The 127647-nt window shown below is 34.0% G+C and overlaps 8 protein-coding genes and 1 pseudogene across 9 annotated transcripts; 3 read left to right on the forward strand and 6 right to left on the reverse strand.

Moving 5' to 3' along the window:
- Positions 1 to 1087: 1087 nt before the first annotated feature.
- LOC114402752 (RING-H2 finger protein ATL16-like) lies at positions 1088 to 2472 on the reverse strand. The gene has a single exon (XM_028365421.1). It carries the CDS (start codon positions 2312 to 2314, stop codon positions 1202 to 1204), a length of 1113 nt encoding a protein of 370 aa, XP_028221222.1. The 5' UTR covers positions 2315 to 2472; the 3' UTR covers positions 1088 to 1201.
- A 32360-nt stretch (positions 2473 to 34832) lies between these two features.
- On the reverse strand, positions 34833 to 36414 carry LOC114402569 (putative expansin-A17). The gene is made up of 3 exons (XM_028365193.1): positions 36173 to 36414; positions 35693 to 36014; positions 34833 to 35486 (listed from the first exon to the last, which is right to left on the reverse strand). Exons 1-3 carry the CDS (start codon positions 36303 to 36305, stop codon positions 35177 to 35179), a joined length of 765 nt encoding a protein of 254 aa, XP_028220994.1. The 5' UTR covers positions 36306 to 36414; the 3' UTR covers positions 34833 to 35176.
- Positions 36415 to 41074: 4660 nt separating this feature from the next.
- LOC114402051 lies at positions 41075 to 41768 on the forward strand. The gene is made up of 4 exons (XM_028364593.1): positions 41075 to 41134; positions 41238 to 41375; positions 41474 to 41547; positions 41636 to 41768. Exons 1-4 carry the CDS (start codon positions 41075 to 41077, stop codon positions 41766 to 41768), a joined length of 405 nt encoding a protein of 134 aa, XP_028220394.1.
- An 8902-nt stretch (positions 41769 to 50670) lies between these two features.
- Positions 50671 to 68045, reverse strand: LOC114402377 (paladin-like). Of its 2 annotated transcripts, XM_028364915.1 has the most exons (19): positions 67778 to 68044; positions 67552 to 67683; positions 67250 to 67321; positions 66945 to 67015; positions 66710 to 66809; positions 66521 to 66619; positions 66077 to 66203; positions 60246 to 60379; positions 60111 to 60170; positions 59673 to 59908; positions 58079 to 58508; positions 57024 to 57347; positions 56285 to 56887; positions 56022 to 56195; positions 54648 to 54878; positions 54282 to 54565; positions 53638 to 53922; positions 53258 to 53380; positions 50671 to 51358 (listed from the first exon to the last, which is right to left on the reverse strand). In XM_028364915.1, exons 1-19 carry the CDS (start codon positions 67928 to 67930, stop codon positions 51226 to 51228), a joined length of 3771 nt encoding a protein of 1256 aa, XP_028220716.1. In that variant the 5' UTR covers positions 67931 to 68044; the 3' UTR covers positions 50671 to 51225. The 2 variants fall into 2 exon arrangements, with proteins under 2 accessions (XP_028220716.1, XP_028220717.1); XM_028364916.1 differs by lacking the exon at positions 60111 to 60170 and having other exon boundaries at positions 67778 to 68045.
- Positions 68046 to 80598: 12553 nt separating this feature from the next.
- Positions 80599 to 84925, forward strand: LOC114403590 (eukaryotic translation initiation factor 3 subunit M-like). Its single transcript, XM_028366623.1, has 10 exons — positions 80599 to 80791; positions 81364 to 81493; positions 81841 to 81979; positions 82076 to 82288; positions 82480 to 82618; positions 83030 to 83180; positions 83289 to 83398; positions 83476 to 83573; positions 83751 to 83820; positions 84538 to 84925. Exons 1-10 carry the CDS (start codon positions 80699 to 80701, stop codon positions 84625 to 84627), a joined length of 1233 nt encoding a protein of 410 aa, XP_028222424.1. The 5' UTR covers positions 80599 to 80698; the 3' UTR covers positions 84628 to 84925.
- Positions 84926 to 95505: 10580 nt separating this feature from the next.
- On the reverse strand, positions 95506 to 97438 carry LOC114402052 (protein MAINTENANCE OF MERISTEMS-like). The gene is made up of 6 exons (XM_028364594.1): positions 97130 to 97438; positions 96350 to 97009; positions 96083 to 96247; positions 95851 to 96001; positions 95630 to 95766; positions 95506 to 95547 (listed from the first exon to the last, which is right to left on the reverse strand). The coding sequence occupies exons 1-6, from the start codon at positions 97436 to 97438 to the stop codon at positions 95506 to 95508; spliced, it is 1464 nt and encodes a 487-aa protein (XP_028220395.1).
- Positions 97439 to 101296: 3858 nt separating this feature from the next.
- On the reverse strand, positions 101297 to 102983 carry LOC114402053 (annotated as a pseudogene).
- A 463-nt stretch (positions 102984 to 103446) lies between these two features.
- On the forward strand, positions 103447 to 104643 carry LOC114403356 (pentatricopeptide repeat-containing protein At4g38150-like). Its single transcript, XM_028366274.1, has one exon. The coding sequence runs from the start codon at positions 103558 to 103560 to the stop codon at positions 104425 to 104427; it is 870 nt and encodes a 289-aa protein (XP_028222075.1). The 5' UTR covers positions 103447 to 103557; the 3' UTR covers positions 104428 to 104643.
- Positions 104644 to 105369: 726 nt separating this feature from the next.
- On the reverse strand, positions 105370 to 111287 carry LOC114403355 (DEAD-box ATP-dependent RNA helicase 3, chloroplastic-like). The gene is made up of 10 exons (XM_028366273.1): positions 110825 to 111287; positions 110611 to 110744; positions 109983 to 110397; positions 108917 to 109015; positions 108144 to 108368; positions 107268 to 107645; positions 106612 to 106755; positions 106387 to 106482; positions 105959 to 106224; positions 105370 to 105825 (listed from the first exon to the last, which is right to left on the reverse strand). The coding sequence occupies exons 1-10, from the start codon at positions 111185 to 111187 to the stop codon at positions 105735 to 105737; spliced, it is 2211 nt and encodes a 736-aa protein (XP_028222074.1). The 5' UTR covers positions 111188 to 111287; the 3' UTR covers positions 105370 to 105734.
- Between the last annotated feature and the right edge of the window lie 16360 nt (positions 111288 to 127647).

The following is a 127647-nucleotide window of genomic DNA, read 5'->3' on the forward strand; positions in this document are numbered from 1 at the left end:
AGAGTTGCTCTAACCTAACCGATAGTTTTGAGCATGAATGTTAAAGTTTTTTTTTATAATTATGTTATTGATATAAAATATTCATTAATTTTATTAAAGATTAATTTTAGTCGAAAAACTTGACAATCATTTTTAATTAATAAGATTTTTCCTTTAAATCATATTTTTTTATCTCTAACCTAAATCTTGATTAAAAAGAGTAAGTGTAACATGGTTCGAATCAAGGACTTGTTGATGAATCATAAGTATGTAATTATATTAAATTGTTAGAATTTTTTTTTATCCAATTTGAAAAAATTATATTATAAAAAAAATATCTACCAATTAACTCTTTAAAAAGAGGGACATTACCAATCCAAAATTATCAAATTTCTTCCGTGTACCAGCATCTCAACACAATAGACATAAAGTATGTACAGAAATATAAATAAGGTGGTTGTATATTATTTTATTTATTAATTGAAAAGAGCCCCACTTCTCTTTTAAACGAGATACCTTTACCTCGGACTCACCTTTTCGGTATATGGTTGATTTTGCCATTTCTGTTGTTTAATTCTCTATATCTCTTTAGATATTGCTAGAATATAGTAGTCATGGGATAACTGAATGTATCCTTAGTCGGAGAAGGTTTTTTGAGAAAGCTTTTATGTGCCAATTTTAGCAATGATGCTCATAAGCATAGCTTCAAGACATTTGAAACAAAATTGGAACTGACTTCAGTACCATGCAATTATATAAGCTCAGAAATGTCAAAAGAGAAACTAATTATAGGTGTAAAATAATATTAAATCCAATTTATCATCCGTGTATCATACATTCCTATGCCCTTATCATTTCATACATCTAGCTAATTTCTCTGCCTCACATCACTGTTATTCAAATGATCTTGTAAATATATATAGGCCAACTAAAATGAAAAGCGGGTAGGAAGAAACAAAGAAAGTGTAAAATGTGTTTTAAGTTCTTTTATTCTTTGTTAAAATTGATCTTAGTTTCTATTTTTTTTTTAAATGATTTTGGTCTTCCTATTTTTTATAATTTTTTATAATTAATGTATTTCATATCTAAACTTAAAAAGATAGTAAGGTAAAGACCAAATTCACCGATTATTAAAAAAAATTGAAGACCAAAATTATTATTTTTAAAGTATAGTAACTAAGATGAATTTTTAGCGAAAATATGAGAACTAAAATACATTTTATTAAATAAAAAAATCAGGGGTCTCAGGTAGTACAGCACTTCTTGATCTGCTTCCATGTCCAAAAGAAAAGAATGATCTCTTAACTCTACCACTACCATCACAAGCTTCAATTGTGCTGACCTCAAGAACATTCCCATTTTGTTGTTGTGGTTGTTGTAAAGCCTCTTGAACTGCCTCATAAAACTTTCTATCCACCGATGAGTCCATGGAAAAGGACCTTCTCATGGCTTGAACTGATAACCTTTCATCTTTGGATCTAACACCTATACACTCATCTCCCAAACTTGTCACTTTTTGAAGCTTCCTTGCTTTCTTCTCCTCCAATAGCTTCATTTGTGAAGAAAGACTAATAATACGACATGTTGGTAACTCTTGTCTTTCTTGCAAGTTTTGGTCTCTATCATGTTCACCATCCAAATCAATCACAACAAAACCTCCTTCATCCTCAGCAGCACCAATGAGGTTTTCATTGTTTTGGCTTTGACCTTGAGGGGAAAGCCTTGGAGTGAGAAGAAGGTTGACTTGGTCTACATGATGGTGGACTTGGCTTGTCAAGGAAACAGTTCTTCTACAAAGAGGGCAATAAGCATTGTTCTGAAGCCAAACATCTATGCAATCAATGTGAAAGACATGGCTACAGTTTGGTATAACCCTCAGCTTCTCGTCTTGCTGAAACTCACTCAAGCAAACTGAACACTCACTAAAGCTTCTTTCACCTTCTTCTGGCTTAAATTGAATCACTGGAATTAATTTGATCACTGCTTCCTCTAGCCCTCTAGGCTCAGATGCTGTTGAGTATGGTGCAGATGGGTCTTCATGAGACCTAGATAGAGAAAAAATTCTTACATGATCAACATGGGGCCAATTGAGGCAGCACTTGACAACTAATATGTAGTAGCCTATAAGGAAGAAAGCTGTAAACATCATTCCAATCACAAGGATTACTAAGAAGGAATAATTATATGGAGAAGGATTAGTCACATCACTAAGGGGAGTTGTGCACGGGGAATGAGCTTGTTGCATAGAATGCAGTAGGTGCCTTTGGCTCACAAAATCCATAGTAGATTCTACAGACAAAAAAAGGGTTCTCTTAGATATTGGAATATATTGCATGAAGTTGAGTCTTATGACACTTTCCCTGGAAAATCTATTATATATATGCTTAACGCACTAAGTGAAGGAAGAGGGGATGGTTTTTCCCAAAATCCAGAGAATGGGAGTGGTTAATTAGAGAGTGAAGAGCAATGAAATATGGGGTTGGGAGAAGAGAGAAAGACTAAGATGGCTTATAAATAAGGGGGTGGTAGTGAGTAGACATGATGAGAGGGATTGAAATTCAATGAAAAAGTGTTGTCAAACGCGTTTGCTATTGCCTCAAACTACGTAGCAGGTGAATTTCTCTATGTTTACACGAGGAGTTGGGTGGAAAATTAAATTTGATTTTATTCCTCTGATTTTATAAGTTTTAAAATGTTTGAAAATGATTTTTATAATCACTTAGGTGTGTTTGGATTTCAGATTGGAACATCCGTATGTTAGAGAACATGAATTTAAGATCATATTTGGTTACTTTTAAATGTTAGAGATTAAATTTTTGCATGAACTTAGTTTTCTAGAAGTAACATTTGGAATATAGTTGCAAACTTAAATTTTACCCAAATTTAGATTTGTAAACTTTTATTCAAATATGTACTTAATGATGATTTGATATGCTTTTAATTATATCAAATCAATTTAGTATTTCTGACAAAAATAAATTTAGCCATATTTACTAAAGATAAAAGTATATATTTTTCCAAAATTATTTATTGCTTTAAATATATTGGTCACTGTTCAATATTTCGGGCAACGTACGTATGTTTCAATTTTTAATGAAGACTCTGTAGAGTCAGTGGAGTGGTCCAGTTAGAATAATGATAGTGGTTATTCGATGACCAAGTCCTTACCAATGAAACCATCTGTTGACCACGATTGAGTGAACAATGTGTCGAGTCTAAAGTTTGAGGCCTTATGTTTTATGAATTTCGTTATTTAACAAGGGATGTACATATAATTTGTACATCTACACGAGACTTGTCTTTTATTCCCCTTTCTATAGGGCATCAATAATAAGGGTACTCTTTTTTTGTTATAAATATTTTATTTGCTCTGTCCACTGTCTTTCTTTCCTTGTATACATAAGCTTGTGAATTATGGTGGTTCTACAATCATTAACAAGTTCTTAAACCATAAAGATTAGTATAGTTAGTGGTTGGCAGTCATATCTAATCTAATGATAGAACCGAAATTACGTGACCCATGTTTATGAAAGAATGAGTAATTAATTAGAAGGCTAATGATGCCACATTTCAATATGAAGATTGAACATGAAGAGGCATTGTGCTTCTAATTGGAAATCCTCTATATCATGAGGAAAAAAAAAAGTCCAACACACTCCTCACACATCACATGCAGCTCCACCAAGAATCCTTAATCACTGTCCTGACCACACTTTTGCTCCTTTGTCACTACGACATTGTCATCACATTTGAGAAGATCTCTAGTAAATTTCTTAGATGATCAATTTTGGATAAAATATACGGCACTATATAGGAGTTATCACTTTAATTTGAATCGCGTTTTTATGTGTTTTTTTCGCTGAATTTTTTTTCTGAATATGTTTTAAATATTATAATACACTAAAAAAAAAGGAAAATCTTATCATACAACATTTCAACATTGAACATATTTATTTATATAAGAAATACCATGTCTATGTGGGCCATGTGACTGTCAATGATCGAAAGAACAAAGAAGCCAAGTAACTTACACGTCACGGGATGAAAATTTGAGTGGGTCTAATGTTGCAATATTTTTCGTCCATAACGGTTTGGAATTTTTAATAGCAAAGTCAAGTAAACAGACTAGGAACAGAACTTACACGCTCCATACTTTCCTTGTTGACAAGGTGTAGAAAGAGATCAACTTAATTAGGAAATAATAAAGAGTCATGATAATCCGTAGACTTAATTTAAGGCATATATATGTAAGAAAAAAGAGAGTGACGCACGATATTAGCAAAAACCTAGGTTCTTTCCGTTCTTGGGTGTTGCCCAGTGGCTTGGTCACTGACGGAGTGGGTCTTTGTTCTCTACAAACGCTGGGGTTCCTTCTTCGATCCTTGGGAGTTCTGACCGTCTCGGTATCTAAAGTTTTTCTTTGTTTTTTCCAATCGCATGCCCTATCGCTTTTTCTCATCTTGGGCTATGAAATAGTTCGTTACTACCTGCAATAGTCAGCTTGAACTGCTCTTGATGGGGAACAACAAGGGTCGTCAATCGCACTCAACTGCAAAGCAAATTATGATGAAGGGTGCTACCTCAGGTTCAGGTAAATCCCAAACATCTGTTATTTCTGGTCTGGCTGGTTGCTTGGATGTTGTCCAAGCAAATTAGAATGTTTATACTGCTTCACAGGATAATCTTGTAGGCAAGGTGCTCATAAAAAAGGCAGGGACAAGTTCTGCAAAAACTGATGATGTCGCACACCAAGTGTTTGATAATTTGTCGGAATGCAGTGCTGAAGCTGAATCTTCCCCAAAGGTTTCTTGTACCTTAGGGGACAATGATTCAACCACTCATGATGATTCATCTCACTCCAGTGGCTCTAAATCATCACCGCAGCTAGACGACAATAAGGTTCCCACTCCTTGGATCAATCTGTTCAAAGATAACAGAAATCCTTCCAAAGGTTTTGGAATGAAGTTCTCCCCTCCACCCTCTGATGATGAAGTGTTGTTGGAAGAAATTGATTTGCAACCCTTGGAAGAGGCTTGGGGACATAGCCTTATTTGCTATGTGGCTGGCCGCTTTTCAGGAAAGAAAGCTCCGCTGGATTGTTGCCAAAAATGGGGATCAAGTTTTCATACTCAGCTCATGAAAGTTGTTGGCTGGTGTTTAAATTTGAGTCTGAGGACGATCTGAACCAAGTCCTCTCTGCAAGCCCTTACTTCATATTTCAAAGACCCCTACTGCTGAAGGTTATGTCAGCATTCTTTGACTTTGGCAATGAGGAGCTCAACAAGATCCCTGTCTGGGTTAAACTCAGAAATCTTCCTCTGAAGCTTTGGAATCCTCAAGCCTTAGGGAAAATCCTGTCCAAGATTGGTTCGCCCATTCGATCTGACCATTTTACTGCTTCTAAGGGGTCTATTTCTTTTGCTAGAGCTTTAGTTGAGGTTGATGCTTCTTTGGAGCTCATCGATGAAGTGCAATTTAGACTTCCTATAGGGAAGACTTTTGTGCAAAAGATTGAATATGAAAATAGACCTTCTTTTTGCACTCACTGCAAAATGATTGGGCACCGTCTCACTAATTGTAAAACTGTCCCTGCGACTAAGCTTGTTCTCATCACAGCCTCCCCCACCTTGGATCAGCCACAAGTGGGTGATTCAGCAATGCCCCCACATACCAATACAGCAGGTCCCTCTGATAATCCAAAGAATGTCCAGACTAATTTATCTGTCCCTCCTCACAAAAAACATGTTCTTGTTGCAAATCATGTTCCTATCCTTCAGAATTCTTCTGACCTCAAAGAAACAGGGAACATTGAGTTTGGTGATCCTATAGAAGAAGGGTTTGTTCAGGTGAAAACAAAACACCAGAAAAAAGGTAAAAAAGTGCAACTCAAAAGACAACCCATATTGAGGATATGCAAGCTGATGTCCAAAGAGGAAGAAATCATAAAGCTGTAACTAGGGTCGGGGAGGCTTCCTCCCGTCTGAATCCATGATCATTGCCTCTTGGAACATCAGAGGCTTTAATTTGCCTCTGAAGCATCATGCGATGCAGAGCTTCCTTCGTTGCAAGGAAGTTAACGTCATGATTGTGTTGGAAACTAAGTTGAATAAGGTTTCAGTTGAGGAAATCATGAGAAGAAAGTTTGGTGACTGACACTTCACCCATAACTTCGCTTCTCATAATGCTGGCATAATTCTTATCCTCTGGAAGCAGGATAAGATCCATCTTTCTGTTTTGGAGTCAAATGCCCAATTGATTCACTGTGCTATTGATTGTAAAACCACTGCCAAGCGCTTTCAGGTTTCATTCATCCATGGTCTTCACTCCATTGTGGCAAAAAGATTTCTTTGGATAAATCTGAATAGTATCAATGCTAATATGAACTGCCCTTGGCTCCTCATTGGTGACTTCAACTTCATTCTGTCTCCCACCTACCGTTTCAATGGAGCTGAGCCCAATGCTTATGAGTTGCAAGATTTTGTTGATTGCTGTTATGACCTGGGGCTGGGGAGCATCAACACTCATGGCCCCTTGTACACGTGGACTAATGGCAGGGTGTGGAGCAAACTAGACAGAGCTTTATGTAATCAGGCCTAGTTCAATTCCTTTGGAAATTCTGCTTGTGAAGTTATGGAGTTTATTTCTATTTCAGACCATACTTCTCTAGTTGTCACCACTGAGTTGGTAGTGCCTAGAGGTAATTCTCCATTTAAATTCAACAATGCTATTGTGGATCATCCAAATTTCTCAAGAATTGTTGTTGATGGCTGGAAGCAAAATATTCATGGCTGTAGCATGTTCAAGGTCTGTAAGAAATTGAAAGCTCTTAAAGCTCCCTTGAAGAATCATTTTAAGCAGGAGTTCAACAAAATCTCCAACCAAGTGGAGCTAGCTGAGGCTGAATATAACAGTGTGCTTAATTCTCTAAAGCAAAATCCTCAGGACCATTCCCTTCTTGCTCTAGCAAACCGCACTAGAGGGCAGACCATTATGCTTAGAAAAGTGGAGTCTATGAAGTTCGCTCAGCTCATCAAAAATAGATATCTCCTGTAGGCTGATAAATGCTCCAAATTTTTTCATGCTTTAATCAAGCGCAACAGACACAGTCGTTTATTGCTGCCATAAGGCTAGAGGATGGGCATAACATTTCCTCCCAAGATGAAATTGCCCTTGCTTTTGTGAATAACTTTAGGAATATGTTTAGTGCTCATGAGCTGACCCAAACTCCTTCCATTTTGATCTGCAACAGGGGTCCTAAGGTTCCCACCGATTGCTTTGCGGCCTTACTCTGTCCTACTTCTAAGCAAGAGGTTTGGAACGTTATTTCTGTGATGGATAACAATGAAGCTCCTGGGCCAGATGGTTTCAATGCTTTATTCTTCAAGAAGGCTTGGAATATCATTAGTGATGATATCTTTGAGGCGGTTAATGAATTCTTTACAACTGGAAAAAATTTAAAGCAGATCAACCATGCTATTATTGCACTTATTCCTAAGCATGATTAGGCCTCCCAGGTTAACCATTTTAGGCCCCTATCTTGTTGTAATTTGTTATACAAGATTGTGTCTAAAATTCTGGCCAACCGCATAGCCCCAGTGCTTGAGACTATTATTGGGGAAACTCAAACTGCCTTCATTAAGAACAGAAAGATGATGGACAACATCTTCCTAGTTCAAGAGATTTTGCACAAATATGCTTGGAAAAGATCCTCTCTGAGATGACTCCTGAAAATTGACTTGCATAAAGCTTATGATTCCATTTCCTGGGAATTCTTGGATTAGATGCTTAAGTCCATTGGTTTCCCAGCCCAGTTCTGTACTTGGATCATGGAATGTGTTTCTTCCACTTCCTTTAGTGTGGCAGTCAATGGATCCATTTATGGCCACTTCAAAGGGCAGCAGGGTCTTAGACAAGGGGATCCTCTCTCCCCTTATCTGTTTGTGCTTTGTTTGGAGTACTTTTCCAGAGATATGAGCAGCCTCAAGGATGATGCCAATTTTAAATTTCATCCCAACTGTGCAGGTATTCAGCTATCTCATTTGGCTTTTGCAGATGATATTATGCTTCTATCTAGAGGAGATATCTCTTCTGTGTCAACTATGTTTGCCAAGCTTCAGCACTTCTATAGGGTTTCAGGGCTTTCCATCAGTTCTGATAAATCTACCATATACTCAGGCGGTATTAGGCCTCATGAGCTTTCTCATATTTAGCAGCTTATTGGATTTAGCTTGGGTGGCTTCCCTTTTAGATACTTGGGTGTTCCCCTTTTATCATCTAGATTAAATGTATGCCACTATGCTCCCTTGCTTTCCAAGATTACTGGCCTGATTCATGGATGGAGCAGGAAGTCTTTATCTTATGCAAGTAAGCTAAAGTTGATCAGAGCAGTTATTCAAGGAATTGTGAATTTCAGAGCAGTTATCAAAAACAAAAAAATTGCCAAGTTCCCGAGATCCTAACAAGGCAGTGGGTACAATACATAAATGCCTGACACACAAGAAAATATAACAACCACTGCATGATTTCTACCAGCTACTCACAAGGACCCATATACACCTTCAAAATGAAAGACAGAATAAAGGTTAAGAGTTGGTTTGTCACGTATTAAAGAGATGTGTTGTTTCACGATATAATTTTCCATTTCAGGAATTACATTTTTAGAAATGTCTTATTTTTTTAATTGATATGAAATTATTCTCATTTGATAATAATGATTAATATTTGTAGAAAATCGTAAATACACATAAGATAAATATTTTTCTTTCAATATAATTTTTTCATACCTTCTAGCCAAACATGATTTGAATTTTGAAGGAGCTGATTAAGAAATATTGTAAATTTTGATTAAATTAAATATTTTAAAAGAAAAAACCTTATAAGAATTATATAAAATTATTTCCATTTTAATGAAATTAATGTCATATATATTGTATTATTATATATAAAAAATTCTTACTTCTACAATCTTTATTTTCCTTCACTGAGGGAATAATTATGAATTAACTATCAAGTTTGATAATTAATTAAACCTAAAAAGAAAATAAATTAAAAAAAGCTAATGATAATATTGAACTCCTTAATTATGAATAATATCTTTTCATATTGAAACTTTAAACTGATATTGAAACAATTAAGATTAAATTATAATTTTAGTCTTCTTATAATTTTAAATCTATAATTTTGATCTTTTTATTTCTAAATCAAGACATTGAGTCTCTATATATGTAAGCTATCAACATGACACTTATGAAACAAAGAGTTAAAAAAATAATAAATAATAAATCTTGACTAATGATACATAAAAAATTGTATTTATTATGTTAATTAAACAAAGCAACTGTCTGACTAGTTTACTATCTAATCTTTGAATATAAGATTATGAGTTTAATTTCTATCAAGTCACTTTTATTTTTCATTTTATTTAATCTCTTGTCACATAAGCATCCATGTCAATCATCTATATAAGTTAGCACCAATACGACACATCAGAGTAAAAAAATGTTTGACTTTGGAAGATCAACTAATGGAAGAACCATAATTGTTTATTTTAAAAAATAAAAGGACTAAATATTTTGATTTAGAAATAAAGGGACTAAAATAACGGATTTAAAATGATAGGGGATCAAAATTGGAATTTAGCCAACAATTAATTATTGCACTCCTTAGCAAATGTGCAACTCTTGCTTTTATATTTTTTTGTATTGATAGTGAATGATTATAATCTTAAACTCTTTATAATCCTCCGTAAATGTACAACTTGATAAGTGCGAAGTATGACCTAATTTGATAGTCAATTTTGGCTAATAAATAGGTGTAATTTCTTTACTTTATTATTGTTTTCAAGGAAATAATGAAGAAATTAACATCTTTGCAATTTTTTATTAGCGAAATTCAAAAGAAGAAGATTTCAAGTACTTTAGAGGAAAAATTGATGCAAAAACTGAAAGAAAAAGCCTTGAAGAAAAGTTGGAAGTATTGGACAGCTCTCTTAGCGTGCACTTCAGGCTTAGCGCGCAAAAAGCTCACTGAGTCTCAGAGCTCTCCGGTGAAGAAATCAGCGTGAAAATTAAGCTACTTGGAGCCTATATAAGGAGGAGAAAGCAAAAGGGAAAGACACACTGAGTCTCAGAGTTCTCCAGTGAAGAAATCAAAAGGCTGAGTCTCTCCCTTAGGGGAAACCCTCTTTCTTTAGTCATTCCCCATTTTCTTACTACTAGGCATCTAACCCCTTCTTCTATTAGCCTCTAAAGTGTAAAGCCTCTCATGGCTATGAGAGGCTAAACCCCCTCTGTTGGAACCTAACAGCCAATGTCCTTGTAATGTAATTGCTATTCTATTAATACAATTTCAATTTCTATTGTCTCTTTTCTGCTCTTCATCTCTATTGTGTGGTTTAGTCATCCATACATTTGTTTTTAGGGGTTATACAATGGGAAATGGTAATGTCTAAAGAACTAGGAAAGGGCATCTCAACATTGCATTACTAGGGATAGAGTGACTTTATTGTGCCTCTGCATACATCTTTATACTTAATGTTGTTTATGATTCAATCTTTGCAAAGGGATTTGGGAGAGATAATACATAAACTAGGCTCTTCATCATGAGGGATCAGGGTTGAACATATTAGTAGATGTGGGTGGAAATTGGAAAAATAGTTAATTGAGAAAAACATTAATATTGCATCAAGGGTAGTTAAACTATTATTTATTTTCTTGTTATCTTTTTTTTCCTTTTACCCTTAATTTTCACACTTACAATTTCATTTTTCTTCCACTTCTTCTCTTGCTTATAAATTGGGTATTTACCAACGTAAGTACAAACAAAGTTCCTATAGACTCAACACTCGGTCTTCCGTTTTAATCTTTACTATTTGTGATAAAATTGATGCACTTGCCAATCTGTTAACATCACTATGTTAACATTGGTTTTTGATAAAAACGGATGTTAACAAAAATGCAATGGAATATTCGTAAATAAAATGAGTTTGTTAACATCGATTTTTCAACATCAACAAATTGATGTTTTGAAATAAAAAGTTAACATTGGTTTTTAGTGAAAACTAATGTTGAACCTACATTTAAAAATATATATTGCCTCCACGAGCCCTAATTGACTTACTCTCTCGCGCTCTCTTCCTCTCCGTCTCAGCTCTGCTCTCACTCCTCTCCGTCTTCACTTTGTTCCTCTTCGTCACTGCCTCTCGGTCTCTACTCCGTCGCTGCCTCTCGTGCCTCCACTCTCTTTCTCTTCGCCTATCGCATCTCCGTTAGGTACCTTTCTTTCTCTTTTTGTTTCATCTAGCACGGTGAAAGATGCGTGTGTGTGTTTGTGCTTTTGCATACTTTGTTTCATCAATTCTGTTTGATGAAAATCTACATCATTTTTAATTTCGGTGATATGGAGTTATGGACCATGTAATGTTGTGTGCAGATGAAAATCTGCATCATTATTTGATTGCTTGCTTTGGCCCTCTTTTGTATATGTTCAAATTTGTGGAATGTTTATTCAAAGGAAACAAAGTGTTTGAGAGGCTTGACTTGTGGTCTTAGGCATTGTACTTTCAGTTTGGCATCAAGTTGAACAACGTAGTGGATACCCAGGTGAGCTTTCTTGTTACTAGGCCGCAGCTTTCCCCATTTTTCTTTACTATTCTTATATGTCCTATTAAGTTGGCAGAACGAATTATTTCCACTTCCAAAATAGCACATATTTCTTATTATATGAACCCAATGCAATTTTCATTGAGCAATGATTGTTGATATTGGAATGCAACATTGTATATCAGCTTATGGACGTAGTAAAAATAATACTAATTAATACTCTGTTTTTATGATTTTGCTGCCTAGATATGTTTTTCTTACCTTTTTTATTAACTTGATTCTGCTCATATATCTAAATTCAAGTACTTTGCCCCTACTTGGATTTGATGCTTTTAACAACGATATGATTATTATCTTGCCAAAGTGTAAGAGATTTGTGTTTTTCCCGTAGTTTTTAGTCTATCTTCAATATACCGGACGTGCCTATCAACTTTACATGAGTTTACTTAATAATTTTGTTTCAGATTACTCATTTATTTAGTACATGATTAAATATGTCCTTTTGTGTAGCATCAAGCAAGCATTTTCTTATATTAGAATATCGGCATTTATGGTTAGAATACTCGTATTTATTCAACCGTATTTTATTTGATTGCTGCAAATTAGGCAATTAGCTAGTAAATTACTCCTTGATTTGTAGTACTTATCTCCTTAATTGATCATATCCATACTAAATACATGAGATTGGTGTGCTATGTGCTAGCATATATATGTACTGTTTCTCACAAACACAAATTTTCAACTTGGTATCAAGAGTGTAGTTACTGTAGTACCATCTTTGCAATTTAATTTGAAATTTGAAGCTAGAGTAACGTGTGTTCACTTTGATATGGCATTAAAACTCTCACAAAATGCATATTTAATTAAATGGTTCATAATGTTGAAGAACAAGGATAACAACATTTTTTTCATGAATAATTCATACATATTTTCTGCAAAAATAATTATACTCAAGTTAGCTAGACAAGATTATTATAAATAAAACATTATTTATTTAATATATATATATATATATATATATATTATAAATCAAACAATCTCTTATTAAACTAAAATAAATTTATTCTAATTGATTAATGTATTCAGTGGTGTATTTCATGTTGTTTACATATTGTATTTTATATAGTTCTACAAATCCAGAGTATATAATTCATTTAGGGGTAAATAACCACTTTTGTCCTTGAATGTATAATTCGTTGATAAATACGTCTTTGAAAGTTAAAATACAAAATTTAGTCCTTGAAAGTGTGACAAATATATCTGACCGTTAACTTTTTTCCATCACCGTTAATAACATAGCCTACATGACATAGAGGGACAAATTTGTCACTAAAATGATTGTCAATGTAGTCATCTCTAATTGCCAATATAAGGGCATATTTATCATATAATATTTTTTTTGACTTTTCGTCTTCCTGACAAACGTGTCCCTCAAAAATGAAAATACAAAATTTTATCTCGAAAAGTGTAAAAAGTGCAACAAATATATATATGAACGTTAACTTCCGTCTGTCACTGTTAATAAAATAGTTAATATTTGAAGAAGTGAAATATAAGATATATTTATCTTTTATTTATAGTAGATTGCGACTAATTATTATAATTTGGAAAAATTTGTAATGATTGGTACACTGTTACAATATTTATTTTGGTAAACTGATACAATGTTTATTTTGGATAATTTCTATTATGACGAACAAATTATGGTTGATAATCAATATTATCGTTATTATTATGTTTGTTTTAAATTATGTTTGCCAATATATTTTTTAAGTGATTATTGTAATGTATGTTTGTAATGATAAAAAATGGTAAAAATTTACCCTAAAATTATATTTTACCCTTAAATGAAACGAAATTTTGGGTCTAACAAATTAGTCCAATAGAAACATATTAATATTTAGGTCCAATGAAAAATTTATGATATTTTCGTCCAATAATGATAGCTTATTGACATTTTGGTCCAATGGAACGTATTAACATTTAGGTCCAAAACAAATTACTGACATTTTCCTCCAATAAAAAATATTGACATTTTTCGTCCAACAAAAGATTACTGAAGTTTACGTCCAAAAATAGTATCTTACTGACATTTTCATCCAATCTATTCAGCATGACCACGTTGGCAATCCTTTCCGTGACATATTTGTCTCTCTGTGTCACGTAGGCTATTTTATTAAGGTGACGGACGGAAGTTAACGGTTGGATATATTAGTCGCACTTTTTACACCTTCAAAGACTAAATTTTGTATTGTCATCTTTCAAGGATACATTTGTCAGCAAATTAGACATTTAGGGATAAAAGTGACTATTTACCCTTCATTTAACTATGAATACAATTGCATGTATAAATTAATAATAAAATTTCACAATGCTCTCACATAAAGATATTTTTAATTCATTGGATATTTATTACATTTGTCAATTTACCGTTGTGATTTTATATCATATATGAACACCCAATCAAATTATTTAAATGAAATTGATACAATTAAATGACATTATTTGTCTTTTTAATTAGCGTGACTTAATTTTTTTCTTATATTCAATAGCATAATAAATTTTTTAGTGTATAAAACAATAATTAATTTAAATTTAAGAATTCATACAAATTATTTGAATTCTCTCTCATTATCAAAATAATTATATAAAATTCACTTGACCTTATGAAAGTATTTTTTAATTTTTAATTTATTTTAGGCTTAAATAACATTTTGGTCCTTATAAAATATGAGTTTTTTTAGTCCTTTTAAATATTTTTGTTTTTATTTTAGTCTCTTTAAATAACATTTTGTTGTTGTAATTTTAATTTGTAGGCACTTTGCCTTTTGTTGTTTGCATCGTTATCACGGCATTGATTGTTATTGTTAGTGACCATCTTAACAGGTACAAATGTCTTTTATAAAGTCTTCATGGGCTTTTTTGTTATGAATGTTTTATAACTTGTGTTATGTGATTAATGACTATTGCTTTATATACAAATTATGTTCATTATGAGTGAACCTTAGTTTCTTGTTTAAGATTCAATACAATGATTCTTTCGGACAATTTGGATTATTCATTGTATTAAATCTTGAATTGTCTGTTTGGACAGTTTGGAAAGAGTCATTTTTTATAGTAGATCCATATGTATAGCTTAAGTCTCATTTCTTAAATTTGATGAAATTTTGGTACAATGCATTTCACTTTGCTCTCTGAGTGCATACTTGATTGTGGTGGAATTCATGTCATCGCTTTCATGTTGTGTACTTGGAGATCAAGGCGAAATACAACTGAAATTTCGTAAAATTTAAGAAAAAAAGCTTAACCTTTGCGTATGAATCTACTATAAAAAAAATGTTTTTCTGAATGAGATAGGGTCACACCTTTAATGAAAAAAAGTGAGGTTTTTATGCATGGAATAACTTTGTGAGAATCACAAAGTTATTAATTAGATGGATCAAAGTTGGATGAATGCAAGTCGCATGAGCCCTGCATATAAGGAAGGTATTGAACAAATCTTGAAATTTGCCTCCGAATGAAGTCGACCAGATGAGGATGAAAAATATTTTTTTCCTTGTATAAAGTGTTTGAATGGGAGACGACAAATACTAGACGACATAAGGAACATCTTTTGTGTGATGGGATTAAGAAGAATTATACGATATGGATATGACATGGTGAATTGACAGACATGCAGAGAGGGTCCCAAACTAAACCGATTGATGTAGAAATAAGAGATTGATTAGAGGATATGATTTGTAATCTTGGACAAGAGTCTTTTTAGCAAGCATATGCCCATATGTATGATACATTACAAAGTGATTGGAATAAGCCTTTGTATCTGGGGTGCAAAAAGTCTTTGACGCTATTGTTAGCGGTGTTAAGTCTGGTTAATTTCAAGGATAAATATGGGTGGAGTGACAAAAGTTTCACTTCATTGCTTCAGGTAATGCAGGATATGCTTCCATAGGAAAACATGCTACCAAAAAGTTACTATCAAGCGAATAAGATATTGTGTCCAATAGGTATGGAGTATCAGAAAATTCATGCATGTCCTAATGATTGACATTATACGACATGAATATGGCATGGTAAGGCCTTCATCTTATGTTTATACAACTTGGATGACTCATAGGCATTGAGCCCCATCTCTTCCAGCTCTCAGAGCTGCCATTTTCGCTTGTCACCAGATAAAACTTCATCAAAATTCAGGAATCTCAGTGCCTAATAAGCCTTGTGCTCTATCTCTACTAACAGATGACAAGCCTTCTGATAGACCATCTGGAAAGGAGACAATCCTATGGGAGTCTTGAAAGTAGTTCAGTAGGCCTATAAAGCATCACCTAGTTTGGCAGCCTAGTCCTTCCTTAAGGATGCCACAATCTTCTCTAAAATCTTCTTTAATTCCTTATTGGATACCTTAACCTGACCATTGGTTTAGGGATGATAAGGTGAAGCCACCTTGTGAGTGACATTATAATGCCCCAATACCTTCTGCAATTGGACATTGCAAAAGTATGAGCCTCCGTCACTTATCAAGACTCGTGGAACCCCAAACCGGGCAAATATATTCTTTTTCAAAAATTTTATGACCATCTTGGCATCATTCTTAGAAGTAGCTACAGCCTCCACCCATTTAGAGACGTAATCCACAACCACCAGAATATATTCATTCCTATAAGATGATGGAAGGGGATCGATGAAGTCAATACCCCAGCAGTCAAAAACTTCCACTTTGATTATATTCTGAAGGGGCATCTCATTTCTTCGGGATATACCTCTGGTTCGCTAGCATTGGTCACAATGCAACACATGATCATGCGCATCTTTAAAAATTGAGGGCCAAAAGAAACCAGCTTGTAAGACCTTTGCAATTGTTTTATCCCCACTGTAATGACCTCCATAGGGAGAATTATAACAGTGCCACAATATACTTCTGGCCTCTTCTCTGGTCATGCACCTCCTCAACAAGTTGTCTGCTCCAATCTTAAAAATGTGCATCATGAAGGAATTTTTTTTCTCTAATGCCAATTCAGATCCTTGAAAATGATTCCCGGAGCCTTGTAATTAGCAAAATCTGCAAACCATGGTCTCTCATTCACAACTAGTAATGACTCATCAGGGAATTCATCACGGATTTCCAGCTCTTCTCGAGTCACTTCTTCATTAATCAACCTTGACAAGTGATCAGCCACTAAATTCTTTGACCCTTTCTTAGCTTTAATCACGAGGTCAAACTCTTGGAGTAGTAGTATCCATCTGATGAGTCTTGGTTTGGAGTCTTCCTTTGCGATAAGGTATTTTATGGCTGCATGATCATTGAATACAACCATTCGAGATCCCACCAAATAGGATCTAAATTTTTCCAGAGCATATACAATAGCAAGTAACTCTTTTTCTATGGTGGCATAGTTCAACTGTGCACCATTCAGGACTTTACTCGCATAGTATATGGAGTGAAATACTTTCTCCTTCTGTTGCCCCAAAACAACACCAACTGCGTAATCGCTTACGTCACACATTAGCTCAAATTATTGGCTCCAATCAGGACCTATAATCACTAAAGCTGACACTAATCTGTCCTTTAAAGTTTGAAATACTGCCAAACACTATTCATCAAATTTGAACACAACATCCTTATTGAGTAAATTACTCAATGGTTTTGCAATCTTGGAGAAGTAATTAATGAAATGCTTGTAGAAACTGGTGTGTCCAAGGAAACTCCTGATGCATTTTACAATGATAGGTGGGGGCAGCTTTTCAATGACATCAATTTTGACTTTGTCCACTTCAATGCCTCTAGCAAAAATCTTATGTCCTAACACAATTCCCTCTTGGACCATGAAATGGAATTTCTCCCAATTCAGGACTAAATTTGTCTCCTCACAGCGCTGCAACACCAACTCTAAATTGGTCAGACAACAATCGAAAGATGGACCAAACACTGAAAAATCATTCATAAACACTTTGATGCATTTCTCCACCATATAAGCAAATATTGCTAGCATGCACCTCTAAAATGTGGCTGGAGCGTTGCATAGCCCAAATGGCATCCTCCTATAAGTGAAAACACCAAAGGGATAAGAAAATGCAGTTTTTTCTTTTTCCTTGGAGTCTACGACAATTTGATTATATCTGGAATATCCATCCAAGAAACAATAGAACGATTGACCTGCTAACCTCTTGAGCATCTGGTCCATGAATGGTAGAGGGACATGGTCTTTTCTGGTGGCATCATTTAGCTTTCGATAATCAATGCACATTTTTCATCCTATAACAGTTCAATTGGGAATGAGGTCATTTTTTTCATTTCTTACCACAATCATCCCACCTTTCTTGGGGATTACCTGCACTGAGCTCACCCAAGCACTGTCTGAGATAGGATAGATAAGTCATGTCTCCAAAAGTTTAAGGACTTCCTTGCACACCTCTTCTTTCATTGAAGGATTAAGCCTCCTTTGTGGTTGTCTCACTGCTTATAGTCAGCTTCCATCATAATTTTATGCATGCAATACGAAGGGCTAATTCCCTTGAGGCCTAAGATATGCCATCCAATGGCTGCCTTGTGCCTCTTGAGAACTTCGACCAGCCTGAACTTTTCATGAGAGGACAAGTCATTGCTAATCACCGCTGGCTTTGCTTCATTCTCTTCCAAGAACACATATTTCATGTGGGTTGGCAAGATCTTCTAGTCTACTCTGGGTTTCTTTGTTGTGGTATCCTTCTTTAGCTCTTCAAAAGCATATTCCCTTGAAGGAATTGCCTTCGATCTATCTAAGTCCTCCAAGCAAGCTCTAAGATCTTTCTCCTCCTCCTTTGTCAAACAATCAATAGCATTTATTAATGCCCTTTCCAATGGAGAGTGAAAAGTCAGACTTTGCACAACTATATTGGCCTCTTGCTCAATTGTCTCCACTTTGAAGCAAGCCTTGTTGTTGTTGGGATGATTGATTGCTTCGAATAAGTTGAAGGTCACCTTTTGGTCATCCACACTCATTTCTAGATTACCATTGCCCGTGTCAACTACACACTTAGTTGTCAGCATAAATGGGCGGCCTAGAATTAGCAGAATGTCAGAATCCTCCTCAATATCCATACTGACAAAATCCACTGGGAATGTGAATTGACAGACTTTGACTAGAACATTCAACTACGCCATATGGCCTTGTGATAGAGCGGCCTGCGAGTTGAAGTGTCATCCTTGTGGGAGCAATCCTTAAGTTTCCTATCCGCCTGCACATTGAGAGTGACATCAAATTGATGCTCGCTCCCAAGTCAATAAGAGCCTTTCCCACTGATACAACCCCTATGGAACATGAAATGGTCACACTTTTGGGATCCTTGAATTTTTGTGGCAAAATTCTTTAAATAACTGCACTACAATTCCCTTCCACCATTATGCTCTCATTATTAATGTATTTCCCTTTTGTGGTGAAGAGGTCCTAAAGGAATTTGGTGTACAATGGCATTTATTGCAGGGCCTTTCTGAAGGGAATTATGATTTCCAATTTCTTGAAAATATCAAGAAATCGAGCAAAGTACCGCTCATTTTCTTTCCTTGATGGAACAAGAGGATATGGGGCTTCCTTCACCAGAATGATGGATGGTTCTCTCCTATTCTCCCTCACCAATTGGCTTTTGGTCCTTGGCTTACCGGCCACTTCCTCACTCTCTTGCCTCTCATTTTTTTCTACTTCTTTCTTTTTATTTTTTTCTTCACTCATCATATCTTTCTCTTTATTCATTTTTTTCCCACTCTGCTCATTTTCTTCTTCCCTTTCTTCTTTGTTTTCTACCTCTCCCTCATGATTCTCTTCCCTTATCTCCACTCTCTCTACCCTGACTCCTAGTGACTACTACTTTACACTCCTCTTTTGGGTTTTTCTTAGTATTTGCCACAAAATTCCTAGTAGACTTTTCAGCTAGTTGCTCAGCCAATTGCCCCACTTGAATCTCTAGATTTTTAACTGTTGACTTCATGCTTTTATGGTTAGACATAGATACATGCATAAATTGAGTCAATGTGTCCTCCAGCTTGGTGTTCCACTCATACAAGTTAGGCCCTTGATTAGTATGTCGATTGGATGGACCCCTTTGATCCTTGTTGAATTGATTCCCAGGGTGGGACCTCCAGCCTTGGCCATGATTATGAGAGAAGTTGCCCCCTTGCTCGTATCCTAAATAGCCACCTAGATGGAAACCTCGTCTGTTAGGGTTAGCCATATAATTAACTTCCTTGGAGGTGTCATCGTGAGTCATGTAAGCACTTGACTTATGAGTTCCTCCACATATACTACATCCCTTGACTTGCATGATTTTCGAAGGAACGGGTTGAACCGCATGCAATTGTTGTGGAAGTTTATTCAATGTTTCTATAAGAGTCTTAAGTTGCTTGGCCAACAACTTATTATGCACTAACAAGGCATCCTACGATGTAAGCTCCAAGAGACTCCTCTTTTCAGGTGTGTGAGCTCTATCGCGAAGTATGGCATGGTCACTAGCTGTCATATTTTCAATTAATTCCATGGTCTCATTAGGGGTCTTCAATTTAATTTTTCCCGCAGCTAAAGCATCAAGCAATTGCTTGGAGTGGGGGTGCAAGCCATCAATGAAAATGTTAAGTTGAATAGGCTCACTAAACCCATGAGTGAGAGTCTTCCGGAGTAGCCCGCGAAAATGATCCAGGACTTCACTCAAAGATTCATCAGGGAACTGGTGAAATGAAGAAATCTCTGCCTTCCCTTCAGTTGTCTTTGACTACGAAAAATATTTCTTTAAAAAAAATTCGACTACCTCTTCCCAAGTTCTTAAACTATTCCCTTTGAATGAATGTAACCATCTCTTGGCTTCACCGGCTAGCGAAAAAGAGAATAGGTTGAGTCTTATGGCGTCTTTTGGGACTCCTGCTATCTTCACCGTATTGCATATTTAATATAAGTGGCTAGGTGAGCATAAGGGTCTTTGTTTGGTAGGCCATGGAAGAGGTTGCCTTAGATGAGCTGAATTAGGGAGTGTGGATATGAAATATTGGCCGCTTGAACATCCGACCAAGCAATATTGGTGAAGAACTAAAGTGTGGAGGGGTTGGAATAGTTCTCAAAGGTCACCCTTAGTGGTCTGTCTTCTGCCATGGTAGTTGCCTGAAAGGTAGACAACACTGGATCCTCTAAGTTGGCTAGGAATGAAGAAGATGATTCAGAGGATAGAATCCTTTTGTCACCTTGATCAGCTGACCCTTCTTATAGCTCCCTTCTTTTTCTAGCTACGTTGTTTCTTCTACAGGTTGCTTCAATCTCCAAATTCAATGGAGCTAAGTCCTCCGCTGGATTTTAACCTCGCATACAAGAAGCAAGCTAGTACAGAGCAGTTAACCAGGACAAAGGATTAAATTAATAGGGAGAAATATGTATATACAAAAAGAAAAATAAACGAATAAAGAATAGTTGCTTCCAAACTGAAATATGCACAGCTAAGTACAAAAAGCAAAAATCCCTGGCAACGGCGCCAAAAACTTGTTAACTAATTGGAAAGTACACCAATTCATCCAAGTAGTATTTTAAAATGGTAAGACCGAGTATCGTTTCCACATGGATTTTTGTTTGTACTTGACTAGTGCGTATTTAATTTGTGTGCAATTAATGATTGAATGGGGAAAATGCCAAGTTAATCATTTTGGCTGTAAATTAAACAAGAGTGTGATTCTAAACTAAAACTGAGTAAAAGGAACGAACACTAAGCTTGATGACAAAAGGCGAATGCAGGATTTGATTAAGTCGGGGGCTCCTTACCGAAACCTCTCTTGATGTAATTAGGGTGATTTTTCTCTATTTAATACTATCCTAGTTATCACCTACACTTGTGAAATTACTCTAACCGTGATTCCTCACATGAAAGAGCCTAATTCTCCTAGTTTCTTTCTTAATCCCTCAAGAACTAAACTAAGCGAGCTGCATGATTAATAGAGATGTACACCTTGGCTAAATTACTTCACATTATCCCTAGCAATGAAGCATTTTAGATGCTCTTACAAGTTCTAAGGATTAACCATATTTCTCAATTCTTAAACCTTAACATAACATACAAATGGATGATTAAACCAAGTACATGGAAATAAACACAGGAAGAAACAATGGAACTAGCAATAATATTAAATAGATAGTAAGAGTTTTTACATCAAGAGAATTTGGTGGAAAAATCCCCAACAATGGATTGTTTAGCCCTCCATGGTCATGAAGGGCTAAAATATATAAAAGGTTTAAAAGATGAAGGGATAAGGAATGAAGGTGAAGTGGGAAAAGAGAGTGGGTTCTCAATGATTGTCCTCCTTTAAGCTTAAGTTTTAGGGTTTCTTCTTATCTCTGGATGAACTTTTTTTCTTTTTTTCCCTTTCTTTTTGCTTAAAAAAATTATTGAGTTTGAAATCTTGCGACTACGCACTGAGCACGAGTAAGTGGTTGGGCGCTAAGTGAACCATGTGCGCTAAGCGCCCTCTCACCTGAATGCAGGTTCTCTAAGCTACTTCTTCGCGCTGAGCAGACACTCTCCCGCTAAGCGACACAGCTCGCTAAGCGAGCTTGACTTGCTGAGTGCGAACTATCAGGCTTCAACTTCTCTCTCTATCCCTTGCCTGTATATCTGCAAAATAAAATCATCAAACAGTATAAATTAGTAGTTTAAGGCACCTACTGCATAAAAATTCAGAGGATGTCGAAATTCTAATGATTCACACAAAAAGAAGCAATAAAAATGGAAAGATATTGCTAATTTTTATATGTTTTAATTACATAATCTTCTTATGCACATCAATTATCAGTAATGAAGTTCTACCATACATAGTTCGTCATGAAGCCTTAGTCAGGGAAAGTAACCCAAAAATGACCAAGAATAAGGCGCTGAAAGAGCATAACAAGACTTTCCTAAATTGGTTTAAATATATAATCTTTGGTGACGATTATGCTTCTGAAATGTTAAGGAAGTTAGCAGATAAGCCTAAAAGAAATATTAGAAGTTGGTAGGGATACGATATCAACAAGTATTCATTCTACACCAAATCACAAGACGACAAGAGTATAATGCAAAATAATGGGGTTAGTCTTAGGGTTGAATCCCAACACTTGGCTTCTGTACATGATGACAATCCCCGTCTGGCGTCCATGTCTTACTTTGGAGTCATTGAAGAAATTTGGGAACTTAACTATGTTAAATTCACGGTGTATCTTTTCAAGTGTAAGTGGATTGATAGCAATATGGGTGTATGAATCGATGATTTCAAGTTTACTTTGGTAGATCTAAAAAAGCTAGCTTATCAGAATGAGTCTTTCATCATGACAGAACAAGCTAAACAGGTGTTTTACGTTCAAGATCCTTGTGATGAAAGGTGGTCAGTGGTTCTACACGAAAAAACCATTGGTCTTAATCTTGAAGATGATGATTAACCCTTGATACTTGTCTCACTCCTTTCTCAACACAAATTCCTAATGTCAATAGAGAAGAAGAAGTTGGCGATGTCCATGCAAATCATAATGATCATGATGAAGGAGAATTAATTAACATCGTATAATGTAATTTTTTTATTTTTACTTGTTTCCATATTTACAACTACATAACTTACTATACTTTTGAGTTAATTTTAATTGATGTTGTTTTTTAATAGGCACATGACTACACCACCAAGCTCCCCTCCTCCTCCTACCTTCTTCGCCGAAGAAGACTAGAAAAGCAACACGACTCAGATCATTGACTATCAAACCTGTCGGGATGGAAAGATCAGTGGTTCATGTGGATCCTACCCCTGGGAAAATTGATGGTCCCCATAGAAAGAAATTAAGGACGTATTTGGGAATTGTCGCTCGAGACAAGGTGGATATTATATTTGTTAACTGGAAAGAAATTCTTACAGCTTAGAAGGATTTAATTTGAGAGGACATTCGGGTATTTGAATTAAATGTTGAATGTTATTGTAATTGGTTGTAATAAAAATATTATAATGTTGAATGCCATTGAATAACTATTAAATATATTTTTTGCATCGTAGGCTAAATTTGATATTCTAGAAGCGTTTGACCAAAGGACCAAGAAGAAAATCCTTAAGGCGGTATGAGAGCAATGAAGGCAGCTTAAGTCAAATTTGGCTTCCAAATGGGCTCTAGCACGAGGCAAAGAGGAGGACAATAACATTGTTTGTGAGAAATACGGTATTAGCAAAGAAAAATGACAACAATCTTGTTGAAGTCATAGAGACCCTTCATAGGAGGTTAGTTTACTTGCATTGTTTATGAATTTGACAATTATGCATTATTTTCAAGCTCATTTTGTTGACAAATTTATGTCTAATTGTGATAGAATGTTAGAAAGAATGCTCAGGTCATCCAGAAACTAAACATTGCCCCTCACATGTCGTCTCATAGGGGTTATGATTTACTAGAAAAAAAGTTAATGGAGGAAAAACAAAAGAAACGATTGGAGCAAGTAGCCCAATCCGGGAGCACAAAAACAACTTTTGATCCTTCATCTCCCATTAGACAGCACATGAAGTGGAAGATGGCTCACACAAAAAAATCTAGAGAGATGACATCTGAGGTAGCACGCGAAATTGTAGATAGGATTGTAAGTTATTTTTTACTTCAATGGTCAATTTTTATAATAACAACAGTAGTTCGTAAAATCATACAGTATTTTGTTGACTGCAGGATTCCATTAAAGAGTAATCAACACAGGGTAGCTTTGTTGCTCATGGATGTTAGGATGTGCTGACACACTCTGGTCATGTTCGTGTTGCTAGAGTCAGTATCACGATCAAACAATACTTTGGACCGACTTCAAAAAGCTCCCAGACATCTATGCCTATCACTCCCAAAGAGCTGGAGCAACTGACACAAAAATCAGGGACCAACTGGAGGAGTCGATAACTGAAAAAGTGACTCGACAACTAATGTTGTCCTTTAGCCAGATGCAATCCCAGGGACTCGTACTGCCTCCTGAGTCTGAGGTTGGTCCTTCTGTTGCCCGTGTCAACATAAAGGGAGGTTGTGTTGATCCCTCAAGGAAAGATCCAAACATGGGTGAATTAGACAAGTATGGGTTATATGTTGATGACAATCCTTCCCGCTTGGTTGCCCTTGGAAGAGTTTAAAGGGGTTAACAACTGTCTACAACATCCTTTTGGGAAATGATCAAGTGAAGGTCGGTGTTGAGGAAGTGTGAGATGTTGATGCTCGCCTCCCTGTACCCACTCAAGAGGTTTAGTTAGTAGGGTAGGCCCTTAACACATTCTTTGCTTGGCCAACACATCTTGTACAACCTTTTTAGAATATGTGTTTCCTTTTGTTGTGATTGTTATTATTAAAAAATAATTGTTACAAATAAAGTGTTGACTATCATTAACTTATGTTTATTAAATGTGTAGGATAAATAGGGGACTGAGGGACCAACGAAACCTGTAGATAGGCTGGAACCTGATGATGATCCCCTATACCAGATGACATTGACGATCTCAGAGCTTTTCCTCAAGCCTATGCAGGTGTCGTGGGATTCAACTGGGTTTGGGGTTTATAATGATGGCATCCCCTTGTACATAAAGCATGAAGATTTTTCTGAAATAGCACACAATGGTCAATGTCTCAACATCTCTATGATACAAATGTGGATTCTATAAGTCACTTTACATTACAGTCCATTACATAACTTATTGTTTTAAATTGATGCATAATTTACTTTATTCTAACAACAATAGGCATATGAATGAGTTAAGTCTGCGATCAGAGAATGTCTCTGTGTATGGATTCCTTAAGCCATTGTCCATATAGAGATTTAGGTAATCGCAATTTGAATATGAGGATTATATTAAAAAAAATGGATGCAGAATTCACAGAGACATGTCTACCTAGGAACTTACTTGAATGGGTAAGTAAAATTGAACAAATCAATTTAAATAATGTATGCACTAGAATAACTTAATGTTCTCCAATGCAATGCATATTAACAACTAGTCGTTATATGTCCTAAGGACAATGTTGTCATCTAGTTTTGTTCCTTGCACAATAAGCCCGACAACTACTTGATATTAACAAGTCAATTGTAATTTGCAAGACATTTACTTTAACATTAGTATTTGACATCGATATTTTAATTGTACAATATGCATGCATGTTTCTCTCAACCAGTGCTGTAAAGGGATTCAATGATAGTCAAGGAAGTAAATCTAAGGCTACTGCTAAATGGATATCATTTAAAGTAAGTCATTTAAATAATGGTTGATGTCTTAAAAACTACATTTTATTACTGTGTACACTAATTTTTTCAGTTAACTTTTAATATCTTATTGAACTTAGTGTAATAAGCAAAAAGGAAGCACTAATTTTATACCAATGTTGTTTTTTTTTTTTGCATATTTTACATTTTTTTTGTTTATTGCTAATTATACGACATCGATTTTTCTAAAAAATTAATGTTGTGTAGTGTATGTTAACATCAGTTTTTTGAAAACTGATGTTACCATTGAGTTTGCTAACGTCGGTGGTTTCAACATCGGTTAAAAACTAATGTTGAAAGTTGAAAAAAATCGATGTTAAAAGCCTATTTTTTAGTAGTGAGAAGCAATAGTTATTTAATTTTCTTTGTAATTTTTACTTTTTTTTTATAAATTTTCCTTTTATATTTAATTCTTCTTTGTTCTGTGTTGTTGTATATATAACATTTGTCTTGAGTTGAAAAAATGGCATGTTTGTTTTGTAGAAAATAATTGTTTTATTTGGTTATCCAAAAAGTAATATGTTAATTATTTATCTTTAGTATATTCTTAAATTTGTAGGTGATTTTAATGTATGTAATTGAAAGTTTTAAATATCTAAAGACTAATTGGATATTTTCAAATTAAATAAATAAAGAGACTTGGAAAATAATGGAGTACATATGATATAATGAGTTCTAATATCCATATGAACAAGCTATTGGGCACAACATATTATGATCATTAATGTTCTTACCAAAATTTGGAATCGTACGTGGCACATCAGGATGGGCGTGGTTGAGTAGGGTCTCGAACTTCACACGTCGACTTAGAGAAGTGTCTTTGACAGGAGGGGGACCTACAAAACAAAGGACTCCGACACTCAAGTAAGAATGTGTGTAAGGAGAGTAAAGCAAGTATATGTTGTAATGAAGCTCGTATAAGCGAGAGAGAGAGAGAGAGAGAGAGAGAGAGGCATAGGCTTGTTGTCGTGTGTTGAGTGTGTGAGCAAGTCATATATGACTGTCGTGTAGAGGGGTTCGATAGAACCTGTATTTATATTAGTTGAGCGAGGATGCTGGTCCTTGTTTGTAAGGGTTGTTGTCGCCTTGTAGATAATTCTCGACTTATAGATAATAGTCGGGAGCTTAGAGATAATGTTAGGGATAAATATTTGAATTATAGATAAAGGTAGAAGATAATCATACCTTGTAGATATATGGCGTTATAGATAATTTAATATTTGTCAATAGATAAGATATTCAAATATATTTAAATGTTAGTTAGGTTAGAGATAACCTTTGTTGGGGAGCCCGACTACTAAGGGTCAAGCGTTCACGTTCATGTAGCAAAATTGACGTGGAGGATTGACACATGTATGTAAGTATCAAGTAGGATGTCACGTAAATTTTGTGGGTCCTATACAATACAATCGAAAACAAAGTTTCTACTTTCTAGGAGTTAGTAATACATACTTTTATATATATATATATATATATATATATATATATATATATATATATATATATATATATATATATATATATATATATATATATATATATATATATATATATATATATAGAGAGAGAGAGAGAGAGAGAGAGAGAGAGAGAGAGAGAGAATTACTATTACTAATTAAGATATGCTCGTGTAAGAGTTTTGGGCTACCTTTGTGTGATTGTTTGAGCTGTCTAGATTTTCTTAATGAGTTGAAATAAATTTTTGTTTGAGGCTGAGAGAGAAGCTTAAAGACAGGGGAGCTTATGGAGATCGAAAAATAGAGGGAATTACTATTACTAATTAAGATATGCTCGTGTAAGAGTTTTGGGCTACCTTTGTGTGATTGTTTGAGCTGTCTAGATTTTCTTAATGAGTTGAAATAAATTTTTGTTTATGAGGCTGAGAGAGAAGCTTAAAGACAGGGGAGCTTATGGACGATTAGTAATACAAGACTTACCGAGAGACTTTGTACTAATTAAAAGTCTTTAGAGAGAATTAATATATGCATTTGACTAAAAATTATTGAGGAGAATTAATATTTTCTTTTGACACTGAGAATACCAGTACCCATAAAAGAGAGGAAACTCACTCTTGAATCAATATGTTTTTTATGTTTTATTTCTTATATGTATCAATATGTTGTATATGTTTTTGGAGATATTGGTCCCAAGATTTTCTCACAATTTTGTCACCGTATATTTAGTTTGACAATTAACATTTCTTTTATTTATCTTTTTAGGCATTACTTTAAGTGAGAAGAATGTTACGAGGAGGTAGCCAGTAACAGTAAATTGATTGAATATCTGGATTAAATATTTTAATTGTGCTATTATTGGAAATGGATCTTTTATGGTGTTTTACTGACAATCACTTTAAATGGTCATATTGAATGGCCCACCTGTTAGCTTGTTACATTGATTGACTATTACCATGAAGAATTTGAAAATGTAATTGTGAACATTAATTCATATGAATGCAGTGTGTTTTGATTACTTTTTGCCATATCAATTGGGTAAATCAATAGTTAATTGGCTATTGCCATTAAAGCTATTTTGTTAGCACGCACATGTTATGCTAATTTCTATTGAATGCATATTTAATTAGAACTACAATTACCAAAAAAAACAATATAGAATTGCAATTATTACACTATTATATTACACCTTACCATTATATTGCAATTGAATTCTATAATTACTTATTCAATTGGTTTGTCTGAATTGTAATGTTACGTGTGTTTGTCACTGTAACATCTGTTCCCTTTCTAGTTTTTTTTTCCAACTATGTTGGACATATTAGTTTTTGGGCTCATGATAATCAACTATTTGAGAAACCTGTAAATTAATATGAATTAATTACTTCAAAGATGTATTTGTATGGTCTTTTATGCATACAAGTGATAGCTGTTTAGAAAATTATATTCTAATTTTTTTTTCCAAGATGCAATCCTTTCGACTGTATACGTTAGCATGTGTTTTTTGAAATTTTGCATCTTCCAAAATTGTTTTAGAGGTTCATGGAACTTTTTGTAATGTTAAGAAAGTTGTGCTTCCTTTGGAACTTGGAATAAATGGTTGAGGTGAGATTTATTCTTAGACTAATATGTTTTTTTTTTTGCTTTAGTTTTGGTCTTCGAATACATGATTTCAAGAAATTTCTTTTTGATGTTAAGATATTACGTATATGGTTTATCTAATATAGTATATTTTTTTCTTAACAAAAGAGGTTAGGTGAATCAGAGTAACTCTCAACTTCCCAACTAAAGATGTCTGTCGCCTACCAAAAAATTCATACAAGAAGTTAATTCTATACAATTGTACCATCTATTTTTTATCGACCAAGGCACTAAGTCTGAGTTCCTAAAAGCTTTCATGGCACTAGATGAATCACATTCCAGTCAAAAATTATTCCAGCCTTTGTTACTAATGATTTCAATAGTTGTAATAGCTCCCATAAGTTCAGCTATTAGAGAGTTAGATATCCCCAAAGAGAGAGAAACACCCAAGAAATTCCCCTTTGAAATTCCTAAAAATTCCACCGCAACCCACGGTACGAGGATTCCCTTTGAACGTGTCGTTTGTGTTACAATGAGATAGAAGTCTAATAATATGTGAGTAATTCTTGTACTTGGTGTTTCCTTTCAAAAAAAATTATTGTACTTGGTGTTTAATGAATAAACATTGCTTGATGTGATTCATTTCTAAATGAAACATTAGTTTTTTTTTTTCCCTTAATTTGTGATGTTTTTAGATGCTTGATTTGAACTTTGGTGCATGCTAAGATTTTTGGATGAGATACTTGACTCTTATGCATGGTGTGTGTGTGTGATTGAAGTGGAATGTTTAATAGAGATTATTGTTACTCTTGAAAGTAACTATCTTTTGAGACATGGACTTGTGATCTTTCATGGGCAATTAATTTCACTTGGTTGTAGTGTTAAGTGTGAGTTCTTCACAATATAAAATTTGTATAATATGATATACTTGAGAGGTACCATAAATTATAATATTGAATGTGGTGAATTTTATATTGTATTAGAAAATACAACGATGTTAAATGGATCTCTGATCCATATGAGACAAAGTCCACCAAAGGTTTCATCATTGCATTTGGTTATGGCACATGTTTTAGAACTATCATAACGTATTTCCCACTATATTAAAAGGATACAATGATGTTAATTGAATCTTTAATTTAGATGAGAATAAATATAATTTATGAGAATTTATTCTAATTTTAGAAATGGTGTCACTTGGAAATTCAACCAAGTAAACCTATATAATTTGATCTACAATGAAGATTGAGTTTTGGCTCAATAGTAATGAGATTGATTAGTTAAGAAATTTAGCAAACATATTCCTTTATGGAAAAGTGCATATTCTATATGTTTTGAATGCTAACAGGCAACAATAAGAGTACATCTTGTAATTAAAAATAAAGAGATATTTTGGTGAAATAATTGTTTAAAAGATATAAGTGTTTTGATTATGTGAAGTCATTAATGGATTCGGCCAATCCTTGACTTAAACCCCTAGGAAAGAAATTATCGTTTGAAACACCAAGGGGAATGAGACTTAATCAACTTGAAAACAAACAAATGATGGTAGTCCAACCTTTGTGATTAGAGATCCCATGAAGAAGGTTCAATGGGAAAAACAAGTCACTTGTTAATTTTGTTAGCACTAAGTATTTTTAACCAATTTTCATCTTTTAGTCTCTTCCTATGGTGTGAGAAAGTGTTAAATGTTGCATTAATGTGAGGTTAAACTTTATAGTTAAGCTTTAAGTAGTTATGAGAAAGCTTAACAACTTATATAAAGTTTTTAATGATTTTCATATCCCTTATAGGTGGTGTATGAATTATAGCATACATTTAATAAAATCACCTATATGAGTGTCAAGTGGGACCACTTGTATGAAAGCCTGGTAAGGTCTCTAGAACACTCATGAATACCGAACACACGTATAACCTATAAATGCAAATCAACAAGAATTGTGGGGGTGTAATGTGATTGATAGACCACTAATACACAACAAGTGTTTTGAGTTCAATAGTTTGTTATACTCACTACACTGTGTGTTAAGTCCTATTAGGTTAGGTCTGGTTCAATTGCTTGCTACACCATGTCCAACGCATTACATCCTATATGAGAACCTAGGAATTTTTTTCTTTTTTCTTTTCGAAAAGCTTTAACCTTTTAAAATAAGTGGGGGATTGTTGTATATTTTGATTAAAAACTAAATATTTCAAAAGGTTAAAATCTTATAATAATTATGCAAAATTATTTCCATTTTAATGACATTAATTTCATATTGTAATTAGTTTTATTTCCTATTTTAATATGTATTAATATCATATTTTAATTGTTATTATTACCTATTTTAATAGTATTAATTAACTTTTATTTTTTATTAATTAACTTTATTATAAAGAGGATTCAGTTAGTCATAAGTGAAATATCTTTTTCCAAGGCTTTGTTTTTCTCTGTGAGTTTCTGGGTTAGTCTCACAAAAAAAAAAAGCACATGTTAGTTTTGTTGCCCCAAAAACCATTTTGGGAACAACTTGTTATATCCTAATAGACTTGCACATATTAGGCGGATAAGTCCTTGACAATAATATAATTTTACACGTCTCACGTTTACATTATTCGTGACCATACTGTTCATAGATAGTAGTTAAGGAATAATCTATTTGTGGCTCAAGAATTGTTCGAAACTGATCATGGTTCTGAGCTTAAGGGACAACAAGGGATACAAACCGATATCACTCGCTCCAACCGTTATTGGTGCATTTCCAGAAATATTATGCTTAGGAATTGTATTCTCATAAACATATTTGGTTAATGTTTAGTAGTTTTAAAAGGAAAAAAGAATTTAAAATTTACTTATTTAAAAGTAGAAAAATATAAATAAAAAAGAAAGATAGAAGAATGTAGTGTGAATAAGTAATTATTCTAGACAATATGAATAAGTACTCATATGGCTATAGAGAGGAGATCAGATCAAGGCAAGGTTCTTTTAGCAGAATTCAAAGGCTCAACACTCACATTTCGTTCATCATGGAGTTACAACTCTCTTGCCTAGCTACTTTAGAGACTCAATTTCAGATAGTCATTGATAAGCTTGTTCTGTATCAGAAGACCAATTGCTACAAAGGCAAGGAGTTGCTGATTGAAGATGATGAAGATGCTTCACCAATCAGATTTGTTAAAGCTTGACTTGGTCATCTTTTCAAACGTAAATTTGAAACAAAAGACTGAGTTCACCAATCTGGATTGTTATGCCATGAAGATGTTTTATAGACTGAAGGAATGCTGCTTTAGTTTAAAACCTGATGAGAAGCCACTTGCAGATGCGGTTCACCATGAAGTTGGACAATACTATCAGACCCTGAACCATACTTGTTTCACCCAAGAAACATCATTCAACATGGTATGTACATGGACAAAGGAGTTCTATGTTGTGTCTGATTGCACCTCTCCTTCGTAGAGTTCCTGCCCTTCTCCAGATTCTTCTTCACACACCATGTGGATCTTATCATTGAAGAAGTTGAATATGATGTTATATATATAATTTATTATTAAATAAAAATTAATTATTACCATCTCATTATCTTTTTCCAATTTCTTTTTTTTCATGCTAATATAAGGATCTAAAATTTTAGGATGAAACACACTTATTAGGTTACATTGCTTCAGTTTTTAAATTTTTTTTTCTACAAGGCTAACATTTTTAATTAGTATGTAAAAATATAATAATTCTTAAATTGATTTCAAATGTATGTAATTTTGTATTTCATTTAAATTGTATAATTGTGGTGATGAAATTTATATTCCATTTAAATCGATTTCAAATTAAATTAAATTTCTGAATTGAATTTGACACTAATCAAGCTATATTCATGAATAAATTTGTAATCAAAAATTAAATTTTTAATCAATTGATAAATAATTTCTTGAATAAATTGATAATTTTAATTATTACCTTAAAAATTATCAATTGATAATTTTATATTTAAAAAAATTATTTAAGGTAATCCATATGTCATCCATATGTTTAATAATGATGAATAAAATTATGTCATCCATATGTTTAATAATGATGAATAAAATTATATTCATTTTTTTGTGGTCAATTTTTTTTACTAAAATTTATATTCAATTTAAATTGGTGGATAATGTGTACAAAAATTTTGCTAATTAATAATTACTATTTAAAAGTTTATTGCTAGCGATCAATGATAATAATCATAAGAATTTCAATTATAATGATTTAAAAAAATTACAATTTTATTATTATTTCAAATAAATATATTACATGGAGCTCTTGAGAATGCCACACGTATACTTTCCTTTTATAAAACATTTTCCTATGTATATTGTATATAGTATAGAGTATAGATTAATTAAATAATAAAGGATATACTACTTTTTGATGATAATAGGAAACCAAATAATTTATAACATGTAAACTGTTATAAATATTATTGAACGAGTTATTTATATTCTAAAATTTATTATTTTAAAAAAATTACACTATGAAACATATTTTAAAATACGAAAATACAAATGTATATTAGTTTGTATATATAAATCCATAACCCAACACCTTGAAGAATTAACTCACTCGCTCCAACCACAACCAAGGTCCCTTGATTGAGTTGAGACTCTCATGACAAAATGAATTTTTCAACACCATGTTCCTTATTGCTCACCCTTTGCTTGATCCTTATTTCTCAGTCTCCTTTGCCTACAAATGCTAGAGCTCATGGTCGTGACATGATTGGCCAAAAATTGCACAAGGGAATAGAAGGGCAGAATTTTCTTAAGGGATTGGTGAAGGCAAAATCTTCTCCGGCCATTGCTTTATGTGCAAACTTTGTTATATATAATGGGGTGGTTAACGGTTTCAAAGTTGCCATGGTCGAGCTGAAACATGATCCTATGATGGCTAACTATGATGCCGGTGTTATTAGTGATGAACCTGCAACCTGTGAGAGAGCATTAGCTGATGAACGTACTGTTGACCCTGCAATCTCTGCTGTTAACAATCATATAACGTTGCTTAGCGCCGTTGCACCCTACGCCATAGATAAAGTTACTGCGTAGGAGTTTCTATTTGTTTTAGCATCTCCTTTGGTGAGGAGGGAGAGTAAATAAAAAATCAAATAGAAGTTTATTATTTTTCTGCTCTTGGGGTGTTGACCATCACTACTTCCTACTGATATGTATGGCATTTTGTTTACTGATATAGATCTTTTTTTATTACTGACTTGGCATTTGCATTTTTTTCTGTCAAATTAAACTTTGGCTGCGTGTGATTATCTGGGTGATTCTTAGTACCCATTGTCGGAAACATTCAACCAAATTTTATGAGCTGACTTTTCATTTGAAGGTTATTTTTTTCAATGATTTATATTCTAGATTATTCATCTTGTCCTTGGTTCATTGCTTTGTAACTTTAATAGTGTCTCTTGCAGGTACTTGGTGGTCTTTCTCTAATGTTCCTTTTACGAATGAATTTATTGAGGATGAAAAATGGTGATGGGTCGTAATTGGGTTTGATTCAATGTTTGCAGATATAAATTATAAAATATTGAAGAAACAAGGCAGCCAAAGGTTGAACAAAATCAAATTTCAGCATTCCATCAAGTAATTAATGGTGTTAGATAAATAATTTGATTAAAATTGATTGTGACTAGGTTAAATTTTTAGCTTTTAAGGTGAACAGAATTAATTGTTTGTGATTTCACATTGTCTAAATAAAAATATCTTTTCAAAATTATATTTTAAGTACCATTTTTAAAATTCTACCAAAATCTAAATAAATAACATACCGTCGTGCCAAAAGCCTACTAGAATTTAAATCATTTGGTTACTTTGCCTTTATTCAATGATTCTGTTCTGCTGGGTGAACCAATTCTAAGGTAATAGACATGTTCAGATTAAAAACAGTTAGTATAGAAATAGAATGACGTTCTTCTTCATGGGGATATCTTTACCAGTGTATTTGAACTACAAGACTTTTAAGGGGTGGCCGTACTGAGTAATTAGCCTTAATTGTCAAAGAAAAAAGTAATACAAGGTGTGCAGATCATTTTACAAGGTAAATTAGAATTACAAGCTGTTTTTTTTTTTCAATCATTGCAATTTGTAATTAGATTCACTTGTTTGGCTTACATATTTGCCCAAGTAGGAAAAAAAAAACCATTAGCCAAGTTGGTGGGCCTCATCGCAAAATGCTAAAATTGCTGAGCCACAACCCCTTGCAAAGCATACAAATATAACATACATCATGGAGAAACAAATCAGAAACTGGATATATAATTTATAAAATGGATGAAGTGGAAGAATACTTTGTAATATTTATATGTATTCTCCCCTTCAGAACTGAACCTTGCTGATGAAAGACTGGCCAAATCTCCAAGTAGAGGGTGCCACATTATAAGCTGTGCGAATCCTTCCATTGCTGAGTTGTACTCTGAAGGACAAGCTCTGACCATTGAGATAGCTTAAGCTTTGCCAGTTAGCTCCCCAATTTCTTGACATGGGTTCCCAGTTACTCATTTTGGACCCTTTGATCCAAACTCTTGAAACATCCCCTGCTCCTCCCACGTTGCTTATAAGCACTAGTTCAAAATAGTCTCTCCCATTGATGGTAAATCTGATGCCTCCAGTTCTTTTGCACCCAACTCTGCATAGATGCAACACAAAATTTGAACATGTATTTATTAGCTAGCTGTATCCATCATCATGTTTGAAAATCCGTCAAGGAATAAAAAATTATAACTACTAATTTCTTTCTTAGTAGACGTGATGTGGAACCAAACACGCTAGAAATCATTTTCGCATTTTAGAAAATAAAAGGAAAACACATAGTTAGGATATGACATAACATACTTTCTGTAAAGAATCGGAACAATGCCAGCCTTGTATTTGGCAATGGTCTCAAAGGCAGGTTGAGACATGTCAAAGTGTGGTCTAGGAGGATTACACCAACCACCATTGTCACTAGGGAGTGCATAGTTTGGAGGGCAGAAATTTGTGGCAGTGATTGTGATGGAAGTGCCCCTGAGGCACCATTGGGGCACTTGGCTTGCGTCACAAACTATCTGATAGCAACCACCGCATGACTTGCCATCATTAAACAAAGCAGTACTCAATGCAGCTGTTTTTATTCCATAACCATCAGTGTACAGATTTCCATACCCACATGCCCCACCTACAAGTACAAACAAGTTATACTCTTTCAAATTATGTGAAACTAATTGCTCTTATTTTGTACTTAAGTTTGAATTGAATTGAATTGAAGGGTGATTTAATGAACTTTAGAAATGATGATAAAAGAAGCACAACACAGAATGTATAACAATTTTTTACCCATTGTTCCTGTGGCATCACTTCCACCATAGAAAGTTGCATGAGCTCGCAGCCAAATTGCGGATGCTACTCTAAGTTCTGTGGTGAATAACACCACAAGCATTATTAGACCACTGAAAATTAGTTTTTCCATCCCCTTTATCACTCTTACTCTCTCTATCTTTCTCTTTCTGAGTCTGATTCCTGAACAAGGACTTTCTTAATTTGCTGCTTGAGATGACAAACTCCTATGTGGTATTTATAGTTGCTGTAAGGGACATTTGACCCATAAAAAAAATTGACTCAAACTCAAATTCGTATTATCGAACAAAATGTTGTAGTTGACCCAAAAATTTGCTCTCTTATTATAAAAAGAATTAGTATGTAATGCACGCATTAAAAAAAATACAAGGCAATTAGGTAGGTGTGAAGAAGACTCAACCCATTAAAATTATACACAACATGGATGCTAATTGCTAAACACGCCGTCTTCAGATTAATATTGATACTCATCTTGTATTTTCTGCATATGATTGATCAGACTCATTTTGCAGTGAAAGAACATGCTTTGATGGTCTTAGGATCCGTGGTACGTAAATGGTACAGTCAAATGCAATTTGCATTTTGCAGCACATCTTGCTTCAAAGTAAACCATTCATAATTTAATATATGATGATGAATTGAATAAATTACTTCTGAGTATCGTCAGAATACTACTCTATTTTAATGACAAACTAACTAACTAACAGATAGAAGATTCTTCTCCTCCCTCAATGTCAAAAGACCAACATTTTTTAATGATATTCTGAAAAAAGATTGAACTGAAACGGTAGTAATTAAACTAATTGGTTCGGCTATGTTTTCAATTTGAATACTATCCAAATCAATAATGAGTTAATGACAAATTTAATCACTAGAATCAAATGAACCACAATATGGAACACGGATAGATCTATAAAATATTTAAGGGTAGAATGAAAAGTATACAAATTTTAACATAATTGTAAAAAATTAAAATTAATATACATTTAAAAATTGGGAAAAGATTAAAGGCCAGACTTGCCTCTTCCTAAACTCGTCCCTTTACCTACCAATCTTGCTGAATCGTGACCTGACTTAGGGTGTGTTGAACTGGGCTTGAGTTTCGCTCAACGCCAATCCATTGCTAGGCTCATCTACATTCAGTGTGCATTGAAACATGAGATTGGGATTCAACTAAAAAAACGCATACTTAGTTTTTAAATCAGTCATTTTAAAAGCTCAAAGATAAAACAAATTTTAGGAAAAATCATTTAAGATGTCACACCCGACATGGTTAACCAAAGAAGCACAATTTTTAAAAGTTCAAGCCATATTTAATCTCTTGTACTCGTATATATTGAAAAACGTGGTTTGCTACAATGCCGCTAATGGTGATTTCTGTTAAACTATTGTATTATATTCTTTGTGTTTTTTTAATCATTATGTTTACGACAAAAAAATGTCAGCTTTTCACATTTTATCTAAATTCGTACAGTCTGTTCATTAGTTCATAACTTAATAACAATGCTGATAATAGAAAGGAGAAGGCTAATAACACACGTAATTCCTAACATTTTTTTAACACACTAGTTATTATTGGATAGAATTTTTAAGCATCACTAAATAAAGTGAGTTTCACTGGTTTAATCACATTCCGTATTTAATAAGTCTCGTATAAATTTTATTTAGTAAGAAAAACATATTAAAAATGTATTGCTATTTCTTTTATGATACAAAGCCAATTCTTACACGCAAGAGCATTGAAGAAAACATGAACATAAACATTTTCTTTAATGGTAGTTAGTAGTAACATGGAATGCCTTAGTATGTGCAATGGCCCTACCTTGTTTATCAATAAATGGAAACTTTTTATATTAGCAAATAGCCACTACTAAAGAAACTTTGACTAGCATGAATAAGTCAGCTATATGAAAAGGCTCATGAATTTATGCCAAATATTGTGCCTTATCTCGTGGAACTACGCCCATTTGCCACATGGCTGATGGCATCCCCTGCCATGTTCACCAAACAACTGCTTCACATACGAGGGCCCCATTGGCCATTGACATACCCTCCTTTTATAGAATTTAATAATTTTTTTCAAACAAACAAACAAAAAAGCCTACAAATTTTCTAACAAATTAGGAGATCCGCTTATTGAATGCCTAAACTTAAGCATGTGTTCAGTAAAGTTTTTTTTTCTAAAAAAAAAATCAAGTATTTAGGAAAAGAGTTTGTATAATGTAAAATATAATAGATCATATGAATCTAAAGAATATTTCTCCTTTTTCAATTCAAATACTTGGTTTTGCGACTTGAAAGTTGATGATTTAATATCATACATTCATTGCATACGTATATAATATTATGATATTGTTTTGCCTAAAATGAATGATTATTTGAATATATCAACTTATTTTTTCTATAATACATATATTGAGAGCGTAAGAAAATCATATTAAAATAGACAATTAAGATTTAAAATAATAAAAATAATTTAACCATCCATCATATATAATTAAATGACCAAGATTTACTCTTTGTATCTCTAACATTCTCATATGTTTTATGTACACCCACATATAAAATCCAATAAATTAAATCAAACCAACTTGTTTTCATTATGGGCTTATTTGGTTCGAATTTGGTGAAAATAATTATGAAGCTAAACCAAATTAAAAAATTATTTTAATTTAATTGATTCAATTTTTATATAAAACTAAACTAACTAGCAACCTCTCTTTTTCCCGTGTCGATTGATGTTTATTGTTATTGGGTCTTAACCGTAGAAGGCCCAATCAACTAGAGCTCAATCCAGCAATCTTGGGGTTTACTTTCTTTTCTGATTTCTATTTTCTAATAGGATAAATAGCAATTTTTGTTCATAAATGTGTAATTAGCTTATAAATGTATTTCAGAAAAATGAAAATACAAAATTTAATCCCTAAAAGTGTAAAAAGTGCGACAAATATATCTAGTCGTTAACTTTCATCCGTCACCATTAATAAAATAGTCTACGTGACACAAAAGGACAAATTTGTCACTGAAATGATTGTCAATGTGGTCATCTCTAATTGTCAGCATAGAGACATATTTGTCATATAATATTTTTTTTACTTTTTGTCTTTCACTCCGCTGACAAATACGTCCCTAAAAGATGAAAATATAAAATTTAGTTCCCGAAAATGTAGAAAATGCGATAAATATATCCGAACATTAATAGTAGATTGTGACTAATTATCATAATTTTAAAAATTTTATAAAGATTGTGACAAAATATTTTCAATGAAAGTGAATTTTTATTATTTTGGCGAATTCTTCTTACTTTTCTTCAACTATAAAAAAAAAATCAATCTCTTGGTTGTTAACTCTTGAAAATGTTATCAACACAGGAAAAAAATTAATTGTAAAATGATAAAAAAATCATTGTTTCTGTTTAATCAAATATTATTTATTTAATTGTTTTTTTATAAATTTTTCATATTAAAATACGAATGTCTATTAGCATATGCAGTGACATCAAATTACAAATTATAATAAAAGTTTCTTGATTTTTCAATTATTTTTTTTAAATCATACACAATTATTTTTTATTGACTCATCATTTAAAAAATCATAACCTTAAAAAAAATCATTCCAAAGAAGATGAGAGTTTATTACAAATTAAAAGTGTCATTGCAATTACAATTTTCCCAAAAATTATTCATGATCTAATTTAACTATAATGTTTTACAATAAACATTTTTTTTTATTTGGACCTTTCATCAAGCATGGGAGTATAAAAAAGTTGTTTACGAGTTTATAAAATTAATATTTTTTTCTTTTAGACTCAATTTAATTTACGAGTTTGTTAAAAAAAATTTATCACAATCAGTATAATTTTTTTCAAATTATAATAATTAGTCACAATCTACTATTAGTGTCCGGATATATTTGTCACACTTTTTACACTTTCGGGGACTAAATTTTGTATTTTCATCTTTTAGTGACGCACTTGTCAACGGAGTGAAAGGACGACAAAAAAATATTATATGACAAATATGTATCTATGCTAGCAATTAGATATGACAACGTTGACAATCATTTCAGTCATAAATTCGTCCGTCCCTCTATGTCACATAAACTATTTTATTAACGGTAACGGACAAAAGTTAACGACCAGATATATTTATCGCACTAAATTTTATACTTTCATCTTTCAAGAACGCATTTATCAGCGAATTACACATTTAGGAACAAAATTGATTATTTATCCTTTCTAATATGAGAAAAGGCACGCATTTCAAAATATGGAACACGAGATGTTTCTGTTTCGAAGTTGAAATGAATAACAAGGCGCTTGGATCCTAAATTCCTGATTTGAAGTTGCTATTCTATGCGATCCAATCCTTCTCTCGCAACTATGAGATTTGAACAAACAATCAACGACTTGAACGGTAAAAACATTTCAACACTTTTCTTTGCTCTTAAAATGCAAATCGAACAGAAAATTCATCGATCTTTTTTGTTTCCTTTCTATGATTTATACAAATTAACATATGTTGATTTCTGATATATGCTTTTACTATGCCTTTCTAGTTTCGGATGTTCAATTTCACTCGCAGTGCTAGTGCTAGGGTTTTGCTCAAGTTAATTGCAACTTAGTCTAACATATGCTGATTTCTAATATATGCTTTTACTTTGCCTTTCTAGTTTCGGATGTTCAATTTCACTCGTTGTGCTAGTGCTGGGGTTTCGCTCAAGTTAATTACAATTTAGTCTAATATATGATGATTTTTTTAATTATTATTGTTAGATTAATTTTGTGAATGTTTTGGTTATACCCAAAAATGATAAAAACTGCTTTTTAGGTTTGAAACACTAACATCATATACAGTTTACTAGTAACTCTAGGTATAACCGATGTCAACTCAAAGGGAAATCACAGAGAGCGGAGCTATGAGGAAACGAATGAAACCTGAGGTATTTGTTTCTTCGTCTTTCAATCTTTTTCTATCGTGAATTTACCTTCTGTTCTTTTCGGCATCCTTTACTATTTCGATTTATTTTTTCTCACAAAAAATAGGTGGTAGAAAAGGTAGGAGATGAAACAAAATCAAAGACTGTAGAGGAGGAAGAATTTGAGGCGAACATTGCTGGATCTGAAGAAATGGAACTCAGTATCTCTCTTATTCTTGAGAAGATTGAGAATTATACTCAGATGGTAGCCATATATAGTTATACACCTTGTGAAGCTTGGGATCATATTGTATAAAAATTTCAACTAAATCTTTGGCATGCTAAATGATGGATTGCATGTAGGTATATGAGCTCCTAGAATCAGGAAAAACAATGTTGAAGGAGCTAACCAATGCATTTGAAGGGAAACTGATTATGTGAGCTGTGAAGTTGTCACTAAACATCTTTTACTTTTAATAGTGTTGGCTTTCTGTGGTTTGATCCTTTTAACTTTACAATACTCAGGATTCACAAGGAGCAAGTGGAAAAATGGCAAGAAGAAATCAGAGAATTGTGTGCACTCGATGCCTCAAATGAAGAAGCCAATGCTCTTTTGCTTAATGCTCGATATCTTCTTCAGCCCACTTGTGATCATTAGTGAAGGTAGTTGTAATTCTCTGATGTCTATGTACAATCGTTAGCATAATCTCTCCCCCGATCCCCCACGCATTAGTCTGGAAATATGTATACCTTGTTAGGAGTTTGAATGTGCTATGCTAGCTTGGGGAATACTCAGACACTATTGTATCATTAGGAATTTAAGATTGGAGATTTGAATTGGATTGTTTCCCATCATGTTAATCTTAATGTGCAATATATACTCATCACAATTGGTTAATACGGGCATACTCATCACAATTGGTTAATATGGGCGGGGGAGTAACAGAAACTTTAGTAGTAATACTAATGACACTCAGGAAAATTTTATGGCATTTAAATCTGAGAGATGGCAATTAACAGGAAGGTGGTGTTTGGATTTTCCAAGTATTGCATAGTAAAAGGATGCACGAGTCAACTTAAGTCCTTTATTTTAATGCATTTCTGCTCTGGACTTGCCTTTTCTTGAATTCAACTTGTTTTACCAATTTCCTGATGATGGGTTTACCTATGCTAAATTGAAAGGGTTGATATTGAGATGTTTGTTCACATGCAGGGTTTCCAACGTTTGCGGATTGAGAGAAAAATCATGAGATATATCATGTATTACCATTTTACCTGGATCACATGTGGGCATTGTTAGAAATAGTCTTTATATTGATATACATAAGAAAATATGTAGATGGTATATGAAAAGAAAAAGTTTCAACATTAACGATTTAGTGTTGCTTTTCTTGGTAGCAAGTGAAAGGGAAAAACTTTTTAAGGCTTATAAATATCAATACATTGTGCAGGAAATTAACTTCTATAGTTTTATTTGTATTCAGTTAGATACATATGTGCTAACAATAGTTAGAGATTATCGTACATATGATATTAACATTGCATTGAAGAGAACAATAAACATCACTGGAAGAACGATAACATATGCACGTTATTTCACGCTGCTTGTATTCTAATATTTGTGGGTAGGTTCCCTTGTTCAGTAGTCATGAATCACTGCAAGACATAAGCTACATAAAGGATAAAAATATCCACCATGGTGATAAACGTAAAATGTTATCCATATCCATGATAGTGTTGGCAGATTTAAGTTATCTTAAAGCAAGCATTACGAATGAGGCAACATGAGGAAGCATCGATAAATTATGCTATATGCTTGTTATGTCACCCTCTTTCTTATCCCTTTTTTCACTTAGCATAGCCTCGCGTTTGTAATTAGTCAATGGTATATGAACACACAAATAAAAACTTGAATACTGTTTTTTTTTTAAAAGAAAAAAAAATTATAAACATTTTGATTTTTTTATTTGGAAATTAAAAATAATGTTAGGGGTTTACAATAATTCATGTATTTTGTTTAATCAACTAAACTAAATTCGTTTGATATGCACATTTTGATTAAAAAACTTTAGTATAAATATGTAATTTAAATTAGTTTAAGTGTGTATTTAAATTAATTATATATGAAATGCCAAAATAATAAATAAGATAGATAAGAAATTGTTACTTTTAATAAAAAAAAAAAACTTAAGATAAAAATAGGGTGAATTTCTAGGTTATAGAATTTAGTCTTAGGGAACCGAAGATAATGTATAGGTACTTTTCAATGTTATGGAAGAGGACATGATATATTATGATTACTAATAGAAGTATTGCCCTTTAGCACTATCAATCATAGTAATTTGACCATTTTATCCTTTTTCTTTTTTCCTACACCCCTAACCCTTCTCCCTTCCTCTCTCATTTCCCCATCAGTTCTCCACCTCTTCTCTTCTCCCTCAGACCACCCAACCTAGAATGGATTTTTTTTACATAACAGAATCATTATTCTATTGTGTTAAAATCACAACGGAATCATGATTGTGTGTTTTTTTTTAATTTTTCATAACACAATGGAATCTTGATTCTTTTTTTGTTTGAATTTGACACCCAATAGAATCATAATTTTGTTGTGCTAAAATTTGATATACACATGATTCTATTGTGTATCAAATTCTAGACACATAACGAAATCATGATTTTGTTTTGTGTCGGGAAATCGATTCACAATTGAATCATGATTTCATCATGTATCAAATTCCAGACACATAACGAAATCATGATTTTGTTATGTGTTGTTTCTTTGTTTTTTCCTATAGGAATATTTGTGTCATATTTCTGATTTTCTACGAATGGTTCTTTGTAGTGAATACATGGATTGGAATACATTTTTTCTGATGAAGTTACAATGCCTCATGATTTTGGAAACATGTTTGATGATAGCCAAAATGATTTTTGTCATCCAAATCAATCAAATGAAATGTTTGTAGATCAATCAGATAAAATGCCTGAAGATCCTCCAAATCAACCTAATTACCCTGACTTTTCCAATCATTTCACGACTGATGAGGTATGTTGATTAGTTAGTGATTGATTTTATATTTGTGTATGTGTATGTTGCTTAAGAAAAATATTTTGTTTTTAGGTTTTTGAAAATCGAGACAATTTGTTGCGCTAGGTTTGAGATTTGGGGAAGAGTCTTGGATTTGTTCTTGTCATTCATAGGTCAGAAAATGAGAGAAAAATCTATGTCGTAGTTCGTTGTGAAAATGAAGGAACGTACAAGCAATACAAGGATAAGCTAGTCTGTAAAAACACTAGAACCTAAAAATGTGACTGACCGTTTAAATTAAAGGGGAAGTTTGTAAAACAGATTGGTTGGAAACTTTTTGCTATTTGTGGTGTTCACAACCACAAAGTTAGTGAAACATTGATCGAACATGGGTATGTTGGTCGTTTAAGAAGTGAAGAAAAAACTTTACATAGTCAAATGACCAAAAACATGATAAAGCCTGGTCAAATTTTGTTGAGAATTAAAGATCAAGATCAAAAAATGGCACCACCATCAAGATCATATACAATGAACGACAAATATATCGGCGTGAACAAAGGGGTCCAAGAATGAAGGTACAACATCTACTAAAATTGATAGAACACAATCAATATGGATATTGGTTTAGAAGAATAGACACTCAAGATGACGTCAAAGATATAATATGGTCTAATCCAGATTCCATCAAACTATTAAATTCATTCCCAACAGTGTTGATTTATGATACTACTTACAAAATGAACAAATATCATCTTCCTTTGTTGCAGATTATTGGTGAGACTTCAACAAAAAAGATTTTTTCTGTCGAATTTGCTTATTTACAATCTAAAAGGAGGAACAATTTCGAATGGGCGTTAAATAAGGTCAAAGGATTGTTTGTGAAGGATGATGTGCTACCTTAGGTTGTTGTCACAGATAGTGATCTTACCTTGATGAATGCATTGAAGGTTGTCTTTCCTTCTTCGACCAACTTGTTATGTGAATTCCACATTTCTAAGAATAAGAGGCTATGATGGATGCTTGGGTAGGCTTGGTGAATTCTACTGATGAACAAATATATTAGTAATAATTGAAAAGCTTTATAAACATGTGTGAACGTTATTCGGTTGTTCGGGAGTATGTTTATTATACATGGTTGTTGCATCATAAGGAGAAATTTGTACAAGCATGAATTGATCATGTTATGCATATTAGAAACACAACAACTAATAGGTACATTTTTGTAATTACTTAATTGTTTCACATTTTGTTTGTTATGTATCTTTTGTTGACATTATACTAAATTGCTTTATAGGGTTGAAGGCGAACATGCAAGACTGAAGATGTTGCTTCGTTATAGCATGGGAGATTTGTCTGCTTGTTGGGATGCAATGAATAATATGCTTATACTGCAACATACTAAACTTAAGGCATTGTTTCAAAAAATCATCAATGTGGTTGACCACAGGTTCAATACATCATTTTACAAGAAAATATGGGACTTTGTTTCAACAAAGCACAAATTTTAATCTTTAATGAGTTGAAGTGCTCTATAACCGTTGGTATTGACAGTTTTGCTTGCAGCTGCACACTCAGAACTACTCATGGTCTACTCTGTGCCAATGAACTTGCTAGGTATAGCCAAATAAGTGGTTCAATACCTTTGTCGCCCGTTCATGTGCATTAGAAGATGTTATTCATTAATGGTACAGACGATGCACATGATTCTTGGGGGGACTTAACCCTCACAAATGAGGTTGATGCATTATTAAAGAGATTTTGACAACTTGATGAGGATGGGAAAATGACATTGAAGAGTAAGGTCCGTGAACTTGCATTTTCGGATACTACTTCAATGTGTCCCCCTCTAGAGAAAATAAAAACAAAGGGTGCACTGAAGTCAGTGAAATCTACTAAACGTGAACCTTTAATGTGGGAGTGATTCGATGAAATGAACTAGTGGTTGATAGTTCGGGAACTCTAAGTGTGGCTTGCAAAGATGTCAAGAACAAAAAATGGGCAAAAAAATTTGTTATATGGATGAATTTCCCAATCGATTACAACAATTCATTGTAAAAGTTGTTGACGTGAGACTCGATGGAAACTGTCGTTACAAGGCAATTACAATTTTACTAGGCCAGCGTAAGGAATCATGGGCTCTAGTTCGACAGGACTTGATTCGGGAACTTCAAACATGGAATTCTCAATATGTTGAGTTGTTTGGCACACAAGACAGACTAGTTAAATTGTTTGACTCTTTGTATGTCCATCCTAGCCCACTAGCATCCGTTGACAACTGGATAACCATTATTAACATGATTTATGTCATTGCTTGTCAGTAAAATGTTGTCTTGGTTTCCATATCTATGCTCTAAAGTTGGACTTTCTTTCCACTCAAGAGTTTGGCACCATCTGTGGCACAACAACACTGTATTATAATTGGATTGGTTAGCGGGAATCACTTTGTGCAAGTATACAACAACTACTTAAGAGACTTTTTAGTATTATAAACATTAATTGATTTGTTAACTAACTCAACTATATTGTTTATTTGTGAAAATATAGATTTTTTTTAAGGATGGTCGTCCCCTACATTCTATTACACTACAATGGAGTACATATTGCACACGTGAAGCTCGCTTATGACAGAGACCATACTTGCGACGCATATAAGAATTCAACTCATTGATGACATAGACATCACTGAGGATTAGTTGTTATAGTTAACTCCTCTTGTATTTGAACATTCTATAAAACTCTAGCTATTGTTTTTATTCAGTTAGTGTGGAATATAAATTTTGTTATTTGTGTCTGCTAATTGTTGTAAGCCATGCATATTCTGTTGCTAGTAATTTAATGAGGTCCTTAACAACTGAATTATAGTTGACAGACAAAACATTACAACAAAAATATGATTCCGTAGTTGTTTTTTTGCATATAAGTCCACAAAACAAAAACATGTTTTTATTGTGCAAGTATACAAGAAAAATGTGTTTCCATTTTTTAAAGTGCATCACAAAAAAAAATTAACAACAGAAACATGTTTCCATTGTACATTGATAGTTACATAGCAGAAATGTGTTTCCATTGCGCAAATGGGGGTGACAAAAAACATTAAGGAAACATTTTTCCATTGTCTAACTATCAATGTTCAACGAAATTCCATTGTGCAAATGGGGATGAAAAAAATTAACAGAATCGTAATTAAATGTTTTTTTACTCCTATTTGCAAAATGCAACCACATTACTATTTTGGTTCATGCCAAGGGACAATTTCGGAATACCATAAAAAGACACCCACATGGGTTGTGCCAATAACCAAAAAATAGGTAGTGCCAATAGCAATTCCCTTGACAATATGGAACCTCTCTACATCTATGTTCCTTTATGAGGTCCTATTGGGATAGGTAGGCCCAACCCAAGCCTTTCCCCTTCCCCCTGCTTAGCATTCTACTTGTGATCCTGGATGTAGTGAAGGATTTTAGAAAAAGTACATGAATATTCTCCCTCCCTCAATAAGACCCTTTTTTTTTCTCTTTCCCCCTCAAGAAAGAGAAAGAAGATAAGAAAGAATTTCTTTTTCATTTTTGAAAATCAAAGGCAATGTCAAGAGATTTACAACAACTCATGCACATTATTCAACCAACTGAGCTAGATCTCGTTAATAGTCTTAAAGTGTATTTGTTTAATCTTTCAAAAAGAACATAATCATTAATTTTTCATATATACCATTCAATTATAAAAAAATATTTTTTCAATAAAATACACAAATAAAGTGTTAGAGTTTAATGATGATGTACTAACAGTTTTTACAGAGATTAAAACATACAACAAATTATGCAAGGACCAAAAATGAACATTTAGTCTTATAGGGATGAAAAACATATTTTAACCTAAATTATATAAAATCATTAAAAAATTAAGTTTCTTTGTGGTGAAATTATATAAAACAACTAACGTGTCAAGAACTTCCTCGACTTCCCCAACATCATCCTCATGGATTGTTGTTGGAAGTAGGCTTAGGGCTTTGGTACCGAGGTCCACTCCATCATCGTCGCCAAGCACCTCCTGCACCCTAACTTTGGCGACAACTACTAGAATAGCAGGATCTCTGAACCATATCTATACTCCGATCAAATAAATGTTTTCATTTTCTTCTCCAACCAGTGAAAATGACAACAATCTCTAGTTTTTATTCCTGACATTAAGGATATGCCTCTCATTAGCTCATTTCATGTGGCAAATTTTTCCAAGCTTTTTTACCAATTACAATGTCAAGGAGAAAAAATGTGGTAGAGGATAACCAAAGTTGACAAAGAAAAAGACAAAAATGAGAATCTTCAAATTGAAGATGTTTATTTTTTATTCTTGTAAAAATTTTAGTACATTTTTAGTTCTTGTAAATTTTTTATATGTTTTTAGTCCCTACAAAATTAATATACCATTGTTTGAATTGAAGTTAGATTCAATTAATCCAAACTTAATCCTAGACCTAACCGGTGATATATTCCAATTTTACCAAAATTAAAAACAAAAAAAAATTTAGAGAGATAAAAATGAATTTTTTCCATTTTATATACAAAGTTAATACTGACGTAAAAATTAGAATGGCATAACATGCATATAATATTGTTGTCATCCTTTCAAAATTTCATTCAATAGCTGGAATTTGTGTGTGTGTGTGAGAGACGTAATAAAAGGAGATAAGTAGGGGTAGTATTGGAAGAGTCTTTTTGGAATAAATCCGATGCGTTGCTGGGTTTAAAAATCATAGTAAATGCCATTAAATGCAAAATGATAATACGTTATTTAATGAAAAATAGTGTGGAAAATTGAATGAAATTAAGGTAGGTCAAAGTTTTCAAGCACACATGATATTATCAATGGTTCAATAAACTGAATAGACACCCAAAGCTCATGCAATATCATATTTCTTATTGCTAAAGCAGTTTGTAAAATGAATTTTAAATTCTGAGAAATTTTAAATTCTAAGAGTGTGTTTAGAGAGAGAAATTTAAAATTATGAGAAATTTAAAATTCTAAGAATTTTAAATACTTCAATTGAAATTCTTTTATTTTCAAAATTTTGTGTTTGAATAAAAAAAATTAAAATTACGAGGATGAAAAAAGTGAATGAAAAAAAGAAGAAGATATGGTTGATGTGCTTTACACGTGTTCCTTTGTGCTCACACCCGACCCGACCTATATTTTAAGAGCTCAGATGGTGTTTCCTAAGGAAGAGAATTTCAATTTCTCACCCCTTAGAAGTAAATTGAAATTCCAGATTTTTAGTTATTTAAAATTTTGTTTTAAAATTCCAAAATTTTAAATTCTTCATAAAAAACATCCAAACAATTATAAATTACAAATTTCTTTCGATTGTTGAGAGAATTTGAAAGGATTTATTTCATAGATTTAAAATGTTGTAAAAGCAAATATTTGAAGGGGAAGGGTTGAATTGTAATTTAATATAAAAGTCCCTAGAAATTTTTCACTTAATACATGAGAATGAAAAATTTATCTAAAATCACATTAATGTCTAAATTATTATAATGAAACTATATTTTTTATTATAATAATTTTATGTTAAATGAATTTTTTTATGACGGTCTTTTTCCTAACTTATATGTTTTATTAAATATTTTATTTTATTAATGTAAAAAGTATAAAAAATATTAAAAAAGAAGATGAATATTTTTAATGAAAATATGAAGAAAAATTTAGATTTAACTAATCGGATTAGATATATAAAATGTAACACATGGGAATAACTCTCTTTATAATAATAAGTAGAAAAGAGAAACTATTTGCTAACACAAAATTTTGACACATTTTAATTTTAGGAAGGATAAAAAATATACAAACAAAATTTACCGGAATAAAATCTAAACATTTTCAATTTTGAGTAAAAAAAACATATTTTAATCTTTCATGAAAATATCAATAAAAAAACTAGACTCAACTTACTATATAAAATATAATACACGGGAATAAACATTTTTAATAAAAACAAGTAGAAAATTTTACATTAAATTGACGGGGATAAACGTTTTTACTAAAGTTTTTTGTTCAATTCATGTTAGAATTTTTTTACAATTAATATATATTTAATTACATTAAAAAATTAAATTAAATCAACATATTCACTATTATTTTTCCACACAAAATTAATGTATAAAATTAACTTTTAAGCAAATAAATATTTGTTTATTTATTATCTTCTTACAAAAATGTTTTGAAAAATATCACGTGTCCTTTATTTTGTCAACAATTTCATATTTGTTATTTATTCTCAAAATACACAGTAATTTTCCAAAAACTGTTATGTTTTATCAAATTACATTCAAACCAAGACCAAAATAATATTTTCAAACACTCTGTTTACGTAAAGAACTAGTAATAATCAAAGAGAGGTAGGTTACATTTTGAGCCAAAAAAAAAGGTAGGTAGATTTCTTAGTTGTCTAAGAAGTTCAATCTCAAATAATGTGATTAATCTGAATTTCCCGTGGCATTCAAAATGTTTTTAATTAGGGAAATTAGCAAGAGAGTTTCATACTATTCAAATTGATGGTCATATCTTCTCATATACGGTTATACATCCAAGTTCATAGGCAGAATTACAACCTAACATATTCCAACGGTTATACAGATACTATATGGATTTGAAACTAGTAATCAAAGACATGGAGGACCTCGTAATTAATCTAATTAACTACACCGATCCTATAATCAAATCTCCCTAAAATAGCAATACAATACGGTATATAAAAATATGTAACGTCTCTTAATGGTGTAACCTAATGCCTAATGAGTCCAGCGAACTCTAAATTCTTGTGCTCTGGACTTCTTGATTTACCGAACAGATATTACTCCTCCTTCAACAGTTATGTACCATATTTGCCCCCCAATGTCAGAGCTAGCCTCCTGTCTGACTCAAGGATGCGTTGTTTTGCCTATGAGCCAGAAGTTTGCAAACTAGTGTGTATGTTTAGATTAGGGTATTGAACAGGCTAGGGAGAGGGGAAAGAAGTGGATGTTGGTGGACAAACTTTAACAGGAAGTACTAACTGTACATTATTAACATAACTATAAACACTGCTATATTATTTATCAATTCTAAGATTGTTACATAGATGACCAAGCTCAGGTCTTGCATCCATCCATGCAGCAAATTTCATGTTCGCAGGAGAGGTGCAGTAAAGATAAGATCTGAATGTGATAAGGAAAAAATATCGCCTGCAAATGATGGGGGAAACATAAAATAGCTACACAACAAAATAATATATGTCCTCCATCAACATGTAACAAATATAAAAGCCAACATTCCGGGCACGTGTGTGTATAACTATTATATATACATAGGGTTGAAATTATTATAAAATGAATTTCTTATCAAATCCACCATTGGATTGAATGTATCATATACATCATGTTCAAAAGTTTCACATTATTTGATAGCAGGCCTCAACGTGTGACCCATAGGCCCATTAGGTTCAATGATTATTATTAAAATTGGGCCTTATTGCCTTTTAGTAAACACCCTTATTATCTTTTAAGTAAATATGTTATTTTTCCGAAATGGGCTCTCTTGTCTCAGCTCAAGTCTATCTAGGGTTACTTTTATCAATTTAAAAGGGTGTAATATTTCTATTGCAGAAAGGAATGAACGGTCTTTTTCTCATTTCTGTCTTTTAGACTTCCTTTAGTTCTTTTATCTCTTATAATTTAGGTCAGCAGCTATTTGCTCCTTAACATTATTAATCCAACAATGTCTTCTATTTTTTAATGTACATCAGTTCAAAAGCTTCATCAATCAAAGCATTGTTTTTGTTAGAAATTTAATATAAAACCAGTTACATGTCTTCACCTTCACAACTAAGGCTTTTGGGACTGTTGGTTCTTAATATGGTATCAATGCCTCTTCGATCAAGTGCTCGAGTTGGGGTAGAAATATAATGCAATAAAAGGCTCTTGCATGAGGAATCATGTCAGAAAATGAGGAATCATGTCAGAAATTCCACCTAATAGAATGAGCTTTTGGGATTGTAGGTTCTTGATCTGTCAGAATTGTGGGATTTTAGGCATAGGAAATGTTAAGAGAAAGAGGTCCCAGAGCAATGGGATCAAAAACAGCAGTAAACATGTCCCCAACAAACTCAAATAGGGTTTCTCAATAACCCCAAACTAGAACCAGGTAAGGATTGGTTGAACCCTAGAATAGATCCAAGGGATGTTGGTGAACAAAATGGTGGAAGCGGCAAGACAAACCAAGACTGACAGGGTGGTGCTAGGCCTTCACATGCTAGCAAGGAGAAGATCATCTAATATGCATGTGAGAGCACATTAACAGCTTCTTAGCAGTGGGATTCTGGGTTTTGTAGGAACATAGAACAAACCTTTTTGATAAAGTCGCATTGTGAACATGTTGAAGATGGCCAACAGCCTATGAGGCTGATAGGTAACTTCTAAACAAGAAAGAGGAGTCTCCTTGGACACCTGAATATCAAATGTGAGAGACAACTAGAAGGGGAAAAAACATGAAAAATAAAGAGAGCTCCGCATTTAGGAACTTGGCAGTGCAAGAACGGCGAGACAGGTCCTAAGAATGGTACCGTTTTGATACCACATAATTATGGGGTTTTAGATGTAGAAGAAGGAAGAGAAGTGTGAACAAAGACTAAATTCAACCAAATCGATGTTGACTTAAGTTGATGTGATGCATTAATAAAACCTGAAGTACTAACTCTTATTTTTACTAATAATCCTAACTAAATACGTTAACTAATCATATAATACAGTATTAGGAAACACAGAAACTAAGAAAATAGAGAATCTAATCCTAAGAGAAAAGATACTCTGAAATATTGCAAGATATTATGGGTTATTCAAACAGTTTTCTACACTATTAACATTTATAGAAAATAGAATATACTTTTCAAAGAAACAAAAGTAATAGTTGTTTGATCATATACTAATTTTTGTTTTAACTTTCCAAAACTTCAAAAGCAAGTTTTATATAATAATTTATTATAATGTTGTATTGATCAAAATAATGTTGTTGAATGGTGCAATTGTACCAATTCTAACACTATTGTTGATTAATCCTCAATGAGTGGGTGGGGTAGGTAAGTTTACCTCAAAGCCTTGACACCCATATCCATAAGATACGCTCGTTCCTCATCATCACCATCTGTAAACTTCTCAAATTCTTTATGATAATAAAGAATATCATCTCGTAGATGCCCTGCACCTGCACATCTATTGAACAAAGAAAAATTAAGTACATCTAATGAAAATAAATAATTTAAGCTGTTTCCAAATTATTTTTTCTTCAGTAAAATGAAGCAAAATCTACTAAATTTAATAACCACAAACATCAAAACAAAAAGTAATTGCAAAGGTAAAATTAGGTCTGGAAGAGCATAATTATGGCATCCACTTTGATAATAAACATGTTTTCTTATAGGTAATATCATATAGGTAGTAAAGTTTGGGATCAAATTTTGGCTGATAACCTTTCAATAACAATATCAACATCTGATTTGCTTTGGGGACCGCGTATGAGGACTCTTGTAAGGCTCAAAATGTCACGATAGTCACCCATCTTGAGTGCTGCTTCATTAGAAGCTCGAGAGGGCAAGTTCTCTTCAGTTGCTGCCCATTGGTGAGGACCAAACAATGGCTGTGGGACTTTGGATGCAAAGTTTGCCTCTGCACCTAGTCTAACACAGATTATGGCCATTGCATATGCAACTCCACCAAAACCTGTGTGTGATACAAAAAGGTAACTCTCTGCAGAGCTACAAAAGGCAAGAGTTTAGAAGTATATTACTAAATTTAAACTAGGAATTACTTCAAAAGAATAACAATTGATTATATTGTTCCTAAACAGAATGCAGACAGATGCCCATGGAACATATTAAGAACAAAGCAACTCCTATCTCTGCTGCCCTTAACCCATTAGATAGTAGCACCATACATTAGTGATAATCCCAACCATTACAAATTTACAATACTAGAATCTAGTGGTTGCATTATGGAAAGAAAGTAAGCTGCTAAATTATCAACAGGTTGGTTAATGTATTTATGGACACACACAGAAAAATAATATCAGCAAACTTTATAAACACTTAACACACTGCATAGTAAGGATACTTACTCATCTTTACAATACTGTATTGTGTCAATATCAGAGGCCAAAGCATCTCTCTCCCTTGTTAATGGTATCCTCAAATAGATAATATCATATCCCTCATCTTTCAGGGTGGAATAAACTTCTGCAGGTGTTTTCACATCATCTGCCAAAACATTTTCCCAGTATCCAACCACACTGGACTGATTTGTTGAAGGATTATATTCTTCACGGTGAAACAGCATCAGCCCACCAGACTGTCTAATCTCAGCTAGTATATCTTCTTTCAATCGTGCTTCCATGTGTTCCACCTGCATTGCAGTTCCCATGAGTTGTGCAACACATTATATTTTGTGATATGTTCCAATAGACACATTTTACAAGATGACATACCGCAAGACCAGTGATTCCCACATGCTTGAGTGTATCAACAGGTTTGTTCAACTCCCTCAGGACAAAGGGAGTGCCTTTGATATAGACAACTGCTTCCTCTCTCAGATCTGTCAATATCACTTTTTGAGATGATGAGACATTTGCTTTAGGCTTAGCACCCAAATAGGATAGCATCTCCTTCGCACCAGAGATGGTTGGAGTTGCCATGCTATACACAGGGTATTCATCAACCTTGGACAGGGAAAAAAAGCTTTAGGCATAATGATACTTCCAAAGTCACCATACCACACTATATTTCCATTGATTATACTCTTCCCATAATGCACAGAAAAAAAAATAATAAGCATGTACAAATTCACACACTCGTACAAAGGACAAATCATAAGGCTTCTTCACTAGTTCTCAAAGGTCAGTAGTTACTTTTTTGTTTTCGTTTTCTATTTTCACTTTTATTTACAAAAATGCCACATTATTTTCACTTTGTTTCCAGTTTTCAAAAGTTTATATAGGAAACAGTAAAAACAATTTTTATTGTTTTCTCTTTCCATTTTTTGCTTTCACTTTTCCTATACAAACTTAAAACATAAAATGAAAATAGAAAACATTTTCTCAAACAAAATGGCCCTAAGCTTTCCTAATCAAGTAAAATATTGATGTAATTGTAAAGCTCATATATTATTAGATCAAAAGAAGAAATTGATATTAGATACATAAACTTATGGATTAGAATTCGTACTGATAAAAATAAATTTATAACTGTATTTTGATTTTTTAAATCCAGTGTTGACAAATTTTTCACTGTTCTCAATCTTCAGGGGCAAAAGACTGATAGCCAAGCTAGTTCACAATTCAACAGATCAATCTGGCAATGGGTAAGTTTCAGTTTTTAAAACAATGAGACCAGCTTTTGGACAGAGAAACCCTGTATACATTGCACTCTGAAACCAATTCTTTTGGTTGCAGCATGGCAAAGATACCACATATGTTGATAAAAGAAATATCGAGATGAAATTTACAAGCTTATATGTCACTACGATAACATTTAAATTTAATAAAACAATGAAAAGACTTGCTATTCTATAACTAGAAAGGATACTCAAAACCACCTCTAACGTAGTCAATAAGAAAATGAATAACAACAGAAAATGAAATTATCCAATTACAAGATAACAAATATCAGAATGAAATCTGCAACCGATTTGTGAAAACAACACTCTTCAATGAATAAACTTACACCAATAACACATTAAAGATGCTAATACCACCTACAACTTATGATCCTGTAGGTCTCCACTGGATGTGAAGCCTGACCCTCTGGATCACAAATTTGATGATAGTTTGTTTCTTTAGCAGTCCTTACATGTGCAGGCTTACCTTGTAAATGTGTGGTGCACCATGAATTTGCATGTAGCTAGAAGTTCTCTGACCAGGAAAGAAATACATTTTCAGTATGTAGCCTTTTCCAAGAACAGAACCACTCCGGGCTTTGACAAAAGCCTCCATTACTGCATCTCCATGCTGAGACTCTCGTGGTGCTCTCAACTCTTCCTACAATTAAATGACAATAGGCAATATTAATTACTTCAAGCCTTTGGGGGCAGGAGAAAAATAATTTTAACTAGGAAAAAAAAAATTACAGGGACAGTGAAAAATCGCCCTGGTCTCAATCTGATGCTCCATTTCATAGCCTGCACCTCTGGCCTCTCATGCATCCAATTCTTAAATGCCATTTTGTATTCCCCTTGTCCACAAAACCCATCAAATGCTTCACTTCCAAGATATGCTGCAAAAGCAATAAGACGGAAGTACCGTTCCAAGTACTCAGCACCACGATATAATGCTACCCTCCTTACCCTAGGCTCAACATGTTGCTGATTGAATACTTTTCTGTATTCCAAAACAGCTTGGCGAATGTTTTGAAGTGCAGAACATCTATCAATAATAGCATCTAAGGCCTCCCGGCACTCCACTCCATTATCAAAAAATGTTGTTATCTTCCATAACAAGAGAATGTCATTTATACCAAAAGCATGGCTTTGTTTCTCGTCAGGCTTTATTTGCAAAGTATTGGGGGTTAATGCAGTAACATAGCCCCCAACTTCATCTCCACTTGAGAAACCCCCGTCTGCTTCTTCACAGGTCATATCATCTCTCAGTATTTTAATAGGTCTTCCATAATCAATTCGAAGTTTCACAAGGCATGCTATGACAGTGCCAGTGGTTGTCCTGCCCCTACCCATCTGATATATGAAAGGAATATTAGCCGTAAAAGATGAAAAGGGAAATACTAGGCAAGACAAGAACCAATAGACAGAAATATAGAATGAAGATGTCCACAAAGAATACAGAAGAGGAGATAAAGGATTAAGAAACTACCTGACAATTGAAAACAAAAGCAGTGTCCTTAGCAGCAGAAGCAATATTGAAAGCCACAGTGTCAAAGTCAGAGCTTTTAGGAGCTTTTCCATCGGTGATGGGAACACGTGCATACTTAATCGGAAATCCATCAGCCTCCAGGCTTTTAAAAACTTCAAGTGGGGTTTGAATCATTTCAGAAGTGACGTGCTCCCATGCATCGTATATATGCCCATCATCTGTTTCATGAATAACCATTATTGCATTGCCATACTGTTCAGCTTCTCGTAGGATATCTTCTTTCAATCGAGCCTCCATTTTCTCCACCCTTTCACGACCAATTCCCTGAAAGCACAAATTGCAATATCCAATTCAGACAATTTGGCACAAAATTTACAAACTGCTGTGAAATTATGAGGCACCAAATGGCATCTTAGATTCTACTTATTAGATACACATCTTAGAATGTGTATATTTTTTTACATTTCCCCTAATCTGCAGCAAACAAAGTGAAGGGAATTTGACCAGATTTTATACAGTCAAATTGCATCCAACCAATGCTGTATGTGTAGGTACGTGCACATCTGCAGTTATATATCCCCTACAGCTGACACTCAACTATGAAGTGCATATTTCAATCTTTGGGTATGATAGGTAGAGCAAATCATATGACAACCATATATTATAAGTTCTGCAGTTTATCTCATAATATTATTTTGGAGTGAAACTGTGCTGTGCTCACTACAAGGTAAAGAAGTTTAGAGCTAGCAGACGGTATTATAATGACACAATTGCATCTTTGGCAGAAATAATAAAGGCAACAACTGTACACACGTATCACCATGCCAGTGACACTCATTCTCCCAATTATGCACCAGCTCATGCCTAACAGTATGACATCCTATTGACATACTGCAGTCTACAAGATAATTTTGGAAAGCCAAATATGAACTAGTGAATTGCAAACCACATGAGAGGCCAACTTTTCTAAAATCAACATCTAGTCTGCACTACCCCTTTCCTTAACCTGAAAGTTTACTGAAGAGGTATGCAAAAAGATTCAAAGTAATTTTTACCGTGTACTCCAGCATGTTTTTGTATGGTCTTTCAACTTCACGAAGAACAAATGGTTTTCCATTGATGTAAATAACAGGTTCTTCTCTCATATTATGCCAAAGTACTGGGCTTCCACCTTTGGAGCTACCAATCCTACAAATGACAGATCGAATACCATCAATAGTTGGATTTGCCACCCCATAAACTGGAAACCCAGAAACTTCTCTGAAATTAGGTGCCCCCTCCACTCTCTCTGGTAATCTTGGATGTTGACATCCAGGACAGTGATCACTTTTCAGAACAGTTTGACTGCCAAGAACTTCGCCATTTCTCAAGGCAGCAACCACACTCATCTCAGAAGGGCGACCATCAGTAGATTCAGCTATCTTCTTTAAAGATGGCTTCAAACTGGAATATCCAAGTGCACCCATTGGATTTCTCCTCAGCAACCTGCAATGCAAATAAGCAGCATAGGAAATAAATGTTCATGCCAAATGTTAGCAATCATAAGATCAACATGTTAACAAATACAATCAGAAATCCAATTCATGAATAATTGTCCGACTTATATGAAGGGAATTTTTTTCAAGAAAGTAATGACTAATGAGAGGGGTGAACACTAGATAAGAAAGGACCATACTGTTAGCACACTCTATAGCAGCTTTCAGTGAATACTGTTAAGATCCTACATCAGCTAGAGACGTGACCAAAATACCCTATCATGGCTTGAGCAATCCTTTCTCCTTGAGCTAGCTAGCTTTTGGGGTTGAGTTAGGCCCAATCCATTCCCAACTATAAAACAGCATCAAAACCAATTCAATCCTAATGTTGAGCCATAAGTAGATGTCCAATCCTAAAAACCTTGTGCTTCAAATGTACAGGCCTAGGTATGAGAGGTGTGGCACGATCCTACATTGGCTAAGGATATGACCAAATACTCATTCTAATGACTTTGTCCACCCTTAAGCTAACTTTTGAGCTTGAGACTATTGAGTTAGGCCTAGTCCATTCCCAATTCTAATAAATATCAACCAAAAAAATCCATAAACTATAAATGTAGTGAATATCTCATAAGGAGTCAAATGTAATTTTTGCCTCTCATTGACCCCACAGTGACTGTTTTACTAGGATGCAAATGATTTGAAGAAATACTTTTTTGAAATGCTTTCAGTTTTGGAACTTATGTTTTTATGAACTTATAAATGATTTGATCATTTATGTAGTTTTATCTTAATTAGCACTATTGTATTATCACACTTTATTATTGTGGGTTGCTACTCTTCTTTATTATGGAGTTGAAATGTTGAATTATTATTGTGCTAAGAGTATTATTTTATGCATATATGTCACTAATAGTTTTTATAATGTTATTTTTATATTAGGCAAACTCTAATGATTTTACAAGTCAAGTCTCTACCAAAGTTCCAAAATTTTACACAGACTATCGAGTTTGACAATCTTGATACTAGGTAGGTATTCTTGGCTGGAAACAATTCACTAGTCACAATCAGTTTGATTCAATAACCAATAGATACAAGTCCATAGACCAAGTCACACTATGAAAGAAAATCAACAAAATTAAGACTTCACATAATTATTGGGGGGAAAAGTAACCTGCGAATAATGCTGTAGAGCTCTGGCCTGTTCCTCATCCAGTCAGTAAAACTACTATGATCCGCAGAACAAGAACAGAGTGTAGCCATTTCTGAATGTATGTATACAGCAAAACATATTAGAAAGTAGTATCTCTCCAAGTACTCCACAAAAAAAGAAAGTGATGCCTCTTTTTTCATCTCATCTGGTTGCCGCAGAATGCTATTACGGTAGGTGCCAATTGCTTCACGCAAGTTCTGAAATAAAAGCAAAACAAGAATTAAATGAGGAAATTTTATGATGCATGCCAACCTCCATGTACAAGAAATTTGCAACATCTAAGAAACAGTATAAACAACCAACTTAGGAGGGGGGTTCCTGTCCTTGCGAGGTTTTCTCAAACCCTTTGGGTGTGAGACTACTCGCTTGGGATACTGAGGCTGTCCTCAAAACAGATACCTGCATTGAGGCACACTTATCAATGACTTTGTCCACTTGTCTTTTCCCCTCAACACCACCCTGGAAGTAAGTCAACTATTTAGGACAAACATATGTTATATTGTCTAAAAGAAATATTAAAGTTGATACCAATACCTCTAACACCCGAATCAAGCTTCTTATGACTGTATATTCTCCCCTTCGAATTGCCTCCTCTGAATTAGGTATATAGTCAGCAACATTAGTCAAGCATTGAGAAACTCTACCAACTGAATTGCTTCTTGGAATCCCTATCATGTATTTGGATAAATCCAACATTTTGTTAATGAAAATTCAACTGGTAACCCTATGGTCTAAACTGAATGACAAAGAAGTAAGGATAAATTGATTGAAATTATTAAAGAAATTCAATAATTGTAAGCTTAGGTCCAGTTATCTTTCTAAGTGAACAAGGATTATTCAGTAAATACCCTAATAGGTAGCAATTGGTATGCTGATAGGAGGGAAGAGAATGGGATATTGAATAAAGGAATCCATGTAGCTTCCTCATTAGGTAAACCTCGCCACAGCACCAAAATTTTAGTGATAATACGACTCTTCTTCCTTCCCATACGTTTGTTGAGAATCTTTTCAGGAAACATAGAACTAGGTATGACTGACCAATCAATGGGAGGATGCCTCTACTTAACAGAGGGGTCCAGGCATAACTTGAGTAAGGAGACATGAAATGTTGAGTGGATTCTGTTAGGAAGTCTCACATCGCCTGCCTCAATTCTTGGGGTGTAGCTTATATATCTGTTGGACAACTTCACTTAGTACCAATTGGTTTTAAGTTGAAATCTAACATGGTATCAGAGCCTATAGCCCATCTTAGTTCTTGCCTATTCTAGTAGGCTCGCCTGTATTGGCAAGCCTCTGTGGAGAGGGGGTGTTAGGAAGTCCCACATTGTCTGCTTCAGTTCTTGGAGTGCAACTTATATATCTGTTGGGCAACTTCACTTAGTGTCAATTGGTTTTAAGTTGAAATCTAACAGATTCGAGAGTTTTCTAGAAGCTGTAACTTATAGGCAACTGGACCTATCTTTTTCCAGAATCCTATAAGGCCCATATTACCTAGGAGCAAGTTTTTGGGAGCTTCTTGCTGCTGCAGAAATCTGTCTATAGGGCTGAAGCTTTAGTAACACCCACTGGCCAATCTGAAATTCCCCATCAGACCTTCTTAAGAACTCCTTCCAAAAATTGCTCACGAAAACAGGATCCCTGTCACTAATTATGTCAACTAGTGCTCTATGTAGTTTGCAAATCTGGTCCATGAAATATTGAGCAAGTGTTGCCGCTATATATGCCGCTATATATGGCTGTGAAAGGGCCACAAAATGGACATACTTGCTCATTCGATCAATAACAACCCAAATTGTGTCCTTGCAATTGGATTTGTGAGGGCCCTCAATAAAACCCGTTGTTATACTTTCCCAAATCCGACTAGGAATTGGAAGAGGGTGCAAAGTCTAGGGGTGGCAATTGTATCATACTTACACCATGCACATGTATCACAATGTTCAATGAAATCCTGAACATCTTTAATCATCCTTTTCCACCAAAATAGGGATCTCAATCTCTAATATGTTGCTTGCACCCCTGAATGACCTCCTTGAGGGCTAGAATGCATCCATTCCATTAATTGTTGCCTCAACTCAACATCATTGCCCACTACTAACTTTCCTTTCTTCCTCAAAAGTTGGCCATCCCAAGTGTAGTGTCCCAAATTACCTCCCTTCCAAGTTAAATGAGACATTAAGGCATGCAAGTCTGCATCATGCTCGCAACTCTTCTCAATTTTCTGTAGAAATTCTGAGGTTGAAGTATGGAGTGCCATGTGCATTAGTTGCTGAGGTGGCAACCTAGGAAGTGCATCAGCCACATAACAATCATTGCCCTTCTTATACTGAATCTTGTAATCATACAACTTTGCCAACCAAAGCATCTGAAATGAAGTCTTTAACTTCTAACCCAACAAATACTTAAGCTTTGTTGACCTATTCGAATTATAAACTTCCTTCTCTCTAAATGCCAATGCTCCACTGCTAAGACTACAACCATCAATTCTGATTGAAAGGTATCGATGCCTTGGTGCTAGTGCCTTGCTGAAAAATGCCAAAGGCTGCCATTGCTGCATAAGTAAAACACCAATTCCATCTCCAAAAGCGTCCGTTTCCACCACAAAATCCATTGAAAAATCTGTGAGTGCTAAAACTGGTGCTGAAACAAGCACATTTTTCAGTATTTGAAAGGCTTGAGACGCTGACTTAGGACCAATTAAACCCATTTTTCTTGAGTAAATTGGTCAATGGTTTGGCCAAAGCTCCATAATTCTTGATGAAGCACCAAAAATAACCAACTAGCCAGAGGAATTCTCGCAACTGCTTCATATTTGTAGGTTTTGGCCAATCACTTATAGCTTGAATCTGCTTAGGGTTTGTAGAAACCCTTCCCTTGCTAATAATGTGCCCCAAATACTCCAACTTGTTGGCTGCAAATGTCCACATACTTTTCTTCACAAAATAATGGTTTTCTCTCAAGATTAGCAACATCATCCTCAAATCAAAGGTAAAATCTTCACACTGCATTTTCCATTTAAAATTCTTCCACATACCATACGCCTTCAATCTTTTTACTCCAACTAACTCCACTGAAGATAATTCAGCTCCATTCTCCTTCCAACACAACCTCTTGGCCAAATTATAGTCCAAGAAATCATGGGTGCTGCCATTGTCAATGAGGATTTGAAGTGTTCTCCATCCCACATACCCTTTTATTCTCATAGAAGTTGTTCTTTCCACACCTTCAATTGCAAGCAAGGAAGTGTTATGATTATCTTCATTATCACATTCAGCTTCTTCTACTACAGTAACTTCTTCATCAAGCTCAATGAGTTGCAATTGCATCTTTCTGCACTGAGGACAATTACAGTACTTGGTGAACTTATCAGGACAGAAAAAACAACGATTCCGAGCTCTATGATCAACTTCTTCTGCAGTTAAAGCTTTCAACATTCTTGATGAATTCTTGGGGGGAAGAGGGATGTTACTTAGTGTCCCTGCTGCTGACTTCTCTTTTGGCTGGGACTCACTTTCTACTAATGCGTTCTTGCTGGACTTCCAGTTATCTTGGGTACTTTCTATTGTATTACTGCTTCTAGGAGCCATGTAACTCATGTTCTTGGTAGGGGTGTTCAAAAAATCCAGTTATATAAAACCAACCATATCCAAACCACTTTTAATCCATTTTAATGGATTGGTTTTATATCCAAATCCAGTTTTTTGGATTTTAAATCCAATCCAATTATTTGGATATGGATTGGATACTTCATTGGATTTTCATATTTTAAAGCATTCCTCTGAAAACAACCTTAGTCAAGGTCGGTCAAAGGCAAATTTTTGGCTAACATCGGCCGAAGCTATTTTCGATCGACATCGACTAATGCTTTTTTTTTACAAATATCAACCGAAAGTTTTTCCGGCCGACATTGGTTCATGATGTTTCTCAGCCAACATCGGTCAGGGCTACTTTTCGGACGACGTTGGCTAGGGTTTTTTCAACTAACGTTGGTCGGGGTTATTTTTCTAGCGATGTCGTCCAGAGTTTTTTCGACCAATGTTGATTGATGATGTTTTTGGTTGATGTCATCCCAAGGTTTTTTAGCCGATGTCAGTTGATGATGTTTTTCAGCCGACATTCGCCGAGCCTATTTTTCGGTCGACATCGACTAGGGATTTTTGCGGTTGGTGCCGGCTGAGACTATTTTCCGATCGACATTGTCTGGGGTTTGTTTCTATCGACATCGGCTAAGGCTATTTTTTGGCCAATGCTATTTTGAAACCAATGTCGGCTAGGATTTTTTTGGCTGACATCGACCGATGTATTTTTTTTCGTCGACGTTGATTAGGGCTTTTAGGTCGATCATCCTATATTGGCCAAAAAACCCTAGCTGACATCAACCGAAAAAATATCTCTTGTGTCAATAATACCCTAGCTGATGTTTACCAAAAAAATAGCTCTGGCTAATGTCGACCCAAAAATATCATCGATTGACATCAACCAAAAAACCCTAGCTAACATCAGCTGAAAAATATCATCGACTGACGTCAATCAAAAAAATCCTAACCAACATCAACCGAAAAACCCTAGCCTATGTCAACAAAAAAATTGCCATGTCTGACATCAACTGAAAATAGTCCCAACCGATGTCAGCCAAAACCCATCGCCAACCGACATTGACCGAAAAGTCCAAATCGACCTCGACCAAAAAATAGTTTCGACCTCAGCCAAAAATAGCCCCAGTCAACATCAACTGAAAATAACCTTAGTTGAAGTCAACCAAAAAAAGTTGTGATGGATGTTAGCTAAAAGCAGCCCTAGCCAAAGTAGGTCAAAAATTTTATTTATGATTTAAAACTAAAATGATTTTGAACTATAAACCGATTTTAAAACCATTTTAAACAGGTTTCAAAAAAAATCCAAACCACTTTTATCCAATTAAGTGGATATGGATTCTAAATCCAATCCATGACCACCCCTAGTTCTTGGTAGCCATTTTCCTCTCATCATGTCGTTGAAGCTTATTTCTTGTAGACGTGCCAAGCTGCAAGCTTCTCTCATGGTTCTTGGCTTGAATAAACAGATTGGGTCAACATATTCATCTTGCAGACCAGCCAAATAAGCATCGACAAGATAGTCTTTGGATAAGCGAAGTTTACAAGAATTCGCATCAAACACATTATTAAATTCTGCCAAGGAGCTATGCTGTTGCAAACGCCTCAAAATCTGGAAGGTGATCTATATGGCATGTATGGTGGTGCCCTTCTCTGAAGCCATGTCCAAGATTCATGGAGGCATAATACCTTTTGCACGTTAGCTGATGCAGCTGATTAGAAACACCCTCCACCATGTCTGAAAGTGCATCAACCTTTGCAAGTTTTTGTTCCATCTGAACAAATCTTTCTTCCATTTCATGCATCGTCGTCTATCATCTGAACAAAACTTATTTAACCTTGTATCCAGTTCTTTTCTATTCTTAAAATAAACCAAAGTACCAAACCTATAAATGGAACACATGTTCTGATCCATCCTAACATGTTTACCAAATGCATCATAACCTCAATTTCTTGGAACTAATCCTTTATGTATGTATGGGTAAGGGTTTGTAGAGAGATAGTCCCGACCTACTATCTAGTTCAGCCCATCATTGCTCAATCCAATGGGTGTATTGAGCTTTTTCTTACTGTCATTGTAGGTTAGTGCTCTCTGGTAATATGGTAGCATTCATACATTATATTGACTCACTTAACAATCTTGTGGTCATTAGCCAGACACTAACCTTGTAACCTAGAAGTAGTATGAACAAAAATATACTCTTCAGAAAAGACCTGTATTTCTGTAAGTATGACTTTAAACAAGAATCTAGAGAAATAGTTAGCTGTTCTTCCAGAAAACTCATAACATGTAACACAACCAGGGTAGACGGTAGTACAACTAAGGGTGTGTTTGTTTTACTTCATTGTAACTTTCTGATGCATGTTGAACACCAATCCCAATCTCATGGTCATTGGTGTTCAATGTGGTTGATGACTATTCAAACACATTCTAAGTACTAAAAGGATGCACTTGCTGCCTAATGTTGCTTTACAATAAAATTGCCACATAAATTGAAAAACCTATAGACATTTCATTTTAACTAAATACTGGAATGCTTATTCATGTGCTTTGGTATCAGTGTGGCAAAACAGTGCATCTTAAAAAAATAATCATTTTTTCATCAAACAGAAAAATATACAACTTAACATCAGATGCTAAATATGTAACTATGCAAAAGATCATTTACTTGAGATCAAATTTGTGGGATGAACAAAGATATAAATGAAATTAAATGGAAAATAAAAGTAAAGAAGTTGATATAAGAAAAGTTCAAAATGAAATAAAATAGGTACCAGAAGCTCCAATTCGATTGAGGTAAAACAAAGTTGCAATGACCATTCCAGTTGTAGTTCGTCCACGCCCCATTTGACAATTAAAAATGATCTCTGTATTTACATCAGCTTGTGAAATTTTATGAACCTAAAATCAAGACGAAGAGTATACATGAAGTCATTGGTTTCAAGAAACTAAATATGAGTTTTTCTGCAATGTCAATAACTACTGTAACTGTACCAAAATAAAATATATTAATATTATCACAATGTTTATTAGAAAATCATTCAGCAGACAATAAAGGATACTACATCATCCAAGCCCTTGATTGGATGAAGGGAATACATATCCAGGAAATGGCATCAAAATAGGTAGAGTATAACAAATGGGATGAAATCAGGAATCAAGATCAATCATAATTGCCAAGCAACAAAACTTGTAATATTTAATACACAAGAACTAACCAAAATATCAAAATCCCGTTCCTTTGGGGATTTTTCATCAGTTATAGGAACGCGTTCATAGTCAACAAGGTATCCCTCCACTTGCAATTCCTGGTACACCTACAGCCAAGAAAATAACTTTGGCGCATTTTGTTCAGCAAAATCATTGAGTAGAATCACACCCCCACTGTAAATAAGTTTAACCCATACCTCTAGTGGTGCCTTCACAGAATTACATGACACTGATTCCCATTGGTCCACCATCTGACCATCTGGCAGTTCATCAGTCACAAGGATCTTATTTCCATATCTGTTGTGCCATTTCAAAAAATAAGATTGCTTGTCATGCAATGCAAACTTAGATAAACAGTTAAGGCATCCATGCCATGAATTCCACAGCACATACTAGGGGAAAGGAAAATACTGAAAGGAACCACAGGCATACCTTGCAGCTTCCATCAGAATGTCTTCTTTCAATCGAGCTTCCATTTGTTCAACTCTTTCCCTATTAATTCCCTGATTATGTACAAAGTGGCAAAACAATTAAAAGCCAGGCAAATTTCAGCTGAAACATCAATGAACTCAATTCAACTGAAACAAGTTAATCCCAAAGTATTGAGCATCACAGATCACAATACATCAAGTTGACAACCAGCTTAGAACCAAGAAATGATAACTTCACGAATATGGACCACAAAGAAAAAAATTAATATCCCAAACTAAAGCAATAAGAATTTAACAATGACATACCGTGTATTCAAGGTTGGAAAACGGCCTCTCCACGTCACGCAAAACAAAGGGACGTCCATTAATGTACACAACCTGATTTCAAGAACGTAAGAGAAAGAAAATTAAAGAGAGATAGATGCTGCTGAGAATCTTACTGAAACAGAGTCAATCATCAGATTCAGAGCCAGAAGAATAAAAGTTCAACGAATGTCAGCCAAACAAAAACTCAGCCACAAATATATTGAAGTAGAGGATATCAGATACCAGAAGAGTATAATTCAGTAGGAAATTAACGCAATATATATAAATATAAAAATACATACCGGTTCCTCACGAAGGTTAATCCAAAGAACTTGCGCTTTCTTGCCTTCAGCTCGAGCACCAATGTGCTTGAGAACGTTTCGAATTCCATCGGTGGTTGGGATGGCAACACCGTGCACGTGTAAAGACTCAGCCTGAGAGAGTTAGTTAGCAGCATCAAGATGATGAGAATTGAAAAGAAGCAAAAGAGACAGAGTGAGGAAAAGAAAAGAAAAGAAAGGATCGTACTTGACGGTAATTTGGAGCGCCATCGATGTGAGGATGCAAGCGTTTGTTGTGGCAACCGGGGAAATGGTCGCTCTTGAGAATGGTTTTCTTTCCCAACACGGATCCTCCTCTACGCTTCATCACCTCCTCTGGCTCTTTCGGTATCGACGTCATCTTCTACTACTACTCCTTCAAAGTTCAAACAACTCTCATCACTCTCTATTTTATCTTCTTTCCTAATCCTAATCCTAATCCAAACTTTATTCTGCTGCTACTCTGTTTTCATTCACGTTCCGACTTAAAAACAACTTTATGAGGTCCTCACCCTTTTGTTCTTTTGCTATCTGTCCAAAATAAATGTGTAATTATGACACTGATTTCAAAATTAAACATTAATATTTGTTGCATTAAATACATAACAATCACCTAATGCTTATTTTGAAAAATTAAAAATGTTTAATGTTAACATACTAAAAACTCTTTAACCAACATGAAGTTAAAGTTAAATTATTTAGATGTAATTTGAGTTTGATCATTAAACACCATAAATTATTGATCAAGTTTATTTATTTAGCTTCAAGCCAAATTTCAAATTATACATAGTTCATTTTTTGTTCTTCTAATGAACTAAAAAGTTAAGAAAAAATATATATTAAAAATTCTCTGATGACAACCACCATTTTGGAACAATTGTCGTTAGAATCCTTTTTTACATATTGAGTGATGCTAACAAACAAGTGATTAATGCTTTACATGTCTTCATTTTTATTTCTTTTTTACAGCATTATTTTTATTCTTTTAAAAAGAATAAATTGACCCCCAAATATTTTTTTTAATACAAACTCTTAAAATTTAGTATTTTAATTTGTATATAAAATAAATATTTAATTTTATATGACCATAATAAATAAATATTTTAAATGTATGAATTAAATTAAAATATATAATAAATAAATATTTTTTAATATGTAAATTATATTTTTTATTTATAATGGGAAATTAAATTTTTTATATAATATTGATTTAATTATTGATAATTTTTAAAAATATACTATAATTAATTTAGAGATAAAAGTAAAAGAGAGTAAATTAAAAAGGGGTGTGTGATTACGAATATCAAGTATATAGAAAGATAGTAGATTGAAAAGGACAAACAACCTCCTAACAAATAAGAATGAGATAAGGAAATAAGAATATGTATATTTTCTTCCTTTTCAAAGTGTGATAAAAAAACCTTTATGGAAGAGCATGCTTACGAAAAAAAAGCTTTTAGAATAGTCAAGCTTCACAAAGTTAGGTCATTTCCAAAAAAAACTAAATTTAATTATACAGAGGCATTTGAATACATGAAAATTTAATTTGGTGTCCATGTATATGAGAATAAGATATTTAGTTATTTGAAGAAAGTAAAAATTATAACTAAGGGTAGTTTAAAAGAACAATATAATCGTAATTGGGACTAAACTAATAGTAAGCGACAAAGTTGAAGATTTTTTGAAAAATAAGATATATTTTAGATTGTTTGTAGACAAAAATAAATCCATGAATCTATTAAAGGCGAGTGAATTTCATTTCCTTTATAAATTTTTACACTATAAGAAATTATGAAATTAACTACAAAGAAACTTGTAGTTAATTTGTAGCTAATATTGAATTTTTTTTTCTAATTAAAAAGTTGAATAAAATATATTTATCATCTCTGATATATACCTGACTTTTGTTTTTAATCCGTGGTATATTTTTCTTCGCTTTACTTCTTGATATTTGAAAAATTTTGTTTTTTATCCCTACCATTAGAATTTCTCCATTAGTTGATAATGCGATTGTTAACTTTTTAAAAATATGATTTGTGACGATTTTAAAATCATCAATAATGATTTAGAATTTTAAATTATAATTTTTTGCCGTTAAAAATCACCATAATCAATTAAACGAGAAAGAAAAAGATCTAATTGTTTAAATGGAATATATATATATATATATATATCAACTACCTACCCATATCAGCAAAACATTAACTAAAATAAATACTCATATATGAACCAATGTGGTGCATTTTTCAACACATAGTTTAAGCAAAACATTAACTAAAATGAAAAACCAGATGGTTGCAATCAAACAAAATATCACTAACACTAACATCTTCTATGAAGTATCGAACTTGATCTTGCCACAAATCAATAGAGTACACAAGCTTATTGGCCCATGGTTTCATTTCATCTTTGAAGCCCCATGAAGAAGCATTTCCATTTGATGTAGCCCTTTCCTTATTATAATGAGGGGTCAGATCTTCAAAAGGCAAGGACAACCCTTGGCCTAGAAAATCTAGTTCCCATGCTCTAGTGTGATGTCCCAAATCTCTAAGGTAGGTTGCACACAGTGGCGTTGAGATGGTCTAGGTGGCACAACGTCGTCAGGGTTGGGTGCAAGCAGCACTCGACAATGCTTATAAGGGTCGTGCCAACATTAGATCTTGAGGTAAAGGTAACCCCCAACGCCAGAGAAGGGTGACAGGGTTGGTGCGCAACTAGATTTATTGGTTAAGGGGGTGGTGCAATTATGCGATGACGGTGTTGGTCGTTGATGGCGATGGCGGCACACGTGGATGCTGGTTGGTGGTGTTGGTGGCACAATTTGATGATAAACAGTGGTGGTGGTGATGCTAGATCTATTTGAATTGGATATTAGTGTTAGGAAGATTCAAAAAATTATATTCAGACAAGGAAGCAAAGATGATAGAAAGATAAGAGAGATATCGCACAAAATTGTTAAGTTTATAGTGAATAACATAAATTACAATGAAAGGGTTCAAATCACTCCCAAATCTCTGAACCTATATTACAAAAATCTTTATAAAGGAGACAACAACTAAATATCTAACCGAAAACGGTTACAATAAAAAAATGAAAAATAGTTACAATTGCAACACAACTTATGTTAATGAACCACCAGATTGAATGCTTCCTTTTATGTGACTGTACGTTCCACTAGATTACAAAAGATTAGACGACCAATATAAAAGACAAGAGTATTGGATCAGATGACCACTATAACTCAGTTCAATAACATTTATGAATTATAAGTTACTTAGTTCATCTCTAGCAATCTACATTAAGTAGATACAAATAGTGCATGAACTTGCTTCTTGGAACAAACTTCATGAACATATCAGTTGGATTCTCCCTTGTATCAACTTTCTAGATCTTAACCCTCTTCTTAGAACAGATGAAGTGGTATTTGATGTCAATATGTTTAGTCCTCTCATGATGGACTTGATCCTTGGCTAAACAAAATTCACTCAGATTGTCATAGAAAATTATAGCATTTTCTTGTGGAATCCAAGATTGCTAATCAAACCTTTCAACCAAATTCATTCTTTTGTTACTTCTACTAGAGCCATGTACTCTACATCTGTGGTGGATAAAGCCATTGTGGGCTGAAGTGTTACCTTCCAATTGACAAGAGAGTTGTAAATCGTGAATGCATACCTTATCAATATTACTTTGCATCCAAATCTATAGAATAGTTAGCAACTAAGTAACCAAAAAGAACACAAGATGTGTCTCTATGGTAGATGAGTCCAATATCAATTGTACCCTAAAGGTAATTGAATATACGTTTCACAACTTTCCAATGTTCCTTCCTAAGATTACCCATATACCTACTCATAACATTGAATGCTTGTGCTAGGTATAGTCTAGTGTATACCATAGCATACATGAGACTACCTAACAACACTTGCATAAGGAACATGAGACATGTATTCCTTCTCTAGTTATGACCGAGTAATATTGAGTTAAGATATATGAATGGACGCTATCAGAAGAGTACATATTGGTTTTGTAGATGTCATCCCAAAATGATTCAACACTTTTGAATGTATTTCTTCTAACATAGAAAGAGTTTTTTCTGGACTCGATCCGTCTTGATCTCCATGCCTATAATCTTTTCAGTAGCTTCCATGTCCTTCATCTCAAATTCATTACTGAGTAGTGACTTCAGCTTCTAAATTGCCAACAAATTTTGAGATGCTATGAGCATATCGTTCACATAGAGTAGAAGATAGATGTGGGAACCATCCTCCACCTTGTTATGATAAACACGAGTCATAAGGACTTTTGATGTACCTATAAGAGACAGTGAACTCATTAAATCTTTTGTACCACTACCTTGGTGATTGCTTCAGCCCATAAAGATGCCTCTTCAATCTACAAGCAAAATTTTCCTTTCTTTCCACCTCAAAACCTCCAAGTTGTTGCATTAGAATGTCTCCTCTAGTCTTCCATGGAGAAAGGCAGTTTTGACATCAGGTTGCTCTAACTCCATGTCTAGATTAGAAAAACACGTATAAAGGTGTGTCAAACTACTAGAGAGAATATTTCATTATAGTCCATACCTTCCTTCTAACTTTAGCCCTTAGCTACCACACGTGCTTTATAACGAATGACTTCTGTAGTGGAAGATTCAAATTTCTTCTTGAAAATCCACTTGCACCTCACTACTTGTCTACCTTCAGGTAGCTTAACTAAATCCTAAGTCTAGTTTTTCTTAATGGATTTCATCTCTTCATTCATAGCCATCATCCACTCCTTAACTTCACAACATGAAATTGCTTCCTGATAAGTGGTTGGTTCGACTTGACCAACTTTTTTTACTATAGCGCATAAGGCACTATATTAAAACCATATCTTTCAGGAGCTTTAATTTGCCTTTGTGACTTTTTGGGTGTTGTGGTTTTGGGCTCCTTCAAATGGTTTTGACTCGTCTAGCCATTCCCCTCAACTGGTGCTAAATTATGATGTTGAGGGTGCATTTAAAGATCTTGATTAGTCTCATTAGGTGCTTCAAACTATTTATGATTACTAATGTTTCTAATTATGAAGCTCTCAAACTCCACTTGCTTAGTTACATCCTTAGCCTTGGCCAAATCTTTAACAAATTTAGAATGCAGCATAGAGAGTTCGTCAAAGATGACAACTCTACTCATAATTTGTTTCAGATGGAGACTAGACTCAAAATCCTTTGACTCAATCTTCATAGCCCATAAAGAATCATTTCTTGGCTCTGGGTCTAACTTACCTTTACTTATGTGATAGTATGTTAGACATCCAAACACCTTTAGTATTGAGTATAATTATTTGAGGGGAGACACGTTCCACGATAAGATCAGGAAGATGTCACAAGCATAATGGGAACTTCACCGACCAATAAATAGTTACCAACATGCACTTTTTAATTTTAAGTTTGTACTTTTCATTATAAAAGTATGAATTAATTGTATGTTAGATAAATAATAAGTGAATTATATATAGTCATGTCAAATTAGATATATTATTATTAAAAATGCATGGATATCTAACAAAAAGTGGGCATGTTTCAAAAAGGAAGAACCTCCAGTAACTTGTAGTTTCTTTTTCTAGGGGAAGACTTAACCATTGTTCATCATAATATAGTGAAACCGACTATTTTATTAGACCACAACTCAATAGGGGTCTTGAAGTCTATGGCAATAGATGATGAGTAATTCACGAGATGGCATGTTGTGTTAACTGCCTCAACCCAAAAACTCTTATTCAAGCCTAAATTTGATAGCATGCATATGGCCTTTTCCAAGAAGGTCATGTTCATTCTTTCAGCTACTCCATTTTGATGTGGAATATAACATGCAATATTTTGTCTTGCTAGGCCTTTATCTCTACATAATTCATTGAATTTAGTAGAATAAAATTCCAAATTTTTGCTTAATTATGAATACCCATGTCATCCTGGAGTAATCATCAATGATGGAGAGAAAATACCTTGCCCCTCCCAGTGATGGAACTCACAAAGGCCCTCAATGTGAATCATGTAGGTTTTGATGATGCCGAAAAGAATTCATTTGATAATAATTGTCATCATAAAAAAGGGGAAGAATGTGAATGTGTGAATACATGATTTTGATGATGCCAAAGAATAATCAAACAAAATTACTTCAACAAACATTCAAAAGTTAAGCATTGATTCAAGATTAATACAAGGTTGCTTCAACAAACAAGCATTGTTTCAAGATCAAGCTTTTGCCTTAAAACAAAGTGTTTCCAAGAGATCAAGGCTCTGGTAACCGATTACCAGGCAGTGTAATCGATTACTAAAAGTCAATTTTGAAAAATAGTTTTTAAAAAGGGTTTTGAATTTGAATCATGTAATCGATTACCAGATGTTTGTTATCGATTATCAGCAACGACACTTTAGAAAACACTTTGAAAAGACATGACCCTTCAAAATATAATTGTGTAATCGATTACCAGAAACCTGTAATCGATTACCAGTGAAGAATTTCAGAAAAAACTTTTTGAAAAGACACATCTCTTCAAACCATTTTAAAAAGGCACGAAGGGCCTATATATATGTGTGTATGACTTCGAAAAGCAAGTGAGATATACTCTAAGAGAACTTCATTGCCAAATGCTCTCTCAACAAATCTTGGGCAAACACTTGCAAATCTATTGAGATTTCATCTAGGAACTTCAAATTGTATATCATCTCTAAAAGAGATAAATTCCTCTAGGAACTTCAATTTGTATCATCAACTCTAAAGGAGAGAAATCTTTTTGTTCATCAGAAAGTCTATTGTAATCAAGAGACTGGTTGTCTCTTAGATTGTGAGAATTGTAATCAAGAGTGAGTTCAAAGTCTGCAAAGGATTTACAGAAATAGTGGAAAATCTTAAGTGGGTTGCTTGAGGACTGAACGTAGGCACGGTACGTGGTTGAATCAGTATAAATCGAGTTTGCATTTCTCTCTTCCCTTATCTCATTTATGTTATTGCAATCAATTTTGTCTTGCATGTTTAAAGAACATTATTAAATTGATTGCTACTTCTTCTTCTGTATTTTGAGCCTATCATTTAGAAGGGGGTTAAAAGTTTGTTAGTGGAAAATTTTGAAACTTAATTCACCCCCTCTTAAGTTATTGAGGCCACTTGTCCAACACCCAACAATCAAAATGGACGTAATCCAACATGGCCTTTGTTGTGCGCATGACCTTTGTAAACTTCATGTGATGTTGTTTCCCATAGACACAATGCTCACAAAACTAAAGAGGTTCAACCTTATGATTTCCAAGTAAGTCTAACTTGTTCAAAATATCCAAACCTTTTTCATTCATGTGGCCCAGATGCAGATGCCATATATAATTACTAAACGAACCATTGGATGCATGACTTCCAGATTATGAAACAGCAAAGACAGAGTCTGTCATAGTAGACCCCTAAAAGATGTACAAATTTCCTTATTTGGTTCCCTACCTTACCACAGACTCCCCTTTCCCTCTCATATGCATAACTCCACTTTCAACCCAACAAGAAAAACCTTTTGAATCCATGACACCTACAGATACAAGATTTTTCTCAAGCTCTAAAACATGACAAATTTTAGTCAAGGTTCTAACAATACCATTATGCATTCTGATTTGTACAGAACCTATACCTACAAACTTACAAGGAACATTGTTACCCTTGAGAATGTTACCACCAAACTTTTTCTCATATGTCACAAACTAATGTTTATGTGGACACATATGATTAGAACAACCTGAGTCTAGCATTCATTGTTCATAATGTTGTTGTAGTTGTTCACCAACAGCTAGAACCAAATCGCTTTTCGATGAAGAGTCATTCTGAACAACAGAAGCACACAATCTTTATTTGCTTTCTTTGGATAGTCTCACTTCCAATTATGCAATTCTTTGTAGTAATTACAGATGTCCTTAGGATAAGCTTTGCTCTTCTTGCCACCTTTTCTTTTCTTTTTCTTCTACCCTTTAGTAGAATTAGTTACCGATAATCCGAACCTAAAGACTTTATCACCATTCCAGACGCCTTTAGTCGAAGCTCTCTAAAATAGAGACTACACTTGACTTCTTAAAGTGTAATGTAGTCCTTACCTACACTAAGAGAACTCACAAAATTCTCATAGGAGGGAAGAAGAAAGGCTAATAGAATCATTGACAAATCTTTGTCTTCCATCTCGACATCAATGTCATGTAGCTCCATCAGAACATAGTTTAACTCATCAAGATGTTCCTTCAGTGGTGTACCTTCCCTCATTTGGAGGCCAAACAAAGGTCATTTCAGAGAAAAAAAACTTGTTGCAAATTGATTTCATCATGAAGAGTTTCTCCAATTTGAGACAAAGACCAATAGTAGTAAGTTCTCCAGAACTTCATAAAGAACCTCATCAGACCAAGATAAGAGAATTAGCGAATGTGCCTTTTCCTCTTGTAACTTAAGCATTGACTTATCAATCTTTGACAGTTGATCAGAGAGAGGAGCCCAGATGCCTTGTTCTTTCAACAAGGCTTGCATCTTTATGTGCTAAAGGTTAAAGCTATTCTTCCCTGTCAATTTTTCAATCTTAATTGTGTTGATCATCTTCTTGATATAATCTTAAAGACGCAACACGAACAGATAACAAATAGAATGGTTGATCATATATGGCTTGATCTACCACGAAACAAATGCAAAATTGATATTGAATAGAAGCTTTGATACCAATTTGTTGGGAAGAATTGAGAAATTCTATTCAGATAGGAAACACAAAGATGATAGAAGGAGAATAGAGATATCGTGCAAAATTGTTAAGTTTATTGCAAATACAAGAGTTTACAATGAAAGGGTTCAAAACAATTTCAAGCTCTCTGAACCCATAATACAGAGCTTCTTACAAAGGAGACAACAACTAAATGTCTAACCAAAAACAACTACAATAGAAAAACAAAAAATAGTTACAATTACAACATAACCTATGTTAGTGAACTGCCAAACTGGACGCTCTTTTCTACGTGATTAGACACTTTACCAAAGAAATCCTAATGGCAAGGATCAAAAGCAAAACTTTTCAAATATCAGGGAGCAAAAGCAGATTTTTTTTTTTATCAAGGATCAAAAACAAAAATTGGATATATATCAGGGATCACAAACATATTTTAGCATAAAAAAATTAGGTTAGTTGGATGTTGGGGTTTCACTAGGGTCAAGACAAACCCTCGAAGCTTAAAAAATATTTCTTGAGATATTTATAAATTATTGGTTAAAAAAGTCTTTACATTGACAGGGAGATTTGAACTCGTGTCTTTATAAAATACGAGCTTGATCATCACCAACAAGTTCAATTTTATTAGTACTTTTGTGGTCAATCTTGCAAAATAACTATTTGTTGCAACATTCACATGAAATGTGAATCAAAATACCTAGGAACAAGACCCTACCTAATTTATAGCTATTTTATAGAATAATTCATTAGTTAGTTATATGAGCATTTAACATTTAGAACTTTGAAATTCATGCCATCAATTAATAACAAAACAAGAAATATTAACTAACTACCATAATAGGTTTATAAGCATAGCAGTGTATAGAAGATAACTTCTTCCAAAATCAGCAAAATTCTGAAAACATTTGTAACTTTTACAAACACAAAAAAGAAAAAGAAACTAATATGCCCAAGTGTTATTGGATTGGATGTTCTTAAACATGATTTTGAGTTTGAGTTTTATGAATGAAAAAAATATGATTAAAAAAGTGATCCTACTAAAAATGTCAATCAGGTTTTTCGATGAAAATTAATTGTTGATGGATATTTCGTACAATGTCACGATGAAAACAATAAAAATGGTCTAAAGAGAGGAATATAAAATCTAATTCATAAGTATCATAAATATGGAGTGTTCATCCAATGGTTCAAAAAAAATATTATTTTAAGTTTTTTTGATAGGGATATTATTTTAAGTTAATAATTGGATTTGATGAGAGACTTAAAAATATATTAATTTAAGTTATAAAAAAGAGCAGAATATATCTAAAAGCCAGTTTTTTAAGCCAAAAAAATTTCTAAAATAATTATAATATTAGTAATTTATAATTTAACAATAATACCCATATGCGTTCTAGAAAAAAATGTTAAACTTGTATTAAAACAAAATAAATTATAATCTTTTTCGATAATGTCCATATACAATCAAATGGCAATACTATTTACAACTTATTTATAAATAATCAGTATTTTAAGATATGCAATATATAAGATAAACCTTTATATTTATAAAATTAAAATTTATAATAAACAAAAAATTTAAACATGTAAGTAATATTATAATTAAATCTTATAATAAATAATTTATATATATAAATTATATTTTAAATATACTATAAAAATATTGAATTTTGAGAATAGATTATTTAAGAGAAAAATATTAAAATTTAATTTAGAATAGAGATAAAATGTACTAAGATAAAAAGAAAAATAAGAGATAATTTTATATGATTACGGGAGAAAGTTTTTGGCTAATTGCAGAATTACTTAGTGAAATGCAACTTTAAAAGAAGAAAAAATAGAAAGAGTATTGAGAATGTTAATAAAAGAGTGGAAGAGTGAGACTCTCACTCCTGATTATATTTTTTGATAACTACTATTAAAAAATTGTTTAAATTTAATTAAAGAGTGTATATTAAAAAAAATAAAGGATTAAAAAAATCAATTATACATATAAAGATAAAAATAAGATAGTTAAGAGTTTAATTAGTTGTGGAGATATACTCAAAAAGATAAGATAGAAAAAATATTGATAATGTTTTAATTAAGGGAGTGAAGATTGCGCGATTTAAGTTTCATTCTCTAAGTTGTATATGTATTTATTTATTATTTATATTTAAAATGTAATAACATATGGATATATTTTTATTACATATAATTAGTATTTTAGTTTTGCATTACCGCACATGGTGAACATTTTTATTCAATCATTATAAATAATTATTTTTAAATATATAAATAATGCTATAATTAAAATTTATAAGTAATAATTATTTTTAGAAATATAAATTATATTTTGAATTTATAATGAATAATTTTAATTATAATATAAATTATTTTAGATTATTATTATAATTAAAATAGGAAATTTAGTAAATAAATTTACAAATGAAAAGAAAAAAATTTAATATAATTGAAGAGTTTAATTGTTATTCACTTTTTTTTTTTGGAATTGTTATAGTGTAAAACAATTACAATTCATAATATGAATGTCTTTTAAGATAGTTAGGATGATTTTTTTTTAAATATGAGATTATGTGATTGGTTGATGGTGTTAAAAATTCTTTATGCATACCAATTAAATCAATAATTGGAAGAGTATTTTTTAACAGAATAATTGAAAAGAGTTATTCTTTTATTAGTCAAAAGAGCTATTCTTTTATTAGTGAAAAGATTAGTTTTTTCACAATGTGATAAACTAAGGGTTAAATCCTTATCGGAAGATGTACTTATATTTAGTATTCGTTTGTCTAGAACAAAATTGTCCTCGAAGGAAAAAAGTATGAGATTTTTTTTTAGTAAAATATATGTGTTACTCACATAAAAAAAAGAAAGTTTTTAATAACTTTTTATGTTGATAACATATTACAAAGGAAAACTATATGTTTTATATCTTTCATTATGTTGATTTTTATGAGTTTAGTTACTCAAATTTATTTGAGTTAATTATATTTTTAGTCCCGAATTTATTTAAATTTTTACTTTGGATCCCTAGTAAGAAAAATTATCAATTTTAATCGATGATATTTTTATCTTTTTACATTTTCAGTCCTCATAAATTATTTTGTTTTATTTTTAGTCTCTAACATTAATATCAATTGTTAAGAAACAAAGCGATAAGTAGAATTTGTGTTCTTGTTAAAAAAAAGAGAGTAGAATTTTTGCTTGGAAATTTTATGTTTATGCTTCTCGCGGTTTTTAACTATTGTAAATTTTCTGGCAGATCAAAATCACCAAAAATATTACAATTATTAAAAAAAGCAACAAAAGCAAAATCAAAACTCAGAACACCTGATTTTTTAAAACAACCATATATGTTACAAAAACAAACATTTTAATTTTTTTTTCCAAAAAGTTTATACTCGTCACTTTATCACTGTTAAAATTTACGTCAGGAATTAACGGTCTTGTTTGTTTTAGGCGACGAAAATTAATTAGCACAGACGGAAATAGTTACCTTAGTGTTTAGTGCAACAGATTTATAAAAAAATAATATCTAATTAGTGGATCTCATTCTTTCACTCGTACATTGATATTTTTATTCAATTTTTGTCTTTTTTATTACCAGTCAAGTGACTTTATATTAAGGGTATAATGGTATTTCAATCATAATATTATTTTCACTTTATTTCTAAACTTATCTTCAAACCAACAACTTAACATTCAATTTTATTTCTCCTATTTTAAATTATCTCTTTTATTTTTATTTTTTCTATTTCACTCATCTCTATTAAACATCTTCTAAAACAAAAGGGAAATAGAACAATATGAGAAACTAAAATAGTAAAAAAGAAAATTATAAGAGACTAAAAACAAAAAATAAAGATAAAAAAGGGGCTATGGGCTAACAAATATATTTTAAGGTTAACTAAGTAAAAGTTTTTAGTATCTAAACTTTATTTTTTTATTAAGGGTTTTAGTTTTTTAATTTTTGAAAAATTTTATTTTAGTTCTTAAAATTTTATTAAATAAATAAAATAATGAGTTCAATTTTTTATTTAAAGATTAAAAATTTAAATTTTATAAGTTTAGAGATATTAATTAATCAAACAAAAGTTTAAGAATTTAAAATCCTAATAAAAAATTGAAAAAAATTGATCAGTAAAATAAAAATTTAAGAACTAAAAATTAAATTTTGTAAAAATTTAGGAACTTCAAATTTAGTTAGTCGTGTATTTTTTACATTAGTATGTTGTATTTTTATTTTATCTAAATAATTTTTAATTTGAAAAAAATCTTATAATTTGTTATTCTCTAATCACAGCATTCCTTATTATTCTCTTTCTTTTACGCCGGGGTTTTGGTTGCGCTCACATCGTGTTCTCTGCGGCGCGAGCTAGCTAGGGTTTAGAACCTCGCAGTTACAGAAAACATGGCGACTGTGGTGCCAACCTCCGAAGAAGACGCTGCACTCTCCGTCGTTCGATTCGCCTCTGAACTTGCCTGGGCCGATGCCGGTCCCGAGGTTACTTTCTTCCTCTTTCTTCTCTCTAACCCTTTTCTGGCCTTTTTCTTGGCTCTAACTGTGAGTGGTTCGGTTATTGTGCTTATTTGTTGGTTAAGATGTGAGATTTTTACTTCTGATTATCTGCTAGGGACATAACGGTTTTATTCACGATGCGCTGTGTATCTGCTAAGTGGTAATGCTCGTGGAGCTTAAAATTGAATCTGATTTTGTAAAACTCGGTGACTTATGATAGAGTTTTAAGTTTTGGTGTGTTTGTGAGGACTTGTCTGTGTCGTCGTTTGGTGTTGTAGAATTTTCCGAGATTCACGGCGATGTTTAGAAAATGAAAGGCAGGGAATTGTATATAATAGTCAGATACATTGGTAGGTTGGATGTGAGAGAGGTTGATTTAGAAATATTGGGAATAGTAATTTTTGTGTGTATTTTTAGGGTTTGTCGGTGCTAGATTATTTTCTTTTATTGCTGCTCTGTGCACTAATGCATCTTGTTATATGTAAGCGCATTTGTGTTGTTTTAATTTGGTGCTTGTATTATTTGTGAATTTAGTGTTTCCCATCTTGGTTTGTCAGGTTGCTGAGCCCCAAGTTAGCAGACTCTGCGTGGAGGCTGAAGAATTCATTGTTATGGGAAAGTGGTTGGAGCTAGCATCATTGATGATTACCTCTGCTGAATTGATTTTCTCGAAGGTTTCTGAAAAAGGTAGAGTCATCTGTTTTACCTCTGCTCTTGGTGTTGCATTCCTCTTGCCTTGATGAAAAACATGAATTCTATGTGGCGTGTATGTTTTGTGCAATCATCTGAGCTGGAGCCTTTCCCAACTCTGCTACTTTGGTTTGTATATGGCATTGTTGATGTGTAATATTCTCTCAGCCCCTTTTCTTGATTATGTTGCCTTTGCAGCTTCCTTTTTGGGTATTGCATTTCTCACTTTCTTGTTAGAATCCAATTTGATGTTATATGGAGACTGCTCAGGCTGATAGGATCTGTCATTAATGTTACCAGCTGAATGTGAGTCTGTTAACAAGTTCTGTTATTTCTCGTACCAGATATAGAGTCCATCTTCACTATCATCTGCAATCTTGTTACAAAGACCGAAAATCCAGATGAAGTGATGGAGATTGTAAAAGTTATAACTACAAAAATACTCCAGCAGCCAAATGAAAAGCCTGCTGTGCGATTGAAGATGTAATGTCACATGCTACTAGGTTTAAAATTTTTGGTAATGCATGCTACTGTGACTATTTATATTAGTTTTTAAAATATCTTCTCTTTTCTTTACAGTATGATCAGCCTGTACAACCTTTTGGAGACTCCATACTGCCAGTTTTATGTCTACATGAAGTTACTGAATTTAGCTGTTGATGGGAAAGTCACAGAACACATTATACCTTCATTCAATAAGATTGATAACTTCTTGAAAGACTGGAAAATTGGGATACCAGAACAGAGAGAGCTCTTTCTTGCTGTCTCTAATATTTTGAAGGAAAATAAAAGGTATAGCAGAAGTGGATTCCTTTTAACATCAATTTTAGAAATGTTCTCTTACCCCTCTTCGGAGTGGGAGTACCACTTAAGTTTCTTCTCATCAGTACTGCTTCCCCTTGAGACAGCAGCCTTCCATCTTTCAATCTTTTTTTTTTTAATACAAAAAATAGTAATTAGTATTGAATCTCATTTTATCTCAGCATGTCAAAGGATGCTTTTAAGTTCCTGACCAGTTATCTGGCAACTTTTTCGGGAGATGACTCACATGTTTTGAGTGAAGCCAAGGAGGAGGCTGCACGTGCAATTGTGGAATTTGTGAGGGCACCTGACGTATTTCAGGTACCTTATCTAATTCTAATTATGATGTTTGAAAGATTGTATGATCTAACAGTTTCCTACATTTTTCAATTAGTTTTATGAGTTACTGTTGTCAATACTAATGTCCTCATTTGTTTTTTCGATTGCTTCCTTTGCTTAGAAAATGCTCGTCTTTCTGCTTAGAAGTTTGGAACAGTGAAATGTCGTAATTGTTTAGTACTAAAACCTGTAGATTGATAAGGATGCTTTCTTGCTGTTATAGGCCATCTTTATTTAGAAATTAGAACTTCCATTTGTCTTTTGGTTGCTTTCAATGATCTCATTATTAATTTAACTCTTGTATATCTAAGTCCAATACTTTTAATGTCATGTTTGGCCAAGATTGTAGTAAGTTCTTGAAGAGCATTCACTAAGTTGATTGTTGTGTTGTAGTGTGATTTACTAGACTTGCCTGCTGTTACACAACTGGAGAAGGATGCCAAATATGCTCTGTTATATCAGCTTCTTAAGATTTTTCTTACCCAGAGGCTGGATGCATACTTAGACTATCATGCTGCCAATTCCACCTTGTTGAAAAGTTATGGTAAGCACTGTTTATGAATGATTATCATTTATCAATAGTTACATATACAGGGTTCTTTTCTACTTTATGTTACTATCTAAATGTTTTGATGTTATGATGCTCTTTTAGGCCTTGTGCATGAAGAATGCATTGCCAAAATGAGGCTTTTGTCATTGGTGGATCTTAGCTCTGATGGATCTGGCCAAATTCCATATGAACTTATTAGGGACACACTTCAGGTAAATTTATTTTTGGTTTCTATGTTTGTATTTGTGTTCTTCCTAGCATAATTGAAATGTTGTGACATCCCTTTCAGATCAGTGATGATGAGGTGGAACTATGGGTAGTTAGAGGATTAACTGCTAACTTAATTGACTGTAAGATGGACCAAATGAATCAAGTTGTAGTTGTCAGGTATGCTCTACCTCTATTTTTTGTCTCTCTCAGCTCCCTACTCTGTGGACACATGGACTTCAACAGTTGCACCTATTGGCCATAGTTATATTTGTTCAGCATCATATATCCCCCCAAGTTGAAAATTCATTTAGCTGTTATCTATGATTTAACTTAATGCAAATGTTTAATGTGCAGTCATCCTACTGAGCGTGTGTTTGGTCAGCACCAATGGCAAGCACTGAGAACAAAGCTAGTGACATGGAGGGTAAAGAATTTCTCGTCCATAATTTTCTGAATTATAATTAGATACATCATAATGCATCGAAGTGTTTGTACTATTCCTATTTTTAATTGACAATTGAATTCATAAATTTAATTTTGGAGGAAAAGAACTATGGAAGTTAATTTTTGCTAATCAGAATTTCAATCAATAGCTGCCTTGAATTTATGACCTTTAATATCATGAATGGCCAATATTTCTCGTCCATAATTTTCTGAATTATAATTAGATACATCATAATGCATCGAAGTGTTTGTACTATTCCTATTTTTAATTGACAATTGAATTCATTAATTTAATTTTGGAGGAAAAGAACTATGGAAGTTAATTTTTGCTAATCAGAATTTCAATGAATAACTGCCTTGAATTTATGACCTTTAATATCATGAATGGCCAATATTTTTGTAAGATTTGAATTATGCTGCATATTGAAATGCTTAATGACTTTTTCATTAACAAGAATATCACTAAAGTTTATATATATATATATATATATATATATATATATATATATATATATATATATATATATATGTAGTATATTGGTGGTGTATACAATTTTAATTATGATTTCATAATATATCCTTTTATTGATGAATTTTTTTTCGTAACAACTTTTATTTGATGGAATGGCGTTGCTTCAACACAAGTGACTGATTTTTTATTTGCTATGATGTTTAATTGCCTGTTTCCTATTTCTAGGGAAACATTGCAAATGTGATCAGTACCATTCAGGCCAACAAAATAACGGAGGATGGGTCCCAGGCAGCCCAAGGCTTGGTAGTTCGGTGAGGACGATTGAGTGAAGCAATTATCTGAGTATCTAGATTTTATCCAGGTGGAATTTTTTTATCTTAAACAGAGGATAAGAGTGTAATTTGCTTTGTTGCAATTTATTTTTCCATTTATTTTAGTTGGCTGGTGACTCTAATTTGTACTAAACTTTGGCAGAGCCATTTTGATTGAAGTTTTTCCATTTTTAATTTAGACCAGCCTCATTTCTAAATATCTTTCTGTCGTCTAAGTTAACCAGTGCGATTGTTGTTGCCCTGATTGCATAGTCAATTCAACTATCAAATTCATATTAGTATATTTTCACTCTTACAACGCGTGCTTGACACTTCTTTATACTTGTATTTATAGGAGAAGCGTAAAGTGCATTTTGGAATTCGCTTCAACACTAGACTAGATAGTTTAATTGGGATCGATTGCTCTGTTTAAGAGATGAATTTTTTAGGGGTATGTTTGCCTTACTTTTGGCGAGATGGAGATATGTATGCCAAAGAGGCAATCTAGATGACAATTATTAAGTAACAAAACGTATAACATTTTATGCGGTTAAATCTAAACTATAACTACAATGGCAAAATGAGTTGAATTTGGCTAGTTAAAATGGGTTGGGTTACGTGATTAAATTCCTCAACGTACATAACTCGCATAATTCGACGGGTCAATGGATAAGTTTAGTTAAGTTGGCTTGTTGTACTGAATAAATTCAGAGTGTTGTCAGATGCACCCAGCATTATTGTTGGTGTACCCAGCATTTTAAAAATATGGTAAAATTGTTCCGGATCAAGTTGATCCGTAAGAGACTTCCGGATCAAGTTAATCCGTAAGTCTCTTACGGATCAACTTGATCCGTAAGAGAAAAAATAATAATTTATTAAATATACAATATATTTAAAGATATTGTTTAAGATTATTTTATACATATTAATAAAAATCAATAAATACATAAAAGATAATAATAATTTTATAAAATTAATATTATCATCATTAATTTTTTTTAATAATTAATCATATCATTAATATTATAAAGAATATAAAAAAATAATTAGTATTATATTAAAAATTAAAATACTAACTACTTTATAATACATTTTTTTACATGATCATTAGTATAAGTGGAAAAATAGTAATTATAAGAGAATTTAAAAACATTAGTACGTTATATAAAATAAGGATCTTAGATAACGAATGATGTCCATTTTTTGTTTAATTTTTTTTACACCATTTTCAACTTCTTTATTTCAATTATATTTAAAGTTATATTTCAAATTATTTTTTATTAGTTGGTAAACTAAGTTAACTAGACCATTTATAATAATTTACATATACTATAACTAAGTTAACTAGACCATTTTAATAACACGCGTGTATATAAACACAAATGTGTTAGACAAGTGGCCTCAGATATCTTAAGAAGGGGGGGTTGAATTAAGATATTCCAAACTTTTTCCCCTAATTAAAAATCTATCTTACTTTTTACTTAAGTTATGAATTCCCTTAATGACAATCTTCTTAAATATTAATTCAAATGAAGCAACTTGAATATGAATATAAAGCAATAATAAATAAAGGAGATTAAGGGAAGAGAAAATGCAAACTCAGTTTTATACTGGTTCGGCCACACCCTTGTGCCTACGTCCAGTCCCCAAGCAACCCGCTTGAGAGTTCCACTAACTTGTAAATTCCTTTTACAAGTTCTAAACACACAAGGACAACCCTTCCTTTGTGTTTAGAGATCTTTTACAACAAGAGACTCACAGTCTCTTAATCCCTTAGAGAATGAGAAGAAGAAGAGGAACAAATCTCTCTAGAAAGAGATGGATTTTACAGATTGAGCACTCAATTAATTCCTTAATGAATTGCAATTGAATTGGCCAAGGAATTCTTAAGAGGATAAAATGAATTTGCTCTTTGAGAGGATAAACACTTTGTTGTACTGAAAATCTCTGAGCAATTTCGTGTTTAAGTCACATATATATAGACCATTGGTGGTCATGAGTAAAGCCTTTGAAAAGTTGTGACTCTTGAAATTATTTTTCTGAAATTCCTGTCTGGTAATCGATTACAGAAATTGTGTAATCGATTACAGCTTTTAAAATTTGAATTAAAACGTTTACTAACTGCTGGTAATCGATTACCAAAATTGTGTAATCGATTACAGCTTTTAAAATTTCGAATTCAAATTTTTATAGCTGTTATAAAACGTATTTGGCCACTGGTAATCGATTACATCCTCTGGTAATCGATTACCAGAGAGTAAAACCTTTGAAAAACACTTTTTATTTTAAATCACTTGGCCAAACCTTTGCTAATTCAATTAGGAATTCCCTTCCTAATATTCTAGTGATCATCTTGATGTTGTGACTTGTAATCTTGAAGTATTGTCTTGAATTTTAATCTTGAAAAGCCCATTTGCATCAATTGCAACACATCATCATGATCATCATCAAAACATCAAAGCCAATTGCATCTACAATCTCCCCCTTTTTGATGATGACAATACAATACCTGAAATCAAGATTCAAGCAAGCAACAAACAATTGTATATAGATAAAATGTGCATCCGTTTTCTCCCCCTATATTTCGGAATACATGATCACTTGATTTCTAAGTTTGTTAAGCTTTTTCTTAAGCTTTTGCTACAACCTTTTTCTCCCCCTTTGGCAACATCAAAAAGCCAAAGAACTCGGAAATCAACACAGTTATAACAATGGAGTAGCAAGATATAAGTATCAGAGTATTAAATCCAATAAGCCAAACTCATAATCAAGAAAATAATCAAACCAGAATTCTAATAACATAAAATGTCAATAACCACAAAATATCCAAGACTGAAACACAAGAAAAAAAATAAGCAAAGTACTTAGCATAATAATGTAAATTCTAAGAAACTAAAAGCCAAAATACACGGCTTATAAAAGATAAATAAGCAGAATCTAAAATCTAAGAAGACGGAGGAGGTGGTGGAAGATCGAAACTCTGACGAATGTATCCGACATCCTCTTCAAGCTGTGTAAGACGAATGTCCATACCGGCAAAGCGTGAATCTAACGAGTCAAAGCGGTCACCAACATACGAACGAAGACCCCGTAATTCGGAGAGGACTTCATTCATGAGTGCGGAATCTTCACGTTGAGGGGGAGGTGAAGGAGTACGTTCATCTTGAGGAGGGAGTGCATCCTTCTTCAGCCATTGTCCATTCCGATCTTTACGATACCCAAAGGAGGTCACTGCTCCAGCACCAATTGCAAAGGAACGCTTGACTTGAACAAAGGGTTCATCATCAAGCGGAATTTGAAAATGACGCAAAAATAGAGTAATCAAATGTGGATAAGGAAGAGGTGCATTGGCCCGTAATGCCTTATGCATTCGGTACCGAACCAAATGGGCCCAGTCGATCTGACGACCGGTTAGAAAAGCCCACATAAGAATCAAATCCTCCTCAGAGGCTTGTGCTAAATTTGAAGACCGAGGAAGCAAAATCCTAACAATGATATAATGCATGATGCGATTATCAAAAGTTAATGACCCGGCCAACAATCTACCGGTCATGTCAGCTTGATCATTGCAGACCATGCGACGAGCATCATGACTCGAATAATCGAATTTCCAGTCATCAACAATGGTGCCCTCAAAAGGTGCACCTTGACTGGGTAAATGAGTCAAAGAAAAGAAAAGTGACTGATCAATGACCATAGAAGTACCATGCACCTCAGACATAATAATACCATCCTGAATTTTTAAATTGCAGTAGAAGACCTTTACAAGTTCAGGATAATATGGCAATTTAAATGACATGAAATCAACAAGACCAGAATTTTGAAACACTTGATAGCAATCAAACGTTTCATCATTAAAGAACTCTACGTCTAGGTACTTAGGGTCTAAGATTATTCTAGAAGAAAACTGAGAAAGGTACCGTAGACGTTGATCATCGGATGAAAACAGTGTTGATGATCTTGGAGATGACAAAGAAGGAGGAATAGGTGCTGTGGGTGCTCCAGATGGGCCGTGACGGCGATGGGCAGCAGCGGTAGCGGTGGAGGATGATCCCTTTCTCTTCTTTGATGGCTCTGCCATTTGATGAAGTTTTTCTGGATTTCGATCGGTGGAAGTGAAAGAGGAGTGAAAAAGAGGAAGATTGGGCTTTACGGGACGTGATTTGGTGAAGAATTGAGTGAGAATCGAAGGTTTGAAGTTCTAGGTATGGAGGAAAACGTGGAGGAAGCTTTGGCTGCGCAGCAGCTCGGATTTCGGGAGTATTTATAGAAGATGACGCATTGTAATTGATTACAGGTATTGGTAATCGATTACATGCCCAATAAGCCTTCTGGTAATCGATTACAGGATGTTGTAATCGATTACAGGCTACCTGTTCATGTGTAATCGATTACACGGGATGGTAATCGATTACCAGAGCCTATCCTAGGCTAGTTTCTAAGAGAATATCTATATTTATGCTCAAATACATCCTATATGACTAATTTTCACTACTAATACACTAAATTCAATCATTCAATTACTATATACACAAGAAATCATAAATTCTATCATAAAGACAAGAATTCAAACAAGATCAAACAAAATAATCTACAATCAAAAGGTAAAAAATAAATCAACCAATCAATCAACCAATCAATTCCTATTTTTCTAAATCTCTTACATCTAAGAGACCTAATTCTCTTCTAATAGAGAAAAACACTTCCTTGGGGAGAGGTTTAGTGAAAATATCAGCAAGTTGATTCTTAGTATCAACAAATTCTAATACACAATCTCCCTTTAAGACATGATCTCTAAGAAAGTGGTGTCTAATCTCTATATGTTTAGTTCTTGAATGTTGAACTGGGTTTTTGGATAGATTTATGGCACTAGTATTATCACACTTAATAGGTATGCGATCAAGAATGATGCCATAGTCAGATAATTGTTGCTTCATCCATAAAATTTGTGCACAACAACTACCGGCAGAGATATACTCCGCTTCAGCAGTAGATAAAGCAACACTGTTTTGTTTCTTACTATGCCATGAGACAAGAGCCGATCCAATAAATTGACAAGTTCCACTTGTACTTTTTCTATCAGTTTTAGATCCGGCAAAATCAGAATCAGAATATCCTATTAAGTTACATGTTGAATTCTTAGGATACCATAATCCTAAATTGATTGTTCCTAATAGATATCTCATGATTCTCTTTACTGCACTTAGATGTGATTGTTTGGGGTTGGATTGAAACCTAGCACACATGCATACACTAAACATAATATCAGGTCTACTAGCAGATAAATAAAGAAGAGATCCGATCATACCTCGATATTGTTTTATGTCTATAGACTGACCAGATTCATCTTTATCTAAGTAACAATTAGTGCTCATTGGTGTAGACATGTGTTTTGCACTATCCATCCCAAATCTTTTGATCAATTCCTTGCAGTATTTGGATTGATTGATGAATATACCTTCTTGAGTTTGCTTGATTTGTAATCCCAGAAAGTACTTTAGTTCTCCCATCATTGACATTTCAAATTCACTTTGCATATCAAGGGAAAAATCCTTGCACAATGAATCATTAGTGGATCCAAAAATTATATCATCAACATATATTTGAACCAACAAAATATCATTAAGCTTTCTCTTTATGAATAATGTGGTATCCACTTTACCTCTGGAGAATTCTTTTTCAAGAAGAAAATTACTTAATCGTTCATACCATGCCCTAGGGGCTTGTTTCAAACCATAAAGAGCCTTTTGTAATTTATAAACATGGTTTGGTTTATCAGAATTTTCAAAACCAGGGGGTTGTTCAACATATACCTCTTCTTGAATTAATCCATTTAGAAAGGCACTCTTAACATCCATTTGATAAAGTTTAAAGTTCATTATGGATGCATAAGCCAAAAGCATTCTAATGGCTTCTAATCTTGCAACAGGAGCATATGTTTCTTCATAGTCTATCCCCTCTTCTTGATTATACCCTTTTGCTACTAACCTGGCTTTATTTCTAATAATTATACCATGTTCATCTAATTTATTTCTAAAAACCCATTTTGTTCCAATGACAGGATAATTTTCAGGTTTTTCTACTAATTTCCATACCTTGTTTCTTTCAAATTGGTTTAGTTCTTCTTGCATGGCAATGATCCAATTATCATCTACTATGGCTTCTTTTATATTTTTAGGTTCAATCATAGATACAAAAGCCATATTATTGCATAAATCTTTAAGAGAATGTCTAGTTGTTACCCCTTTTGAGATATCACCAATAATGTTGTCGAGGGGATGATCTCTTGAAGTTTTCCATTCTCTTGGGAGAGCATCATTGGATTTACCTTCTTCTGGAGGATCTTCATTGTTTCCTTTGTCATTTCCTTTGGAATCTTGTTCATGAATGTTCATATGTTCTAAAGAATCTGCAATGTCATCTAGCATATTCTTTGTTGACAATATAGCATTAGATTCATCAAAGGTAACATGAATGGATTCTTCTATATTCATAGTTCTCTTATTATATATTCTATATGCTTTGCTTTGTAAAGAATATCCAAGAAAGATGCCTTCATCAGATTTTGCATCGAATTTTCCTAGATTATCTTTACCATTATTAAGTACAAAGCACTTGCAACCAAAGACATGTAGATGAGAAATATTAGGTTTTCTACAGTTAAATAACTCATATGGGGTTTTCTTTAAAATAGGTCTTATCAAGGCTCTATTCATGATGTAACATGCAGTATTGACAGCTTCAGCCCAAAAATACTTTGGAAGAGAAGTATCATTTAATAAAGTTCTTGCAATTTCTTCCAATGACCTATTTTTCCTCTCAACAACTCCATTTTGTTGAGGAGTTCTTGGTGCAGAAAAATTATGTTCAATACCATGTTCATCACAAAATAATTCAAAATCTTTATTTTCAAATTCACCCCCATGATCACTTCTAATGGATGCAATCTTGAGATTTTTCTTGTTTTGTATGACTTTAGCAAGTTTCCTAAATGCATGGAATGAATCACCTTTATGTGTAATAAATAATGTCCAAGTATATCTAGAGAAATCATCAACTATAACTAAAGCATAGTAATTTCCTCCAAAACTCATGGTTCTAGATGGACCAAATAGATCCATATGCAATAACTGTAATGGTCGAGTGGTTGAAACAACATTTTTAGATTTGAATGAGACTCTTGTTTGTTTGCCCTTTTGACAAGCATCGCATAATTTATCTTTTTCAAATTTCAATTTAGGCAAACCAACTACTAAATCTTTTGAAATTAATTTATTTAAGTGATCCATGTTTATGTGAGCAATTCTTTTATGCCATAACCATGGATCATCATCTTTACTAAGAAAGCAATGATTATTTTCTTGTTTTATGCTTAAGTCTATCATGTAAACATTATTGACTCTATGTCCTACATGCTTTATATTAATGTCATGCTTATGTTCTATAAGACATTTCTGAGAATCAAATGATACTAGATAGCCTTTGTCACATAGTTGACTAACACTAAGCAGGCTATGCTTAAGACCTTCAACAAGTAGAACATTTTCAATGGAGTTTGAAGAATTTGTACCTATTTTACCCACTCCAAGAATTCTACCTTTGTTGTTGTCACCATATGTTACATGCCCGCTTTTCTTTGGAGATATGTGTGTAAAATTTGATGCATCTCCAGTCATATGTTTTGAGCATCCGCTATCTATGTACCACTTCTTTCTCAAAGATACCTGCATAATCAAGTTTTTGACTTAGGTACCCAAATTTTATTGGGTCCTTGCATGTTAGTATAAACTGAGGATCCTTTTGGGACCCATATCATTTTAATATTACTGTAATTTTTCTTGAAGTAGCAAGTTGATATGCCATGTCCTCTTCTTCCACAGTAAAAACAAGTGATGGAATTAGAATTACATTTTTGTGTGGAAGTGGAAAAGTTTTTATAAACCTTTTGTAGTTTTTCAGATTTATACCCTAGTCCATTTTTATTTGACACATATCTTTGTTTACTTAATATAACATCTAAATTATTTCTACTATATGAAAATTTTGCAAGTGAATTTTTTAACTCTTTAATTTCTTTTACATATTTATCACAACAACTACAAGAATCTGTTATTTTCTTGTCATTAATAGTGGAGATATTAATTTTTTCATTTGTTTTAGAGATTGAAACTTCATTTCTAAGAAGATCTAATTCTTTGTTTAATTTTGAAATTTCATTTTCTAAATTTGAAATTGTTTTCTTTGATGATGAAACTAATTTTGCAAGTTTAATTGATTCTTTATGCAAATCAGCAAATGCATCTTGCAATTCATCAAAAGAAATAGATAAGTTGTTTGAAGATGTTACCTCTTCATCACTTTCGTAACTTTTTGCCATAAGGCAAAGATTTATCTCATCATTTTCAGAATCATCAGAGGATTCCAAATCATTTTCATCCCATGTGATGTATGCTTTCTTTAGTTTCTTCTCACTATGATTTTTCTTTTCAGATTTTTCCATCTTTTTCTTGAAGATGGGACAATCAACCCTCAGATGTCCAGGTTGATTGCATTCAAAGCATTTTAGAGTAGAGGATGAATTTTCTGTCCTTCTCTTTGATTTAAAATTTGGTCGCCTCTGATTTCCTCTTACTTTAAGAAATTTGTTGAATCTTTTTACAAAGAAACTTAGATCATCATCATCATCTGCATCATTATCCTGATCACTTTCTTCTTGAATTGAGGATGATGCTTTAAGAGCAATTCCTTTCTTTTTCTTGTCATTTTCTTCATTTTGGTGCAATCTCAATAGTTCCATCTCGTGTTCCTGCAACTTACCAAATAAAGTGGCAAGAGACATGTTAGACAAATCTCTTGATTCAGAAATAGCCGTTACTTTGGGTTGTCATTCTCTACTTAAACATCTTAGCACCTTGTTTATAAGATCTTCATTTTGAAATTCTTTGCCTAAGGCTGCTAGATGATTTACTATATGTGTAAATCTCTTTTGCATACTCTGAATATTTTCATTTGTATTCATTCTAAATAATTCATACTCATGAGTTAGTGCATTTATCCTAGATCTTTTAACATCTGTAGTTCCTTCATGTGTTAATCGAAGAGTGTCCCACATTTCCTTAGCACTCTTGCAATTTGAAACTCTGAAATATTCATCCATTCCTAGGGCAGATGTTATTATGTTTTTGGCTTTTAGGTTGTATTGTACTCGTTTTCTATCCTCTTCAGACCATCTATCTCTAGGTTTTTCTATGGTTATGCTTTCACTTGATGAACTACCATCTATTGAAACTCTTTCTACTGTGGTGGGTATATAAGGCCCTATTTCAATGGCTTCCCAGATATTTAGATCTATTGCCTCGATAAAAATTTGCATTCGGGTTTTCCAGTAGTGGTAACCCTCTCCATTAAAGATTGGAGGTCTATTGATAGAATTCCCTTCTGGAAATAAGGAATTTGCTGAGGCCATCTTTTTCTTGAAGCTTCTAAACTTTGTACAAGAATGAAGCTCTGATACCACTTGTTAGACAAGTGGCCTCAGATATCTTAAGAAGGGGGGGTTGAATTAAGATATTCCAAACTTTTTCCCCTAATTAAAAATCTATCTTACTTTTTACTTAAGTTATGAATTCCCTTAATGACAATCTTCTTAAATATTAATTCAAATGAAGCAACTTGAATATGAATATAAAGCAATAATAAATAAAGGAGATTAAGGGAAGAGAAAATGCAAACTCAGTTTTATACTGGTTCGGCCACACCCTTGTGCCTACGTCCAGTCCCCAAGCAACCCGCTTGAGAGTTCCACTAACTTGTAAATTCCTTTTACAAGTTCTAAACACACAAGGACAACCCTTCCTTTGTGTTTAGAGATCTTTTACAACAAGAGACTCACAGTCTCTTAATCCCTTAGAGAATGAGAAGAAGAAGAGGAACAAATCTCTCTAGAAAGAGATGGATTTTACAGATTGAACACTCAATTAATTCCTTAATGAATTGCAATTGAATTGGCCAAGGAATTCTTAAGAGGATAAAATGAATTTGCTCTTTGAGAGGATAAACACTTTGTTGTACTGAAAATCTCTGAGCAATTTCGTGTTTAAGTCACATATATATAGACCATTGGTGGTCATGAGTAAAGCCTTTGAAAAGTTGTGACTCTTGAAATTATTTTTCTGAAATTCCTGTCTGGTAATCGATTACAGAAATTGTGTAATCGATTACAGCTTTTAAAATTTGAATTAAAACGTTTACTAACTGCTGGTAATCGATTACCAAAATTGTGTAATCGATTACAGCTTTTAAAATTTCGAATTCAAATTTTTATAGCTGTTATAAAACGTATTTGGCCACTGGTAATCGATTACATCCTCTGGTAATCGATTACCAGAGAGTAAAACCTTTGAAAAACACTTTTTATTTTAAATCACTTGGCCAAACCTTTGCTAATTCAATTAGGAATTCCCTTCCTAATATTCTAGTGATCATCTTGATGTTGTGACTTGTAATCTTGAAGTATTGTCTTGAATTTTAATCTTGAAAAGCCCATTTGCATCAATTGCAACACATCATCATGATCATCATCAAAACATCAAAGCCAATTGCATCTACAAAATGGAATACACAATCAATGGAAATAAATAAAACTAACATTACTAATGAAAATAAATAAAACCAACAATACTCATGAAATGAGTTCATGTACAATATATGTATATACATGGAATATCAATATAAAATATGTACATAAACTACGCCTGATCCGTGCACCGCCTGCGTCTAGACCTAACATATACTAGATGGTCCTGTGTCACACTCCTGGCCAACCTGAGGCATTCTTCGATCACCTCATGTGTCGATGAGCCAGGCGTGACCACCCCTAGACTCAGAGGCGCTCCAACCTCTCAGCAATGTCATCACAAACTTCCTGTTACATACAAAATAAACTGATTACATAAATTATTATGCAAATATTGAGGTAAATGACGTAAATTATTAGTATTACTTACCACTGCATGTCTAGGCTCCTCCGCAGATGTCGACGATGCTCCTGGCTCCGGCATGTGAGGGATATCCGTCTGCGGGGCCTGAGGGACGACTCGGGGCTGTGGGGCGTGACCATGAGGCAGAGGATCTAATGCGTGGCCTGGTGTCATAAAAGGATGGGAGATGCGGAAGAACTAGTCCATGTAGTCACTGGAACACTAGCCTGGCACAACGCACACCTCACCTGTTGGAACGATATGATTCTCGTAGTGCATCCACCTGTCGTGTATATCATCATACAAGACCCATGAATCGACAGGAGGAGTAGGAATGGTCTGCGTGTAGCCAAACTGCCGCACGACCCTCTCCGGTCGGTAATAAACAGCAACAGGCCCCTAGCGCAAGAGACCAGAATAGCATGATCTGACGTGGAAGTCCCGGACCTCCCGGTGCTCCCCATAAGGGATCCAACAGACATCCGGAATTCGGAGTCGGTCCAGGCGTTCCCTGTATGCCGGCGTACGAATGCTCTTCATGGTCTTCTTGGTCGCAATCCACCTACACGCAAGCGGAGAATCCTTGTCGTACTTCTGATCAGCAATGGAGTCCGCGACCGACGGAAAGTGCTCGTAAATCCAGCACTACAGATGTAACATCAAAATTATAAACATTAATAATGAAAGTGTAACAAAATTTAAAGTTGAACATTGTTGAGGCTGAACGAATAAAAACATATTTGTTACCTGCAGCAGTGTGATGTAACCGCCAAGCTGTCGACTGTGGCTCATAGATGCATCGTTCAGCTGGTCGTACATATGCACCAAAGTAGCCACTCCCCAAGCGTACCTCTCCGTCATACTGAGGTCACGAAAGGCCTCCAAGTAGACAACATGGACATTGGTTGCACTCTTGTTAGCAAACAGAGTGCAACCCAAAAGGTGAAGAAGATATGTGCGAGCCGCAACTGTCCAATGACCTGCCTGGCATCGACGCTCATATATATCACGTACCCATTGCAGGCGTACGTACGGTCCACGACACTTGGCTGTCTCATCCCTAGCAGACTCTGGAGAGACCATCAATAAGTCCAACAACATCTGAACCGCATCGTCCACGTGCAAGGGCTCAAAAGCGTGTAATTCGCCAATCACGGGAAGATGGAGAAGCGAGGAGACGTCGTCCAACGTGATGGTGAGCTCTCCCACCGGGAGATGGAAACTAGACGTCTCCCGTTGCCACCACTCCACAAACGCGGACAAAAGTCCCCGATCGCCGGTGTCTACCGAACACGTGATCAGAGGACTTAGTCCTGTACCAGCAACAAGTCCCTCAATGGTAGGGACAGGCCTGCCTAAACTGTGGACCTTCCTCCCATGAGAGGATAGCTTCAATTCAAGATGCTCCTGAATTGAAGTATAAAGGAACGCAAAATTTGTTAAAATCATCATTTAAAGGAAAACTAATTTCAATCATAAAGTATAATTTACAAGTAACTAAAAATAAATAGTATACAGGGTCAACACGGATGGGTCACTCAGACCACCCGGAAATCCCTCATGCTCATCCTCAACAGCTTTTGCGCCTGTGTCCGTAGGAATGTCTACCACAATGTCCTCTACAGCAGCTGGTGCCTCCATCGGGTCATCCTGAACATCTGGCGCAGGGATGACTGACTCATCGTGCGCCACAGTCACAGCGACTCGTTGCCTCCGTGCGGATGTAGTAGGCCGTCGACGCTGCGAAGCATCATCAGAATCATCACGATCTCCTCTGCCCACACCTCTGCCAGTAACCTGACCTAAGGCACGACCTAATCCTCTAGTCCTAACCATGATCTGCAAATGAGTGACGCAAATTCAATCACCGATTTCATTCACTTAAATTTCATTGGTCTAACGCAAATTTCATTGACTGAAAGTCGCGCAAGCTGTCAGGCTTTCATTGATTGTAGGACATGTATGTCAAGAAAGGCATGTCAAGAAAGGCTACACATGTTAGGCTTTTATCGGGTTAGTTTTTATTAAGTACACTATATGATTGAATGGAAATTGATTATGGATCCTAATATTATTGATATTAGATGAACAAAGCCAAAGAAAGAAGAAATCAATCTTCTTGAAATGGAAGCAACTCCATATTGTTTCTTGACGATCCTTTATTCCCTCTTGATCCTTGGGTTTCTGGCTCATGCTTTGTTCATGATCTTATCCTTAGTCTTTATAAATTGTTTGTTCATGCTATTAAATATGTTTTGTACACTTTTCTCACTCATTGGGGGAATATGCTTCTAATACCAAACAAAATAATTTGAAATCAACATGAGTGACTGGTGAAAAGGCTCTCAGTGGTTTGAAATTAACCGAGAACTAGCTCTTAGGATAGTTGAAGACAATACTTACTATCCTAAGCTCAAAGAATTCTGCAAACCACACAAATGTTATGTTGATGAGCACTATTTTCAGACAATGTTAACAATTAATACTCCTCATCTTTTGGCAAATAGAAGTCTCACTTATGTGGACTTGTCAAGCTTTATGCTTATTCATTTGGTTCAACCTATAATTTTTGGAGCAACTAGATAAAGAATGACCGATCAACATTCAAAACAGAAGACAACTTCTCATAGATTATCCCAATAAAAAAGAAAAATCCCTTTCTCAAAGTTATGCTAGCACTTCATACATTAACATCTACTCCTTCTTCCTCTTGGATTTGAACAACATATTCAAAAGTATGGTCTTTGTTAATTAACTAGTGATATTGAAGATGAAGATTCCTTATCTAAACAAATTGATAAAAGCAAAAAAAGAGAAAAAGTAGAAAGATCTTTTAGCCTATCATAGAGAAGCTATGTAGAATTGAAAGAAAAGATGACTAAGTATATCAATGTCAGGACAACCTTCAATAAGAGAGAAGGAATTATATGTGATGGGATAAAGAAAAGTTTAACTATCCACTAAAAAAAGAAAGAATGAGAGTTTAGAAAAGTCTCAACAGTTTGGGTGAAATTGCTAGATAGGTGTGACATTATATATTATAGTAAAATGTCATGAGAAATCTATCGAAATTCATTCTAAGTGACATTTATCTATCGAAGATTTTTTTAGAATACCACCAAATTTTGTTACATTCCTACAAAATTATGATAGTGATGATTGAATATCACAAGATTTATTTATATTATTTAAAAATATTGATTGAATACCATAATATTTTATCAAATAAAGCCTTTTAAAATATTAATTCATGCTGCTATTGTATGGTTTTTATTTGGCTCTCAAGTGACAAAGGTCATAAACTTGTTCATGTCCTCATGAGCTTGAGGCACAAGACTTCTCAACTAATTGAACTATAAAAAAAGCATATCTATGGTTTTTCTATTTTGAAGCCTTATAATAGCATGAAATTGTCAGAAAATGACAATTTGTGGTGGCTTTAAAAATTTTAAGAGCTCAATTACAAATATTTTACAAGATCAACGACACAATTACTATTTTTTTAGTTTAGGGACCTAAATTAAAAACTCCTAAATAGTTGAGGGAATTAAATTAACCTTGAATGAACAGAAACAGGCAATTTTTCACATGGATATGTAAATAAAAACACCAAAATTCCTAATTAAAATGAAGCTGTGACTTTTACGGATCACCTGATCCGTAAACTATTTTTTAGTAGTTTACGGATCACATGATCCGTAAAAAGCACAACAGCTTCCCGATAGCGGTTTCCGCCATCGCTGGCAACAATGGTGGAAAAAAAAAGGTTCACGGCGCTTACCTCGACTATGGACGGTCACGAAGCTCCCTCGACGGTGGACGGCGAAGACGAAGCAGAAACGCGAAGAAGAAGCACCACGACACGCGAAGAAGAAGCAGAAGAATGGCGACAATGGCAGCAATGGCTTGGGAGGCGAAACGCGAAGTTCACTTGGGAGGTCCGAGGAGGTTCACGACAACAATCACGACAAGAATGAAGAAGACGCAGAAAATGCAGAAGAATGAAGAAGCACAAAGGTTCGAGGAAGAAGAAGCATGCGGCGCGGGAGAGAGAGAGGCGAGAGTTATTTTTTTTAAAAAAAATGCTGAGGGGCTAAAAGGTCTTTTCCCAACAATTGCTGGGTGCACCTAGCAGCACTCATAAATTCATCAACGTACATAACTCGCATATTCGACGGGTCAATGGACAAGTTGAGTTAAGTTGTCTCGTTGGACTGATCATATTTTTTTTTGGACATAATGTTCTGCAAACTAATAATTTCAGGATGACAGTTAAATATATAAATGTTTTGGTTAAATTTTTTCTATTGCAATTCTTGTATTTTGTATTTCCAATGATTTGGTTTTTTATTTATAAAAAAGTGGGAGAATTGTAACTTAGTTTTGTACAAATTTTTTACGATGACACGATATTTTTTACCACACTCGTATGATAAATTATTCGGAATATATTATTTTGGTTAAAAGAAAAAAAATTATACTATTTTTATTTTAATGAATTATATTTTTCTCCCATGAGGTTTAAGAAAATTACACACGTGTTTCCTCCTCTTGCAAAATCCTACATGTATCTCGTAAGGTTTAAGAAAATTACACTTATTGTGTATTTTTAAAATCTATACAAACCCCCTAAATGTCGTCTAAACATTTGATAATAATAAATCACGTGCATTGACAATTTTAATTAAAAAAGGATAAAATATATTTTCCGTCCTTATAAATATGAAAATGATCGAAATCCGTCAATGTAATTTTTTTTTCTATTTTTCATACTCGCAAAATTTAAATTTGTTATTTTTTTTTGTTTGAAGCTAGGTTCCGGTGTATCCGAACCTATATGTATGTTATTGTAGGAAGTATTAGATTTTTCAATTTTTTTACATCATTTGTTAGCCTTTTTTTAATCAAAGTTGTCAGCACACATGACTTGCTATTATCAAATGCTTAAATGATATTTAGAGAATTTGTGTATGTTTTAAAAATAAAAGAAAGACATGTTTAATTTTCTTAAACCTTAGGAGACATATGTAATTTCCTTGAACTTCATAAGAGACATGTGTATTCTTTTCAAAACTAGAGAAAAGAGAAGTATGCCAAATTTACTTTTTGGTTAAATTATTCATTTGCTCCTTATAATTTTACAATTTCTACATTTTAGTCCCTATAGTTTAAAAGTGATTTTTTAGTCCCTATAGTTTATATTTTAATTATCTTTTAGTCCCTATAGTTTAAAAGTGATCTTTTTAGTCCTTATAATTTATATTTTAATTTTCTTTTAGTCCCTATAGTTTGAAATTGATCTTTTTAGTCCATATAATCTATATTTTAATTACCTTTTATTTTTTACTACAAAATACAAATTACTTATAAATTATCAATTTTTTTTTATTACAAATGATCTTGTGATAAATTAGTTACGAATTACTTGTTAATATTTTTATAGTTAATTGTAATTGATAATATTACTTTTTATGGTAAGGACTAAAAGAGAATTAAAATACAGTAGAAACTCTTTAAATTAATACTTGGTAAATTAATAAACTCTCTAAAATAATAAATTTGTCCGGTCCCGACTTGGGCCAATGTAAAAAATTGAAAAACTCGATAAAATAATAAGATAATAATTTTTCGTTTATAATTTTCGGTCCCAAGAAAATCATAAATTAATAATTCATAGAAACTAAAAAAAAATAATTACACTCTATTGAAATATGATTCAATAGTTGTCTGTTTTCTTTAAAATTCAAGTCTATTTGGAGCTCATCTCTAACTTTTCTTATTGCATCCAATAGCTCAGGTGTTGTATTTTTGTATTGTATCATAAAGTTGTGAAGAGTGTTCGATGCCATAAGTGCTTCCTTTCGTGTAACAGGCTCCAAAGACTCCGTATCATCTTCGCCATCATCCTCTGCATTGTTCTCAATGATAGTACCCACAATATCTTCTAAACTCTGAACCTCCGAACATGCTTCATTTTCACCTGGGTAGTTCATTAGATTGTCGATATCCATCTTATTACGATAGCCACATTGATTGATCATAGTCTCGAGGTCTTGAGTTTCTTCATCAAAAGTGAATTCATCCAAATTTCTTGCAACGTCACTAGCTGAACGAATTTTACAGTGTCGAAAGGAATTTATTATTGTTTCTTTTTGAACGTCTATCGTCCAAGCTGGGATTGCCAAATTGATAGCATCAAGGACATTTATCTTCCCTGGATCAGATTGTCCCACCTCATAACCTTCCAATATTTTGCGGTAAAACCTTCTGCGGTAATGCATCTTGAAAGCTCTTATTATCCCAGCATCGCAAGGTTGAATCTTTGATGTCATCTTGGGTGGCAAGAATAACAACTCAACGTTTCTTAGCCCTTCAATATTTCTTGGATGTGTTGGACAATTATCCACCACAAGTAGAACTTTTCTACCATGCATCATTTGGTCAAATGAATGAACATATTCATCAAAAAGCACACTAGTCATCCATGCTTTTTTGTTAGCTCGATACTGACAATCCAAGCTATTCATGTTGACATTCTTGAAGCAACGAGGCTTTGCATATTTCCCAATAATCCATAGAGGGATTTTTTCAGAGCCATCTTCATTGCAACAAATAAGTACCGTCAACCTTTCTTTATCTTGTTTTCTTCCTTCAAGTTGTTTTGTTGCCAGTGAATGATCAGCTTGTAACCTATAAAACAACCCAGTTTCATCCATATTGAAAACATCTTTCATAGGGAACTGATCAATTTTCTCCCGAATCGATACCAATTTCTGCTCCATGTCTTGTACATCAAGATACCCACTCTCGCCAAAACGACGAAATGACTTTATGCCATGTCGGTGCTTGAATTTCCCAAGCCATCCTATAGAGAAGTTAAAATCTGAATCATCATGAGGGTACACGAGTTTCATTGTATCTCTTGCCTTCTGCAAAATTAATTCTCCTGTGATATTCACACGTTCTTGATGCTGGAAAAACCACTCATAAACAACCTTCTCCATGTCAGGATATTTTGCTGGTTTGTGTCTTTTGATCTCTGCTCTTCCCTTTTCTATTTCAGCAGAGAGATAGTCATCTGACCGCTTAAGTGTGTTTGATATTGTTCCTTGACTAACTTTCAACTCAAATTTTCCCTCAAGCCATCTCTGCAAGTCTTTTTGTGTGCTTGCAGGATTATCTTTCTTGTACTCGCACAACTTCTTACGTATTTGATCTGACATAGTTGATTTTGCAACACCTTTTAGATGAGAAGTCATCTTGTGAGATATGATTTGAATACTCTAACACATTCATGTAATTTATATATGTCAAACTTGCTTAAGAATATATTGAACACATTTGTTTCTCTTGTTTACATTTACTGTACTTCAAAAGTCATTATTGATTTTCAATGCATATGAACACAATAGTTACTAATTTACGTTGAGTCCCAAGGTTCGCGGCAACGTAATTCTAAGAGGCATAGATTAATTTGTTTTTTTGTTTGGTATGTACAGTATAATTACTTAAAAACTCTTTAAATTAATAATTATTAATTTATCGATAAATTAATAATTCTCTAAATTAATAAATTTCTTCTATCCTGACATTATTAATTTATAGAGTTTTAACTGTATAAAGTATAAGAATAAAAAAACCACTTTCAAATTATATGAACTACAAAAAAATTAAAGTACAAAAACTAAAATAAAATTAAAATATAAATTATAAAAATTAAAAAAAAAATCATTTTAAAACTATAAAAATTAAGAAGGAAAACTACAGACCACATGAGTAATTAAATCTTACTTTTTTTTATATATTTTGGTATAAAAGCTGCTGTATTTGAAGAGTTACGTTATGCAAGCCAATTCGCCGTCCAAATATTCTAGAAGGCTTTCCAACACGAGTAAAGTGAGTGATCGAGTGAGACTTTTTTCTTGCACAAGTCTCTGAGAATAGAATAGAAGAGAATGGCTTTGTTTGGCAGAGGCACAGTTGCAGCAATACGTCGTAGCGCTTTAATTTTCACCTCCAACTCTAATAAGAGCTTATTCCGCAGCCACCCATTTTCCGCACCCATTTCTCTCAACGTTTCAAACTCCAACGCGATTCATCGGCACTTCAGTTCCACCAAGAAGCCCGTGGACACCAAGGTCAACTTCTCCCTCTCCGACACAGACGACGAAGACAACAAAGAAAACGGCACGAGCAAGAAGGCAGTGCCACCCCCTTACGATCCCTTCAGCAAGAAGCCCGCAGTAGAAGATCCCTCCTCGGACCCAAAGGACCTGCAACAGATATTCCACAACATGAGAACCGGCGACGGCTTATTCAGCCACGCAGTCAAGATGTTCGACGCATTGTCCAAAGAGGGTCTCACCCACGAAGCCCTGGAGCTCTTCGCCCAGATCAAGGACAAGGGCCACATGCCCGACGTGGTGGCCCACACCGCCGTCCTCGAGGCCTACGCCAACGCCGCTCAGCCAAAAGAGGCTCTCAAGGTTTACATGCGCATGTTGGCTTCTGGGGTCTCTCCCAATGCTTACACCTATGCGGTTCTTATCAAGGGTCTTGCTGCTGCTGCTGATGTTAAGTTTGTGAAGGAAGCTAGTAAGTACGTTTTGGAGATGATGGATAAGGGAATGAAACCTAATGTGCAGACTTATGCTTGTGTGTTTGAGGGGTTGGTGAGGGAGGAGAAGCTTGATGAGGCTGCACGCTTGTTGGAGCAGATGAAGGGTAAGGGGTTTGTTCCTGACGAGAAGGCTGTGAGGGAGGTTCTAGCCAGTAAAAGAGGGCCTGTCTTTAGAAATGTTATCGACGTTCTTTTTGGTAAGTAGTGAAAACTCACTCGTCATCGGTTGTAAAATTAGGTGAGGCATACATAATTTCGCCAACAAATCAAGATCCTTGTTTTTGCTTTCATTTTACTTTTATCCATTGTATTTGCATTGCAACATGCACTGCAACATTTCCAATTGCAAATCAAACAAGCACTAACAGAGATGGTTTGGAATTAGATTGACATGAGCATTTTGTTGTCTTCGGTTTTATATGCATGGTATTTGTTTGTTACATATTTCAGTTTGGTATGAATGGGGATGGTGAATTAGTAATGCTAGGCACTGATATCAAAATAAGGAAAATTATGACTAATGACTAATTTGTATTATTGTAATATCATGTGCAAATTAGGAGTGTCAAACTGAATTCAAATCCGGTGAGCCAACCTAGCTCACCATGGGTTTGGGTCAGACTAGGCAAATAAAAAACAAAACTTTCAATAGTAGAAAATGAACCCGACTCTCTCAATCTGTGTGCTAGGTGAGTTTAAATCGAATTGACCCACTTAACCCACTTACATTTAAAAAAATATAATAATAATAATAATAATACCCCCATCCATCATTTCTCAAAATCATAAATCCCCTAATCCAACAAACGAGCACAGTCATCCTTGGTTCACCACTGCTGCACCACAGCAACTCACGCTCTTGGCTTGTGCTCGCACGACTAACGACCCTCTTGGCTCTTGTGCGCGCTGCTCCGTACTCACTAGTTGGTGACTTCCTCGTCATTTTTAAAATTTTATTATTTAGGATTTTTATTATAAAAAATTTGGTGAGCCAATCCACCAATCCACGGTGGGTTTAGGGCCGGACTGGAAAAAACATGACTCATTTAAAAGTAAGCTGGACCAATTCATCCTGTTTAAGTCTCAACCCGTACTAGACCAATCATGTGAGTCGGACTGGCCCCTTTTGACACCTTTGATGCAAATGGAAACACATATAAGGCTATTAGCCTATTCTGCCATTTTCATAAAACATACAGGGTAAAGAAACATGATTGTTAAGCTGACAAAACAGCATCGTATAGTTACTGTTCTTGCAAAAAAAAAATACTATCTTGAATCCGCAATGTAAATGATAAATAAAAAAATTACAACAAGGGTAAAGAAAAACAAAATCCTAAGACAGAAGGGGGAGACCTCTATAGAATACTATAAAAACAAGAGATATGTAACGTAGCATCGATTCTGTAATTCTTTCGGGGTAGCATCTTTCAATTTCTTGAACACATTAGGGCATCACCAGTGGGAGCTCAATTCTTGGACTAGGTGGTGCCAAAGCGGACAATGTCAAAACTAGAAAAAGACTCGTTTTTTGGTGGTACAATCTGATGCCCGATGGCCAGGTTTTCCACAATTAAAGCAGGCCCCTCCATGCCCGCCGCTTCTGCAATGCACATTCAGACATGGTTAAGTTATTACATACACCTAAATATTACATTACATAGATGAACCTTATTATATCTTGAACAGGAAAAACTTAACAAACATAAGTAAAACAGTTACTATAAGTCTATAACCTGTTGGATGATGAAAACCTGCTTGATCTACTACTGCCTCCAATTAGCCAGTCATCCCCGCTGCTTTTACCCATTCGAAACTTGTTGCCAGATCTGAAACTTCTACCACCTTGTCCAAACTCATCATCAGAGTCTTGGCCTCCTTCCCATCCTCGTGAACTTCTAAAACCTCTCTGATCCCTAGAACCTCTTCGGTTACTTCGATCTCTGTCAGAAAACTTCCCATAGAAATCACTTGCAGGTTCATCATCTTGCAAAGGAGGTAACTGCCGATGCAAATTAAAATGTGAATTCACATTTGTCAAATTATTAATCCAATAAACTGATACCAAAATATGGTTGGTATTTTAGTAGGGGGATAAAAAAGGCAGACACACAAATGATAAAGAATTAGAAAACAAGAGCATTACCAAAACTTTGTAATTTACCTTAGTGATTTTGGAAATAGTGTTTCCAGATGGCAGATCCTTAGTGAGTAACTCTTTAGCTATTTCCTCTGGAAGATCAAAAACAGCTCCTTGAACCTGATACAGGCAGTACCAACATTGGAATAAATTGAACAGTGTGGTGATTATCTTAATAATACTGAAGTTCCTGACAAGAATCTAGCACAACAGAAATAAATAATAATACTCAGCTACAAAGTTACAAACCCTCTCATCTGCAATTAAATGTATTTTTCCAACTTCATCAGCAGCTGGAGAATAAACATCTGAAAGAAACCCAGTGACAGATCTTGCAGAAAAATATCTTGCAGAAGTATCTGGATCTCGAGTCAGTTGCAATGTAGTCCATCCCTACAACACCAGGGTTTTAATGAGCTAACAAGATAGCACGTGCAAAAACAGCATTTATGTATAAGATCAACTATGAGCTATGAGAGAAATAAATAAATAAAAACTAATTAATTTAGAAGCAACCTTGTCAAAAAAATTTAGAGTAATTTCAACTTAAAAACTAATAACTACTAGCTTTTCAAAATATTAACCGAGTAGCAAACATAAAATATCAAAACCAAACATACCAAGTTATCTGGTTTTGAGTTTGGAAAACACCTAATAGAGTTGAGTGAATTTATATAATTTAATAATTATATTGCAATTGCTATTCTGCCAGGGCAATATTTAGATTTTTATTGTGCTGAACAGATTTTCTACTAGATGCAGATGGCACATCCTTTACATACTTCTAATTGAGATATAAACCATTATGTATAGTATCATCCGGAAGGAATATGGGGAACCAATAAATCCTTTAAAAAATTTCAAAACTTGATAACTTAATTTGAAAGTATAAGCTTCTCTGATACCTGTTCATGATTGATAAGAGACCGGCAAGAAGGAGGTTGAGAGAATCCACTCATCTGTGCTAGAGCAGCTGCAAGGGCCCTTGCACCTTGTTCTTCAACCAGTTTTTGTGCAGTTGCAATGAAAAAATCAACAGACTCAGGATGAACTCTATTAAGTGTAGCAACAACTTGCTCAGCAGATGACTCCAAGATCTCTTCCATAGCTGGTGGACTAACAAATTCAAATTTGCAGCCTACATCACGCTCAAGGGATCTAACTGTTCTCCTCTGGCTACTGGTGTACATCAGAATGGCAGTACCCTCTTTTCCTGCACGCCCAGTACGACCAGAACGATGTACAAAAGTCTCAGCATCATTGGGAAGTTCATAATGTATAACCTGAAGAAATCAATGTAACACCAACAAGCTTCTCAATATGTTGAACAGACAGCAATTCAGTATTTGTATTTGACCAAAGCATAAAAACCTTATGATTCAAATATAGATCTTAAACTTCTGGCGAAAAACAGAATTGAAATGAGTCAAAAGTAGTGGAAAGTTCTCCTTATATAAAAAAAACTAATCAAAATTATTAAAGGCAACCCAAACTTAAGAATTGAAAAATCCTAATCCCAAGTAGGCAATAAAGTCCTAATCCAACATAGGGATAAGATATCTCAAGACTCAAACTTCTAGATCTTCAATAAAAAATCCTAATATCCAAATTACGATAATCCAAGTGATTGAGTTGATTACTTCAAGTTCAGACTCAGTTGACATTAAATATAACACGAACAATAAAAAAAAAATGCTAGAATTTCAAGAAAATTCTTATAAAATCAAAACTGGAAAAGGAATGTTTATATGTTGACCGGAAATCATCATTTTTTAACTTACCAAATCAACATTGGGAATATCAAGTCCACGAGCTGCAACATCAGTGGCAACAAGCACTGTGAATTTCCCTTGCCGAAAACCATTCAATGTTCTCTCTCTCTGATGCTGAGATATATCACCATGCAGTGCTTCGGAAGCTATACTACTTGTTAATGCCATTGATACTTCATCAGCATCCTTTTTTTTCTGCGTAAAAACAATAGTCTTCCCACCCTTTGCATAAACCTAAACGGCATAATAAAATTCAGTGAAATAATTGAACTGTCCACCCTTATCTACAAGAGTAACTTAAAAGTAATTTGCAAACATAAAACTAACTAACTTACTAACTAACTAACTAACTATACATACATACATATATATATATATATATATATATATATATATATATATATATACATTAAATTTGCAACAGCAACAGGAGTCTCAATTTTCACAGCCATAAGTTTGTGTCTTGAGTATTCCACGTGTTACATCTCAATATGAGAATAAAGATAAATAACTTGCTTGCTCAGTATGCATGAATAATTAAAGGTAGAGTTTCTTTAAACAGTAACCTGCTTCCTTCAATCATCTAAAAAAAATGATACATTTTTATTGTATTATTGTTTTAATGGATATTTTTTATTACCACATATAATAACAACATTAATATAATTCCTCATACCTATTACCTACTAAAAACATCCTCAGAATCAGATTCCAGAAAAATACAAACTATAGAAATTACCAAATATCGAGCTAAGATTGTAAAAACATAACTGCAAACTTACAGTTATAAGATCAGAAAGAACTGTCCGTTTTGAAGTGGCAGTCGCTGATAAAGCATAAAGTTTGATCCCTTCAGCAAGCTTCTCTTCTTGTTCACCAACCTTGTTTAGAAGAAAAGGAAAAAACATCATAACCAATTTCCTGGGATTAAAATACATCATAAAATGATTTAATTTCATTCTACAATAACTTCAACATTATTAGTAAGCACAATTGAATCTGTTTGCTAGAAATAATCAGAAGAAAATGAGAATAAGGGACAGTTCTAGTGGAAATTCATTCATGCTTTCCCTTCTTTTCTCTCCAAATCCATTATACCAAACAAACAACAAGATGCTTCCAAACAAATGAAAAAGGGTTATGAAGAAGACTTGCATTAATGATGTTAACTAGATTATTTATAACTCAGTGTAGCTATGACTTATGATTAGTTTTTCACCACACAAAAAATGCCAAGTAATAAGTCAGTAACAAGCTAAGGAATAATGATTATGCTAAGACATGCAGTCAACACAAGAGCCTTTATTTTCAAGTAATTCCAGTCATCCAGGTGAGTTTTAGTGTTTTACATCAATAAGCATCAAATAGCAGGGGTAGCTACACCTACACCTACAAAACTTTATAGTCAACACAAAAATTGGAATGCAAATTGTAAATAACTAAATATCAAATAAATGAGAATAATACTTGTGAATACAATGCATGTCTTCTCTTTGAACAATATTTCAACTCCTTTTTCTAAAAGCATCCTCACTCACTACCAAAGCAGACACTGTTTTATAGCCTCTTTTGGTCACAATCCATTATATCACACAGAACCTGTTTTAAACCACAGCACCACTTCTTACTGATAGGAAGTGTAAGATGAGCATGTTACCCACTAAATTTGCCTCGTGCTAGACAATGAGAATATTGCTAACACAATTATCATACTCTAATCTACACTTTCATTCCATAAGCAGGCAAGTACTTAGTCAACAATACTCTGCACATTCAGAGGGAATAGAAGCCAAACCAAAAATGTAACAAAAGAATTTACCAAATAAAAAATGTAACAAAAGAATTTACCAAATCAATCGTCAAAGGGTTATTCAAATACTTTCTTGACAGTTTCTTCACCCAACCAGGCATGGTCGCAGAAAAAAGTATGGTCTGGCGCTGAGCTGGGACCTTATCTAAAATGACCTCCACATCCTCCTCAAACCCAACAGCAAGCATCCGATCAGCTTCATCAAGCACCAAATACTGAACCTCACTCAGTTTAAGGCTGTTTCCATTCACCAGGTCAATTATCCTACCCGGCGTTCCAACCACCACATCAACACCGTGGGAAAGCGCACCCTGCTGTGTTACATAAGAAACACCACCATAAACACAAACTGTTTTGAGATAAGGTGCAGATTCTTGTATCTCTTTCTCGACTTGCTTTGCTAACTCCCTGGTAGGTGCAAGGACCAATGCTTTAGGAAGCCTCCCAGACCTCCTTCAATAATTAAAAATAAACAAATCAATATATGAAGCAAACAATACGAAGGTTTTTTTTTATAGGCAAATGTTAATGGTTAGTTTTTGTTGGTGGGAAGGAAGGATCGAACCCGCGACCTTTTCCTCCTTCCTTTCTTTAATAACCACCCAACGAACCTTATATCTCCTACAATACTAAGATTAATGTGCATAAATATGAAACAATGTGGACCTGTGAGAACTTTGTTCATCATCATCAGTGAGGCCCTTAAGAATTGGAATTCCGAATGCTAATGTCTTGCCAGTTCCGGTCTTTGCACGAGCAATGATATCTTTACCTTCTAGTGCAGGCACTAACACAGCTCTCTAATCACCCAAAAGAAAAAGTATTTACATTTGTGGAAGTTGAAAATGAAAAATGAAAAATAAAATAAGAGTAAAGATACCTGAATGGGGAAAAGACTGGTGATCCCACGTTGTTGTAGGGAGTGAACGAGGGGCGAAGGTAAACCCAACTTGGAAATGTCGAGTTCGTGGTCGCTCACATTGGTGTCAGGTTCGTAGTCATAGCCAAATTGGTTGCTATTACTAGCGTCGTCTAAAGTTAAACCCTTGAAGGGTTGTTCTGTGAGAATGGATGAGGTGGGGGTGGCAATGGCGGAAGGAAGGGAAGAGAGTGTGGCGTTACGGTTACGGGGAAGGGTGTTGAAGAAAACAGAGGTGGTTGTGGCGGTTGGTCTTCTGAGGAGTTGAAAAGAGGGGTTTTTGCATATGGAGATGGAAGAAGAGATACCTACGGTGGAAGCCATTGGGAGGAAATGAAAGTAGAAGCGGCGAGGGGATAAGGCCACGCACGCACCTTTCTGCCTCTGAACGTAAAGCCTTTTAACCTCCCTTCTGTGCTGCGTGTCATTGTGTCAGTGAATGTGTGCAAGATACTTGAATTTCAACTCGGATCTTTTCGGGGTCCTGTCTGCAATACAATTTTAATGGCTAAAACATTTATAAATCTATTTTTAATAAATTTTACTAATGATCTTGTAATCTGTAATTAATACTCCAGCATGTACCAGATAATAAAGGACTTAGATTAATTTATAGTGCACAACTTTATCTTTGATCCTCCCCATCAGAATTTCCTATCTATGTCTCTGGCAACTGCCATCTTCATTCTGGTGGCAATGATAACAAAGGAATAATGTGACGAAAAACTGCAATTCCATAGAAAGGTAAGGTGTTCGCAGTAGAAGGGAAGCCCAACACAATTGTCACAACTAAGGAAAGCTAGATCTTAATGTAAAGAAACTATATGACAATTTTGAAGAAGAACATCATAATATATTTTATCTTCATCATCAAACAATGAATTAAAATAGTCATTGGATTCAAAATAAGTTTTTATCTCAACTTTATCATTTATCTGTCATCTGTCATACCCTAATTTCGTCCGGTTATTATCGTTCGTTGATCTTTTGATCCTTACTAGTTGACTTATGGTGTTGAACGCTAGTTACAATATAAAGCAAGGAACCATTTAGTGTTTCGACCAAGAATGCGAAAAATACCAAAAAGAGGGACAAAAGGGTCTTTTCATTGAATTTTCTGGACCCTAGCTCGCCTAAGCTAGCCTATGGCTCGCCTGGACCCCCAAATTACTTTAGGATGAAGGAACCAACTCACTTGGGAGAGCCAATTACTTCAGGAGTAAGCATCAACTCGCTTGGGCGAGCTGCCATTGCCCCAACTGCCCATTTTCCTATAAATAGGCGTGCTAGGGAGGCTGAGGGGAGGGTCCAAGGTTCAGGAATTGAGGGAATTGAGACAAGAGAGAAAGAAGAGGAAACGAAGTCGAGGCGCTACCGAATCGCGACCGCGATTATTCCCTACATCGTTTTCTTGTTCTGTGTTCTTCGTGCGACCGCTGGTTAGTTTTATCTTTGAGGATTGAATGTGATCTATGTACCCTTAAGGGTCCCCCTTGTTATTATGTGCACATCCATCTTCTTCATCTATCATCGACGATCTCATTTTTCTTTGTAAAGTTCAATCTTAACCGATCACTAGTGTTGTAAAGTTGTCTTTAAAGAGATTGAAAGTTAATAAACAAAACCAAGATAAAACCAACTCATAACTATTTTCTTTTTATCAAATATCACTTGAGATCATTTCAAGGTTCAACGCCTTAATGATTCTCTCCGCTTTTTAAATTTAAAAGATCGTTTCAAGGTCCAACGCCTTAACGGTTCTCTCTGCTTTTCAAAATTTAAAACATAGTTTCAAGGTCCAATGCGTTAAACGACTTTTTGTTTGCAATTAAAATCAATATTTCAAAAACATAAAATCAATTTAACACACAAACTTTCAGACTTAAAGAACTACGTAGGCCTGAATTCCTCATCGCACCTGAGGATACGTAGGAGCAAGGGCAACACCCTTGTCGACCCCAAAAAAAATAAAAAATACAAAAAAGGGAAAATAAATAATTTTTGAAGTCACGTTATGCACATTCGATTAAAGGTTGTCGCCCCTTGTGATGGGCGCGTGGGGTGTTAATACCTTCCCCATGCGTAAACAACTCCCGAACCCTTCTTTTCAAAATTCACAGACCTCTTTTTGGTTTTTCTAACATTTTTCTTGAAAAATGTTGGTGGAGACTCCCACGCGTTTTCCCTTTTGGAAGACGCACCTTTGGCATTTCGCCTCGCCCTCCCGCCAAAGGGTAGGTTACAACACCATCAGACAAATGTTGGTCTATTTCTTGTCTGAGTTGTTGTTGCTTAACATACTGTTTGAATTGTCCCATGTGACGATCAATCTTTTGTTCTTCTTACCACCATAGTACTTGTTTTTGTTGAGCCTGGGACATTAAGCCGTCATGTGTCCCGACTTTCTGCATTCAAAGCAAATGATCTCATTACTTTCCTCTTTGTGCTTCTTTTTTAATGTGGTGTCGTTTTTTTTTTGTGGGGGTGCTCGTATCTTCCTTTCTTTTTCAGCATCTACTTAAAATTTTTGGACATGAGAGTCACCTCATCGTCTATGGATTTAATTGAGCTATCATCCGATGCTTCAGACTCAATTATTCTGACTTTGAGGGCTTTGGTAGGGCTCTTATTTTCCTCTTTATTGGAGATTCTTTCTCTAGATTTAAGGGCAGCGAAATCTTTATGAGGTAGTTGATCTCTATTTTTCATATGAACCTTGTGAATGCAAATGATTCCTAAACACTCACCCAAACAAGGTTTTCATATTCCTTGCCTCTAAATGATAATTATCTTAGGTTCCTACACCTTGAGAAGGTTGTCTAGAATCTTTAGATTAACTTGAGCCTTTGAGTACACATTTCCAAGAGCTTCTATATCATTTAGGAGAACCTGGAATCTTCCAAACATCTCATTAATGGTTTCTCCTTTTTTTCATGGAGGATCTCTCATGGTGTATTTTAGAGTAGAAGTTTTTATGAGTTGGACATCCTTTGTTCCTTCATAAATGACACAAAGTGAATCCCATATCTCTTTAGTTGTTTTCAGCCTTCAAGTTTTGTTGTATTCATTCTTTGTCAATGCACAAGTCAAAGTATATATGGGTTTGGTATTTGTTCCTTCATAAATGACACAAAGTGAATCCCATATCTCTTTGGTTGTTTTGAGCCTACAAATTTTGTTGAATTCATTCTTTGTGAATGCACAAGTCCGAGTATATATGGCTTTGGAATTCAATTACAAAGCGTTAAAATCATCTTGGGTCCATTCTGCTTTAGGTCTGGTGATGGGGATATCTCCATACATGATGATGTTCCATAACTAGTATTGTGTGGATTTGATATACATCCTTATATGATGTTTCTAGTATGGATAATAATCTCCAAGGAAGGTTATGGAACTTGTAAGGGAGGCTCCCTCTGCGATGAACCGACTATCATGGTTTGCCATTAAGATCTTTTCCTCTAGTCACTGTTAGGTGTTCAACCCCTTAGAGATCGAGCTCTAATACCAAACTGTAAATGCAAAAATACAAGAAAGGGGATTGAATTGTGAAATATTTTTTTTGTAAGCTTTTCAAAGAACAAAGTTATTTTCAAAGAGCAAAGCTTTATATGGGTGATGACACAGTACTAGCTCCTAACTTGTGTATTTGTCTTCTATAAGTTAATATTAAAAATAGGTGCACTTTCCCACTAAATTCAAATATCAATTGTTTTATTTATAAAAATAAATATGGGTTTATTGTCATGTTCATTAAAAAAACGTGGGAGCCCAAGTGTATTTCTCAGCCAAGCATTTATCATGCACGCTAAAAGGTATTGTGTGTAACGATCTGTCATCGCTACATGATAAATATAGGTTTGATCATTTACATGATAACAGACAAAATCATTGTATTTGCATTTGATAGATCAGACAATAGTAGAGATACACTAGTTATGTGAAGCATTAAAGATTTAGTTAATGCTCTAATTTCTTGATCCTTTGTGTAGAGAATATTCAAACAACCTTTCTAGGACCTGTTGAAGTGAAGTAAGTAAAAGAATATTCACGACACATTACTGTTGTGCATATATGCTCTAATTAAAAGTTGATTTGATCAATGCTTATAGTAGAATAAGTGTTGCTCAAAGAATATAAACAAAGTGCTTTATCAAGTAGGAGTGGACTCGCATTTAATGCTTCAATGGACACCTACGACCAGATGAAGCAATAGACACAGTTTGAAGGCCATTGTGAGACAATGATTACTTTTTGATGAAGTCTTATTGAATAGTTTGAAAAAAAATAAAATAAAGTTTTCTGCTTTTTGTGTTTTTATTTTATTTTATTTTAGGTGGAGAGTTTAAACATTAATATTCTTTTACTTTCTTCATTTTGACAGATCCTATGAAGGATGTTCAAACATTCTTTGCACAAAGGATCAAGAAATCAAAGCATTAACTCAATCTTTAATGCTTCACATAACTAGCGTATGTCTGCTATTGACTGATCCATCAAACGCAAATGCAATGCTTTCGTCTATAAGAACTCACTTAAGCTAGGAGCTACTCATATGTTATCACTCATCACCCCTATAAAGCTTTTCTCGCTTAAGTGAGAGTACCCATTTGCTTAAGTGAAGTCAAAATATAGGTTTATTCAATCTCTGTGCCATTTTTCGCTTAAGTCAAGGGTCCATTCACTTAAGTGAGAGCCTACACTCACCCTTTGGTACTTTGCTCGCTTAAGCTAGATTTTTTCTCACTTAAGCCACATCTCTCTTAAGCAAGAAAAATAATCAGTTAAGTCGCAACTCGCTTAACCTAGAACTTTTTTGCTTAAGCCACAACTCTTTTATGTTAGAGAATTCTCACTTAAGCTTAAAGGTGATTCTATAGTTTGTTATTTTAGCTAGAACAGTTTGTTCTAATGTGATTATTGGTTCCCAAATAATCCTTAAACATCCCAAAACATAAAGTTTGATTAAAAAAATACACTTTCCATACAATTCACAAGTCATAAACAAGCATTTACACAATTGTAGGATTCAAAAGCAAGGTTAAGCTTCCCTTACTTATGGATCCCGAAGCTTAGGTTTTTTAGAAGAGGAGAGAAAGGAAAAGCCTTGAGCTCAACAACACCACCTCACCAAACCCACGAAAAAAAAATCCAAAACCAACACAAATGAGAGTTTGCACAACCACCCATTATGGGTCAACTAATAGAAGAGGAAAGAAGGAAAGAAAATGAACTCGTCATCCAACAATGGATCACATGCTCAAAAACGGGGGAAATAACCATGTCCTTTTGAAAGGAAAACAAGTCTGATCCTTGATAGAGCTCTTTGAAGTGGAAGAGAACATGAAAGAAAAGAAAGCTTTGAGAGAAAGAGGAAAGGAGAGCACTAGGTTCCTTTGAGAGAAAATGAGAGTGTCAAAAGAAGGAAAAAAAGGTAAGGATAATGAACTCTCCAGACTAAAGCCTAACCCAAACCACCAAAGTCTCATACAACTATGAATCTCTTGCAAACAACATAAAACACAATCCACTTTATTTATATTTTTCAATAACAAAATAAATTTATTTTTATAATTTAATTAAAATCTCTTAATCATATAATAAAAAAATAACAGTGTTACATCATAAATGATACTATCAAGGTCGTGCATGCTAAAAGGTATTGTGTATAGTCTATTTGAGAAAGTAAATCATAAATTCTCATTACTCTTAAATAGACTTAAAAAGTTCTAATTTTACTTATATTCAAATGATTTTACATATATTTTCTATTAGTTTTTTGTTTACTTTTCTCATTGAGTATTATATTTTTTAAATTACGAGTTATTAATCATTTTAAGAATTTAATTAAAGTGTATTTACAATATAAAATTATTTTATATGATCATTCAATAACATATTATCACATATAGTAAATTTATTAAATTGTATAATAATTTTAAAATCTATGTCTACCAATAAATTTTCTTCATAGATTGTATACAAATCTTGTTATTCACCATATATCAAAATTTAACTCTTTTTTAAATGTCATAGTATTTAAAATGTGAAATTAAATAAAATATAGTACATCCCATTTAAAGAGATTAAAATGTAAATAAACACGATGGTTAACGAAAAATAAACAAAGCATTAATGATCCGTTTGGTAGGAGAGAAAATGGAAGAAAAATATAGAGAGAAAAGAAAACATAATAGATACGGAGTCTATTAAGAGTGACGGCTAGGGCTACTTTATTGCTAAATGCTACTCTATGCTAATGCTAAATTCTATGAAAATTTTCTCATTTTATTAAAAGTTCCCTTAAACGACTATATAAGATAGAGGCAATAAAATATCACCCTACACGTATCATACATCAAAAGGAATAACAATTGTATCCAACTACAGTCAACAACTAAGAAGGAAAATCAAAAGTTAATGTTGGAAATCCTTGAGGTGAGCTAGTGTCTTCAGATTTCTTTTCGGCCTTTCTTCCATATTGGGCTTCACTTGAAGTATGGGCCTATCAATAATCTCCTCAAAGTGTCTTTATCCTAAAAGGAAACAGGGTTAATTGGACGGAATAGAGGTTCACTTGTGTCCATTGAAGGGAAATCATGCAAGAGTATGCGTTGGCTAGTTGGGCGATGCATAGTGACAAAGTTGACGTACCAATATCAGGATGGAAATTGGAAGAGTTGAAGAGCAGTGGAGGTTGAGGCAACACATCACATTCTTCCTCAGGTAGCAGCAATGGTGGAAAAAATGAAGGGGCTAGTGGAACGAGTCCCTTATAGTGACAAAGCAATCCTACATGAAAGATGGGATGAATCCAAGCGGTGGCCAATAATTCCAACTCATAGGCGACAAAAACTATGCGTTTCAGAATTTGATAAGGTCTGTGGAAGCGACATTGAAGCTTCAAGTCTCTCTTTTGGCAAGCTAATGTTTGTTGATAACATTGAAGTTTCTGTAAAAATTTTAAGCATACCGATCTGAACCATAAGCAACACATTTAGACCAAACAATGGAAGTAGAGAAGAAAAAAATAATTTTTCAGAGGTACCTATCTCTAACCATTGCTATCAACCTTCTTCAGCCTTCACAGTTTTAGCTTTCCAAACCCTTACACTCAAACTCGATAGTGTGTTTTATCTGAAGAGAGAAGTGGGTTTGGTGATCAAAACTGAGAGCACCCGATCCTATTTATAGAGCTTTGTCTATCACAAAGCTCAATAGAACGTGAGTATTATTTTTAAGATCATAGGTTGTTGTTGAACGTTGCACAAATGGGTTGAATGTGTACAAAAAATGGACCATGTTCAGAAACCCACTTCCCATCAAAATCGCAACAAAAAATAGTCTAGGAAAATAGGAACAGAAAAATTGAAAAATTCCAACATTCTCCCACTTGGTCCATTTAACCCAACATTAGTCATAACATGAAACAAAATATATGAGTCATGGCGATAGGTCCTCTAATAGCAAGTATTATCTTCCATGTACCACAAAATATCATGTCTCTAAATGTCAGCTCTCAACTTTATGAACAAACCATATATTTATTTGAGATCTAAACTTAATGATATTTCTATAATCAAAAGAATGTGTACACAAAACCATATGAGAAAACATCAAACTAAATAAGAGTTTCAAAAATAACAATTGTACTACAATGAAATCACATCATGTAACCAAGTCACATTCATACTACATGATCCTTAAAATTCTTTGGTGGCATGCCTTTAGTCAAAGGATCGACAATCATCAACTCAGTGCTAATATGTTCAAAGACCACTTGCTTTTCTTTAACACATTCTCTTATGACTAAGTACTTGATGTCGTTATGCTTACTTCGACTTCCACTTTTGTTGTTCTTAGCCATGAATATCGTAGCAGAGTTGTCACAATACAACTTCAATGGCCTAGAAATAAAGTCCACAACTATAAGTCCAAACAGGAAACTCTTCAACCATACACTATGCGAGGTAGCCTCAAAACAAGAAATGAACTCAGCCTCCATAGTGTAAGTAGCAGCCAAGGTTTGCTTGACACTTCTCCAAGATACAGTTCCACTAGCTAGCATAAAAGTATAACCAGATATTGATTTTCATGAATCAACATAGCCAGTATAGTCCGAATCTGAGTAGCCAATCACCTTTAGACAATCAGTTTGTCTGTACATGAGCATGTAATCCTTTGTTCCTTAAAGATATCTCACCACTTTCTTTGCAGCTTTCCAGTGGTCAATGCCTGGATTACTCTGATATCTTCCCAAAACTCCAACAACATATGCAATGTCAGGTCTGGTGCAAACCTGAGCATACATAAGGCTTCCAACAACTGAAGCATATGGAATATTCTTCATGTGTTCCAGCTAAAAATTATTTTTCGATCACTAACTCAAATTGAGTTTGTCACCCTTCACAATGGGAGCTGCACTTGGTGAATAATCTTTCATGTTAAATCTCTCTAAAACTTTGTTAATATAGGTTCTTGAGACAAACCTAAAATACCTTGAGACCTTTCCTTATGGATCTTAATGCCAATGACACAAGATGCCTCTCCCATATCCTGCATATCAAAGTTCTTCGAGAGAAATTGTTTCACCTCATATAATAAATTCTTATCATTAGTTGTAAGCAAAATATCATCCACGTATAACACAAGAAAACAAATCTTAGTCCCACTGACCTTCTAGTATATACATTGATCCATGATGTTCTCTTCAAAACTGAATGAAGTGATAACCTCATGGCATTTTAGATACCATTGGCGGGAGGCTTGTTTCAATATATAGATGGATTTATTAAGTTTGCAGACTAAGTGCTCATATCACTAGAGTAGAATCCTTCAGGTTATTTCATTTAAACCTTTTCCTCTAGATGACCATTAAGGAATGTCTTTTTCACATACATCTGATGTAACTCAAAGTCAAAATGAGTTACTAATGCCATAATTACTCGGAAATAATTTTTCTTAGATACAAGAGAAAATGTCTATGTATAGTTGATTCCTTCTCTTTGAGTGAACCCTTTGGCAACAAGTCTTGCCTTATGTCTCTCCATGTTGCCTTGCAAGTTTTTATTTTAAAGACCCATCTACATCCAATGGGTTTTACACCATTAGGCAACTCAACGAGATCCCCGACTTGGTTAGATGCCATAGAATCCATTTCATCTTTCACAACATTGTACCACAAATTTGATTCCTTATAACTCATGGCCTGTGAAAACTTTTTAGGATCATTTGTGGCTCCAATGTTGTAGTCCGATTCTTGCATATACACCACATAATCACTAGGAATTGATGACTTTTTGACTCTAGTAGATCTTCTTAATGTTGCTTCGTGGTCTTCTCGAGGAACTTGTTGTTCCTCATTACAACTTGATCTACAGGATCATTTTCAACAGTTTGTGGAATTTCAATCGCTGGTTGTCTAACACCCATTTGTCCTTGAGGGGTGTAAATGACAATCAATCTATCATTTGAGCCAGAGGGTTGAGCTTCATAATGATCATTTTCAGAAGTAATGTCCTGAAATTGGCCACTCCCACTAATCAAGTCATTCTCAAGAAATTTTACATTTCTCGATTCCAAAATCCTAGTGCTATGTGATGGACAATATAATCTATACCCTTTGGACCTTTGTGCATATCCAATGAATTACCCACTAATAGTCCTTGGGTCTAGTTTCTTTTCTTGTGGGTTATAAGTTCTCACTTCAGACGGGCATCCCCAAATGCATATATGTCGCAAACTCGGTTTCCAACCTTTGAATAGCTCAAAAAGGTGTCTTTGAGACAACATTGGTTGATACTCGATTTAATATATACATAACCGCCTTTAGAGATTTAATCCATAAGAATTCAGGAAGTTTTCTATTACTCCTTATACTTTTCACCATGTCCATTAAAGTTTAGTTTCTTCTTTTTACCGCATCATTTTGATCTAAAGGCACAGTGTAATGGACAACAATCCTATGTTCTTGAAGAAATTTCACAAATGGACCAGGTGCTTGTTCATTCTTCGTGTATCTACCGTTGTACTCTCCACCTCTATCGGATCTCATAATCTTAATTTGCTTTCCACATTGTTTCTCCACTTCGGCCTTAAAAACTTTAAAGCTTCTAAAGCTTCATCTTTAGAATGAAGTAAGTAGAGATACATGTATCGCAAATAATTGTCTATAAAAGTGATAAAGTATTTTGGACCGCTTGAGTCCATGTCTGGACAACAAATATCCATGTGTATGATTTCTAATAGGTTTGAACTCTTCTTTGCACCTTTCTTAAAGTTGTTAGTTTGCTTACCCTTAATGCAATCTACACAAGTTTCAAAATCAGTAAAATCCAAAACACTAAGTACTCCTTCATTTACCAATCTCTTAATTCTCTCGATAGCGATGTGTCCTAATCTTCAATGCCACACCATAGAGAATTCCTTATTCACAACACATCGTTTTAACCCAGCAGTAACATGCATAGGCAACATCATTTTGCAATTCAATAAAGTAAAGCCCATCAAGTAATGCACTGAAACTAATAATTCCAGATTTATTAAAGAAAATCAGAATCCGAAAAATTAAAGGAAAAACCCAATGGCGCAAGTCTTGGTATAGAAATTAAATTCTTAGAAAAACTTGGAATGTAAAATGTCTTTTCTAAACACTAAATAAAATCGCTGCTTAAAACTAAACTGCATGTCTCAATGACTTCCACATGTGAGTTCATCTTGCCTCCTGAATAGATATACTGCTCACTTCCCACTGTTCTCTTGAGGCTTTCCATACCCTTTCTTGTCGAGCCATGTCTTAAATTTTGAGTAGTCTTTCTTCATGTTCCTTTTCTTTTTGCAAAAGAAACATTTTGACTCTTTCTTTATGACCTAATGAGTAGGAATCTTGCCTTTATTCTTGGCTTGATCCCCTTTCTTCTTTCCCTGAACAATCAAATATACCCTTTCACCTTGTTCCATTATTAAACTTTTCTCTTCTTGAACACACATAATCAATAACTCATTAATTGACCACTTATCCTTATGTGTGTTATAAGAGATTTTGAAAGGGGTATATTGCACAGGCAGAGTAGATAAAATGTAGCGTACTAGGAAAGAATCTGACATGGTAACTTCCAAAGCTTTTAGCTGAGCCACTATATCCCTTATGTGCATGATGTGATCATGCACTCCTCTTATCCCATGGAGCTTTAAGGATGATAACTACATTATAAGGGTGTTGGTAAGGGACTTATCAGATGTAACAAATTGATCATCAATGGCCTTCAAAAGATCCTTGACCTTTTCATGCTGATCGACAGAACTACATACACTAGTAGATATATTGGTTTTTATGAACATCATAGAGAGGTGATTAGATCTCTCCCATTTTCATAAAGATCAACAACATTTGGAGTGCTAGTTTCAGTAATACCAATGGTTCATTTTTCCTAATGGCATAGTCAATATCCATCCAGCCTAGATGAAAGAGAATTTTTTCCCTCCAAACCTTATAATTGTCCCCTTTCAATTTGGGAATATCACACTTAATATTAGAAATGCTCGCAAATTGTTTAATTGCAAAGTTCATACATACATTCTCATTATTCATAATTTGAGAGTAAATAAAATATTATGTTTTACCAATGTAAAACATTTATTAGTTTGTGAACCTAGTGACATAAAACTTGCCTATGGGCTAAAGTCCTACTCTGTTAGATTCAAACTTATGATAAAACGATCAAATTATGTTCCTTTTTCCTTAATTCCTGTGGATAAATTAAGAAATATAACTTGATATTTTATCTTAATTAGTCATACAAATATAATAAATTCTTATGGGTGAATTATACTATATTACATATGATTAATAACAACTAATATTTTAAATGTAATTTTAACACTTAGTATATATATATATATATATATATATATATATATATATATATATATATATATAAACCTAATCAATAATAAGATGTTGTGGTTATTCTGTAATCAATTAAATTATATTAATCAATTAACATTAATTAATTCTTAATAAAAGCTAAATATTTGCATAACATTCTCAATAATGCAAATAATTGAATAATATTGCATAAATATTATTTAACATAAATTTATATGTACAATGGTAAAAAAATCATACATATAAAATTAAAGAAATAAATAAACAATATATGCATATCATTACTCAATAAAAGAAAACAGTAAGCTCTCTAATGATTAATTTTAACGTGCATAAATTATTTAATTTAATATTACATGCTTAAATAAATATCAAATTCAAACATACAATTAAAATAATTAAATAAATTATTTAAACACACTAAAATGCACTAAATGATTCATAACCATATATATGCTAAACCATTTAATTTAATTATTTATTATATGTATAATTATTAATAAAAATTATACAAGCAAACTCATATAATTAAATTAATCTCCAGCACATAAATAATAAATTAATTATGAGCAACATACTAATTAAAAACATTAAAACACTTTATAAAACTAAAAAACAAAACAGGCACATATACAAATATCAAACAGTATACATGGACCTTAGAAAAAAAATGACGTTGCCCAATTTTTTATTTTATTATTTATTTATTTTTTACAAACAATTATTAAACCTTAAATTGTTTGAAGGGAGACATGGGTTGACCTAAGTGTAACAGGTGATTCGAAAACAAAAAAAAAGCAAATAGTCCACGTGAGTAGCGTAGCATCAAAACGACAGGAGTATTGGAACAAAATGAAAGACCTGTATCTTTTTCAACACTTTGACCCGGTTGCGACCCACGACTCCGAATGGAAACTCGATGATTTTCAGCCATTTACAAAGCCAAAATGATCATTTTAAATCATAGACAAAAGGAAAAATCGATTCCAATATGATTTTCAGTCTTAATATGAATTAAAACATTCAAAAACAGAGTGCCCATATCTAAAAAAAATAAAACGTATGAGTGCCAAAACGAAAGCAAGACAAAGGCAAAGATGACTCTGATACCAAATGTAAATTTTTCAAGTATACTGGTTTGAACCATAAGCAACATATTTAGACCAAACAACGGAACAAAGAAAAAAAAAATAATTTTCAGAGGTACCTACCTCCAGCCATTGCTATCAACCTTCTTCAGCCTTTACAGTTTTAGCTTTCTAGACCTTTAATCACTTAAATTTGATGGTGTGTTTTATCTGAAGAGAGGAGTGACTTTGGTGATCAAAACCGAGAGCACCCGATTCTATTTATAGAACTCTATCCATCACAAAGCTCAACAAAATGTGGGTATTATTTTTAAGATCATAGGTTATCGTTGAACGTTGCACAAATGAGTTGAATTTGGATAGAAAATGGACCGTGCTAAGAAACCTACTTCCCATAAAAATTGCAACAAAAAACATTCTGGGAAAATAGGAACAGAAAAACTAAAAAATTCAAACAGATTCAACCAGACATAGTCACCCATTGCAAAGGTAATGTCCTTTTTATGTTTGACTGCTTGAGCTCGCATTCGTTGATGGGTATGGTTCAGGTTCTCCTTCAATGTGTTGAGAATGAAGTGTTTTTGTTGCAGGGCCTGTGAAATTGAAATTTGGGCTTAATCAAATGGAAGAAAATAAGCCATAGTTTAGGGCCAACTGCCATACAGAGCTTAAAAAGTGGTCATTCCAATGGTCGAGTGAGTGGAAGTAATATACCAATAGTCCACCAAATGAAGGTACAAAAACCAACTTTAGGGAAAATCCATGGTGAAGCACCGCAGGTAAGCCATAATGGATCTATTCACAACCTCTGTTTGGCAATCGGTTTGCAGGTGGTAAGCTTAGGAGAATTTTAAGGTAATGCCCTGAAGTTTAAATAATTCTTTCCAAAACTTGCTGATAAAGGTCCTATCATGATCAAACATAATTGACTTAGCTATTACATGAAGGTGAGCTACCTTTACTGCAAAATGAGAAGCCAAGGATGAAGCTAAAAACTTAGATGACAACCTAATAAAATGAGCATATTTGGTGTAGCGATCTACTACAACCCACAAAACAAAAATGTTGTCACGAGAGAGGAAGATTAGTGATGAAATCCATGGAGATATCTTCCCATGGTTATTTTGGCACCGAAATAGGTTGAAGAAGGCCCGATGGTTTGGTAGGGTTGTACTTGCTCTGTTGGCAAACTAGGCACTTAGAAACAAAGCTTTTGACATCGAAGGACATTCCCGGTCATAAAAAGGAAGCAGTGCGAGCAATAATGGGTTTGGGTCTGGAGTATTCACCAATAGTAGACCCATGCATCTCGGTCAAAATGGAAAGCCTCCAGTCATGGGCATTAGGTATGAAAATACGCTATCCCAACATGATATATAATTCCATGTCAAATTTCAAACTTTTCTACTAAAACTAGGTTTGCATGATATTGTTCCAAGATGGAACTACAAAAGACATAAATAGTAGTAACAGAGAGTCGGTTTGAATTGCTGCTTTCGTTTGGCATTTGGACAAGCTATCAGTAACTCAACTTTCGTGCCTAGGGCCATAAATCAGCTCATAGTCAAACCCTTGCAACTTGAGCGCCCACTAGTGTTGCTTTGGTGGTTGAAAAACTTATGAGAGTAAGTGTTTCAAGCTCTTTTGATAAGTGTAAATTCTGAAATAATGACCTTTCAAGTAATGACAACATTTTTTGATTGAATTTGTAATGACCAACATTTCTCTTGCATAGGCAGACATTATTTGCATGCAAGGCCGCAACTTTTTGCTGAAATAGGCTATCAGATGCCCCTTCTAAGAAAAGAAATAGGTGATAACTGATGCATCTGTCTCTAGATCAAACAGAATGTTAAACTGAGGAAGTTGAAGCACTGAAGCACTAATCATGGCTTGTTAATTTGAGATGCAAAAAAAAAACAACTTTTGCTTCCTAGGACCATGCAAATTGGGAAACTTTTAGAAATTCAGTGAGAAGGAAGGCTATATGAGTGTATTGTTTAATAAAACATCGATAAAACCCTGTAAGGCCCAAAAATCCACACAAACTATTGATAAAGTGAGGCCTATGCAATTTAATCATAGCTTGAATTTTATTTGGATTTGGTTTAACCCTTTCACTAGAAGTGATATGGCCCAAGTAGGATATAGTGGCTACTACAAAAACACAATTGACGAGCTTGGCATAAAATTTGTGCTCCTGTAATAAGTTAAAAACCACCAAGTGTTGTAAGTGATCAGAAATATTCGCACTAAAAATCAACATATCATCAAAAAACACAAGCACAAAATGTTGTAAATAAGGTTGTAGTAAGTCATTCATTGCGGTTTAGAAAGTTGTTGGAGCATTTGTGAGACCAAAAGGCATCACCAGAAATTCGTAGTGCCCATCATGAGTGCGAAAAGACATTTTATGTGTGTCCTTCGGTGTTATGCGAATTCGATGATATCCCGGCCATAAATCGATTTTTGAAAAAATGGCGGCTCCATGTAATTCATCCAAAAGTTCATCGTCTGTCAAAATAAGAAATTGATCGCTTATAGTGATTGCATGAAGAGCTCTATAATCCATACAAAAACTCCAAGTCCCATCTTTTTTTCAAACCAATAATACTAAAGAAGAGAATGGGCTGTGGGTTGGAACAATTAATTCTTCATTCAACATTTATGTGATAATTTTGTCATGGCCTCCTTTTGAAGATGTGGGTATCTATAAGGCTTTACATTCACAAGCTTGGAGTTGGGTAGAAGAGGAATTTGGTGGTCATGTGGGCGCACGAGAGGTAGGCCTTGGGGTTCTTTAAAAATGGGGGAGAAGCCTTGGAGTAGAGGTTGGACCTCAGGTGGAAATATGGTGAAGTCAAGGTTTGGTTTAGGTGTGGATTGTGGGTTTGGGTTTGGGGATAGGTCTTGCTCAAAAAAAGAAATGAGGTGTAAGAAGGCAATAAAGTCCTGTCGGATGAGACTTTTAAATTGGTGAAAAGTGGCCAAGATTGGTTGGGCTGATTTGTTGCCTATGATGGTAATGGGAACCTTTTGGTGAACAAAGGTCATACAAGGCACAAGAAAATTAGATGTAATGGGTCCCAATGAGCTTAGCCGTTGAATGCCTAATACCACATCAACTGCTTCAATGGGTAAAAGGTACATGACAATTTCAAAAGTTTGGTTTTGAATTAAAATGGGAATTGCAGGATAGAGGCTAGAACAAAATAAATGGTTTCCATTACCAACCATGACAGGAAAAGAAGGATCGAGGTCAAATGATAACCTAAATTTAGGAGCCCACTGAGTCTATAATATATTATGAGAACTCCTCGAATTGACAAGAATCATGACTGAATGACTATAAATGGACCCCTTGAAGTAAAGTGTTTGTGAAAAAGGTAATCTGATAAGAGCCTGTGTGGATAAATGAAGATGGACTGGAGTGTCCTCTTAGCCTTCTTGTGTGGCAGGCATGGTCCCATTTTCGTTACACAAGGGCTCAACCACCAGATTTGGGTCAACGCCATCATCAACTACCAAAAGCCTAAGGAATTTTGAGGCTTGACAACGATAGCCAAAGACGTATTTCTCATCACAATAGTAACAGAGGCCCTAGATGCATCACTCATGCAGCTGGGCCTGGGTTAAATGTTTGATAGGTAAATGAGATGGGTTATGAGAGGATGAGGACTAAGAGGTAGCTGAGGGCGTAGCTGGGTTAAGGAATTTGGCAGAAGGTTTAGGTTTTGTGTCTTTGATTTTAGCTTCCACCAGTTTGGCTAGGCCAATGGCTTGATGGATGGAAAAAAGTTTATGAATAA

Source organism: Glycine soja, chromosome 20 (assembly GCF_004193775.1).
Source record: "Glycine soja cultivar W05 chromosome 20, ASM419377v2, whole genome shotgun sequence".
Classification (NCBI taxonomy): Eukaryota; Viridiplantae; Streptophyta; class Magnoliopsida; order Fabales; family Fabaceae; genus Glycine; species Glycine soja.

What these genes read in the sequence shown, in the direction of transcription:
- LOC114402052 (XM_028364594.1), bottom strand. Translation starts at nt 97,438, where the DNA reads ATGGTTAGGACTAGAGGATTAGGTCGTGCCTTAGGTCAGGTTACTGGC. An exon ending in GTGGTCTGAGTGACCCATCC is followed by an intron (nt 97,010 to 97,129) that starts GTGTTGACCCTG and finishes ACTTCAATTCAG; the next exon opens with GAGCATCTTGAATTGAAGCT. An exon ending in GAATCATATCGTTCCAACAG is followed by an intron (nt 95,767 to 95,850) that starts GTGAGGTGTGCG and finishes TTATGACACCAG; the next exon opens with GCCACGCATTAGATCCTCTG.
- LOC114402051 (XM_028364593.1), top strand. Translation starts at nt 41,075, where the DNA reads ATGTCAACTCAAAGGGAAATCACAGAGAGCGGAGCTATGAGGAAACGA. An exon ending in GGAAACGAATGAAACCTGAG is followed by an intron (nt 41,135 to 41,237) that starts GTATTTGTTTCT and finishes CACAAAAAATAG; the next exon opens with GTGGTAGAAAAGGTAGGAGA. An exon ending in TTTGAAGGGAAACTGATTAT is followed by an intron (nt 41,548 to 41,635) that starts GTGAGCTGTGAA and finishes TACAATACTCAG; the next exon opens with GATTCACAAGGAGCAAGTGG.
- LOC114402569 (XM_028365193.1), bottom strand. Translation starts at nt 36,305, where the DNA reads ATGGAAAAACTAATTTTCAGTGGTCTAATAATGCTTGTGGTGTTATTC. An exon ending in TGATGCCACAGGAACAATGG is followed by an intron (nt 36,015 to 36,172) that starts GTAAAAAATTGT and finishes TTGTACTTGTAG; the next exon opens with GTGGGGCATGTGGGTATGGA. An exon ending in GTTCCGATTCTTTACAGAAA is followed by an intron (nt 35,487 to 35,692) that starts GTATGTTATGTC and finishes GCATCTATGCAG; the next exon opens with AGTTGGGTGCAAAAGAACTG.
- LOC114402377 (XM_028364915.1), bottom strand. Translation starts at nt 67,930, where the DNA reads ATGACGTCGATACCGAAAGAGCCAGAGGAGGTGATGAAGCGTAGAGGA. An exon ending in TGGGAATCACTGGTCTTGCG is followed by an intron (nt 54,566 to 54,647) that starts GTATGTCATCTT and finishes ACTGCAATGCAG; the next exon opens with GTGGAACACATGGAAGCACG. An exon ending in ATACAGTATTGTAAAGATGA is followed by an intron (nt 53,923 to 54,281) that starts GTAAGTATCCTT and finishes TGCCTTTTGTAG; the next exon opens with CTCTGCAGAGAGTTACCTTT.
- LOC114402752 (XM_028365421.1), bottom strand. Translation starts at nt 2,314, where the DNA reads ATGCAATATATTCCAATATCTAAGAGAACCCTTTTTTTGTCTGTAGAA.
- LOC114403590 (XM_028366623.1), top strand. Translation starts at nt 80,699, where the DNA reads ATGGCGACTGTGGTGCCAACCTCCGAAGAAGACGCTGCACTCTCCGTC. An exon ending in CACCTTGTTGAAAAGTTATG is followed by an intron (nt 83,181 to 83,288) that starts GTAAGCACTGTT and finishes ATGCTCTTTTAG; the next exon opens with GCCTTGTGCATGAAGAATGC. An exon ending in AATCAAGTTGTAGTTGTCAG is followed by an intron (nt 83,574 to 83,750) that starts GTATGCTCTACC and finishes TTTAATGTGCAG; the next exon opens with TCATCCTACTGAGCGTGTGT.
- LOC114403356 (XM_028366274.1), top strand. Translation starts at nt 103,558, where the DNA reads ATGGCTTTGTTTGGCAGAGGCACAGTTGCAGCAATACGTCGTAGCGCT.
- LOC114403355 (XM_028366273.1), bottom strand. Translation starts at nt 111,187, where the DNA reads ATGGCTTCCACCGTAGGTATCTCTTCTTCCATCTCCATATGCAAAAAC. An exon ending in TTCTTTCTGATCTTATAACT is followed by an intron (nt 108,369 to 108,916) that starts GTAAGTTTGCAG and finishes TATGCCGTTTAG; the next exon opens with GTTTATGCAAAGGGTGGGAA. An exon ending in CTCTTATCAATCATGAACAG is followed by an intron (nt 106,756 to 107,267) that starts GTATCAGAGAAG and finishes CTGGTGTTGTAG; the next exon opens with GGATGGACTACATTGCAACT.